This window comes from Rana temporaria, chromosome 5, assembly GCF_905171775.1.
Source record: "Rana temporaria chromosome 5, aRanTem1.1, whole genome shotgun sequence".
Classification (NCBI taxonomy): Eukaryota; Metazoa; Chordata; class Amphibia; order Anura; family Ranidae; genus Rana; species Rana temporaria.
Window position 1 is genome coordinate 353,866,593 of NC_053493.1, and position 144,179 is coordinate 354,010,771.

General features: G+C 43.7%; 2 protein-coding genes across 3 annotated transcripts in view; both read left to right on the forward strand.

Annotated features, from left to right (window-relative positions):
• Positions 1–15,041: 15,041 nt before the first annotated feature.
• On the forward strand, positions 15,042–93,345 carry RIPK2 (receptor interacting serine/threonine kinase 2). 2 transcript variants are annotated; one of them, XM_040354594.1, is made up of 12 exons: positions 15,043–15,448; positions 53,220–53,373; positions 55,514–55,669; positions 66,999–67,150; positions 70,497–70,546; positions 73,019–73,180; positions 73,307–73,386; positions 75,713–75,778; positions 80,339–80,393; positions 83,964–84,044; positions 87,749–87,814; positions 92,497–93,345. In XM_040354594.1, exons 1-12 carry the CDS (start codon positions 15,201–15,203, stop codon positions 92,814–92,816), a joined length of 1,590 nt encoding a protein of 529 aa, XP_040210528.1. In that variant the 5' UTR covers positions 15,043–15,200; the 3' UTR covers positions 92,817–93,345. The 2 variants fall into 2 exon arrangements, with proteins under 2 accessions (XP_040210529.1, XP_040210528.1); XM_040354595.1 differs by lacking the exon at positions 83,964–84,044 and having other exon boundaries at positions 15,042–15,448.
• Positions 93,346–100,750: 7,405 nt separating this feature from the next.
• Positions 100,751–144,179, forward strand: part of LOC120941275 (Y+L amino acid transporter 2-like) — a 49,554-nt gene continuing 6,125 nt past the window's right edge. Inside the window, exons 1-9 of the mRNA XM_040354596.1 lie at positions 100,751–101,158; positions 111,441–111,976; positions 124,873–124,998; positions 129,352–129,496; positions 137,188–137,311; positions 137,463–137,566; positions 139,978–140,074; positions 142,114–142,263; positions 143,521–143,704. Of these exons, the coding sequence (XP_040210530.1) occupies positions 111,463–111,976; positions 124,873–124,998; positions 129,352–129,496; positions 137,188–137,311; positions 137,463–137,566; positions 139,978–140,074; positions 142,114–142,263; positions 143,521–143,704 (1,444 nt within the window). The 5' untranslated portion in view covers positions 100,751–101,158; positions 111,441–111,462. The remainder of the gene's footprint in view (positions 101,159–111,440; positions 111,977–124,872; positions 124,999–129,351; positions 129,497–137,187; positions 137,312–137,462; positions 137,567–139,977; positions 140,075–142,113; positions 142,264–143,520; positions 143,705–144,179) is intronic.

Here is a 144,179-nt window from a genome sequence, read left to right on the forward strand (position 1 = left end):
AGTTCCGGACCCTTTTTTGTCACGCGAATGAGACGGTTTGGGAGTTTTTGAGTGTTTGTATTTCCCATAGAAAGTAATGGAAACGCTTGATTCAAGCGACTAGCGCGACAACGAGCGTTTGCTACGGGAGTTTTGTCGTTTTAATCAATAGAACATTTCACTCAGGCAGAAGATAAAAAAATCTACCAACATAGCAACAAGTGATGAAAAGATGATAATTTGTCCTATTGGCTAAAATAAAAAACGTCGAAGTACAAAAACGTCGGACGACGCTGTATGCAAACGCGCAAATATGCATGAATACGCACGACAAAATGCCGGAAAAAAACGCCGGAAAAAACGACCAAATAAGCTACGCTCAGGTGTGAATGCAGCCTAAAGGCCAAAATTAAACTGGCACCCAGAGCACCCCTTCAGTAAGGTGACCAGATTTTTAAAATGAAATCCGGGAACATATTTTTTCTTTACTAGTAATGGCAACAATCAGCGACTCTCTGCCCATCGCCGCCCGCCTCACAGCCTCTCAAATCTTACTCTCCGGGCCCTGGCTACTACTGGATGGGGAACAGAGGAAGATCACTCCGCCAGGGAAGGCAAGGAGTTAGGCAGGTGGCTGGCCAGGATTTGAGCCAAGGCAGAAGAACATGCAAGCGAAGCTGAATGGGCATGCGCCCGAAACTGAAGAAATATTCCCTCCACTCCGACCAGCAAATGATCATCAGAAAGGGGCACAGATAATGGAAAAAATACAACCCCCCTATGTTAGTAGGCATGGCGGAGCGGGGGTGTGTAATTTAACCACTTCCATACTGGGCACTTACGCCCCTTCCTGCCCAAGCCAATTTTCAGCTTTCAGCACTGTCGCATTTTGAATGACAATTGCGCGGTCGTGCTACACTGTACCCAAACAATTTTTTTATCATTTTGTTCCCACAAATAGAGCTTTCTTTTGGTGGTATTTGATCACCTCTGCGGTTTTTATTTTTTGCGCTATAAACAAAAGAAGAGTGACAATTTAAAAAAAAAACACTATTTTTTACTTTTTTATTTAATAAATATCACAATTTAAAAAAAAAAAAAACGTTTTTTTTCCTCAGTTTAGGCCGATATGTATTCTTCTACATATTTTTGGTAAAAAAAAATCGCAATGATCATATATTGATTGGTTTGCGCAAAAGTTATAGCGTTTACAAAATAGCTGATAGATTTATGGCATTTTTATTTTATTAATTTTTTTACTAGTATTGGCGGCGATTTGCGATTTTTTTACTGTCACCGTGTCATTGCGGCGAACACATCGGACACTTTTGACACGTTTTTGGCGCCATTCACATTTATACAGCGATTAATGCGATAAATATGCACTAATTACTGTATAAATGTGACTGGCATTCAAGGGGTTAACACTAGGGGGTGAGGGAGGGGTTAATATGTATCCCTAAATTGTGTTCTAACTGTGAGGAAAGGGGGGTGACTGGGGGAGGTGACCGATGCTGTGTCCCTATGTACAAGGGACACAGATCGGTCTCCTCTCTCCCCTGACAGGACGTGGAGCTCTGTGTTTACACACAGAGCTCCACGTCTTGTCCCTGTAGCCGCCGATCGCGAGTCCCTGGCGGACATCGCGACCGCCAGGCACGCGCATCGGCATCTCGGGGACGCGCCGGGCGCGCGCGCGCGGCCGCCGGCGCGCTCGCGCGCCCCCCAGTGGCCGCAAGAATACAGGACGCCAAATGACGTCCTGTTGAATTTTCAGAGTAACCGTGGAGCCGTCATTTGACGATGGCCCGGTACTCTAGTGGTTAAATGTTTTTATCTTAATTCTGCACTGAATGGCCCAGATTCACGAAGCAGATACGACGGTGTATCTCGAGATACGCGGCGTAAGTGTAGATGTGCGCCGTCGTATCGATGCGCGGTACCCACAGAAGCACATACACGTGAACTTAGGCTTCACCCGTCCAACGCAACTGTCCTCCGCCGGCGAAACTTAGGCGCATATTTAGGCTAGGCGTATTCTTCGTTCCCATTGATTAGCTATTCAATTATGCAAATGAGGGCGAAATGCCGATTCACATGCGTACGATTGTCCGTCGTAGGCTACGCGCGGTGCGTGTAAGCTGCTAGCCCGATCTAAAGTTACCCTTCATAAAAGCAGGGGTAACTTTGCAACGGACTTGCACAGGTCAGCTGGAGAGCAGCAACAGCAGCAGCGTGACAGAGGAGCTGAGCAACAACACTTGCAGGACAACACATCTGTGTGCCAACATGTCAGGGGCAGCCGTGGTCATAGTACTACGGCGTCTACGCGCACGCAGGAGGAGGAGGAGGGCACAGGAGAGGGTACCCCGAGATCGCATGGACCTCTTTGGCATGGTTGAATCGGAGGTGTTTCGCTTGTTGAGATTTGACACTGAAGCCATCATAGAAATAGTACGATCCCTGCAGGATGACCTCACCAACCCAACACATCGATCACAAGCAGTGCCGCCACTGCTCAAGGTCATGGCAACCCTGCATTTTTTTGCCAGTGGATCATTTCAAAGAACCAGTGGGAATTTGGCTGGGATGTCCCAATCCACAATGAGTAGGTGCGTGCACCAAGTTGTACCCGCTATCCTGAGACGGATGTCCCACCACATTGTGAGACCCACCCAGGAGGTCCAGCAGGCAAAGGCAAGAACCGATTTCTATAAAATAGCCAGATTTCCACGCACTGTGGGGGCCATTGATTGTTCTCATGTGGCACTCCAGCCCCCCCGTGACACTGAGCATATGTACCGTAACAGGAAGAATTGGCATTCCATTAATGTACAAGTAATAACCGATGCTCAAGGCCTCATATGGCACGTCTGTGCTAAACACCCTGGGGCCACCCATGACAGCTTTATCTACCGGCAAAGCGACATCCCAAGACAATTTGAAGAGAACGTGTATGGGGACAGCTGGCTGGTTGGCGAGTGACATGGGTGTCAGGTATGACTGTCCCCCCCCCATGATGCAGACATCACGAGGGGCACATGCATGACTAACATCCTCCTGTCTTTTCCCTTACAGGTGACTCTGGATATGCCCTGGGACCCCACCTGATGACCCCATTCCGGAACCCACAAACCCCAGGAGAAAGAAGCTACAATGAGGCTCATATACGTACCCGGGGAGTGGTGGAGCGCACGTTTGGCCTCCTGAAGTCACGGTTCCGATGCCTAGATCGGTCTGGGGGTACACTGTTGTATGCCCCAGACTTTGTGTGCCAGATTATCGGTGCATGTTGCATTTTGCACAATTTCGCAATGAGAAGGGGCCTGCAGATTGAAGTCCGTCATGACCTGACCCCCGAACCAGACATTCCCCCCCCACCCGAGGGTCCCCCGTCTGCTGAGGGAAGAGCAGTCAGGAGATGCCTCGTGGTAGGCTTATTTTCACGTGCAACACGCACATGAAACATGTCACAATGCTAATGCACGCATGCACCCCACTGTGGTCCCTAACACACCCCCCCCCCCAAACACCAATAAATTGGATTAGACCGAAGTACACCGTGCGGTACTTGGGAGCAGCAACGCCACGTCAAGGCTCCAATTATGTTGCTGTATGTTTTTCAGAAAATATTTGTCAATATATATATCCCAAATAATAATAAAATAAATACAACTCCAATCGAGTTTCATAATAACAAAATATCACTCATATCATGAGTATAAATTAATAACCAAAAATCAAATAGAATATAAAAAAAATATATTCTAAATGGCACTCATCTGGCCCGACGTGTACTACGCCTAGTGCCAAGGCTCCGTGCCCTCTGTTGCCTGGGGGCAGCCGCGGGTGGGGGGGGTGGGTCATTGGAAGGAGGAACATCCCCCGGTCTCTCCCTGGCTGCCTGGATACCCTCTAAAGCCAGGGCTATGCGGGTGAGGACCGCAGTGGTCTGATTCCCCACCGCCTCAATGGCTGCTGTATTGGCCTGTATGGCCACTCCCAGACTCCTGACCTCTGCCACAAGGCCTGAATTAGTGTCATCAAGGTCCCTAACGCAGGTCACCAACGCAGTGCTGTTGGCACTGACCTCCTGCACATTTTCACTAATGGTGGCAGTGAAAGCAGCCTGGGTCTGCTGCATGGAGGCCAGGCTGGCTGCCACCCGGCGCATATCACATGCAACAGAACCCACATGTTGGGTCTGCCTGGCCAGGTCCATAGCCAAAGTGGCTTCTAAGGCATCAGGATCACCCCTCGTCTTCCTAATTGCCTTCCTGGGTGCAGGTGAGGCTTGGGGACGAATGTATGGGGAGGACCCTGAGGGAACTTCCCTTAGGGAGGATGGGCTTCCCAAAAGGTCGGAGGCCCTTAGGGGGCTTCCCAAAAGGGTGGAGGCCCTTGGGGGGGTTACAATAAAGTTTGAGTCCCTTGGGGGGGTATCCCCTATGGAGGTATGGGAGGGTCCAGCGACGGTGGTCTCATCCCCCAGATATATGCCATCATCCAGGTGCCCGTGCTCCTCCTCCACTTCCTCTAATGGAGAGGTGTGGACACTGGTATCCTGGGATGGGCTTGGTTGGCCAGCAGCCGAGGATGGGCCCGCTTCATCCTGCATATCTGTGGATGACACAAAACAGTAATATGTTGGTGGACCCACACACTTGTCACATATTCACTCCCCCCCCCCCCCCCCACATGCTATACACCAGATTAAAGAAAAAACACACTCACCTGTCCTCAAGGGCTGATCAACTGACTCGAAGCTCTCCAGGCCCTCCACCTGCTCCTTCTCCAGGCACCTGGCAATGACCTCCTCATCAGGTGTCAGTCTTAGTTTCAGGGCTGGTCCACCTCCGGTGCCCCTACTGTGTTTTTTTATCTTGGCCACCTTCTCCTTCACAAGACGCCGCAGGTCGTTGATCTTCTTGGCGATCTTGTCTGGGGTCCGGTTGGCATAGCCAAGGGCACTCACCTCCGCTGCAATCTGTGCCAAGATTTGATCCTTACGGACCTTGCTGGTCGAGCCACTTTCCTTGCCGTGGAGGAACTTGTTATACTTCCTCATGGCATCAATAATCACCGCCTTCTCCTCAATAATAAAGTTTTTTTCCCTCCTATCTTTCGTGCCAGCCTCAGACATCTTTTTTGATCTGAACAAAGCAAAAGTAGCCACACCAAACGACCAAAACCAGCAGGTGTACTTTTGCACTTGACTGGCGCATGTCCAGGCGGATTTATGCCCTGGGCGGAAACGGTGGGCTGGGTTATCGTGGGGGGGAATACGATCGGCGAATTGGGGCGCATGCGCAGTGGGACGCGGGGATGCGATCACGTGACGGCGCATGCGCCGTTCGTTCGGACCGTAATTTGCATGGGGTCACGATTCATTTAAATGGATCACGCCCACCTCCTTCCCAATTTGAATTACGTCGGGTTACGCCATCAAAATTACATTACGATGGCGCATCGCAGCGCGCATTTGCTTGCTGAATAGGCTGCTTGCCTCTCTAAGTTTCGACGGTCTAGTGTATCTGCATTGCGATACGCCCGCCTATTGATGCGCTGAGCTTCGTGAATCTGGGCCATTGTCTTTGAAATTGCCCCTGCCCCATATTAAATCCAATCTGGGGACAAAACCAGGGACAGACTTGGTCCGGGGACAGTGTCCTCAATCAGGGGACTGTCCCCTGAAACTGAGGATGTCTGGTCACCCTACCCTTCAGCCTAGTAGCACCAAACTAAAGTTGTATTCAGGGGAACTAATGGAATCATTGGGGCTATCCTTAACAGAATGCAGCATACGTGATTGTATACACAAACTGAACTTTAAGATTGTTGACGCCGATCAGAAACCGCTATTATCAGGTTCAACATGTGAGCACCTTGGACTGATGCTGTTCAACATTCCTGCTGAGCTACATAATGTTGATAATCAGCCTGCAGAATCTCTGACTAGGCCACTGACAAAACAGCAAATTCTTCACGCCTACAGTGGTGTGTTTGAAGGCCTGATAGTCTTTGTTCCAGGAGAGGTTCGTTTTGAACTTGATCCTTCCATTCAACCTGCACAATGTGCCCCACGCAATGTGCCTATCGCCATTAAACTACAGGTTAAAGCTCAACTAGATAAATATGAAGCTGAAGGACATCTAACTTCAGCATCAGAGCCTACAGATTGGATCAGTAACATGATTGTTATCAGAAAGCCTGAGAAGATCAGAATATGCATTGACCCCAAGTTTCTGAATGTAGCGGGGTCATCCTGTCAGAGTCTTACGACAGGTTATCCCCGCTGGAACTTTATCCACATTTGTACATATGTAAGATACCTTTAAGGAAGTTATGCATTGTGGGACTGCAAGTAGCAGGAGATATGGACTCCATTGACTCTGAGAAGAAACAGACTACATTTCCCACAATGTCCGTGTTATTGGAACATGTGACATCTCCGCACAGACTTATGGGGGAGATTATTTAAGGAAAGGGAGTGGCTGATCTCGCTCTCTCGGGACCTTCACTTCTCTCCTCTGCGGAGCTGCTGACAGAGTGAAGCCGTGCTGTTAGGCCAGAAGCCTGGGCCTATCCACCGAGAGACCAGCCATCCAGACGGAAGCAAGACTCCAGCATCCGGCCAGTGTTCCTGGGGATTGAGGATGCAGCCCAGCTGACGACTGAAACAGTGGAGCACCCCCCGTCCGGAATCCTTTGTGCCGTGGAGCAGTGTTTGCCAGTGCGCCCTTTTCTGAGGAGAACTCAGGCGGATTGGCCTGTCGGGTGAGAGAGCACATGCTCAACTTCAGACCCTCTGTTTAGTACAGACACCTAGTGCCACCTCACAGGCCACAGACACGTGTTCGGCCCATAGCCGGAACTTAGAGGCCCAGTTAACTGTTCCAGTGTTACCAGAAGTGGTTGACGCTGACGAGCGGTCAATCCACCAACTTTCAGCTATCCCAGACATTTTGTTGCGCAGTTTCTTTAACTGATTGCCACCTGTGGATTACAATTTTAACGTGCACCAGGCCTGTGCCATTTGCCAATAGGCAAATAAGAAAAAAAAACATGTCCCCAGATTTCATTTAAAAAATCTGGTCACCTTAACCCAGGGGCGTCGTTAGGCCCGGGCTTAGGGGGCTGGAGCCCCGAATGGGCCCCCGTAAAGCCCCGAGTCCCGGGCATTTAGCTAGCCGTTGTTAGCCCTGAGTTGTTAGCAGTTAGTTGTTAGCACCGGGACCGTTCTGATCCCGCGTGCCGCCGCGCCGAGACGAGTCCTGCCGAGTGCCGCCAAGCCGATTGTGGCCGAGTCCTGCCGAGTGCGATAGCAGGCTGGTCGCGCCTTCTGGAGCCCAACGCCTATGATGGACGTCCCACTGATCCAATGCCGGGTCGGCAGGACCTGTGACGTCCATCATAGGCGCCGCAAGCTTAGAAGGCGGGAATTACAATGCCTCCCGGCACGCCATGCGACATCCCCACTCCCTGCTTGGTTCCACAGCTCTCCACGTCACGGCTCCTGAGCCTCCTATGGCTGACTGACTGACTGTATGATGGCACACTGGGCGCGCCAGCACCGCACATCACGGCTGCCTGCTGCATCCCCGCTCCCTGCTCGGCGGCTCTCCTCCTCGGCTCCTAAGCCTCCCTGGCTGCACTATGACAGGCACATTGGGCGTGCCAGCGCCACACACCACGGCTGAGGTAGGTCAGTAATTGTGTATGCCTACCAGGTCAGTCACAGTGTATGTATGTTGGTCAGGTCAGTGTTAGTGTATGTTGGTCAGGACAGGACAGTGTATGTTGGTCAGGACAGGTCAGTGTATGTATGTTGGACAGGTCAGTGTATGTATGTTGGACAGGTCAGTGTATGTTGGACAGGTCAGTGTATGTTGGACAGGACAGGTCAGTGTATGTTGGACAGGTCAGTGTATGTTGGACAGGTCAGTGTATGTTGGACAGGTCAGTGTATGTTGGACAGGTCAGTGTATGTTGGATAGGACAGGTCAGTGTATGTTGGACAGGTCAGTGTATGTTGGACAGGTCAGTGTATGTTGGACAGGACAGGTCAGTGTATGTTGGACAGGACAGGTCAGTGTATGTTGGACAGCTCAGTGTATGTTGGACAGCTCAGTGTATGTTGGATAGGACAGGTCAGTGTATGTTGGACAGGTCAGTGTATGTTGAACAGGTTAGTGTATGTTGGACAGGTCAGTGTATGTTGGACAGGACAGGTCAGTGTATGTTGGACAGGTCAGTGTATGTTGGACAGGACAGGTCAGTGTATGTTGGACAGGACAGGTCAGTGTATGTTGGACAGGACAGGTCAGTGTATGTTGGACAGCTCAGTGTATGTTGGACAGGTCAGTGTATGTTGGATAGAACAGGTCAGTGTATGTTGGACAGGTCAGTGTATGTAGGACAGGACAGGTCAGTGTATGTAGGACAGGTCAGTGTATGTAGGACAGGACAGGTCAGTGTATGTAGGACAGGACAGGTCAGTGTATGTAGGACAGGACAGTGTATGTAGGACAGGTCAGGTCGGTGTATGTAGGACAGGTCAGGACAGGTCAGTGTATGTAGGACAGGTCAGGTCAGGTGGGTGTATGTAGGACAGGTCAGGTCAGGTCGGTGCATGTAGGACAGGTCAGTGTTAGTGTATGTAGGTCAGGTCAGTGTATGTAGGACAGGTCAGTGTATGTAGGACAGGTCAGGTCAGTGTATGTAGGACAGGTCAGGTCGGTGTATGTAGGACAGGTCAGGTCGGTGTATGTAGGACAGGTCAGGTCAGTGTATGTAGGACAGGTCAGGTCAGTGTATGTAGAACAGGTCAGGTCAGTGTATGTAGGACAGGTCAGGTCAGTGTATGTAGGACAGGTGAGTGTCAGTGTTAGTGTATGTAGGTCAGGTCAGTGTATGTAGGACAGGTCAGGTCAATGTATGTAGGACAGGTCAGGTCAGTGTATGTAGGACAGGTCAGTGTCAGTGTTAGTGTATGTAGGTCAGGTCAGTGTATGTAGGACAGGTCAGTGTCAGTGTATGTAGGACAGGCCAGTGTCAGTGTTAGTGTATGTAGGTCAGGTCAGTGGTGTATGTAGGTCATGTGTCAGAAACAACCATGAAAGACATGCTAGTGTGCCTAAGAGCTTCCTTACATGCTGATCTCATGGAGTGTGTAACTGACATACATACACACACTGACTTACATGTGTGTGTGTGTCTGTGTGTACTGACACACCACACGTTAGTGTGTGTACTGACACACACGCACGCGCGTAGGTCAGGGTATGTGTGTCAGGTAAGTCGCACCGCCGCTGCCCTCCCCTCGGTGCCGGCTTCGGGCTGAAGCCCCTGGTCTTTTTGCCACCTAGCAACGCCCCTGCCTTAACCTAATCTTTACAATCAAATTGTATCCAGTCAGGCAGATCCTTGCACTACATAGTTGTTGCTAGATCTAAAGGAGATTGTACAGTCAGATTGTAACGTTTGATGAGCCTAACCCCACCCACTCCCCAGATTGATCATGCTGCTCTCCAAAGGTGTCTCCGTTGCTCCTCCATCCAGAGTACAGAGCTTATGACCCTTATGCCCTGTACACACGATCGGAATTTCCGATGGGATAAAATTTGATGGAATTTCCCGTCGGAATTCCATTTAAGCTGTCTTGCATACACTCTGTCAGACCAAATTCCGACCGTCCAAAACACGGTGACGTAAAACACTACGACGAGCTGAGAAAAATGAAGTTCAATGCTTCCGAGCATGCATCGGAGTTTCACACAAACGATCAGAAAAAAATAAAACATGTTCTATTTCTAAACTCCAACGGAAAAAAGTCAGATGGGGCCCACACACAGTCGGAATATCCATTGAAAAAATTCTGTCTGACTTTTTTCATCGGAAATTCCGATCGTGTGATTGAGAAACTTGTAAAGCGCAACACATGCGAACTGAATCGTCTCTGTGTACGCGGCATCAGACTTCCAGCTGAATCATGAGTACAGCCCCGGCTGTCTGCCTTTGAAGCTTAAAATGACACTAAACTCTGGTGTAAAAAGGAAAATTCCATCAATGTGCAGTGTTCTTAACTCAAAAAAGTGCCTTCTGTCTATTGCTCTCAGCCAACCCCATATCTCCAAATTCCTTTTTTTTTTTGCTGCTGTGATCTGACTTCCTGTTAGACGGTGGTTACATTTGTTCTTCCTGGTCTCACTGTATGAAGGAACATGGCCAACTTCTATTGCTCACTTCAGAGATAGACCAGTGAACTATGGGTAGTGTGACTGTGCATAAAGAAGTGCAGAACTAACGTGCACGGCACTGTTCCAAACAAACTGAAGTGGAGGGGAAAAGGAGAGGTTTGGGAGGATGTTACAAGGAGGCAGAAACACAGTAAGAAAGAATTTCATTAAAAAAATAAATGACAGGGCTATTAAAGTGGTTGTAAACCCAACCACACATCTTGCACCTACAGGTAGGCCTAGATTAAGGCTTACCTCTAGGTGCAAGAAATATCTCCTAAACCTACACGGTTTAGGAGATATTTTACAATTGAGACGAGCACCGATGTCTGCGGCGCATGCGTGCCATAGACTATGGCGCAGGCCCACTGAGCGTGCCGTTTTTTTTAATGGGGTTAATGCCGTATTTCCACGCATGCGCGGGAGTGACATCATCGCCGCTCCGGCCAATCATAGCGCCGGAGCGGCAATAACAGGAAGAAGCGACGAGGGGGACATGGCGGCGGCAGTGGACGGGATGGAGGAGGACTTCGGGGGCTTTGATCGCAGGTAAGTGGCACATAATGAGCTAGTATGCTGTGCATACTAGCTCATTATGCCTTTCTCTTGCGGGTTTTTTTTTTTACTTCCTCTTTAAAGCGGTGTTCCAGTCGCAATTTTTTTTTTTTTGAAAGTCAGCAGCTACAAACACTGTAGCTGCTGACTTTTAATAAGGACACTTTCCTGTCCTAGGCACCCGCGATGTCGGCCCCCCGAGGCCGAGCCCTCGATCGTGGCACGCCATCCTCACTAAGGGAAACGGGCAGTGGAGCCTTGCGGCTTCACTGCCCGTTTCCTTCTGCGCATGCGCGAGTCGCGCGTCGCTTTATGAATAGGCGGCTGTTCTCTGGGATACACACAGTTTAGGGTGGACCTTTGCTTTAAGTAGTGGATGTGTATGGATCAGTTTTAAAAAATAAAGATAATAAGGATAACTCCCATACACACTAGTGTGACTTCAGATGCCGCTGATGTTGCCCAACACCACACAACATTGGAAATCACATTATTTTTACATTATGGTTCACATCAATGCAGCGCAGCTGAAGTTAGTTTTCGGAAATGGTAAACGTGCTTCTCTTGTTGCACCACATCCCAAAGGTGCTCTATTGGATTGAGATCTGGTGACTGTGGAGGCCATTGGAGTACAGTGACCTCATTGTCATGTTCAAGTGGTGAGATGATTTGAGCTTTGTGACATGGTGCATTATCCTGCTGGAAGGATAATTTAGAAGATGGGTACACTGTAGTCATAAAGGGATGGACATGGTCAGCAACAATACTCAGGTAGGCCGTAGTGTTTAAATGATGCTCAATTGCTACCAAGGGGCCCAAAGTGTGCCAAGTGCATAGGCGTGCGCACAGGGTGTGCCGGATGTGCCCAGGCACACCCTAATGACCCTGTGCAGCACAGATTCCCCCTACTGCCCTGGCTCCCCCCTCCTTCCCTCTGCAGTACTACCGCCTTGCCTCCTTTCCTCTCCTGCCGCTGTTGCTGCGAGGATGTTTAAAGATGAGCGAGGAAAGGGGCCGGTAAATATGTATTTACCAGCCCCTTCCCTTTCTGAATGAACATGGTGAGTGATCGGTAGTGTGTGTTGAGCTTTGGGGTGCACACCCTGATGCAATAGGCTGCGCACACCTATGGCCAAGTGAATATTCCCCACACCACTACACCACCACCAGCCTGAACCATTGATACAAGGCAGGATGGATCCATGCTTTCATGTTGTTTACACCAAATTCTGACCCGACCATCTGAATATCGCAGCTGAAATCGAAACTAATCAGATCAGGCAAAGTTTTTCTAATCTTCTATTGTGCAATTTTCAAGTTTTGTGAGCCTGTGACAATTGAAGCCTCAGTTTCCTGTTCTTAACTGACAGGAGTGGCACCCGGTGTGGTGTTCTGCTGCTGTAGCCCATCTGCTTCAAGGTGTTATGTATTGTGTGTTCAGAGATAGTATTCTGCATCCCTTGGTTGTTTTAACGAATGGGTATTTGAGTTTCTGTTGCCTTTCTATCATCTCAAACCAGTCTGCCCATTCTCCTCTGACATCAACAAGGCATTTTCCTCCACACAACTGCCACTCACTGGATATTTTCTCTTTTTCAAATCATTCTCTGTAAACCCTAGAGATGGTTGTGTGTGAAAATCCCAATAGATCAGCAGTTTTTGAAATACTCAGACCAGCCCGACTGCCACTAACAGCCATGACACATTCAAAGTAATCTAAATCCCCTTTCTTCCCTATTCTGATGCTCAGTTTGAACTTTAGCAAGTCGTCTTCACCACATCTAGATGCCTAAATGCATCTAGTTGCTGCTATATGATTGGTTGATTAGCAATTTGTGTTACCATGCAGGTGTACCTAATAACGTGGCTAATGAGTGTATATGTGCTTGCCTTACGCTGCATATTTTATGAGGGGGGGGGGGGGTCAATGTCTCTTCTGCTCTCCAGTGCAACTAATCAAACATATGTCATGTCTTGATAGCTTGCATCTTCGTCTACAGTAGCCGAGGTACGACAGCTGTGACCCCAGAAGTGACGGCACACATGTTGCTCCCGAGGTCACTAGTCACAGGACGGATCTGTTCCCCCTGCACTCACCGGGGAAGCAGTTTTCTGCAGTCCTGACCTACCTGGCGGAGCGGGAGAGTCCGAGAACCACCCATTGTGCAGCCGGCAATGCCATCAGGGGGGTGCCCTTTTTGAGAGCCCTGTAAAAGTGATTGGGCAGCTCTTGAAGTTCACAGATGCAGCTTGATTTACCTACTTGTCATCCATGACTTTTATAAGGGCATTGGCAAAACGTGGCTCAACCCCCCCCCCCCCTCCCTAGGGTTGCCACCTCATCCCTTTAAACCCAAACACATATGAATTACACAGGTTCTGAGGCAAATTTAATGTAGATAAGGCACCAAGTGAGTTTAATTACCACCGTAATCAGCCACAGAACCTGTGGAATTTATATATGTTCGGGTTTAAAGGGTTGAGGTAACAACCCAACCTCCCCCCTCCCCCCAATCCAAAGGTGGAAACTAATGCCGCGTACACATGATCATTTTTCAGCATGTCCAAAAAACGAAGGGCCAGCTTCAGGTAGAATTCCGGCGGCGTAACGTATTGCATTTACGTTAAACACGCGGCAAGTATTAAGGGCAAGTGCTTGATTCACAAAGCCCTTGCCTGTAAACTTGCGGCGGCGTAGCGTATATCCGTCCGGTGCAAGCCCGCCTAATTCATATGGGGCGTGTATCATTTAAATTAGGCGCGTTCCCACGCCGAACGTACTGCGCATGCTCTGTTTTGAAATTCCCCGCATGCTTTGCGCGAAATGACGTCACACCGACGTAATTTTTTGAACGTCGACGTGAGTAACGTCTTTTCCTATTCACGGACGACTTACGCAAAAAAAAAAAAAAATTAAAATTTGACGCGGGAACGACGGCCATACTTTAACATGGCAAGTCTAAATATAAGCCAAGAAATAGCAGCCTTAACTATACGCCGGGAAAAGCCGACTAGCGACGACGTAAGAGGATCGCTGTAAACAGCTAATTAGCATACCCGACATGGAAAACGACGCAAACTGCACCCAGCAGGCGCCAAAGTATTACACCTACGATCCGAAGGTGTACAAAGCCGTACGCCTGGCGGATCGAAGCCAGAAGCCGTCGTATCTTGGTTTGAGGATTCAAACTAAAGATACGACGCGGCAAATTTGAAAGTACGCCGGAGTATCAGCAGATACTCCGGCGTACTTCTTCTGTGAATCTGGCCCAACGTTTTCCTAACTTCATCATTAAAACGACGTTGCCTACACAACATCGTTTTAAAAAAATTATCTAGCAAAGCGCGGTGACGTACAACACGTACGACGGCACTATAAAGGGGAAGTTCCATTCGCCTTTGGGCTGCTTTAGCTGATTCCGTGTTAGTAAAAGACGATTCGCGCTTTTCTGTCTGTTACAGCGTTTTACAGCGTGATGAATGTGCTTACTCCATTATGAATGGTAGTTTTACCAGAACGAGCGCTCCCGTCTCATATCTTGCTTCTGAGCATGCGCAGATTTTTTACGTCGTTTTAGCCCACACACGATCATTTTTTACAACCCGAAAAATGACATTGTTTAAAACTGCGTTAAAAAATGCAGCATGTTCGAATTTTTTTTTGTCGTTTTTCAGAACCTGAAAAATGATGTGTAGCCCACACACGATCATTTTAAATGACGTTTTTGAAAAACAACGTTTTTTTCATGTTGAAAAATGATCGTGTGTACGCAGCATTAGCCTGACTAGCACTAGTTCTACTATGACCAGGGGAAATAAAAAACTTAACAGACAAGGCCGACAGACTTTCTTCAATGAGTTCAGAAGTCTTGCCTAATCTGGGGATTTCTTACTGTTTTTCCCTTTCACAAATAAACACGGCCTTGCATGCATGAAACTTTCTGTCAGAGTCGTAACAGGGGATTACCTGAGGAGCTGGTGACATCAACGCTCACAGAGATCATGTTTGTTTTCTGAAGGCGGGGTGTGACATTACCTTGAACCTTGGTCATTGTACCTACATAAAGCTCAAAAAAAAAGCTTTGTCTTTGTTTTTAACGGCTACAGAAAAATGACATAGTATAAATCCATTACAGGATTTTTTTTTTTCAAATAATATGTAATTTGACGTCTTCTTCCTGATCATGTGCATGTGAGGTATGTGACAAGTGGGTGGTAAAACAGGAACTGCAGGATCTGTGACTTTTCTTCTTTCAGTTTCGCCAGTTAAGGACTGGATAGTGCTGAGGGCTGGAGAGGGAGGGGGTAGTGTGGCTTCTACGTATTCCAGGAAGACATTTCTTCTATTTCACAGTCAGGGCTACAACGTTTTCACACACACTGGAATATCACAATTCTCTATTCTTGGGATAAGAGTGGCGACTCAAGATGAGCAGCACCAGTACGAGCAGTCAGGAGACTGGGTGTTCCTCTCCTGCACAATGCCAACAGGACAACTTGTATCTGCAGACCGCCAACATCAGTAGTAACCTTCAATTCATCTCTAACACCAAACTAACAGATCTAAACTTCATCAACAAGGGGGCTTATGGAACTGTATACCAGGCCCTTCATTCTGACTGGAGAATACAGGTAGCTGTGAAGTTCTTCCCAACAGAGCGTCATCTAGTGGAAAGGTGAGTGCCACACAATATAAATTTCTATAGACACTGAAGACGTTACAAAGCCAAAAGTTTGGTTTAATCTGGTCATACACTAGTAGATCTTCGAATGCCGCTCCGGCAGGTCTCAGTTGCCAGCTACGGTAGGGGGCAGCGTGGTGATCGATTCAGTGCATCATATGGTTCCTTTTTTTGTACAAACTTTATTTGAAGTATAAAAAACGTACGGCAAATGTGTTGCTGTACATTGCAGCGTGATTTGGCACCGTACGCTGCAATGTGAATCAATTGTTTCCTGTGTGTCCCTACGGTGAGGGATGTATTACAATGCGGTAAAACTCTTAGGCCGCGTACACACGGTCGGTCAAAGCCGATGAGAATAAACCGAAGTTCAGTTTCATCGGTCCAAACCGACCATGTGTACGGCCCATTGGTCTTTGGTCCTTTGGACCAAAATTTTAAAACTTGCTTTAAAATCGATCCGATGGACCGCTGACCGATCGGTCCAAACCGATGGTTAGTACACAAAAGCATCGGTTCAAAACCCGCGCATGCTCAGAATCAAGTCGACGCATGCTTGGAAGCATTGAACTTTGTTTTTTTCAGCACCTCGTGTGTTTTACGTCACCGCGTTCTGACCCGATCGGATTTTGAACTGATGGTGTGTACACACATCAGACCATCAGGCCACTTCAGCGGTGAACCAATGAAAACGGTCCGTCGGACCATTCTCATCGGATGAACCAGTCGTGTGTACGTGGCCTTAGATAAGATTTTCTGAATAAAATTTGTTCGGAATTCGAACTATGTATGCCCGGCTTTATGCCACGGGTTGAATTCGGACCAAATTTTTCTTTAAAAAATCAGAAATTTTGTGCGTTTTGTGATCCAATGGTGCCACCATTGATTTCGAAATTCGACTAAACAAGCCTTCAATTTCACCTCATGTTGCTACAGAAAAGAATTTTCGTGTCCGGGAATCTTCTTTACTTTCCAGGAATTCTCTTTTCTAGCACTCATGCTCATTTATTTTTCGATTCTTCCATTATCGATTAGAAATTTTTTATTTTTTTCAGAACATTTTCTAAGTGCCCAAACACTCAAATTCAATGGCCGCATGAAAACTGGCCATTGCTGAGGCCCACAAATGGTGCTAAATTCGAACAAGAATTCTTAGATAAGATTTTAAAAATAAAATCACTTGGGGTCGAATTCTGACTGAATTTTCTTTCAAAAATCTGAAATTTTGTGCGGTTTGTGATCAAATGGTGCCACCAGTGATTTTGAATTTCGACCAACAAAGCCTTCAATTTCACCTCATGTTGCTACAGAAAATAATTTTCATGGCTGGGAATCCACTTTTGTTTCTAGGAATAATCTTTTCTTCTACTCATGTGCATTTCTTTTTCGATCATATTTCTGAAACGATCGTTAAATAGAAAATCATTGTTTTTTTTTACAAAATTTCCCAAAATGCCCAATCACACAAATTCAATGGTTGCACAAAAATTGTGTTGCGGCCCACTAATTGTGCAAAATTCTAATGAAAATTCTTAGAAAAGATTGTCGAAAGAATGCGATTGTAAACAGATGTGCGTCTAATTACAACCGTTTACCTCCAAGACCTTCCAGGTCCAGAAAAAAATAAAGGAAAAGGTCCTTTTCTGTTTTTTACGACCTGAATGGTCCTGATTGGATATATGTAGGTCTATGTGCAGGCGCATGTAAACGGATGTGCGTCTGTTTACATTACCTCCAAGTCTGAAATAAAATGGAAAAGGTCTGCATCCTTTCCATTTTTTAAAGCCCTCAATGTGACAAACCGAAGGTAGTCTGATGGGACGCAAGTCCATTTACATTTAGCTGCTCATAGATCTAATATGGGTCTGGATAGGCCCTGCAGAAAAAGTGGACACAGATGTCACATCCATTTTGTTCTACTTCAGTTTGGTACGGGATTTGTTCACAGATTCCCAGGTGATCGCACCGGACACATAAGTGGCCTTATAGACTATTCAGTTATGTGCACTACTTCATTATTATAATTATTATTATAAAGTATTTATATAGCACCAACAGTTTGAACAGTGCATTACAAAAGACAGACAGTAACTTTACAATACAGTTTAAGACCAGAGAGTTAAAGCGGGGGTTCACCCTATCGACAGGAAAAAAAAAAAAATTTTTTCTTTTACCTTTAAATCAGGCACTGTAGCGCGAGCTACAGTATGCCTGTCCCGAATTTTTTCCCCCCATACTCACCTTGTAGTCGTCCATCGAAGATACCGGGGAATGGGCGTGCCTCTGGAGACGGAGGATGATTGACGGCCGGCTCTGGCGCGTCACGCTTCTCCGGAAATAGCCGAAATAGGCTTGGTCTTCACGACGCGTGCGCATAGCCTGTGCGCACGCGCCGTGAAGAGCCGAGACCTACTCCGGCTGTCTTCGGGGAGAGTGACGTGCCAGGGCCGGCCGTCAATCATCCTCCCTCTCCATAGGCACGCCCATTCCCCGCGGGAGCCGGAATCTACGATGGACGACTACGAGGTGAGTACGGGGTTAAAAAAATCGGGACAGGCATACTGTAGCTCGCGCTACAATGCCTGTCTCGATGGTAACATCATGTGGGTCAGGGTGAACTACCGCTTTAATAGGGCCCTGCTCGCAGGAACTTACAATCAAAAAGGGAAGTGCAAGTAAAACAAAATGTAATAACTATGCAGGTATGAGTTGTTCAAGAATGAAAATACCATTATTATTTTTTTTTATTATTAGTAGCATTGCTTGTACAGAAGGGTGGAAGGAATTTCCTTACAGCTGAGGGAAGTTTTAGTAATTTTTGGGCAGAGAATGACAAATGTAGAACCTCTGTCAGGTTTTCATTGTGCCCCCTCAGTCCCACTAAAACTTACCTGAGCCCCATCTAGATCCAGAAGTGCTGCAGGAGTGTCTCGGTTGCCCTGGACTCGCCTCCTTATTGGCTTAGACAGCAGCGTGGCACCATTGGCCTGTGCTGCTGTCAATCAAAGTCAGTCAGCCAATGAGGAGAGAAAGGGGGCAGGGCCGGGCTGCAGTTCCGTGTCTGGATGAGCACACAGAGCAGCAGCTCGACTTGGGTGCCCCTATAGCAAGCAATTTGTTGTGGGGGCACTCAACAGGAGGGAGGGGCCAGGAGCACCAAAGAGGGACCAGAGAAGAGGACAATCTGGACTGCTCTGTGCAAAACCACTGCACACGGCAGGTAAGTATAACATGTTTGTTATTTTTAACTAAAAAATTTTTACTTTAGTATCACTTTAAGAGCCCTCAAGGTAGACCTCAAGGAATCACAATAGTCTGGATGAAAATGCCACTTCACTGTTTAGTGTATAGAAAATATTTATATTTAGGTTCAGTAAAAACAGCAAACCTATTTCTGGGGCTCCATTTGGCCCCCTTCATCAGGGCTGAAATAGAATGTATTGGAAAAAGTTTGAAGGGTTTTGAAACAAATAAAAACATCTGAACAAACTGATTTGCCTGTTGCAGCTGGACTTCATCGCCTAACCCTAAGATCAAACTGCAACAAATATTATAACAGTTGGTTAAAAAAATTGTGTTTTTTACTGAACCATAAAAATATTTTCTGAAAAAAAGACCAGTGCAGTGAAGCTTTTATCCCCCTCTCCTCTTTCTTCAGGTTTGTTTTTTATTGTCTGTATCCCTGGGCCAGATCCACAAAAACCTGACGTAACTTAAAAAATCCAATTTAAGTTACACTGCCTTAAAGTTTCTACCTAAGTGCCTGATCCACAAAGCACTTATCTAGAAATTTCAGGCTGTGTAACTAAAATTCCGCCGGCGCAAGGCGTTCCTATTCAAATGGGGCGAGTCCCATTTAAATGAGGCGCGCTCCCGCGCCGGCCGTACTGCGCATGCGCGAAGTTACGTTACGCCGAGTTTTGAGGATCGCGACGGCTTAAAGTTGCGTCGGGGGAAAAAAAATGACAGCGGCATGCATTCCTGAGGGAGAACTCCATGCCAATTTTCAAAGAAAAAACCGGCATGGGTTCCCCCCCCAGGAGCATACCAGGCCCTTAGGTCTGGCATGGGTTGTAAGGAGACCCCCCCACGCCGAAAAATTGACGTAGGGGGTCCCCCTACAATCCATACCAGACCCGTATCCAAAGCACGCTACCCGGCCGGCCAGGAAGGGAGTGGGGACGAGCGAGCGCCCCCCCCCCTCCTGAGCCGTGCCAGGCCGCGTGCCCTCAACATGGGGGGGTTGGGTGCTCTGGGGCAGGGGGGCGCACTGCGGGCCCCCCCACCCCAGAGCACCCTGTCCCCATGTTGATGAGGACAGGACCTCTTCCCGACAACCCTTGCCATTGGTTGTCGGGGTCTGCGGGCGGAGGCTTATCGGAATCTGGGAGTCCCCTCAAATAAGGGGGCCCCCAGATACCGGCCCCCCACCCTAAGTGAATGGATATGGGGTACATCGTACCCCTATCCATTCACCTGGAGGCAAAAAGTAAAAGTTAATAAACACACAACACAAGGCTTTTTAAAATATTTTATTATTCTGCTCCGGACGCCCCCCCTGTCTTCGTTATTAGCTCAATTAGCAGGGGGGGCTTCTTCTTCCACTCTCCGGGGGTCTTCTCCGCTCTCCGGGGGTCTTCTCCGCTCTCCGGGGGTCTTCTCCGCTCTCCGGGGGGGGCTTCTCCGGACTCCGGGGGGCTTCTTCCATCTTCTCCCCTCTTCCGCTCTTGACTCGGCGAACCCCGGTTCTTCTGCAGCTCTCCGGTGCCTTCTTCTTCAGCGCTGGCTGCCTGCTATGTTTGTGTGTTAGCTCGATTTCAAACAGGCAGCCAGCGCGGTCTTCTGTGGCGTCAGGGTCTTCTGGTCTTCTGTTCTTCCGATGTTGCCTCGTCGCCTGTTGTCGCTGTAATGATGGAAGCGCGCCTTGCATCACATTTATATAGGCATCACCGTCCCATCATGCTCCGGCAGGTACCCACGTGGTGGGTGCCTACCCACGTGCACCCACCACGTGGGTACCTACCGGAGCATGATGGGACGGTGATGCCTATATAAATGGGATGCAAGGCGCGCTTCCATCATTACAGCGACAACAGGCGACGAGGCAACATCGGAAGAAAGGAAGAGAAGACCCTGACGCCACAGAAGACCGCGCTGGCTGCCTGTTTGAAATCGAGCTAACACACAAACATAGCAGGCAGCCAGCGCTGAAGAAGAAGGCACCGGACATCTGCAGAAGAACCGGGGTTCGCCGAGTCAAGAGCGGAAGAGGGGAGAAGATGGAAGAAGCCCCCCGGAGTCCGGAGAAGCCCCCCCGGAGTCCGGAGAAGCCCCCCCCGGAGAGCGGAAGAAGAAACCCCCCCCGGAGAGTGGAGAAGACCCCCGGAGAGCGGAAGAAGAAGCCCCCCCTGGTAATTGAGCTAATAACGAAGACAGGGGGGGCGTCCGGAGCAGAATAATAAAATATTTTAAAAAGCCTTGTGTTGTGTGTTTATTAACTTTTACTTTTTGCCTCCAGGTGAATGGATAGGGGTACGATGTACCCCATATCCATTCACTTAGGGTGGGGGGCCGGTATCTGGGGGCCCCCTTATTTGAGGGGACTCCCAGATTCCGATAAGCCTCCGCCCGCAGACCCCGACAACCAATGGCAAGGGTTGTCGGGAAGAGGTCCTGTCCTCATCAACATGGGGACAGGGTGCTCTGGGGTGGGGGGGCCCGCAGTGCGCCCCCCTGCCCCAGAGCACCCAACCCCCCCATGTTGAGGGCACGCGGCCTGGCACGGCTCAGGAGGGGGGGGGCGCTCGCTCGTCCCCACTCCCTTCCTGGCCGGCCGGGGTAGCGTGCTTTGGATACGGGTCTGGTATGGATTGTAGGGGGACCCCTACGTCGATTTTTCGGCGTAGGGGGGGTCCCCTTACAACCCATACCAGACCTAAGGGCCTGGTATGCTCCTGGGGGGAACCCATGCCGGTTTTGTTTTTTACAAATTGCCGTGGAGTTCTCCCTCGGGAAAGCATACCAAATGCCGTCGCTGGAATGGGCTTTTACAAGGTGTAACTAGTTTACACTTTGTAGAACGAGCCCTAATTTTACACTTGCAAAATAACACTTACGGCGCAAAAAGGAAGCTAGAAAGCTTTGTGGATCGCCTTAAGTGCTAATTTGCATACTAGCAACGGCATTTCGACTCGAAATGCCCCCAGCGGCGGATGCGGTACTGCATCCTAAGATTCGGCAGTGTAATTCAATTACACATGCCGGATCTTCTGTGTAACTTTGGAAAAAGCCTTTTGAGGATCGTTTCCAAAGTTACACACAGACTGAACAGCACTTAAGTCGGAGTATCTCTTTTGAGGATCTGGCCCCCTATTTCTATCCTAGAGAACTACTGGAAAATCTCTCCAATGGAGACAAAGACAGCAACAAAAACACTAGGGTGACTTTGAGACTATGTACTCTAAAAAGGACAATGCAGTTTTCATGAAATTCATAAAATTCCAGAGAAAGTATGAGACCTGTTATGTCTGTCAGAGGGTTCTTAAAATATCTCTGCAGAGAACCTTCTGTGATTGGAGAAGAGCACAGTCACATTGTCTGTAATGTGATCACTTTCCTTCTCCTGTTGATAGTTTTTGCCCTAATTCATTTAAAGCAGAGTTCCCCCGAAAAAAAATATTAAAAGTCAGCAGCTACAAATACTGCAGCTGCTGACTTTTAATATATGGACACTTACCTGTCCTGGGCGCCCACAATGTCGGAACTCGAAGCCGATCTCTCCCTCGGATCTCGGGGTGCTGTCGCCGCCAACGGCTTCACTTCCTGCTTCCCTACTGCGCATGCGCGAGTCGCGCTGCGCAATCCCACTGGTCCCTGCTGTCTTCTGGGACCTGTGTGTCTCCCAGAAGACAGCAGGGGGGGTAGGCGCAGGACATGGCGTAGGTCACCACAGTGATCTATGCCCGGAAGTGGGAGCACATACCTGTATTACACCGGTATCTGCTCCCTCCTCCTCCCTGAAAGGTGCAAAATGTGACACCGGAGGGGGGATTCCAAAAAGCGGAAGTTCCATTTTTGGGTGGAACTCTGCTTTAAATTTATTTTCTTATTTACAGTGAATGCAAAGTGCACAAATACTAATCTCCTCTACAAGAATCCAACAACCATGCCATGCCAGTTCCTATGCCAGCACTAGCATCTTCTCTCCAGCTTTTTCTGAGTGCTGTATCTTTACTCATCTTGATTGGCTGGCATGGGGTGAGGTACAGTGCCTTGAAAAAGTAATCATACCCCTTGACATTTTCCACATTTTGTCATGTTACAACCAAAAACGTAAATATATTTTATTGGGATTTTATGTGATATGTGACCAACACAAAGTGGTACATAATTGTGAAGTGGAATGAAAAATTATAAATGGTTTTCAATTTTTTTTACAAATAAATATCTGAAAAGTGAGGCGTGCATTTGTATTCAGCCCCCCTGAGTCAATACTTTGTAAAACCACCTTTCACTACAATTACAGCTGCAAGTCTTTTTGGGGATGTCTCTACCAGCTTTGTACATCTATAAAATTACATTTTTGCCCATTCTTCTTTGCAAAATAGCTCAAGCTCTGTCAGATTGGATGGAGAGCATCTGTGGACAGCAATTTTCAAGTCTTGCCACAGATTCTCAATTGGATTTAGGTCTGGACTCTGACTGGACTATTCTAACACATGAATATGCTTTGATCTAAACCATTCCATTGTAGCTCTGGCTGTATGTTTAGATTTGTTGTCCTACTGGTGAACCTCCACCCCAGGCTCAAGTCTTTTGCAGACTCTAACATGCTTTCATCTAAGATTGCTTTATATATGGCTCCATTCATCTTCCCATCAACTCTGATCAGCTTCCCTGTCCCTGTTGAAGAAAAGAATCCCACAACTTGAACCTGCCACCACCATGTTTCACAGTGGTGATGGTGTGTTCAGGGTGATGTGCAATGTTAGTTTTCCCCCACACATAGCCTTTTGCTTTTTGGCCAAAAAGTTCAATTTTGGTCTCATCTGACCAGAGCGCCTTCTTCCACATGTTTGCTGTGTTCCCCACATGGCTTCTCGCAAACTGCAAACAGGACTTCTTATGGCTTTCTTTCTACAATGGCTTTCTTCTTGCCACTCTTCCATGTCTGGTGTGTTCCTTGGCCTCCATGATGCTGTTTGTTCACTAAGGTTCTCTAAGGCCTTGTACACACGACCGAACATGTCCGCTGAAACTGGTCCGCGGACCAGTTTCCGCGGACATGTCCGACCGTGTGTAGAGCCTAGCGGACAGTTTTCCGGCCTAGCGAACAGGTTTCCAGCGGACAAAAGTTTCTTAGTATGCTAAGAAACTTGTCCGCTGGAAACATGTCCGTCGGACATGTCCGATGGTTAGTACGACTCATCGGACATGTCCGCTGGTTATGACGTATAACCAGCGGCACGAAATCCCGCGCATGCGTCAAATTGATTCGACGCATGCGTGGAAGCATTTAACTTCCGTGTTAGAGAACGTCGGTGTCTTCTACGTCACCGCGTTCTCTGTCCGCTGGGATTTTGGTCTGATGGTGTGTACACACATCAGACCAAAAGCTCCCAGCAGACATGTCCGATGAAAATGTGTTTATACTGAGATTAAATTACACACAGGTGGACTCTATTTACTAATTAAATGATTTCTGAGGGGCAATTGGTTTCACTAGATTTTAGTTAGGGGTATCAGAGTGAAGGGGGCTGAATACAAATGCATTCTACACTTTTCACATATTTATTTGTAACAAAAAAAGTTGAAAACCATTTATAATTTTCCTTCCACTTCTCAATTATGTGCCACTTTATGTTGGTCTGTCGCATAAAATCCCAATAAAATACATTTTCATTTTTGGTTTTAACATGACAAAATTTGGAAAATTTAAAGGGGGTTGAATAATTTTTCAAGGCACTGTAACTTCCACGCATGTGCAAGAGTTCATGCCTCTTGGCACCAAGACAACATGCCCAGAATGTAAACTGAATTGTGCGTGTGCAGCTTTGTGTACATGCCACAGAAGACAATGAACAGGCAGGTAAAGCTGACCATAGATGAGTCGTTATTTATTTATTTTTAAACCAGTGATTCCACATTAGAGGTGGATTGAGGAATCCTCCCTGCTGAGTCAATGTATTCTGACAGCAGGGAGGCTATAGCCTGCAGTACTGATTGAGAGGAAATTTCAGTTGTACAGAAGTCATTCTATAGCCTGCAGCACTGATCGAAAGAAGGGCACTTTTACAGAAATCCACCGGTAGATCGACTTCTCTATGCCCATGCATAGATCGAAATTTGGCTGGTCCCTGCTGGTAAAGCATGACATGCACTTGTTAGCAAAACCTGAATGATCTCAAAAGCATCTCAATTGATTCCATCAACACAAGCACAAAGCCTGTTGACATAGGCCATAAAACAGAGCACATTGTAAATAGTTTTCTTTAAAAGGCAATGCTGTGCCCTAATAAGGCCACTATTTCAGTAAGGTGGAATGGGATCAGAACCTCTGTCAGGTTATTAAAGCTGTCTGTTCACTCCTTCAATGGGGTCACAAACCACAATAAAAGACAAAATTTGAAACTTTTCCCACTCTATTCAAAACAACAGAAGGAAAGCTTTGGCTGGATTTGGGATTCAATTTCCTGCCATAACTGGCTCAACATGTCAGGCATTGTGTGCTACTTTAAAAATGTGCCATAGATAGAGACCCTTTTCCATCCATTGTTGTGAATTGAAAGCCTGTAGGGTAGGTGGGTAACGCTTTCTCCATGTTCTCCTCCTCATTGGGCACCAAGTGTGGGTTACATAGGAGGCCTAACCCAGGGTGGGTTCTTCTGGGCTATACTAGGCACCTTGGATAGGGTCACTGCATTACACATGTGGTACCTTTATTCAGGGCCGGACTGGGAGTAAAAACCAGCCCTGGAAAACATTTCATACCAGCCCCATAGCATTATTATACCAGCCCAACATCATAACGTCATTATTTTTTTGTTCATAAAAGAGAAAACCATACATTTTAAAGAAACATTTAAAGAGCGTATTATATAAAGATAAGTCAGATATGAAAGCACATAGGGCTAGGGAGATTAAATATATATATATATTACACAGTGGAACCTCGGATTACGAGCATAATCCGTTCCAGGAGAATGCTCGTAATCCAAAGTGCTCACATATCAAAGTGAGTTTCCCCATTGAAGTTAATGGAAACGAAAATAATTTGTTCCGCATTGACTTCAATTGCATGCCATACCTCATGTGGCCAGAGGTGGGGGGTGCCGGAGAGCATCGGAGACACTCGGAAATGTCACTTGCCACTTGTCACCAGATTCAGCATGTCACTTGCCATCCGTCCCCTGCCACCAGATTTAGTGTGTCACTTGCCACCCATCCCGTCACCAGATTCAGCGTGTCACTTGTCACTTGGACTGGGTGACAGCAGGGGGACTGGGCGACAGCAGGGGGACTGGCTGACAGCAGAGGACTGGGCGACAGCAAGGGGACTGGGTGACAGAGGACTTGGCGACAGCAGGGGACTGGGTTACAGAGGACTGGGCGACTGGGTGACAGAGGACTGGATGGCAGAGGACTGGGTGACAGCAGGCTGGGTGACAGCAGAGGACTGGGTGACAGCAGGGGACTGGGTGACAGAGGACTGGGTGACAGGGGACTGGGTGACAGGGGACTGGGTGACAGCAGGGGACTGGGTGACAGAGGGCTGGGTGACAGCAGGGGACTGGGTAACATGGGACTGGGTGACAGAGGGCTGGGTGACAGAGGAATGGGTGACAGCAGGGGACTGGGTGACAGAGGGCTGGGTGACAGAGGGCTGGGTGACAGCAGGGGACTGGGTGACAGCAGGGTACTGGGTAACAGGGGACTGGGTGACAGCAGGGGACTGGGTGACAGCAGGGGACTGGCTGACAGAGGGCTGGGTGACAGGGGACTGGGTGACAGAGGGCTGGGTGACAGAGGGCTGGGTGACAGAGGGCTGGGTGACAGAGGACTGGGTGACAGGAGGCTGGATGACAGAGGACTGTGTAACAGGGGGCTGGGTGACAGAGGGCTGGGTGACAGAGGGCTGGGTGACAGGGGGCTGGGTGACAGGGGGCTGGGTGACAGAGGGCTGGGTGACAGAGGGCTGGGTGACAGAGGACTGGGTGACAGAGGTCTGGGTGACAGAGTGCTGGGTGACAGAGGGCTGGGTGACAGGGGGCTTGGTGAAAGGGGACTGGGTGACAGGGGACTGGGTGACAGGGGACTGGGTGACAGAGGACTGGGTGACAGAGGACTGGGTGACAGAGGACTGGGTGACAGAGGACTGGGTGACAGGGGGCTGGGTGACAGGGGGCTGGGTGACAGGGGGCTGGGTGACAGGGGGCTGGGTGACAGGGGGCTGGGTGACAGAGGGATGGGTGACAGAGGGCTGGGTGACAGGGGACTGGGTGACAGAGGGCTGGGTGACAGGGGACTGGGTGACAGAGGGCTGGGTGACAGAGGGCTGGGTGACAGAGGGCTGGGTGATTGAAAGCTGACACAATGACAGGCTGGACTGGAACAGTTGGTATGGAGATGGGCCAGACAGGAATAAGAGAGGACACAGGAGACAGGCTGGCCTGGAGAAGCTGGCACAGCAAAAGACTGGAAAGGAACAGTTGACACAGGAAAAAAGGCTGTGCTGGAACTGCTGGCAAAGGGGCAGGTTGACCTAGAGTGGTTGGCACAGAGACAGGCTGAAGATGAACTGGTGGCACAGGGACAGACTGGTCAGAGGCTGGAATTAGCGAACTAGAAGGTTGGTCTAAATTAGGGCTTGTTTACACGTGCTTCAAAACATGGCTTTGGACACGCTTTTTTAAAGCTCTCTGAATGCCAGTCAAAGCTCCTGTCACCAAATAAAATGGTTAGCTTACAGTCCTTGTGTTTGCTTTGCTTCGTTTCTAACATTATACCCCATGTCGCTTTAGTGGTGCTTCAAAGCGTCTTCAAAGCCTCCATAGAAGTCTTTGACAATGCTCGCTTGAAGCACCTTTAGCTTTTGAGAGGCTTGAATTCAGCTTTAGCTTCGCTTTATTTTGGAGAAATTGCAGGTATGAGATCTCCACACACATCTGCCAAACTTCATTAAAGCTTCAAGAAAAGCACCACCAAAAGCATTTTTGAAACACCACCAAAGCATACAAAGCATGTTGAAGGGATAAGCGCTTTAAAGCCGAAAGAAGCCGAACGTTGGTGCGTCTCTATAAGGTGCCTGCGCACCGACGTTCGGCTTCTTTCGACAATTTGTGACGCGTGTCAATCAGATAGGAACGCCCAGTCCCGCAGAAGACATACCCGGAAGCTGCAGTAAAAATACGGTATGTACGAAAACAAAAAAAAACAGCAGATTGTCATTAGGACAACTCGGCTGAATGTAATGTTAAAAAATTATTTTTTGGGTGAACCTCCGCCTTAACCACTTGACCACTGGGCACTTAAACCCCCTTCCTAACCAGACCAATTTTCAGCTTTCGGTGCTCTCACAATTTGAATGACAATTACTCAGTCATACAACATTGTACCCATATGAAATTTCTGTCCTTTTTTCACACAAATAGAGCTTTCTTTTGGTGGTATTTGATTACCTCTGGGTTTTTTATTTTTTGCGCTATAAAAGAAAAAAGACTGAAAATTCTGTAAAAATAAAAAAATAATTCTTGTTTCTGTCATATTAGCAGGTTATTTCTCACACACAGCATATGCATATCACAAATTGCACCCCAAAACACATTCTGCTATTCCTCCCGAGTATGGCGATACCAAATGTGTGAGACTTTTACACGGTGTGGCCACATACAGAGGCCCAACATGCAGGGAGCACCATCAGGCATTCTGGAGCACCCAGACCAATTCTGACATTTCTCTCCTACATGTAAAAATTATCATTTATTTGCTAGAAAATTACATGAAACCCCAAAACATTATATATGCTTCTTTAGCAAAGACCCTAGAGAATACAATGGCGGCCATTACAACTTTTTATCTCGCACGGTATTTTCGCAGCAATTTTTTGAACGCGTGTTTTTTTTTAAAAAAGTTTTGTGCTTAAAAAAAACACAAAAAAGTAAAGTTAGCCCAATGTTTTTGCATAATATGGAAGATGAAGTTACGCAGAGTAAATAGATACCCAACATGTTACCCTTCAAAATTGCACACGCTCGTGGAATGGCGCCAAACTTTGCTACTTAAAAATCCCCATAGGCGACGCTTTAAATATTTTTACTGGTTACATGTTTTTAGTTACAGAGGAGGTCTAGGGCCAAGATGATTGCTCTCGCTCTAACGTTCGCAGCGATACCTCACATGTGTAGGTTGAACATCGTTTTCATATGTGGGCGGGACTACGTGTACGTTCGCTTCTGCATGCGAGCACACAGGGACAGGGGCACTTATATATTTTATTGTTCATTTTACTTTATTTATTTTAGTTTGACACTTTTTTCCCCAAAAATATTTTTTTTTAATCACTTTTATTTCTATTATAAGGAATGTAAACATCCCTTGTAATAGGAATATAGCATGACAGATCCTCTTTACAGTGAGATATGGGGTCAATAAGACCCCACATCTCACCTCTATGCTGGGAAACCTGAAATAAAAAAAATTATCCTGGCTTCGATCGTAGCGGTGAGTGGTGAGTATTGCAGGGTATTGCGGAGTATTGGAGGATTACAGAGTATTGCAGAGTATTGAGGTATTGCAGAGTATTGAGGTATTGCAGAGTATTGAGGCATTGCAGAGTATTGAGGCATTGCAGAGTATTGAGGCATTGCAGAGTATTGAGGCATTGCAGAGTATTGAGGCATTGCAGAGTATTGAGGCATTGCAGAGTATTGAGGCATTGCAGAGTATTGAGGCATTGCAGAGTATTGAGGCATTGCAGAGTATTGAGGCATTGCAGAGTATTGAGGCATTGCAGAGTATTGAGGCATTGCAGAGTATTGAGGCATTGCAGAGTATTGCGCAGGGTATTGGAGTATTGCGCAGGGTATTGGAGTATTGCGCAGGGTATTGGAGTATTGCACAGGGTATTGGAGTATTGCGCAGGGTATTGCAGAATATTGCGCAGATTATTGCAGAGTATTTTGCAGGGTATTGTAGTATTGCGCAGGGTATTGTAGTATTGCGCAGGGTATTGGAGTATTGCAGATTATTGCGCAGGGTATTGCAGAGTATTGTGCAGGGTATTGCAGAGTATTGCGCAGGGTATTGCAGAGTATTGCGCGGGGTATTGCAGAGTATTGCGCGGGGTATTGCAGAGTATTGCGCAGGGTATTGCAGAGTATTGCGCAGGGTATTGTGCAGAGTATTGCGCAGGGTATTGCAGAGTATTGCGCGGGGTATTGCAGAGTATTGCGCGGGGTATTGCAGAGTATTGTGCGGGGTATTGCAGAGTATTGTGCGGGGTATTGCAGAGTATTGTGCGGGGGTATTGCAGAGTATTGCGCAGGGTATTGCAGAGTATTGCGCAGGGTATTGCAGAGTATTGCGCAGGGTATTGCAGAGTATTGTGCAGGGAGGGATGGCTGGATCTGTGACTGCAATTGTCACAGATCCAGCCACAGCAGCTGCTGCTGCCACCCGCTCTCCCCTTACATGACGCCGGTTTGTTTACAAGTGATTGCTCCATCATTTCACGGAGCGATCACGTGGTAAACGGCCGCTATCAGCGGCAATTTACCGCGATCCGTGATGCGCCGGGTCTTCTAGACCCGGCGCTCACGGATGTTTCCAGGGACGTCCTCCCAGAGTAACTCGACCGCGCTGTAGACAACTTTTGTCTATAGCGCGGTCGGCAAAAGGTTATTGTGTGTTGATGTCGAAGCAAGTGTAAGTGGTCTGGTCTGAAGCTGGCGATGACACAGACTTGCTAAAACTGGTGGTTATACACACTGATCTGAGGCTGTTGTGGTAGCATGCAGGTCTGGAGTGGGAGCAAGGTCCGACTGGATGGGGACATAAGCAGACACAGGATCTAGTCGTATGGTGGCTGAGGTGGGATAAATAGCATGAGTAGAAATACACTTTCACTTTTTTTTCTGTTTGGTCATGAAATTCAGTAACTGTAGAGGAACGAATAGGTTATTAAGTTGGTGGGAAAGTGGGATGCTGAAATTCATGATGGCGGTAGCTGGATAGGGTGTTGACTGGAACAGAAGGATGTGGAGTAGGGTACTGATATGTAATTGGGAGTAGGGTGTACTGATTTACATCAGTGGTTGCTATAGGTAACACCCATGAGAATCTCAGGAAGACCAAAATCTAGAAACGTAGATGGAATGATGAAAATTGTGTCTGACATGTCAGATCAAGCTCAAAATAAAACAAAACCTAAATTACAATTCCCTGTCTAACAAGAAAATGAACAACATTAGTACAGTCCAACAGGGCCCCTCAAAAATATGATGAATAGTGTTGGAAAAAATAGTATTCATCATCCACCAGTAACCCCACCAAAAGACACAACTTTAGATACACTGAAAGCGTGTTGCCAACCATTAGTATTTTTACTGGGGGCCAGTAAAAAAATGGCGCTTTTCTCCTGCCAGTAAATGCCAGTTGCGACGAGCCAGAATCGCAGGGGAACACGTGAGGTGCACGGTGGGCCGATGAGAGACAGCAATAATACAGTTCATCGGTTTACTCACGGTTAGCAGAAAGCCTCCCTGGGCCGGTCGCACAGTGAAAGGGAAGACAGCACGAAATCCTCCGGGGCACGCTCTGCGATAGGGAAACGCCAGCCAAGATGGTGGTTGAGGTGCCCGTGATGACAGGGGTGTTTAGAGTGCTTGTGGCGGCTGGGTCCCTTGATGATATTTGTCGTGACGCCAGTACCGTTAATGGTGGTACAACCAGTTGTAGTAACAATGTTAAAGAATGAGGTAGACAGTGGCAGAATACAACTCACAACTTTTACTGTGTCTGGTTTTGGTTGCAGTACAAACATCCAGTTAGAATACAGTCTCTGGGTAAATAGAGGAATTCTGCTGATCCACTGCTAATAGGCTTTAGTAGGCCTGGACTCAGGCTGTGGTTCAGTAATAATGCTTACTTGTGTCTGGTCCTTTTTGAATCCAGTGACATGGGTGAGGTTGCCGGAGGCTAATAAATCCTTCACCTTTATACTCAAAGGTCTTTGCTGCCGATTAGTGGCTTTTATCCTTTGATTTTAGCAGTTTAAATGTGTCCCTTCCCTGGACTGACCTTCTCTCACCTTCACATTCTCCTTTTTCTCTGCACACTGCTTCCTGTACTGAACAACTGACCACAGATAAGCCTGAGCTGGGATAGATTTCCCAGAGTGGTGCTATCCCCATCTTGTGGTGGGAAGTAAGAAGCACACCTGACCAGCCTATGAACAGGGATACCACAGGTATACAATGCAAAATGACATGCAATATAGCAATGACAAAGAAGTAATACTTTTGCAGTTCCCACATGTCCTGAGTGGGACGCTGCATACCCCCATGGTAAAACGTGTGTCGACCTCGGCACACTTTTGACTCGATGTTGTGTCTTCCTGTAAGATATAAGAGAAATGGAAAAGCATGCATGCATAGGAAATAACAATATAACCCCATTCTTGTACTTCTTGTATCTGCAAGTAAAATGGGTTAGGCAAACATATCTCAGGCAACAACGAAATGTGACAAAAGGTGACAAAAAGGGGTGTAGTTTTTCCTCTGAAGACTGGTGATGTATGGCAAAACCAGAATAGTCCACGATGAGATGGAAAAAGAAAAACAAAACAAAAATAACATCTCAGGAGGCTCACAGGGTATGAGTCCATTCCCTGGGCACAGGAAAATGTCAACAGATGAATATCACGGAGGCTCAGGTACGTGAAAGTCTATCTCCGGGTACAGGCTTGAACGTTGCAAAACAGTAGGTATGTAGTCCTTTTGAAAAGTCCTTTAAAGGAAATAAACATAATATCCCAAGTAAGTCTTCTTCTCACTCTGGAACTTCAGACGATGTAAGGATGCACTCAACGATGAGATGACAGAGTCGGTAGTCGACTTCTCGGCTGCTGGTGCAGGTAATCCTCCAAACGGACAGGTGGTCGTCCTCTTGTAGTTCTGTCAGATCTTCTTAGCGGCTGAGTTTCTACAGGCCTTGTTTCAAGGGAACTTGGTGTCTCTTGAGCGGTAGTAGACATTTCTTGAGGTAGCTCCTCTGGTTGAAGTGCGGTTGTATTGTTCTTGGCAGGCACTAAGATATTGAGCCATGGTGTAAGGAACCATTGTAAAGGATCAGAGTCTAATAATGCTTTTCCAAAAGACTGTAGTGGATTCTCTGAATCAGATGGTTTTGTAGGCTCGGGTCCTATGGATTGTGTTTCCTCTTGGACAGCTTCTTCTTGAAGAGTTTCTTCTTGAGTACTTTCCTTGAGACATAACTTAAGGCGATTGCGATGTACTACACGCGATTTGTTTTCTTTAGTGATCTCATAAGTATCAGTCTCTGGATTGAGAATAGCTGTAATGGTGTAAGGTTCTCTCTCCCATTTGCTATCTAACTTGCTGGTGCGATGGTTGTTTTTTAACCATACATGGTCACCAATTTTGAGAGGTTCTGCTTTGGCAGATTGGTTATAATCTTTTTGTTGCTTTTCATGAGCACGTTCCATGCGATGTTGAACAATTTCTTGTGCATCAATTAGACGTCTTTGGTGCTCACTCACCCAATCAGTCTTTGGTAGGGGGTTGATTGCATCAGGCACTTGTACGCCCAAAGTATGGTCAGCAGGTAGTTTACCTTGTCGGCCAAACATGAGATAGTAAGGTGTATACCCAGTAGAACAGTGAATGGTGTTATTGTAGGTGTACATCAATTGAGGCAATAGAGTAGGCCAATCACTTCTTGTAGCAGGTGGTACTGCTCTTAACATCTCAATTAAAGTTTGGTTCATTTTCTCGCAGAGTCCATTCCCTTGGGGGTGGTAGGCTGTGGTCCTGATTTTCTGGCAATTGTGAAGTGTACACAGTTCTTTGAAGAGTTGCGACTCAAAGGCAGATCCCTGATCTGTAAGGATTCTTTCTGGGCATCCATATGGCAATAGGAAATGTTTCCAGAAGGCATCTGCAGTTGTTTTAGCAGTCAGGTCCTTGACAGGTACGGCTACAACAAATTTGGTATAATGATCAATGATGGTCATGGCGTATGTGTAACCTGAGCGACTTGGTTCCAGCTTCACATGGTCAATCGCAACTATTTCTAGCGGTGTTTGGCTTACAATGGGATGTAAGGGTGCTTTTTGGTCATGTTTTTCATTTCTACCAACAGCACAGGTGGAACACTCTCGACACCATTTTTCAATGTCTCCTCTCATCCCAATCCAGTAGAATCTTCTACGGATGGTGGCTTCTGTCTTCTGCACGCCAAAGTGTCCTGATTGATCATGATACATCTCAAGAATGATTCTTGCATCTCGGCGTGGTATTAAGATTTGGTATAGACAATCCGAGGTAATTCGGTCTAAAGTTCTTCTTAATAGTAGGCCCTTCTGTAGGAAGAGATGTTTTCTGTGTCTCCAAAGTTTTGACAATTCTGGATCAGCATTTCTTCTGCGAATTCTTTCAGGGGTTCTTCCGCTGGTGAAGAAATCTTGCAGTTCTCCCAACACTCTGCTTTCATTTTGCAGCTTGATCCACCTTTCTTTGTCCACTTGGGATCTTGGATCCACTTGTTGTTGAAGATTAAGGACTTTTCTTCCTTTGATGGTGATAATGTCTTGTTGGGCAAAATGTTTGTAAAAAGCTGGCATTTCTACCTCTTCCCAAACATCTTCCTGTGTAGTAGGGTCTTCTTGGGTAGGCAGACGGGATAATGCATCCGCATTTTCATTTGCTTTTCCTGTTCTGTATTTTATGGTGAAAGCGTAGTTAGCTAGGCGTGAGGCCCATCTTTGTTCCAATGCTCCCAACTTGGCGGTATTCAGATGTGCTAGCGGGTTGTTATCTGTGAAGGCCACAAATGGTGTTGCGGCAAGGTAATCTTTAAATTTTTCTGTAACAGCCCACACGAGTGCGAGGAATTCCAATTTGAAGGAACTATAGTTTTGGTCGTTTCTTTCAGTACCTTTAAGAGATCTACTAGCGTAGGAAATAACTCTTTCTTTTCCTTCCTGTACCTGCGATAGGACAGCTCCCAGACCTTTCTTACTAGCATCTGTGTAAAGACGAAATGGTTGCTGGTAATCTGGATAGCCTAGGATTGGTGGTTCTGTTAACTTCTTCTTTAGGAGCTGGAAGGCAATTTCTCTTTCTGTGTTCCATTCAACTGGCATTGGAGACTTTTGGTACCTCTTAGGATGTCCTCTCAGAAGTTCTAATATTGGCCCCGCAATTTGGGCAAAGTGAGGAATAAAGCGTCTGTAGTATCCTGCGAAACTGAGAAAGCTCCTCACTTCTTTCACTGTAGTAGGAGTAGGCCAATTTCGGACTGCGGCTATCTTCTCTGGATCCGGTTTAACACCTTCAGAGCTTACAATATGCCCTAAGTATTTGACTTCTGTCTTCAGTAGATAGCACTTAGATGGTTTGACTTTGAGTCCATGTTTAATGAGGATTTGAAAAACTTCAGCCAAATGTTTCAAGTGATCTTCATAAGATTTGGAGTAGATGATGACATCATCTAAGTACAACAGAACGGTTTCAAAATTTTTGTGTCCTAAAAAATGCTCCATTAATCTTTGAAAGGTTCCGGGCGCATTGCAAAGTCCAAAAGGCATGCGGTTGAACTCAAATAGGCCCATCGGGGTGGTAAATGCAGTCTTCTCACGATCTTCAGGTGCCATGAGTACTTGCCAGTATCCACTGGTTAAATCAAGGGTAGAGAAGTAGGCTGAAGATCCTAAAGCTGTCAAAGATTCCTCTATGCGTGGTAAAGGGTAAGCATCCTTGTGGGTGATTTGGTTAATTTTTCGGTAATCCACACAGAATCTGATGTTACCATCCTTCTTACGGACAAGAACTAGAGGTGCAGCCCATGGACTATGGCTGTCTCTAATGACATTGGAGTCCTTCATCTCTTGGATCATTTGCTTTACGGATTGGTACATAGTTGGTGGTATAGGCCGATATCTTTCCTTGATCGGTGGGTGTGAACCTGTAGGAATGGAGTGCTTGATAATATCCACTTCTCCATAGTCTGTGGGATGCTTACTGAAGGCAAGGTGAAGCTCCTTCACAATTTTTAGTACTCCCTCCATTTGGTTTACTGGTGTGGAAGCATCTCCCACATGAAGTTCTTTCCACCAGGATGTGTTTACATTTTGGTCCTGGGGGTTCTGTCTCTTGGGAATTTGCTCTGTGGTAGCTGTAGCCACACTGATGACATCTTGAAAAGTGACTTGGATTAGCTGTGCAATAGGAAGGTGTTTTGATAGTGTTACACTGCTATCACTCAAGTTTAGGAGTCGTATAGGCACTTTACCTTCAGAGACGGTTACTAGGCTCCTTGCAGCTCTAACTAGAGGATAGTCTTCCAAAACAACAGGCTCTACCAGGGCTTGGTAGTCTTGACCTTGGATTCCGACTACAGCTCGGCACCACAAGAGAGTTTCGGTGTTGGGTTTGAGGATCACAGGTTGCTTATCCCGGATGCGGGCACAGCAAATTTCTCCTTTTTCGTTGGTGAATCTCTGTTGCGCATTTAGTACACGGATGGTTTGTTGGATCACCTTCTTAGAATCAGGAGGGGCAGTAGGCACTAACTGGTGCAAGGCTTCTAGCATCTCAACATAACAGTTCCTGAGGACATTCATTCCTAGGACTATTGGAGGGTTAGGGTTATTGTCTCTGACTTGTACCACAATAAGGCCTTGTCGAGGTAGTGTAGTTCCTCCTACTTGAATGGTAGGTTCCCAATAACCATGGACTGGTATGGGTTTGCCGTTACTGGCTATGAGACTCAGCCAGGATTCTGGAGGCTGGGTAAGCTGATTTTGATCCCAGTATTTTTCAAAGGCTGCTTGTTGGATGGTGGTGACTTGGGATCCGGTGTCAACTAGGGCAACAAAAGGAACTCCATTTATTTGAAGTGCCACTTCAGGACGGGATCCAACGTATCTTGGCATCCAGTGGGGATCTTCTGGACCTATTGGTTTACCTCCCGAGGGGTGGTCCTTGGCCTCGGGGGTTTCCCGTTTAACTGCCAGCAGGTTGCTTCTGTATGGCCTGGTTTGTGACAGTACGTGCAGATAGGCCGCTTAGGGGTACTAGTGTGGTCAGGGGGGTGTCCGCCAGAATTTCTGGAATAAGTCTCTCTAGAATTAGAGGGGAAGAGTCTTCTGGACACAGGTTTCTCATCCTCTAGCATTAATGGTTTCTCCCATTGTTCCAATTTTTGGTGGACTTTCTCCAGACTTTTAGTCAGAAAACGGACTTGCTCCGTCAAGGCAGCAACTGCGTCAGGAACTGGAGCTTGGGTTGCCTGACTGACTATAGGTAAAGACTTTACAGGGGTAACCAGCTGTGATACAGGCACGTCAACAGATCTAACAGGTTCTGTTGGTGGGCTTTTTCCCAGTATGCTGATAGCTAGTTCTTTAAAATCTAAGAAGGTAGCGCTTGGATGTTGGGCGGCTAACATTCTTAGTTGGCTCTTTAGATTGTCTGTATGGACGCCTTCAATAAATTGTTTTTTCAGGGTTTTGTCCTGATTTTCTGCCTCACGGGGGTCTACTTGGACAACAGCTCTAAGGGCTTCCTGCAAAGATAATGCAAAGTCTCTGAGTGACTCACCAGATTGCTGTCTCTTGCTGAAGAACCTCATCTTGACCTCTGACACGGTTCTGGGTTCAAAGGTGGTGTAGAGACGTTGAAAAATCTGCTCCATGGTCTTTCTCTCTGAGCTCGGCCAAGATTTCACTTCTCTGAGCGCAGCTCCTTCCAATTGCGCAAGAAGAATCTCCATCTGTTGCTCTGAGGATACAGGGTACAATCTGAACATAGCCAGAATTTTTTCTTTAAAGTCCCTTAAAGTATGAATTTCCCCAGAATATCGTGGGAACCAGGGGGCCCCAAAATAATAAGGCATGGTTAAAGGCATTAAACTTGGTGCTGCAGCGGTTGGTATTGCATTGGGACCGACTGCGGCTGATGCAGGGGGTCCTCTGAGGTCGGGCTGCACGTCATCTCCTTGCACAGACATGCAAGGTGAGTTCTAGTTAGGTAAGTCAAATGCGTTTTTAGACACTTTTTGTGCGTTGTTGCTATGGGCAACCGCTGTCTTGCGGGTGTATGGCCCTTTAAGAATTTAATGCCGGCTGAATACAATGCTGCAGCAATGTTGATTTTGGGTCTCTGGCAGAGTTCCAGCTATCAGTGCTCCTTATAGTTAGTAGAGGCACCTGACAGGCTGCGATTACTGCTCGGACGGCAAGCAATGCGATTATTTTCTCTCCTTTTGCTCGCATGCAAAGTCTCGCGACTTCTGGGGCGTGCGTTTGTCACACTTTCCTCCCAGGATTGACACAGCAAAGGTAAGGCGGGCTGGCCGGACAATTTTGCATAAATAGGTGGCACCAAACCTTCCCGCTCTTCAGGGGGTGTCGCTAACCTATCCACAGTGATGGCGCAGGAATTTTTGGACAAGAAGGTCTCTGGCAGCCATTTTAAGTGAATGGAAATAGTCAATTCAAATACTGCATGCAGTTTTGTTAACACACAAATTGGATGCTGCGATTTTTATGCTGATAACTGGGATAACGCTTCCATGCAATTTTTAAACAGTTTAAACAGTTCTGTGGCCCCACACAGCATGCAATAAGTAAATAGTCTCTCAATAAAGCAAAGGGGCTTATTCTGATGCGACAGTCTTTTAGATAAGGCGCAGGGGTAAAATATCCTGTTCGTGACGCCAATTTTTCTTATGCGACGAGCCAGAATCGCAGGGGAACACGTGAGGTGCACGGTGGGCCGATGAGAGACAGCAATAATACAGTTCATCGGTTTACTCACGGTTAGCAGAAAGCCTCCCTGGGCCGGTCGCACAGTGAAAGGGAAGACAGCACGAAATCCTCCGGGGCACGCTCTGCGATAGGGAAACGCCAGCCAAGATGGTGGTTGAGGTGCCCGTGATGACAGGGGTGTTTAGAGTGCTTGTGGCGGCTGGGTCCCTTGATGATATTTGTCGTGACGCCAGTACCGTTAATGGTGGTACAACCAGTTGTAGTAACAATGTTAAAGAATGAGGTAGACAGTGGCAGAATACAACTCACAACTTTTACTGTGTCTGGTTTTGGTTGCAGTACAAACATCCAGTTAGAATACAGTCTCTGGGTAAATAGAGGAATTCTGCTGATCCACTGCTAATAGGCTTTAGTAGGCCTGGACTCAGGCTGTGGTTCAGTAATAATGCTTACTTGTGTCTGGTCCTTTTTGAATCCAGTGACATGGGTGAGGTTGCCGGAGGCTAATAAATCCTTCACCTTTATACTCAAAGGTCTTTGCTGCCGATTAGTGGCTTTTATCCTTTGATTTTAGCAGTTTAAATGTGTCCCTTCCCTGGACTGACCTTCTCTCACCTTCACATTCTCCTTTTTCTCTGCACACTGCTTCCTGTACTGAACAACTGACCACAGATAAGCCTGAGCTGGGATAGATTTCCCAGAGTGGTGCTATCCCCATCTTGTGGTGGGAAGTAAGAAGCACACCTGACCAGCCTATGAACAGGGATACCACAGGTATACAATGCAAAATGACATGCAATATAGCAATGACAAAGAAGTAATACTTTTGCAGTTCCCACATGTCCTGAGTGGGACGCTGCACAGTGACAGGAAAAGATTGCCAATAAAAAATGCACAATTCCGGTCCAGAGCCAGCCGAGACCAATCGAGTGACTGCTGCAGTGTGTTTGGGCAAGGGGGCGGGTCTGACAGATGTGGTGCCTGAGCGTGTCATGTGATGTTATGGCACAAGGGAACGGAGCGGCCGGAGCCTCTTGTGAGGGTCTGCAGGACGGGAGCAAGGCACGCCGGGATGGGAGCGGGACTGTCAGTGCTGTTTGGAGTGGAGTGGAATGAAGGGACCACCTGGCATGGAGAGAGGCTGCCACTCTGACTCGGGAGGGGACGTGTTGTGTCGGTGAGGTGTCATCATCATCTGTGCTGCTGTCAGTGTCACTGTGAGAGTTTTTGTGTGTGTGCCTGCCCATTCTAATTTCTTGCCCTCCTGATTCCTCTTGTCCCTAAGCTACTTAATTACTATATTGAAAATAAAATAGGAAATATGTTTTTTGCCTTAATATCTAACTTTAATCACATTGCTAATTGCATATTGCATTTGTTTGTATCCCAAATACTGAAATTTGCACGTAAAACTGTAATTTTTCAACTTTTGGAAATGCCAGTAAAAACTTGGCTGTGCCAGTAAATTGTGGGTGCTGTGTCAGTAAATTTCTGGTAGGTTACCAACACTGCACTGAAAGGAGGTGAAAATTGTCATCATAGGGCTTTATTCACTAGGTAACTTATTACCATACAGTGTAAAGAGTAGCACGGAAATGTTCTTGAACTTAGGAAAGTATATGCCCAGGGAGGCAGTGGCGTCTCCAGCTTTCATATTTAGGGGGGGCACATGGGGGGACAGGGACAAAAGTAGGGGGGCCAACTATAAAATGCAATTATATATATATATATATATATATATATATATATATATATATATATATATATATATATATATATCCTGGGGCCCTTTACTACGATCCCACTATGGGCCCTTTCACATGTTCTGCAGTGAGCTCCCTTCCTACTATACTTGGGCCCCCCAGGGTGGCAGAAAACAAGAGATATATGTCACCAGCACACCAAAAAAATATAAGGGTCCAAAGCAGTGGGAGAACTATCAGGGTTGCAAAGGTTGTCTTGCCACCTGCCCTGTTGTTCTGCCACATTGGGGATCCAGTCTATTAGGACCTAGTGCTGGTGACATTATGGGTGCATGCAGGGGAAGGCTGGCACTATTGGTTATAGAGAGCCGAGCCCCCAGCTGGTCACCTAGCAGCAGTAATGCTGTATAACCTTCTCTGTTGACATGCTGATCGGCATGTGATCCAGGTGATGCTCCCAGTCAGATCTAATAAACACAGTGGGGTAGATTCAGGTACCTTTGCGCTTTTTTTACGGAGGCGCAGGGCAACGTTTTTGCCCTGCGCCCCCGCAAATTTTCTGCGCTACCTGCGATTCACGGAGCAGTAGCTCCGTAAATTGCGTGTGCGCTCCGGCAAAATGCCCGGCGTAAGTGCGCGCAATTTAAATGATCCCGTAGGGGGCGGGAATCATTTAAATTAGGCGCGTTCCCGCGCCGATCGTAGAGCGCATGCTTCGTCGGGAAACTTTCCCGACGTGCATTGCGGCAAATGACGTCGCAAGGACGTCATTTGCTTCAAAGTGAACGTGAATGGCGTCCAGCGCCATTCACGAATCACTTATGCAAACTACGTAAAATTCTAATTTCGCGACGCTGGAACGACGGGTATACGTAAAATTGGCTGCCCCTGCTAATAGCTACGCCGCCGTAACTAAGTCAGGCGAGTACCGTATTCAGAAACAATTTGCGTCCTTAGTTACGGCGGCGTAGCGTATATGGGGCGCCGGGCGCAACTACGTTCATGAATCGGCGTATCTTACTCATTTGCATATTTTTTTATGGGAACGCCAAATGCGTCCAGTGTAACTATGCACCCGCGATACGCCGGCGTAGGCAAGTTACGTCGGACGGCTGAAGCCATGTTTTCTACCAAACATAGGTAGAATACGTATCGGCCTAAACTAAGGGAAAAAAAAGTTTTTTTTATATATTTTTGGGGGATATTTATTATAGCAAAAAGGAAAAAAATTTTTTTCAAAATTGTCGCTCTATTTTTGTTTAAAGCGCAAAAAATAAAAACCGCAGAGGTGATCGAATACCACTAAAAGAAAGCTCTATTTGTGGGAAAAAAAAGACGCAAATTTTGTTTGGGAGCCACATCGCACGACCGCGCAATTGTCAGTTAAATTGAGGCAGTGCCGAATCGCAAAAACTGGCCGGTCCTTTACCTGCATTTTGGTCCGGGTCTTAAGTGGTAAAATCTTAAACTGCAAAGGGGGGTTTTCACTGTCAGGGCAATAGGGATGTGGAACTCTCTTCCACAATTGGTGATGGCTGCGGAGAGTATTGATAATATTAGGAGACACTTAGGCCCCATACACACCATAGAATCTATCCGCAGATAAATCCGTGCAAACGGGTTTCAGCGGATAGATTCTATGGTGTGTACACTCCGTGGGATATTTATCCGCAGATAAATCTCCCCTGGGATGGATTTCCAGCAGATGGATATTTGCTGACATGCTCAACAAATCCATCTGCTGGAATCCATTCCAACGGATGGATCCGCTCGTCTGTACAGACTTACCGGATCCATCCGTCCAAAGGGATTCCCCGCACGCGTCGTAATGATTTGACGCATGCGTGGAATTCCTTATATGACAGCGTCGCGCCCGTCGCCGCGTCATAATAGCGGCGACGGCGTGACACGTCATCGGCAGAGGATTTCAGCGCGGATTTCAATGCGATGGTGTGTACACGCCATCGCATAGAAATCCTCTGAAATCTTTGAGAGGATTTATCCGCGGATACGGTCCGCTGGACCGTATCTGCGGATAAATCCTCTCGTGTGTATGGGGCCTGAGATGTGCATCTTAAGGAACACAACATACGGGGATATAGGAAATATAGATACTGACACACTTTCACCTACACAGGCTGAACTGGATGGACAATTGTCTTTATTCAACCTTACCTACTATGATACTATGAACAGATTTGAATCCATGGCTGAACCTCAGTAAATAAAAAGTTGGCCTGATAAAAAAAATAAGCTGCACGAATATTTTCCAGCAGCTGCTCACTAGTCAAATCCTACAATACCTGGTGGCAATATTCAGTTTTTTTTTCTGATGCTAACACAATATAGTACCTCACCTGGAGGAATCTTGAAAAAACAATAAGGCCAGTTGCACACAGGCGTAATAATATACTGATATTTATACTCAGGATCTTGTTGACAGAGAGGTCCTGAGTAAAATGTTCAGTAAAGACCTCTCATAAACACACGCATAGGCACGTAAAGGTGCGCATAGACGAACATAATTCTTCTTCATTGCCTGTATTGTATACTCACATAAACATGCTTACAGATGCGTAAATTACTAAATTACTACAGCTCTGTACTCATTCTTGTGTTAGGCCCCATGTACACGGGACACTGCTAAACGTACGTTCAGAGGCAGTTGGACGCTTTCTTCAACTGCCCCTGAACTCATTCAATGTTATCCTATGTGACCATGTACACAGTCTCGTTTATTGCCGTTTTCAGGCAGTTGCGCTTAACAGCGTTTCTTTGAAAGCAAAAAACGCGGTAACCCGCGTTTAGCAGCGTTTCGTTTATAGGCGTTTTTCGTTTTTGCCCATATATATATGGTCGTTACCCTCTGACCGAGAGAGATGTGGATCACATAAACACGCGACAAGACTTACAACATACATAGACCTGAAGTGTGCCTTGGTGGTCTGGTCAGTATGCCAAGAAAAGGGGGCAAAAGACTCATATAGGGAAATAGCTTTTATTGATTTCTTGTATTTATTGAGCCAGCTTTGTAAAGGCTTGTGCCATTTCTTCCTGAGGATTTGGGATGTATGTGGCAAAACAAGGAGACTTCCATCAGCCTAGTATGTTGATTACGTGGTCTGGTACTCCTTGTTGGGAGGCAGCTGAGACTGCTCTAATTCAGAAAGAATGTCCAGAGAACTGACTGGGGTTTGAAGCCCAAGTTGCTTAGGAGGATTCTGACATGCTTGACAAACTGGCTGCCACTCAGGGAGCTGGCTTAGAAAGGGTAGCAACGAGCTACCATCAGATTGGCTGGGTAGATGGAGCAGTAGTCAGTCGAACACCGTCACTGGGCGTCAGGCGTTGTTAGTCTGAAACAGGTTGATGTCAACCCCGGGGCTGGTTTGAGGCGTTTGCAGACTGTGAGAGTGTAATGGTTCGAAAGCGAGTCAGGTGTCTGACTGCCGGAGCCGCTGACTGTAAATTCACTAGGTCGTAGGGAACCGTAGAAGGCCTGGTAGATGGCTGTTTGGGTGACTAGGCTAGGCAAAGCCATAAACGGGGAACGAGTAAGGATTTCAGACATGTCCCTAAAGAGGGCACTCTTGAAAGGTAGGTACTTGCCACTGACTACAGGTTGGTGCTTCTGTATGCCCTGTAGGAGGGACTTGACTGCGTGGGCTCAAGAATGCTGATGGTTTACTGGGGTCCTGCAGGGACAGGAAATGCTGGACGTGATCTAGATATAGCGTGATAGTATTGTGAGAAAGGGTCAGCTGCGTGTGGCAATAAGATTTGAAGGCTAGGACGTGTCTAACGTCGCCTATTGCTGCTCCGGGGCAAGGGGCCAAAAATTTGGGTTAGTGTTCCAAGCAGTGCGATAGGCCTTCAGTGTGTTGCGTGCCGAGGAGTGGTTAATAAGCTGGGTTGCGTTGGCGAGATGCGACTTCAGTCCATCATCAGCAGTGAGCAGGGTGGGACAGGGATAGTTGTTGGGTCGGCTCCAGGCTCTTGCTGGAAAAACAAATTAAGGTTGGAATCAGCTGCGATTTTGCATTTATCTGGAATATGTCTACAGAAGATATTAAAGTGGTGATGGAGTGACAGCTGCACGAGCCTGCGCAGGAAGGACGTGATGGGGAGTGACTTAGACCTACCTTAATTGATGAGGTCGGCTGTGGCCTGATTGTCCGTGGTGAAGAACACTGTCTGTCCTGTTCAAGTGTGGCCCCAGACCTGGGCAGCTGCCACGATGGGGTACAGCACAAGGCGTGATGAAGACTGGGTGAAGCAGAAATTTAAGAGAATTTCTGGGGGCCAAGGTTTGGCAAACCAGTGGCGGCCGAAAAATGGCCGCAAAAGCCCGTGGTGTCTCGGCTGACACTGCCGGGATGAACATTGAAATGCTGTTCTATCATGTGGGGAAGTTGTCCCACATAGCCAAGTCTGCTACTGATGCTTGGTCTAGTTTGAGAACTTGGACTGGATCTTGCATTGGTGTGAGAAAATCAAGACAATACACAGGTGCTCAACAAGACGATATGCATGCGCTCGCAGACCAACGGACGCTCGCAGACCAACATGCACTCGCAGACCAACGTGCACTCACTGGTGCTGAATGAAAACCTGAACTAACCTCAGGGAAAAAGACAGAGAAAAGATGAGTGGCCCGCGTGCCACTGAAGATGAATGGCCAACTGGGTGTTGTGTGGCTGATTGTTTGTCATCGGGATGTGTTTGCAACTTTAGTTTGTATTCAGGTTTGCACGTAGGTGCGTGCCGCAAAGTGTTTTATACTACTGCAGACAATATTGTGTGGTTGCAAGGGTGTCAGTGAATGTCAGGTTACTGGGACGATATTGAGTGGTTGCAGGGGCCTCGATGAGTATGAAGGTTTGTTTTGAGGCGGCATTGTGTGGTTGCAAGGGTCTCAGTCTGGTTTGCTGAGATGATATTGCGTGGTTGCAAAAGGTCTCGATGATTATGAGGTTTGTTTTGAGATGGCATTGTGTGGTTGCAAGGATCTCAACAAGTTAGGGGTTGCTGAGACGATGTTGCGTTTTGCAATGGTCTCAAATGAGTGTCAGGCTGCTGAGACAACTTTGTATGGCTGCAAGGGTCTGAACGGGTGTCAGGTTGCTGAGACGATATTGCGTTTGCAATGGTCTCAAATGAGTGTCAGGTTGCTAAGACGAGATTGTGTGGTTGCAAAGGTCTAGACGAGTGTGAGGTAGCTGAGATGATATTACATTTGGCAAGGGTCTCAAATGAGTGTCAAGCTGCTGAGACAATATTCCCTGATTTTTTTTTTTTATGAGAAGGGCTGTGAATGAAATGCTGGTAAACATGAGTTACTGCATCTGGCAGCGTTTACATGCCTCTGAACATTTGTCTGAACCCATTTGTTTTTTATTTATTTTTCCGGAAAGGTTTCTAAACTCAACAGCCTAGAATAACTATAAATTATCCTGTGTACATGTACTGATAAGATAACATAGAGGAGAGATCGGGGATCCTGTGTACATGTACTGATAAGATAACATAGTTGAGAGATCAGGGGCTGCTGAAAAACACCCAACTGTTCCTAAATGTCTGTTTACCAACAGCAATGTACATGAGGCCTAAGACGATTTGTCTGGCTGCAAGGGTCTCAATGAATGCCAGGTTGCTGGGGCGATACTGTGTGGTCACAAAGGTCTTTGACGAGTGGGAGGTTGCTCAAAACTGTATTGTGTGGTTGCAAGAGTCTCGATGAGTGTGGGACTGCTGAGACGGTATTGCGTTTGCAAGGGTCTCAACAAGGGTGTCAGGCTGCTGAGACGATTTTGCGTGGTTGCAAGGGTCTCAACAGGTGTCAGGTTGCTGGGCAGAGATTGCGTGGTGGCAAAGGTTTTTTTTTCTTCTTTTTTATATATATTTTTGCCTTTTTATATCTTTTTTCTTTTTTGCGTTTATATATATATATATATATATATATATATATATATATATATATATATATATATATATATATATATATATATATATATATATATACTGTATATATATATATTTTTTTTTGCGTTTTTTTTTTTTTAAGGGTCATGTGTTGCGTTTTGCAAGGGTCTTAACAAGGGTGTCAGGCTGCTGAGATTATTTGCATGGTTGCAAGGTCTCAATTAATAAGAATTGGGTTACTGAGAAAGGATAGAAAAACCTGGTTTGTTTGTACCTTTAAGCAAGCAGTACAAGGTAGAAGGACAACGTCCGTTTGATTCGTAGGTTCCGTAGGGGCCACTAACGAATGATATGGGAGACAACGAATGGTAGCAAATTGATAAGACATAAAGAATGTAATAACAAATCTTACTTTGCGACAGTGGGCCATGCGAGTGAGTTCGCGACGGACTGTGGCTGGAGTGAAACATATCGGGAAGGTGTAGCGTGATGCCGTGCATGAGGCAAAACAACAGGGTTTGGTGTAGAAAATAGAAGTGCGTAGGAATAATTTGTAAGCTCCACTGTGGGGACCGAACATATGGTACGGGTGACACCACGAGTGGCCACGAATTTGACATGACAAACAAGGTAACAAATCCTGCCTGGAACAGTGAACGTGCGACTGGGTTTGCTTTGGACTGGAGCGGGTGTGCAACACATCCAAGAGTGTGGTGTGGCGCCATGCATGACGCACAGGCAATAACTTTGGTAAATAAATGAGAGAGAAGAAACGTGTACAATTCGTGAGTTCCGCTGCGGGAACTAAAACACATGGCATTGGGAGAAACAACGAATGGCAACGGTAGAAAGTATGCAATGTATCTGATACAAAACGGTTGTAAAGAGAAATGACTGATACAATCGGTTATAAAATGCATAAAATTAATCCGATAAGAATCGTTAGTAAGGAGTATTGAACAAATCTGATAGGAATTGGTTGTAGAGTGTATGCTACCCCTTGCATTGAAACCAAACACCTACCAACCACCCATCCCCCCAGGCTAATCAAGTGCAGACAAGGCACCAGGTGGTTCTAATTACCACCTCAATCTGCCAAAGAACCCATACAAACAATACATGCTACCGTGTTTCCCTGAAAATAAGCCCGGGGCTTATATACATTTTGGCAACAAAAGACACAGTAGGGCTTATTTTCGGAGTAGGTCTTACCATGTAATGTGCTGTCTTCTCCCCCCCCCCCCCCTGCCTGACAGGAATCCCCAGTGTAAACTGAGATAAAATGCCTGTAAAATCCTATAATCCACTCTATTACAGTAGTATATAATGTACAATGTGTGTGTTTCTGTAATATAATTGTGCCAAATACTTTCGTTATAGCGCCACTCTGCGCTTCTGTGACCCGCCGGAGCTCTCTTCCCCGCAATTATATTACAGAAACACACACATTGTACACAACTGTAATAGAGTGAATTATAGGATTTTAAAAGAATTTTAAACTAGGGCTTATTTTCGGGGTAGGGCTTATATTGCAGCCCTCCTGGAAAATAATGCTAGGTCTTATTTTTGGGGAAACAGGGTAATCTCCAAATGGATGAGACGCCAACCCCATGGACACTGAATTTTATAACCAGTGAAGCCTATGGCGAGTGATATTAGACAACGACTGACAGTGGCTCGGAGGCTTGGATTTACAAAAGAATCGTATGTTTGGCAGGAAGAAGTTACAAATGTACCAAGCCTGTGCCGAATGATGTAGCAACAATAACTCAGAGGCAGGTTTTTTACAAAAGGGATACAGGATAGGAAGCATAACGAATTGCAAGATTGCACAAGATACAAAAAGGTTTGAATACTACCTGCGACAGTAAGCGGGAACCGCCGACGAAGACCATGAAGGGAGAAGCCGCAATGCACTTGCAATTGAATGCGCAGGGTCACGGACATGAGGTGAGCTGGAAAGAGTCGGCCCAGTGACGTGTAGTACCGCACACTGAACCGACAAAGAGCATGTGTGAGTGGGCTGCTTAAATACCCTCCGGGCTCCTCCCATAAACTCAGGCCACCATACTGGCCTTCTTATATATATATATATATATATTAACGCTTCTAAATGCAAACGCGACAAAACACGGCATGTAAACACGGCAAACAGACGTTTTAAACGTGAGTTACTATCTGTCAAGTTAAATCGTTCAGGAGCAGTTGTAAAAACGTCCCGTGTACATGGCACCTTACTGATCTTTACTCAGCTGTGTTCATTTTTTCCATAAACAACAATGCATCTAATTACAAATCAGTAAAAAAAACTGCCAATCTAGTCATTTCTGGCCTCTGTGTTATGTTAGAATACCTTGTGCTGGTATCCTGCAGAGCAGGTGTAACCAGATATATGAGTCTATACAAAGAAGACCAGACTCAGAACTAGGTGAAGTTGCAAGATTTATTAAGAACACACAGAAGTGCCAACAAGACAACATAAACACAGCTAAATAATATAAATTTAGAACACCAACGATACTCACGTGAACTGTAAACTACGAAACTGATTATGAACTAACTAAGTTATATACAAGAGAACTAGGAATGACCTTGGGTGTGTTTGGATCTGTGTCCAACCCTATATAAGCAAGCCCATCATGAATCTGTCACCTGTAGTATGCTAATCATTTGTGACCCCACTCTGCAGCCATACATAAACAAGGAGTGGAGAAGGAAACAATACCTAGCAGGTAGACATTGATGATCAGACTTTCAGGCCAAGGAAGTATGTTTTAAATAAATTATTTAATAGCATATAAATTTACAAACAATAATACAATATAATTTACAGCAATTGATCACTGTACGTTCCTCAGAAGTCGCCTTCTGAGGAACGTACAGTGGTCAATTGCTGTAAATTATATTGTATTATTGTTTGTAAATTTATATGCTATTAAATAATTTTTTAAAAACATACTTCCTTGGCCTGAAAGTCTGATCATCAATGTCTACCTGCTCGGTATTGTTTCCTTCTCTATATATTTACAGATGCGGCCCATGTGAGTGCTATCCTCGTGTTTCTAACCTTCTTTCCCTCATCCTTTCTTTCTTTCTCCTCTCTCCCCATTTCCCTCTTTCCTGATTTCCCTTTCCTCCCCCCTCCTTTTTGAATCAATAAACAAGGAGTGTGCATACATACAGATGCTTCCATAGAAATGCATTGGCCCCAGATGACTGGCCCAGTATAGAGATAGCTTCCTGGCAGACTTTCCCTTTTGGGTTGGGACTAGGATCCAAACACATCAAACTAATGACTAAGAGAGCCATATACAAGTAGCAGGAGGAATCAGGTGAGGCAGGATCAGTTGGGAGGAACAGTGGTTATAAAAAGGATAAGGCCTAAAATGAGGATCAGGCGCATGGGTAGCAGCATCAGGAGGACGGTGATGAGGTCCACAGGAATCTGGTACATTGAGCAAGATCATGACTGTTAAACAGAGCAAGGAATGAAGGAAGCAGGTACAAGGTGCAGGATCAGAAAGACAAGGTACACAGGAAGCAGGGTCAGAATGATTGGTACAAGGACCAGCAAAAAAGAGTGTATAGCCACTGTGACACTTGGGGTAGCGCTAAATACCCTCCCAGTAGGCAGCATCCTGTGGAATGTATTTGCTGGAACCTGCTGGCTTCTAGGATACACTCAATGTTAGTTATTGGAAATACACCCTTCAGGTTTAGGAACTACAGTGCCACCCTCAGGTGCGGGTGCACCTGTATTTAAAGCTGGTTAAATCTGTTCTTCAGCCAGCCACACAAGGTAGATGGAGGAATCCCCCACATCAGTGGCTCCTGACATTTCAGGTGGGATATTGGGTGATAGCGGAGAAGTGGCTGACATCACAGGGGCATTGGGGGAAAGCAGGAAGGTTGCAGGGAGCACTGACATTGTAGGATGTAGCACTGCAAGATGGGTTGTATTAACCAGCAGCACAGAAATGCTGCCAGCCAGCCTGAATGATAATAGGAACACTCCCCTTTCCCTGATTACACAGTAGAGATTCTGACAGACTTCCTAACAGCTTCTCTGTTGCTTTTTCAGCCTTGTGCTCCTCAGCCTGCCTATTCTCTGAGCCCTGACTATACTGTGTAACCTGCCAGAACTCAGTCCACAGGCTGGGAAGGTAACACAGCTGTAGCAGCAGAGAAGCTGTTTACAGGCTGCCATCCCCATGTGTTGTATCTCCAGCGATACCAGTGTGGGGATTCGGGGCAGGCTTTTGGGAGCTCAGAAGCAGGCTGTTAGAGGGCTCAGGGGCAGGCTTTTGTTGGGTTCAGGAGCAGGCTGTTGGGGGTTCAGAAGCAGGCTGTTAGAAGGCTCAGAAGCAGACTGTTAGAGGGCTCAGGAGCAGGCTGTTATAGAGCTAAGGAGCAGGCAGGCTGTTAGAGGGCTCAGGAGCAGGCTCCTGTGGGGTTCAGAAGAAGGCTTTTGTGGGGCTCGGGAGCAGGTTGTTGATGGTTCAGGAGCAGGCTGTTAGAAGGATCAGGAGGAGGCTGTTAGAAGGCTCAGGAGCAAGCTTTTGTGGGGTAAAGGGGCAGGCTGTTAGAGGGTTCAGGAGCAGGCTTTTGTGGGGCTCAGGAGCAGGTTGTTAGAGGGCTCAGGAGCAGGCGGTTAGAGGGCTCAGGAGCAGGCGGTTAGAGGGCTCAAAGTAATGTTCCAAGGCAGGAGGGCTGCATGGGTCTGGTAGAAACAGAAAAACAAGAACATCTATTAGATTCTAAGCTCTTCTGAACAGGCCCTCTAAATCCTCTTGTATTTTATTGTATTATAACTATATTGTCTCCCCTTTTTATATTTTAAAGCGCTGCGTAAACTGTTGGCGCTATATAAATCCTGTATAATAATAATAACCTGATTGGGGCTGGTGACTGGTCAGGGTGTTGCGCTGGAACTTTCTTACAATATGATAGGTCAATAGAGAATAAGAGGTGGGGAGCGGAAGAGGAAGGAGCAGAAGAACTTGCTACTGGAGGTATTATCCCTCAGTGGCAACACAATAGTTTGGCTAAGGCATTATTCTTTTTTTGCATTTTCCACGGTCCCATTTTATGTAGGGATGTAGGTCTCTTCCTCACCATGAGATGGACTAGGCATTGCAGAGTATAAGAACTATAGTGCATGAAGCACACTATAGTTTTGGCTCCACACAAACAAAAGCAAGCAGAAAAAGGAGAGGCATGGGAGCTCACCGAGTCAGAAAAGCAGAGTTACATGACCAAAAAAAATAAAAATTGCAATATATCTATATTTTTTGTAATGGTGGTCCTGCATCTGTCCCCCGCCGGCACTAACACTGAGAATCGAGTGATCAAACAGAGCCAATTGCTTGGTTTTCACAGTTCACTGAGCAGAGAGCTGGTGACTGTCAATCAGCGGCTCTCTGCTCCGCCCCCTGCGCTCACGGACAGGAGCATCCGGCTCAGGCACTCAGGGACTCACTGAGAGGCTGAGCCAGGTGCTGTTTCAGTCATGTGGGTGGATCCTGACTTCATTGTCACCATCTTACCCGGGCTCTGTGACGTCAGCCGACAGCGGGCTTCAGCCCTCTGTCTGCTGAAAACGGGTCACAGGAGTGCAGAAAGAACTGCAATTCTGTGATCCACAGGAGAGGTAAAGCCAAACAAGCTTTCCCCAAACTTCTCCCTAAAGTAGTGGATGTGTATGGATATACTGAAATTTAGTGTCACTTTAAGGACAACAATAATATGATCTAATGATAGGCAAATTTTACTAACTACTAAAAAACAACTGACTATATCTGTTACATTATTTTTGTCTTTCATAAAGACTCAGTAAATTGTCACATGCATATAACGCGGATTTCTTAAACATTACATCTATTCTTTTTTACTTCCTCAACTCTTTGGAAGGGGAATGCCCATATCTTCTTATTATTACGTTTTTATTTTGTTTAATAAATTATTGAATTTCTTGAAGCTGAGCTCTAGGCAGATATAAAAAACAAATAATTGCAGCTCTGTAATCAATACAATAATATATATGTATATATATATATATATATATATATATATATATATATATATATAGCATTTTCCCCCGAATGAGCTGCTGGTTTGTTTTGGGTGGCATGTTACCTCATGTATCTCCAACCGTCTAGGGTATGCAATAGGGAAACAGTCCTGCTTCCAACGACAACTTCTATTTCACCGCCCCAGCTAGGATGGGTATAGCGCACCTGGACAGGCCTCTCTCACAAGCCTGGCAGCCAGAATGTCACTCGGAATTTGGGGATAAGTCTCTGCCACAGACCCTCCCAATGGTTGCAAACTTCCTGCTTAGCTGGAAGACAGTCTCAGTGTCATCCCCTGACAGAACGGAAATCTGCCTTGTTTACTTGTTTACTCTGCAGGGAATGAATGCGGGCAGCCGGCGGACATCGAGTCCACCGGACCCACTGATTGGCTCCCCTGCTGGCCAATCGGAGAGCATGCCCTCAAAAAATATATCGAACTCCATATTATTGCAATAAAGTCAATATATGCACACCATCCCCCGCGACCGCCCGTCTGCAAGTGCGCTAAGGCCTCATTCACATTGCGCAGTTAGGAATCATGGTCAGGATGGTTGTGATTCTGCATGCAATTCCAAATTGTGACAAAACGCTCAAGTGTTTGGGTGCCATTATTCCCAGTGCGATTCTGCCACGATTGAGGCTCAACAGAATCATGTGGTAAAACGCACGTTTAAAAACCATGTTAAGCTTGTCACTAAAAAAGGGTCAGGAGCTTCTTTTGGTTGGAAAACACACACAGGACATCCCATTAAAAGGAAATTGCTGCCCTATGCGTGACATGTGGCATTGCGGGAAAACCACGCAACAAAAATCATGAGAGGGATGTTGGTTCCTTCTATGCGATATGTGAATGGGACCAAAGAGCCATTTCAGCTCTGTGTTTTCATCATAGGAAGGGGAGTTGTTTTTTCTGGAAATGCTTCAGTGGGGTCAGTTTAGCTGCAGATATTGCATTACCAAGTTCTGTTAATTTAGCCAGAAAAATTGCTTCAAATATCAGCTAATAAGAGTGTTATATAAATTTGATATTTTTAAATGTTTTCCTTATTTTCTTGCAGTGACAGAAACAAGATCTTCAAAGAAGCAGAAATTTTGCACAAAGCCAGATTTAGCTATATTCTTCCAATCCTGGGACTTTGTTATGAGGAAGAAAATATTGGCATAGTGACAGAATACATGACCAATGGATCACTCAACCAGCTGCTACATGAGGTATGTACATCTTTTTCTGTTAAGATGACACTTTCTCTTTCACATCCGAAGCACCAAAGTCAAAAGCCTTGGAGTCATTTTTGACTCTGACATGACAATGGATGCACAAATAGGATCAGTAGTTAGCGGATCTCACCATCTTCTACGAAGACTCGTTCCCTTCATCACGAAAGAAGACACAGCAGTAGTGGTCGGAACAATTATCAACTCTAAGCTCAATTATGCAAACTCCCTCTACCTCGGACTCCCATAATACCAAATTGCCTGTCTACAAGTCGTCCAGAACACGGCGGCACGACTGGTAACAGGAAAAAAACCCTGGGAATCAATCACTCCCTCCCTGAGGTCCCTCCATTGGCTGGCCATAAAGGACCTAGTCACATTTAAGGCCCTATGACTGACGCACAAATGTGTACACGGAATCGCCCCCCAATATTTAGGTGAGAAAATAAAATTCCACAACCCCAATCGCATTCTTCGATCAACAAACCAAAATTTACTACAAATCCCCAAGGCCCGCTACAAGAACAAAGGATTTCGAAGATTTGCAATCCAAGGACCTCGACTGTGGAACGCATTAACAGGCCTTCAGGAAAAAGCTCAAGACCCACCTATTTAAGGTGGTTGTAATCCTAAAAAAAATAAAAGAAATATCCTGATCCTTTAAAGCATGATGCATAGCACAGTGCTTGTGCTGCGTCATTGCCCCTCTCTAAGTTCAGAAAAACCTAGTTGATCCTGCCAGTTCCTGTGTGTGCTGACCACGGTAATCGTGGCTGCTGATCCATGATTACCGTGGTCAGTTTACGTGCGTCCATCAGCCCTCTGCTCTCCCCCTCCCTCCCTGCCAGTCAGCTTGGGAGGCTGTAACATTAATATTAAGAAATCCTGTAATCCGCTCTGTTACAGGATAATATAAAATGCAATGTGTGTGTTTTTTTTAATTATTGTGCAAAATACCTTCTTTACAGCACTACTGTGCACTCACATGACCTCCTGCTGCTCTCCTCCTTCCCCCCCCCCCCGGCTGATGTCAGAGGGGAAATCCCGCCCCCTCCCGCTGTAGTGCTCGATGCGGGAAAGGAGAGCGCCAGCAGGTCACGTGAGCACCCAGCAGCACTGTAAATAAGGTATTTTGCGCGATAATTTGAAACAAACACACACACACTGCACATTATATTATCCTGTAACAGAGCAGATTACATGATTTTTATGCTGACTTTGCAACCATTTTAAGGTTTGACATGTTGGGTCGGTGCAACATCGTCTTTTATATTTTACTAAAAATGTGGGTAGTTTATTGTGTGTGTGTTTACCTTTATGGTAATATCAAGTGACAACTTTTTTTTCTTTTTGGATAGAGCAAGGGAGGGTTATAACCCCTAACAGATTTTTTTTTGTATGCAATCTGTGTCCCATTGCAGAGATATGTGCCACAGCCAAACAGGAAGTTGGAGGAAATTGCTGCAAATTGAGGGCATTCCTTGGGGACCGCAAGGTCAGCATAACTTCCTCTCTATTACTTTTCTGGGAACAATCCCAAATTTGGGGTTTCCTTTACTTTAACTTTTAATGATGATGGTAAACAGGACAAAAAGAGAGCAAGTGTCTCCTAACGGGGGCACAGACAGCAATAAAAGTTGCCAAGTATTCTAATTCATCTCCACTCTATCCTAAAATAAAAAACAAGCTTTGCCTTTAGTTATACATTAAAGTGAAATTTTATATATTCTGGGATAGTGCAGAGAAGGGTTGGAGTCGGGGCTTTAATTTCTTTCTGTGCTTCTACTGAGGAGATTTCCTCTCACATGCTGTCAAACAGGAACTGTTGTAAAATCTCTCCCACAGCAATGCAGATTACAACAAAAACACATTCTTAGTAGAGCGGGGAATGTTTAGAACTTCTGGTGAACACATCCTCTTATTTCCTGTACCAGCATCACATGGAATGGAAGGAAAGAAAAATATTTTGTCCCAGACAGAATTAAAACACGACAGGGATTTTAGCTCTCCCCTACTCTGTGCAAAACTAAACATTTTTGGGGGTGAAAGGGGGCTTTGGAATAACACTGTAATACTCAATGCATGGTTGTAACACAGTATTCTTTTTTTTTAATGATTTTTTTTTTTTTTTTTTTAGGAAAGCCCATCAATAGAAATTGTATGGCCGTTAAGGTTTCGTATTCTATATGAAATTGCACTAGGAGTAAATTTTCTACACAATTTGTCTCCCCCATTGCTGCACCATGACCTAAAGACTCCAAATATCTTGCTAGACAACGAATTCCATGTTAAGGTAATGTCACTGTGCGCAAATGTGAGTACTTGAATAAACATTTCAAAAGCCTTGTCCATCATCCATCCATTGGCCATGTCCCACCAGGTAGGGGGGAGCCCTGGCCTAACAGCTCTGAGGCTCTAAAGGGAACAGTATCAAAAGATTGAGGTTCCCTAAGGCCACAAAAAGGGCAGTCTGGGTCACCTGAAAGTACCACAAATATGAAATGGTGTCTAGAGTTTGCTGTTTGGGAGATACTTATCTTGGGTCTATGGGTATAATACATTTCAAACATATCCTCCAGACTGAGATTTCAAACGTCCTCCAGCGAATTCTCAAAAGTGTCCTCCACTGAGACAAATGTTCTCTGCTGAGGCAATACATCTCAAACATTCATTATGGTAGCCATAATGGCCTGATAAGCGATGGTCACAAATTTAAGCAAGCACAATAACAAATACATATGATCATGCTATTTTCAGCCTTCTAGGGGGTAATACCAAGTGCCTTCTACAGGCCCTCATTATGGCACTGGGAGATTTTACTGTTCATTGTAAAATTTCTCTTTTATTGAGAATAGTGAAGGAAGTTTTGTATGGGTGTCATTTATATTATATCACATCAGAATATGTTTTGGTTACTTTTTTGCTTTTTTTGTCTCATTGGGGAGATTTCTCTTCATGTTCTTTCCCATGAACACAACAGGAAGTGAAAAGAAATCTCCCTTAAGCCTCGTACACACGATCAGTTTTCCCGACGGGAAAACTGAGGAGAGCTTTTGGCCTAGAATCCTGGCCGTGTGTACGCTCCTTGCAGTTTTTCCGACAGGAAAACTGCTCAAAAACCGCCAGACAAAAAAAGGTAACTGCCTCATACACATGTACAGGCTTTCCGACGGGAAAAATTCCCGTCAGAAATCCAGAGGGGAAAGCCGAGAACCTGCTCAGTTCAGTCTTTCCCCTACACACGGCCGGGAATCCCGTCCATGTGTATGTTCCATTGCAGTTTTTCCCATAGGAAAACTGTCAAAAAACGCCGGGAAAAAGTCCGCCAATTTTCACCTGCGGAAAAAAGGTTCTCTTTTTTTGTCCGGCGGTTTTGGTCGAAGAGCATACACATGGCTGGGATTCCCGGCCAAAAGCTCTCCTCACAGTTTTCCCATCGGGAAAACTGATCGTGTGCACGAGGCTTACCAGTTCTTTTTTTTTCCCGCCGGTTTTTGGCAGTTTTCCTATTGGAAAGACTGCGATGGAGCATACACACGGCCGGGATTCCCGGCCAAAGCTCCATCGCAGTTTTCCTGTCAGGAAAACCGACCGTGTGTAGGGAGGGGCTTCTCAGCTTTCCCCTTGGGAATTCCGAAAGGAACTTTTCCCATCGGAAATCCCAAACGTGTGTACAAGGCATAAGGCTTCATGCACACTAGCAGCTCCTAAACCTTGGGTTTAGGATCTTTTGGCATTTTTTTGCCAAGCTCCTAAACTCAAATCCATAAAAGCCTGAGGGCCAGATCCACAAATGAATTACGCCGGCGTATCTATTGATACGCCGCGTCATTTTTAAATTTCCCACGTCGTATCTTTGTTTTGTATCCACAAAACAAGATGCGACTGCATCTGGGCTCGATCCGACAGGCGTACGTCGGATCTAAGGTGCATTTTTCCGCTGGCCGCTAGGTGGCGTTTCCGTAGAAATCCGTGTTGAGTATGCAAATTAGCTAGATACGGAAATCCACAAACGTACGTCTGGCCGGCGCATTTTTTTACGTCGTTTGCGTTCGGCGTTTTCCGGCGTATAGTTACCCCTGCTATATTAGGCGCAGCCAATGTTAAGTATGGCCGTCGTTCCCGCTTTGAATTTTAAACGTCGTTTTTTACGTCGTTTGCGTAAGTCGTCCGTAAATGGGGCTGGACGTAATTTACGTTCACGTCTAAACCAATACGTCCTTGCGGCGTACTTTGGAGCAATGCACACTGGCATAAGTACACGGACGGCGCATGCGCAGTTGAAAAAAAACGTCATTTACGTTGGGTCAAGACGTATTTACATAAAACACGCCCCCATCACATCCATTTGAATAGTGCGCTCTTACACCGCCTAAGATACACCACGCCGCTGTAACTTACGGCGCGCATTCTTTGAGGATTTGAAAAAAAAAGTAAGTTACGGCGGCGTAGTGTATCTTAGATACGCTACACCCGACGCAATTATGCGCCGATGTACGTGGATCTGCCCCTATGTGTCCATGTACACGTAGGCTTTTAGTATGGTTTAGGAGTTGCTGATGTTAGTGGAGGTTCAACCTCTCTCAACCTCCCTCTTGAATGCGTAAGAATGGCATTCAGGATAGGAACATTTTGACTGATGGGCGCAAAACATGCAAAGTCGCTGTAAAATCACGCAATTTTGCCGCATTTTGCATTTTTCCGCGTCCGGCGGTCAAAGTAGTTCAAGTGTACATGAAGCCTAAAAAATAAAGAGATGTCCATTTAGACAGTTGTTACTGGAAAAAAATGCCCCCAATTTGAAGATTTTCTATAATGATACTATTTTGCTTGAAGCAACTCAGAATTTTGCATTTTTATCCCTCACGTTTTATTCCCAGTGATGGTTGTACCAGGACATAAACAGGAGCGAACCTTCCTAATGGGAATCATTAACAGAGACTATGGTACATTCCCCAAAGAATAAGAAATCTCATAAATTATATTTCTTATAATGTATTTCAAAAAAAGTTTCTATTTTTTTTATTTGTTAACTTATTTTTGTTTGGTGCAACTCCTGCAAAAGTCCCATGGGCAACCTTAATATATGAACCTTCCTAATGGGGACACAGACAGCAATAAAAGCTGGATGGCGTTCGTAATCCTTACCACTCTATCCAAACCACAGAAAAAAGTTTTGGCTTTAGACACTTTTAAGGATGGCAAGATACTGTATCTCATTGCCTGTTTGTTTTGGGGAGATATTTATCTTTTTTAACAGCCTTTGCAACATTGCAATTATCCCACATGTCCCCCAAAAACCTTAATTAATACATTTTTGGGAAAAACAATGAGACACTATGGTGCTGGTGTCATTCACGTCTACTTACCCCAGGTATTCCATTGTTCAACAAGTATTTTTGTATTTTTATATACTCTTTGTACTTTTGTATTCTCCAGTGAGGCTGCTTTTCCATCAAAGATTGACGATATAATACAGACCCCTGAAACTATTGCATACTAAAAAATGTGTATTAGAAATGTGTTGACCTGAAAACACCTGTGGGGGGAGATGGCGCTCACGTGCACGTACACGTGAGGACGCGCGCTCGTAGGTGGGGGGGGCGAAGAGCTTGGAGCCTGTGGGGGGATGAGGCTGGACCGCGCTTAGCGAGGGAGAGGAGCTGACAGCCCCCGTCTGCCCGCCGCACGCTGCACGCGCCTGTGGATCAGCTGGATCGGCACCTGTTTGCCCGCCGCGCGCCGTGCATCGCGTCCGGGGATCGGCTGGATCAGCGTGGGGACAGCCGCAGTCTACCCGTCCGTATAGCGGATGCCACGTCAGGACGAATGACGGCGTCAGAAGGACGCAGCAGGTGAGCGGCGAGCGGTGGAGACGGACGGAGGGGGAAAAGGAAAAGAGGAGAATACTGTTGGAGGCTAAATATCCCCAGGAAAAGTGGTAGAAACAAGCTGACCCACCACCACCAGAATCAAGGTCGGATCTTTTACTGTTATTTGTGGTTTATATCTATCTCTGCCCTAACAAACACTGGATGAGGAGGTAAAGAAAGGGACACTTAAGGGAGTAAGGATTAAATGTCTATATGGTCAATGCGGTAAAAAACAATGTTCCATAGCTGCTATGTAATATACTAAGAGAAGTAATATTTTCATATAAAGTTTCCGGTGTACATGGTAAGCTTCAATTAAATAATCTGTCATTCAATCAAGAGAGACTGTATTAGCTAAGGGACACTACAAAAATCGGACTAAGGGGACTACACTGTTGGTTTCAGAGGGAAACCCCCCAAATGCATATGGAAGTACCCCCTATGACATAGAGAAGGAGACTCAAAAGAAGCTGGCCAAATACAGGAACACCTCAGACATCCCCCCAGTTCTGGCGGTTACATATTATGCTTGACCTGACCGGGCCCCATAGCAACTGAAGAGCCGTAAATTGAAAGGGAAGGGGGAAAGTGGACTGCGCGGCAGGAAGTTTCAAACCTGACCGGACTATATGAAGAGACGGCATATTACCGCATATTACCGCATATATCTAAAGCTATCCTATTAGGAAATAGGGTCGGACCTTGCTGCGCAGTTCCTTATTCCCACAGAAGTATTTTTTGGGAAGAGGAACTTGTGGAAGTTGGGTAGAAGAAACCCCAAGAGGGCCACGGTAAAACCGTAGCTGGAGGAATTGCCCTAGGTCTGAAAGTGGCACGACACGAAGGGGAAAGCGATACGGATGTGAAAGACTTGTTTGCTCCCCTTTTTCCTGTGGTATCTCCGTCTTTTGTGATATCTCTCCTCTTCTCGTGCACAACCAGCCCTATAACCCTGAACGAGGAGATCCCCTGTGTGATATAACGACCCCCTTCCACAGGGTACACATAGGAATCTGCAGAAATCGGTCAATTATAGGACAAGAGCCCAAATAGCCAGAGGACCCCCCTAACTTTCCAGAGCTGAGGTAGACAAACATAGATACAACAACGTCTGGGACTGCACCCCCTGGAATAGAGGGGCTCTCTTATTGGGCGTGACCCCTTTCATATCAGTACCTAGAGTACTTAGAAAATATATTTTTTCGTTATTTTTCCTCTTCTAGTCTTTTTTTTCCCCATAGCAGCTGCGGAGCGTCTGGAAAATATTGAAAATTAGGAAGTCTATTAAAAGGGAACAGGAACTCCACCTAGTATACCCCCCCTCGCCATTGGGAAGGAAGGGGGGACTTGGTGGAGAATCGAGAGAAGAGAGGAGGTAGTAGAAGGTCAAACTGGGGAAGAGAATCAGGAAGAGGGAGAATAATATGAGTAGAATGACGAGTAGGTCTACAAGGGGGGGACCCCCGACAACTCCGAGTAATATCTCAAGCTCCATTAGACCTTTTATGACCAAAGGTGTAAGCCCACAAACACAAGGAGCTCAGGGAGGAACAAAACAACAACAACCTAACAAAGACCAAAAGTCTGTCAAAAAGAAACCCCAGGGAGGCAACACCAGCGAAACATCAATAGAGTCAAGAGAAGAAATTAATGCAGAGCATGGGCCCGAAGGCAATGGGATCAAGGGACACCGATCAGACATGCAGCCCCTCTTAAACGAAGAAATCGCAGATATGCTGCGAAGGATGGAAACAGCGATTAAGGAGGAAATTAAAGGGGAAATACAGAACTTACGCACAGACCTAGGACACTTTATGTCCAGAATTGAAACAATAGAAGAACGAGCAGAGGCGGTAGAACAAGAAGTAAGAGTAACAAAGGACCAAATTGACCAGATACAACGACAACAGAGACTTATCCTCTATAAAATAGAGGACCAAGAAAATAGAAACCGCAGACAAAACCTGAGGATAAGGTCAATCCCAGAGGAAAGGGGAGAAGATCTCAGGAAAATAATACGGAAGATATTTAATCCCCTCCTGGAAAAACCCATAGAAGATCCCATCAGGATCGAAAGGGTCCATAGAGTGGGGAACCCACAAAGAGCTAGCTCAGAGCGAACAAGAGATGTCATAATTAGGTTCCGACTCTATGAGGACAAGGAAATAGTGTGGAAGAAATTGAGGGGTCAACCCCCGATAGTCCTGGATGGGATAGAGCTACAGATATTCTCGGATCTTTCGGCTGAGACCCTGGCAAGGCGACGAGCACTGAAACCACTTTTAAAGCAGATGATAGACCTAAATATTAGATATACTTGGGGACACCCGGCATGTCTAATTGGCACAAAAGACGGAAGATCGGCAACACTTAGATTTCCAGAGGAACTAGAAGAATTCTGTAAAAAATTGGATATCCAGATGCCCGACCTACCAGGATGGGAATAGAGGAACGGGAGATGGGAGAGGAGAAGGAAGAGTTAATCTATAATGACCTACTCCCCAGAAAAGTTGTCTTTGGGACTTCTCTTTTTTATCTTTTTCTCTCCCCTTTTTCTTTCTTTTTCTTTTTCTTGTCAGGTTCCATGTGGTGACCGGTGAGTTGGGGGACCCCACCTAGAGGATGCTGGACCTGACATAGAGGATGGTTCAGAGGCCAAAAATTGGCCAAAGGGGAGGGAGGGGGGAGGGGGGAGGGGACAGGGGAAGGGAGGGGGGAGGGAGGGAGGGAGGGAGAAGGAAAGGAAAGGACCTATCTCACCAAGATAATCAGAAAAAAAGGGAAGATCAAATATGCCACAAATCAAATGTATATCTTATAATGTGAAAGGTCTCAATAGCCCAACCAAGAGACATAAGGTACTCAAGGAATTGAAGGGATATAAAGCAGACATCTCCTTTCTACAGGCAACTCATATCACCCAAGGATCGAATATTAGATTATACGCCCCAGATCTCCCCATGTGGTACTATGGAGATACTGGGCCATATTCTGAGTAAAGTTACGATGGAGTAACTCAGGATACTCCATCGTAACTCCCTTTTTTGACCCGTGTATCTATGCTCCTGATTCTCAGAATCAGTTTTGCATAGATACACTTAAGATCCGCCATCTGTAAGTCACTTACACTGGCGGATCTTAAATGCAATGACGCCGTCCGCAGCTAGATGGCATTTAAGTGAAGGAGTCATTTGCGTATGCAAATGATCCTTCTACGCCGATTCACGAACGAGTTCGCGTCGCGTAACCGTCGCTAACGTCGTTTGCGTAAGCGGAAACTTACCCCTGCTATATGAGGGGTAAGTTTCCGCAAGTCTCGCGTAGGCCATGTTACGGATGGCGTCGGGTCCCCGTCGTGTTTTTTCGTCGGATACGTCGTTTACGTAAGTCGTTCTTGAATACGACTTTACCTCAATGACGCACACGTCGGCGTCATTGACGTTTTCCGCCGAGAACTGGAGCATGCGCACTGGGCTTTTTGCAGCCCGGCGCATGCCCAGTTCTTTTGTATTGGGGGCGCGCTTCATTTGAATAGAAGCCGCCCCCTTGGAGATCCGCCAGGCTACGCCGGGACACTTACACTCCGCTGTCCCAACTTATGGAGCAAGTGGTTGGGGAATACAACACCTGCTCCAGTAAGTTGGGACAGCGGAGTGTAAGTGCCCTAAGCGAAGCAGGCGGATATTTACTCAGAATATGGCCCAGTATCTCCAAAAGAGCTAGAGGAATAGCAATTGGAATCTCAAAAAGGGTACGATTTGAGCTAGCCGACAGACTGACAGACCCAGAGGGGAGATTCCTCTTTTTGAGAGGAAAATTGGAAGGATTAGAATGCACTCTGGTAAATGTCTATGCCCCAAATGTATTACCGATAAAATTTCTCCTGGGAATACTAGGGAAACTGACAGATTTCAGGAGGGGAAGAGTAATCATAGGAGGAGACCTTAACCTATGCATAAACCCAAAAATAGATAGAACATCTCAGACATCGAACGTCCGGGACGTACAGTTGAGAAAACTCAGGGACGCCTTATTTAGGAGTCAACTGATCGACGCCTGGAGAGTCTTTAACCCGGACCAACGAGACACATTTTACTCCCCGGTCCATGGGACTTACTCAAGGATCGACCATATACTGGTCGATCACAGGACCTTAGATATTGTGGTTGAGACAAAAATAGAAACTATGACGATTTCTGACCATGCACCAGTTAGTATTAAAATAGATATCTCAGGTAATATAAGGCCTAAACAAAATTGGAGGTTAGACGAACATTTATTGATAGAGGAGACCAGTCTAACAAGGGTAAAAAAAGAGCTGGAAGAGTATTTTAGGTTAAACGAGATGGAGGAAGTTTCGGTGGCAACACTGTGGGATGCCCACAAGGCTGTGATAAGAGGAACTTTGATTTCGGAAGGAGCAAGGAAAAAAAAAGAAAAAAATAGGAAAAAGGAAGAGTTAATAGAAGAAATCTTCCTCTTAGAACAGGAACATAAAAAAATAGGGAAGCAACGAGATTTATACTCGAAACTGGTCAACAAACGAAATGAATTAAAAGATATCATGGATCAAGAAACCCGAAAGGAATTTAAATTAATCGCTAGGGAAAGATACACGTGGGGGAATAAAACGAATAAACACCTAGCAAGAATGGTGCAGAAAAAGAAATCAAAAAATTATATAGATAAAATCAAAAATGAAAAAGGAGAGATGATGCAAACAACAAAGGAAATTGCGGAGACTTTTAGGCTATACTACGAGAGACTTTACTCAGTAGAACAAAAGAATGGGCAGGAGGGAGAAAAAATAAATAAAACTGTAAAATTCCTAAGGGAAGCTGGGCTGCCTAAAATAAATAGGAGCGAGGCATTAGTCATGGACAGACCAATATCAGAAAAAGAGATCAATCTTGCACTAGCCGATACAGCAGTGGGTAAAAGTCCGGGACCCGATGGTTTCACCACTCTGTATTACAAAAAGTGTAGGGAGATCCTTCTACCAAAACTATGCCAATATTTTAATGGATTGGGCAAAGACTTCGGTCTGAGTCGGGAGGCCTCAGAGGCCATTATAACAGTTATCCCCAAGGAAGGTAAAGGCAAAGGAGACTGTTCAGGGTATCGACCAATATCTCTGCTAAACACAGATGTAAAACTATTCGCAAAGGTATTGGCCGAGAGGGTAAAACGGGAAATGCCAAAGATGGTACATCCTGACCAGACAGGGTTCATCCAGGGAAGAGAGGGGAGGGACAATGGAGTTAGAGCATTATTGATAATGCAAAAAATGAAAACGAACGGAACCCCCAGTCTACTCCTGTCGATAGATGCGGAGAAGGCATTCGACAGGGTAGACTGGGGATTCATGCTACGCAGCCTGGATGAAATGGGGTTTGGACAAAGGATGAGGGAGTGGATAACAACTCTCTACCAGGAACCGAGGGCAAAAATAAAAATAAATGGCAGCCTATCCCAAGACCTGATAATGAAAAACGGAACCAGACAGGGATGCCCTCTTTCCCCACTTCTGTTTGTGCTTTCCCTAGAGCCATTGTTAGCTAGGATACGCAAGAGCCCCGACATAAGAGGAGTTAAAATAGGAGAAGACGAACACAAACTCTCAGCATTTGCAGATGACGTACTCTTCTATTTGTCAGACCCTAAAATCTCAATTCCAAAATTATTAGATTTATGCATGTCATATGGAGAAATATCAAATTTTAAAATCAACGTAGCTAAAACCGAGATCCTAAGTATCAATATTAATGGACGAGAGGAAAGGGATTTAAAACAGAAATATTGTTTCTCCTGGGTAAAAGCACTCAAGTACCTCGGTATTTTCCTAGTTAAATCAATGAAAAAAATGTACGCGAAAAATTTTATCCCCTTGTTAAACGAAATTAGGGAAGAAATCGGGAGGATAAAAAGCAGACCAATATCCTGGATAGGACGAATAAACTTCTGTAAAATGGTAATTTTACCAAAGATTACTTATAAGTTCCAGATGATACCCATAAGTTTGCCCGGAATACTCTTCTCAGCTCTTAAAAAACAGATCATGAACTTCATTTGGAGAAATAAGAAACACAGAGTATCCTTCCAAACCCTAAGACAACCTAAAAATAAGGGGGGACTAGCAGTACCAGACGTTAAAACATACTACGAGGCTGTGGTTCTGTCAAGGGTGGTGGAGTGGGTTAGGGCCAGTAAGGAAAAGAGATGGGTTAATATTGAAAATTAAATGTCAAAGGCAAGTTTAGATAAGATTATATGGAACCCACCTAAATATAGGACACTTGATAAGAATACACATGAGATAACTAAAAATGCACTAAAAATTTGGGACTCTAGGTACAAAAAAATAGAAAAGGAATTTGACTCACCATTACTGGCACTGAAAAATAATGATTATTTTGCACCGGGTAAAACACAGATTGGAGGAAATTGGATAAAAAAAGACACTACCCAATTAAGGGATGTAATAAAAGATGGGCACATTGCAACACTACAAGAATTAAAAGAAAAAAAAGATTGTTTTTTGGAAATTGATGAATGGAGATACCATCAGCTGGCCCACTTTATACAAAGACTACCACACCCGCTGAGATCAGGGGAGCAGCTATCCGAATTGGAAAAAATATGCATATCGGAAAAGGTCAAGGGAACTATCTCAAAATTATATAAGATTTTGCTAAAGGTGGACGAGCGGATGGTTCCTCCTTTCATCAAAAAATGGGAGAGGGAACTTGGATCAAAGCGAGATAGGGCCACAATCGAAAAAATACTGACACTGGCCCATTCCTCGGCAATAGATAGCCGTACAGCTGAGATGAGCTACAAATGTTTGACTGGATGGTACATGACCCCGGACAAACTATCTAAATTTAACGAAGGACAAACGGGAGAGTGCTGGAGGGGATGTGGGTCCCCAGGTACCATGGCTCATCTGTGGTGGAAATGCCCTAAGGTCGAGGAGTTCTGGAAAAAAATACTGGGATGTATAGAAGAGATTACAAAAGAAAAAATTAAGTTGGATCCTTGGGTGGTATTGTTCCATGGGGGAGAGGAAAAAATCAAAAAATATAAGAAAACATTAGTCCCACACCTATTAAATGCCGCCAAAAGGATAATACCGAGAAGATGGCAGGAGATAGACTGCCCCCATATCTGGGAATGGATAGACTCCGTGGAAGAGACTTATAGAATGGAAGAACTGAGAGAAGAAGTGGAAGGAAATAGTATAGTTCAAGATAAGAAGTGGGACAACTGGAGGGGTTTTAAGAGATCCTGGAGTTATGCAGAAAAACTTAGGGCTGAGACCTAAAGATAAATTAACAACAGAGATGAAGGCATCAGGACGCACTTCGGATTGTTTATGGTGAGATAGGGGGAGGGTGGGGTGGGAGAGGGGGGGAAAGGAGGAATTGGGATAAGGCAAAGGAACTGAAAAATTGTCTTCTTTTTGTGAGACTTTAATTAAGTAAAAAAATGAAGGAGTAAATACCTTAAAATATAACAAAAAAAAAAAAAAAAAAAAAAAGGAAACATATATATATACATTTACACATCTCGGAAAGATAAAAGCAATGTAAGAAAAATAACTACACTAATGATGGGAAACCTGAGTAGAGACGCAAAGGGCTGGCAAACGGAACATGAGCGTATAAACGCATACTCTATGAGGTTGAAGTCTGAAGTGAAAAAAAAAAAAAAGAAATGTGTTGACTATGCTTTGTTATTTTGTCCTAGATTGCTGACTTTGGTCTTTCAAAATGGCGCATGCTGTCACAATCTTTCAGTGATCACCAACCAGTTGGAGGAACTATTATTTACATGCCCCCTGAAATGTATGAGCCCAGCGTCAATACCGGCAGAGGGAGCGTTAAGCATGATATGTACAGGTATGGCTATCGACTTACAGTATATAAAATACAGACTGCGTTCTGCATTCTATGAGAGCTGCATATGGGGCAAACACTACATTTGCAACACTCCCCCCAATGCTTTTGCATTATACAGAATAAAAGAATACTAAGCAAACAAGTATTATGTATGAACCCAGCCTTACATAACTGCTACATCAGGACAGCTTATTCTGTAAAATAACAGACTTAGTGGGAGGTTCACCAGGTGGAAATAAAATAAAGAAAGCCTAATAAAGAAAACAAATAAATGAATAAACTAATAAAGAAAACAAATGCAGCCTTCGGGGCAGATCCACAGACATCTGCGCCGGGTGCAGCGTATCTAAGATACGCTACGCCGCCGTAACTTATCTTTTTTAAATGGAATCCTCAACGAATCCACGCCATAAGTTACGACGGCGTAGTGTATCTATCGCGGCGTAAGGGCGCGCAATTCAAATGGATCTAATGGGGGCGTGTTTTATGTTAATACGTCGTGACCCGACGTAAACAACGTTTTTTTGGAACTGCGCATGCGCCATCCCTGGGGTATCCCAGTGCGCATGCTCAAAATTAAACCGGAACCCGCCAATGCTTACGACGGGGACGTCATTCTACGCAAATTCCTATTCACGAACGACTTACGCAAACGACGTAAAAAATAAAAAATTGTACGCGGGAAGGACGGCAATACTTAACATTGAGTACGCCTCAGTATAGCAGCTTTAACTATACGCCGGAAAAAGCCGAACGCAAACGAGCCGACGTACGTTCGTGGATCGCCGTAAATAGCTAATTTGCATACTCGGCGCGGATTTCGACGGAAACGCCACCTGTCGGCCGCCGAAAAATTGCATCTAAGATCCGAAGACGTACGCCTGTCGGATCAAGCCAAGATGCCGTCGTATCTTGTTTTGAGGATTCAAAACAAAGATACAACGCGGGATTTTTGAAATTACTTTCTTTGTGGATCTACCCCACCATGTCTAAGAATTTGTAATCTGAAGTATATTAAATGTTTGTGTTTCGGTTTAATACCACTTTAAGGATACACTTATGTCATTCCTGTGCATCATTTAAAAGTTCTGCCTGTCTTCATATTGACTGATAATATATCCCCTAATTTGTTTCAGCTTTTCCCATGAGCACAGAAACATGCAATTATTAAAGTCTGTGTTCAGTATTTCTTTTTTTCGCTTTGCATCAATATAAATTAAATCACACCAGATTATACGCATTCTTTGAACCCCAATTTTCGAATTTAGCTGGAAATGAATTCTTTACTCCACTTTGTGAGCACCAAATGCCCTTGCAAACAAAGTAATTGCCTTGTAAAAGTAGCAATAACTTCATCACTTTGCTGTACATAGTCTGTGTATAGAACAAAATTGGGCTCAGCAGATTCTCTCACTACAGGCTGCCTTCAGGAGGGGGCGGATACAAGACCAGTCATCCTGCACAAGGAAATAGCATAGCAGTGACTGGTCTGTTTCATGTGGATTTACTGCACAGATCCAAAAGAAATACACAAAGCACACAAAGATTCAAATAAGAAGACACATGCATGCCTCATTTATTTAGACAATATTTGCTTATCCCAGAGTTTAGCTTTATGTTTCAATAATTTTTAATTAAGTTTTGCAGTAAAACTTACAAATATAACGTCTTTCAACATGAAATCAATTTTACATCAGGGTTACATGGTAGCGAGCCGTTACAGTCGAGGAAAACTCCTCCCATAGCATACATAACCCATCAGCAAACGATAAACAACAATTGACGTTTCTCAAGAAACTTCAAGAAAGTAGAAGAGAGGAAGGTAAAACAAAAAAGAGAGAAACAATCCCAGAGTTTAGCTTTAAAGCTGTAGTTAAGGGGGGGGTTGGTAATTATTTGTTTTTATTATTATTACTATCATTATATGTATAAGTAAATTGTATTATTATATGTGTGTATATATATATATATATATATATATATATATTGTCCTAACCTGAAGATGGGCACCAGATTTACAGCCCAAAACTGGAACGGGTACGATATGCAATTTATTTATATGTGAATATTCTTTGAATAAATCATTTATATATATATATATATATATATATATATATATATATATACATATATATATATATATATATATATATATATATTTATTTTTATATATATATATATATATATATATATATATATATATATATATATATATATATATATATTGTTATCATTAATATTATTAGTTATGGAGGAGGAACATAAACATAAACCAACTTTAGGGTCTCCAATCTAGCATCTATGTTCCCCATTCGGTGTGTTCCACTGAGGGTGCAGGTCAGGCTAGGAGTCCACCCTGACTCCATGTAATTCACAGCGCAATACCAGAGACGGTTGCCTGCAGGTAATGGGAAACATACAATTACACATAACAAATGTCTTTGGTGCTCTATTCAAAAAATAAAGAAGCTTCCGTTTTAACCTGTTACATATACAGTACATTTAGGCCGCGTACACACGATCGGTTAAACCGATGAGAACGGTCTGATGGACCGTTTTCATCAGTCCAAACCGATCGTGTGTGGGCGCCATCGGTTATTTATCCATCGGTTAAAAAAAAGCCAACTTGTTTTAAATTTAACCGATGGATTCCTAACCGATAGAAAAAAATGATCGTTAGTAGGCACGACCATCGGTTAAAAATCCATGCATGCTCAGAATCAAGTCGGCGCATGCTTGGAAGCATTGAACTTCGTTTTTTTCAGCACGTCGTTGTGTTTTATGTCACTGTGTTCTGACACGATTGTTTTTTTAACCAATGGTGTGTAGGTGCGACTGACCATCAGTCAGCTTCATCGGTTAACTGATGAAAACGGTCCATCAGACCGTTTTCATCGGATGGACCGATCGTGTGTACAGGGCTTTAGTGTTTGCATGGGTTTTGTACACATAAGGCAAGGAACATACACTAGTCTGCAGTACTGGAGTAATAGGTGTACTCACAGGGTGTGCCGAGTGTGCCTGGGCACACCCTAATTCCCCCCTCCCCCCCCCCCGGTGCCAATTTTCTCTGCTTCCTGGCGCCCCCTGTCTCCCCCCCTTACAGTGCTGCCAGCTTCCCCCCTCTCCTCTCCCGCCTTCTGCTGCGGGGGATGTTTCAGGATGGAGAGCGGGGGAAAGGTCGGTAAATTAAATATTCTGCAGGGGCTGGTTGAGGCCTCCGTCACTTTTTACTGTGACTCATGAGACGTTGATTTCACACTTCTGTCGTGACCCAACAGGTAATGACACGTTATATTGTTACTTACTGTATAATTGATGCATTTATGTTTTTTTCCCATTTCAGCTATGCTATTATCATGTGGGAAGTTCTCTCGAGGAAACAGCCATATGAAGGTAATATAATTATTGTCATTTTTTTGCCTTGCAGACTGCACAGACCTTTTACTATGCAGATTATTAAAGTTGATTTATGAATGTCAGAGCTAAGGCATAATTCTTCTGCATAATTGTTTCATTATGTACTCCATCAAAGTAGTATTAAACCCTCAGCATTTTAGTGTAACGCATTGAGCACACTAAGCCTGGGCTCACACATATCCAATGTCAGACATTGCATGTGATTCGCACCACATTACTGTGCAGATGACATGCGATGTCTGTGCAATGCGAATTCAGCCTAAGGCCTCGTACACACGACAGAGTTTCTCGGCAGAATTCACCGAGAAACTCGGTCAAAACCCGGATTCTGCCGAGAAACTCTGTCGTCTGTACAGTTTTGGCTCGATGGAGCCGCCGAGGAACTCGACGAGAAAATAGAGAACATGTTCTCTATTTTCTCGTTGTCCTCGTTCTTCTATGGGAGAAGCCAGCCCGCCGAGCTCCTCGGCGGCTTCATCCCAAAACTCGACGAGGAACTCGACGTGCCAAGCACGTCGAGTTCCTCTGTCGTGTGTACGAGGCCTTACAGTTGTATGGCTGAACTCGCATTGGATTTGCACAAAATCTTTTTTTCCCTGCACTGGAATCGCATGGTTGTTTACACCCATGTGATCCGATTCCTGTCCGAATCCACACTGCGACCTGCGGACCGATCTGGGGGTGTCATTAAAGGGGTTGTGAACCCTTATGTTTTTTCACCCTAATGCCGCGTACACACAGTCGTTTTTTGTGATGAAATAAAACAACGTTTTTCCTCATGAAAAAAAACAAAGTTTTTCTAACTTCATCATAAAAAAACGACGTTGCCCACACACCATCGTTTTCTGAAAATGCTCTAGCAAAGCGCGGTTACGTACAACACGTACGACGGCACTCTGTTCCATTCAAGCTCCCGTCTCATAACTTGCTTCTGAGCATGCACAGGTTTAAAACGTTGTTTAAAACGTTGTTTTAGCCCACACACGATCATTTTTTATGACACAAAAAACGACATTTTGAAAAACGACATAAAAAATTGAAGCATGTTCGAATTTTTTTGGGTCGTTTTTTAGAAGACAAAAAACGATGTGAAGCCCACACACGATCATTTTAAATTATGTTTTTAAAAAGGCAGTTTTATTTCATCACAAAAAACGACCGTGTGTACGCGGCATAATGCATCCTATGCATTAAGGTGAAAAAACTTTTGACACTGACCGACCCCTAGCCCCCCCCCCCCCCATTTTACTCTCCTGAGCCCTCCACAGTGGAGATGCGCTGTACCTCTCTACCCAGGGTTCTCGGCTCTTGATTGGATAGATTGATAGCAGCACAGCCATTGGCTCCCGCTGCTGTCAATCAAATCCAATGACATGGATTGTCAGGCGACTTTCGCACCCCATGTTTCCCAATGATAACTGTTCATATCTGTTTGACTTCAAAGTAGTTCCTGGTTCGACTTTCATGTGGCTTGAGGGCCACAGAACCCAATATAAACCCTCAAAAGTCACATCCGCATGATATAGATGTGACTCTGGTGCGATTTGTGTGTGACTTGTGAAAAGAATGCTGGCAATGAAAAAAAACTGAAAAGAAAAACAGCACGGGGGTCCCCCCCTATCCATACCAGGCCCTTCGGGTCTGGTATGGATTTTAAGGGGAACCCCATGCCAAAATAAAAAAAACTCGCATAGGATACCCCCCCCCAAAATCCATACCAGACCCTTATCCGAGCGTGCAGCCCAGCAGGTCAGGAAAGGTGGGAACGGGTGAGCTCCCCCTTCCACCTCCTGAACCATACAAGGGCCACTTCCCCACAACACTGGCCGGTGGTTGTAGGGGTCTGCAGGTGGGGGCAGGATCCCGCCCCCCACTCATTCACCAAAAAAGTGTTGTTTAGAAAATGACAGTGGGCAGTTTTTGGCCAATTCTTTTATTTACAAAATGGTTCCCCAGTGCAGATCTATTATCAACCACGACGCCCGCCGCCACCACCAACCCCAAAAAAAAACCTCTGGTTCTGAAAAAAACCTCCGGCTCCCACCGTCTGCCTGCAAAGCCGTCTAAGGAACAGGACCACCTGGTGACGTCGCCAGGTGGCACTGTCCCCTTGTGGCATCATTTACCCAGCATGTCCTCAGTAGATGACGTCATAAGGGGGCGGTATAGGCTGGGTGTCTAAAAACACAGTTGCAGGATCACTCCATGAAACGACACACAGTTAAGTCTCTGACTCCCCTCTGCCAATGCTGCCAAGTGCCAATGAATATTAGTTAGGATAGATCATAGGAAAACATTAATGTAGACTCTGACTATGGTGGCTGCTGATTGGGGGTACTCTGAGGTTAGCATAATTTTTAGGGGGGTTTTAGCATGTAACCGCCTGGCACCACCACTGGGAGGGCACATTCAGTTTTAGTAACAAAATTACTGTGATTATTTTATCAGGTGCCACAACCCCAATGCAGATCATGTTTAGTGTATCCAAAGGTTCACGGCCAGACATAAGTGAGGAGAGTATTCCTGCAGACATGCCTCACCGAGATGTATTTATATCATTAATGCAGAGTGGCTGGGCCTCTGATCCCAATGACAGACCAGCTTTCCTGAGTAAGTAGTACCAATACATGTGTGAACAAAAGCCCATTCTTAATTGGCTGCTATGGGGAAGGAGGGTGGGGGTGGTTGGTGAACAGGTATGTATTAATGTTAAATGTGTTTTGTTTTTGCCCCTAGAATGTTTGTTGGACCTTGAGCCTGTGATTAGAAATTATAATGATGTTTCAATTCTGGAAGGAATACTGCAGATAAAGAGAGTAAGTCGTTTTTTTTGTTTTTTTTTAAGGAGTGTATTTATAAAAAATAAATAAATTGCAGAGCTATTTATCCTGTGAACCTTCATGTAAACTGCATGTTCATTTATAGTGTGCAAATGCCCGCAAGAGGGAGCCTACTGAAACTAGGAGTAAGGTAAGTATTTATACATTCTCTGCTCCTAGACTTATGCCGCGTACACCCGATCGGTTTGTCTGATGAAAACGGTCTGATGGACAGTTTTCATCAGACTAACCGATCGTGTGTGGGCCCCATCGGTTTTTTATCCATCGGTTAAAAAACTAGGAACTTGTTTTAAAATTATCTGATGGTTAACTAACCGATAGGAAAAAAACAATCGCTTATGGGCACGTCCATCGGTTAAAAATCCACACATGCTCAGACTAAATTAGGGGATGGGAGCGCTTGTTCTGGTAAAACTAGCGTTCGTTATGGAGATAGCACATTCATAACAGACAGAAAAGCGTGAAACGTCTTTTACTAACACAAAATCATCTAAAGCAGCCCTAAGGGTGGCGCCATTGGATTTGAACTTCCCCTTTATACTGACGTCATACGTGGTTTACGTGACCGCGTTCTGACACGATCGTTTTTTTAACCGATGGTGTGTAGGCGCGACTGATCATCAGTCAGCTTCATCGGATAACTGATGAAAAAATCCATCAGTCCGTTTTCATCGGATGGACCGATCGTGTGTACAGGGCATTAGGTCGCCAACCTGTTGATCACAATATACCTGTTGATCACGGCCAGGTGACAGGTAGATTGCATCCTTACCTTGTCAATTGCTGGTCTAAACTGTTCCTCCCACATATGCAGAGCAACACAGGGAAGGGATATACCTAGTGTGCTATGCTGATCTTGCTGGTCTCCCTCTTATGTCCATCCTAGATGCTTGTATGTGACATCACATGGGATGGACGGGAGAAGAGGACTGGCGGGGATCGGCGCAGCACAAGAAAGAACAGTAGTGTGTAGCCGGCATGTGCATGTGGGTAAGGTAAGTGTATGCCCTGCTGTGACCCCCTGTAAACACAAATCTCTGCCCTACTGACATCTTCCATTGTCCTACTGACAGCACCCACTGCCCTACTGACACCATTCACTGCCTACTGACATCATCCACTGCCCTACTGACACCATACACTGTCTACTGACACCATCCACTGCCCTACTGACACCACCCACTGCCCTACTGACCCCACCCACTGCCCTACTGACACCATCCACTGCCCTACTGACACCATCCACTGCCCTACTGACACCATCCACTGCCCTACTGACACCTTCCACTGCCCTACTGACACCTTCCACTGCCCTACTGACACCTTCCACTGCCCTACCAACACCACTTACTACCCTCTGCTCTGCTGACCCCTATAATATGCCCTAGCTGCTGACTCCTGTACTTTGCGCTCACAAATACAGACCTCTGTACACTGCCCTACATACTACTGACCTTTGTACACTGCCCTACATACTGACTTCTGTACTCTACCCTATCTACTGCTTACCCCTATACACTGCTCTATGTACTACTGACCTCTGTACACTGCCCTTTATCCTAATGACCTCCGAATTATTGCTCCTGCATCCTAAAGCTAGGCCAGCATTGAGGTCAGACAGCCAGAACTTAGTTGAGCAAGTCAGGGTGTATATACTCCTGATCCCTGCACTGTACTTTACCTACTCTTGAACCCACATTGTATATTGCTTACTCCTTACCCCTGTACTGTGTATGTTATCCACTTCTGATCCCTGTACTCTGCACATTACATACTCCTTACTCCTCCACTTTGTAATTTATCCAATCTTGACCTCCGCATTTGGTACATAGTTATGATGATCAGGCGTGGTTTTTGGGCATGGGGAAGATGATTGGTCGTGCACCACATAAAGAAGGGGGGCACAGTTTGGCACGTTCGCTCTGGGCACTGGATGACCTTGTCCTGAAATTGCCTAGTAACATTTGATTTTGCTGGCATTCGCACACAATGAATATACATGCAGTTTCTCAGGATGAAGCAATTTTTTTATAACTGTACCCCAAAGTGTATGTTATGTGAAAGAATTGACTTATGGTTAGATACTACCTATTCCATACTGTGGTCTTGGACAGCAGCTAAAGGTACATACATTTAAAACTGGAAACAATAACCACAAACTTTTTCACAGTCCAAGATCTAGTACTCTGCAAACAAATGTTTTTTTTATCTGGATTTATCATAAAATACAAAATTGGCTTATATTATGTTAACCTTAAAATGTAAAACCCAAAACAACAACAAAAATGTATATTTTTTTTAGGCAAGATGCAATATTCCATCTGACTGGAGAACCTCTTCAAATTTTTCTGTGCTGCCTATACAATCTGTAAGTTCATCTTATGTCTCTAGATAATTAACCCTCATCAGTTGAACTTCAATTTATTTTTGTATTTGCCTATGTTATGAATATCTTTATCATGAGACAACCCTCACACTCAGGCCCCGTACACACGACCGAGTTTCTCGGCAGAATTCAGCCAGAAACTCGATCGGAGCCGTATTCTGCCGAGAAACCCGGTCGTGTGTACACTTTTGGCCGAGGAAGCCGACGAGGATCTTGTCGGGCCAAATAGAGAACATGTTCTCTATTTCCTCGTTGTTCAATGGGAAATTTCGGCTCGCCGAGATCCTCGGCGGCTTCACAAGGAACTCGACGAGCAAATTGATGTGTTTTGCCCATCGAGTTTCTCGGACGTGTGTACGGGGCCTCACAGAAACTTTCCATACTGATTGTCCAAACTACACAATTCCTCTGCTCTCCTTCCTGACATGAAAATGATATAGTTGGACTATTATCAAACAATGAGGTTGAAATTCTTTTTTGTATTTGATGATCATCTACATCTGTAAAGCCTCATACACACGGACTTCCAGCTCTTTACCGCCACCCTTTGGGAAACTTCTGCTATTGTTGCCTGACGTTTAGCATTGATTCTGAGCATGCGTCTTTGTACTTTAGATTTTATTGTATTTTGATCCGATAAAACACATTTGTTGTTGGAAAGTTTGAGTGCATGCACAGCGAAATTACAACAATTGTCCGATGGAGCATACAGACATTGTCCGATAAAACACGTCCGTCGGACCGTTGTTGTCAAAAAGTCTGATCATGTGTTTGGGCCTTTAGTAGAAATTTTGTGTGCAGAGCTAATGGATCAGACGTGCAAAAATCCAAACATATTTGACCATCTTTATGATACGGTCTACTGAAAAAAAGTCCTAAATATGTCGATTTATATTCTTCAGAAAGCATGTGGTTTGTTCAATCTTTATAATGCCTGTACCATTTTGTAACTAAAAAATCTGCGCTTGTAGCAATCTAGGGAGATTTTCATTTAGGGTTGATCAGATTAGTGCACCTTTAATAAGAGGATACCCAAGTCCATATCTCTGTTCAAGATTCGCTCCTCTTATCATACATGGGAAAATTAGTTGCTGGCTACTATAGTCAGTCATCTCACTCTGCATCAAAAATATGAAAAATTGTCCGCACTCCAAACTTGGCTCCACTTGCTGTATATAATAATTGTTATCAAAGTGACTGCATACAACAGTGTCCCCAACCAAAGAACCTTGATGTATTTTGCCACTCCTGGCTTGCTCACTAGGATAGGGGAAGTCTCAGGTGGAGACACGGTTGTATGCAGTCACTTCTCTCACAATTATAAATACAGCAAGTGGAGCCAAGTTTCGAGTGCAGCTTATTTTTCAAATTTATTAAGCTTAGATTCCCCGTAGGTGTATGTTTTAAATATTTATTAATAACAAAGGGTGTGGGGAGCTGCGGTGGCTCAACGCGATTGGCACTGCGCTGACAAGCCATTCACCTCTGCAGCTAGAGGTTCGCATCCCGGTCTCAGCTACATGTGAATTGAGTTTGGTGGTCTCAGCCCGGCTCCCGGTGGGTGTGCTATGCGAGGTAAGCCTGTGCTTAGTACGCCCACCCCCCTCCCACAAAAACCACCACACTTACACGCACTCGAAATTGGGTTAACATGCACGCACTTTGACCACGCGGTCTCTAAAAAGAGAGGCGAAGGACTAACGGGGCTGGTTGAGTGGGCTAGATCCTCTCACTCCCTTATAGGGAGTCCCTCTGCCCCGTTGGGCTTCAAAGCGGAGCAGGTAGGGCGGGCTGTGTGGGAGGACCCCCTCACACACCCGCCATTGCCACCCGGGGCATGGAGAAAGGTGGCAGATTGCCTCTGGGGAGGTCTGCCTACTCCCAACTCCTGCAGTCCGGCTCCTCTCTCGAGTACCCGCACAAAATACACTTAAAAAAATAACAAAGGGTGAATTTTGGCTATGCATGTCATGATGGTATTATTATATTTTGATAGGTTATTGACTTTACAATGGATTGATAATATAATTTTGTTTTAAGCCTTTGGTAGTCCCCCAGTCAGGTTCCTATTGCCATAGAAAAATAATGGCAACCTTGGCACCCTAGATGTTTTGGAAAAACATTTCCCATGATGCTCAACTACACGGCAGAGTGCATGAGCATCATGGGAAATGTTCCAAAACATTTGGGGTGCCAAGGTTCGTCATCACTGCTTCAGATGAATGCATTCAGCACCTGACCCCATATGCCACTGACAGGGAGTGCACGGCTACTGGTAATATTGCTCAAAAGAAAAAAGCCAGCCCCCTATAACGAGCTTACATTTTTTTTAGGGATCAACCGAACAGGTTCCAAAGGCTAAAAAAAACAGTCCTTAAAATACAGAGTAGAAATAAATAATTCATATCAATAAACTGTTTTAAATTTTCAAACAAATATATATTTGAAATCAAATCTTGATTACTTTTTGGCAATAAAATATTCCAGGGCCTCACAGAACAGACTTGTGTTGGGGCCTCACAGCGCCCTGTTCCCAATCGCACAGGTGTCTGTCATCTTGTGAAAGGGGTCACCTGAAGCCCTGAAACGGTGGAGGAACATGTTTCTGGCAATTTTTCTTTGCCACCTGTTTCCTGTTTTTTTTTTTTTTTTTAACCTTCAATAAAAAAAATATTATGGGGTGCTTGCCTCTTTTTTTGATTTTATGAGGTTTTTATTGCTGTGTGTGTGTCCTTGCAGTGGAGATTCACCCTTTCTGTTTGTTCTGGGGACTATTCGAACAATTGACAGAACGTGATGAAAAGTCCAACAGTCGTCATCAAAACAAGAATTGAGGGTGAACCTTCCAATGAGGACACCTGTTCTAGTAACAACTGTCTAAGAGGGGAATGCCCCTCACTTTGGGAGATTCCTTCTCACTTCCTATTTGCATTTCTGGGACAGAAAATTTACTTTCAGGGACTTTTTACCCTTTCTCTCTTTATCCAAAATTAAAAAAAAAGAAAATATTGGCTATATATCTGTAAGAAATTTAAAATTTTCTTGGAAAGTGTAAGCCATGGGGCTCCAATCATGACCCTGGATTCATTACCTAGTAAATCAATGGCCTAGAACAGTGGTCACCAAACAGTGGGCACTGGGCCAGATGCGGCCCTTTGCTTGCCTTTATCCTGCCTTCGATGCATTATTTCTGCCACTGATTCCATCAATGAGGCAGATTCCTGCCACTGATACCAACAATAGGGCACTATCCCTACCACTGACACCAACAATAGAGCACTATCCCTACTACTGACACCAACAATGGGACATACTTCCTGCCACTGACACCAGCAATGGGGCACTATTCCTACCACTGACACCAACAATGGGACATAATTCCTTTCACTGACACCAACAATCAGGCACTATTCCTCCCATTGACACCAATGACGGGGCACTATTCCTTCCACTGGGTACAATCCTGCCCACCTAAATTCTGAACGACAGTAAACTTGCCCTTTGTTTTGAAAGTTTGGAGATCCCTGGCCTAGAACAACTATTTACACATCTAAAATTCTCATATCCTACCTTGTGTACTCTTTCCAGATCAGTGACTCAATAGGTAGTTAGGCAAGGATCAACATGTAAGTCCCAGATTCTGCACCAACAGTCAGCAATGGAAATGCCGTGGGCTCTAATAAGCTTCCAAAAGGATAAACAGCGGGCGCACTGCTGTGCGTTCTCTGTTTACTTAGTGTTGTGTTAGGGAACACTGACACGCCTCTCAGCCAATCAGGTGCAGCGGGTCTGGTTACCCTGCCACCTGATTGGCTGAAACAACAGGCGCTGCTATTGGACGCATAGGACAAGAGGACGGGAGTCAGAGATGAGGATGGTGTGGAGAAGTGCCTGGCCTGCAGGAGACATGAAGACGAGAGGGCGGGGGTCACACTGGCAGCATTTAATGGGCACACTGGCAGCATTTGATGGGCACACCGGCAGCATTTGGCACAGTGGCAGCATATGATTGGCGCACTGACAGCATTTGGCACAGTGGCAGCATATGATGGGCACACTGGCAGCATTTGATGGGCACCTTGGCAGCATTTGATGGCACAGTGGCAGCGTGTGATGGGCACAGTGGCCGGGTTTGATTGCACAGTGGCTGGGTTTGATGGCACAGTGGCTGCGTTTGATGGGCACAGTGGCTGAAATTGAGTTTTTTTTTTAAATGTGTTCAGTTTGTTTGCGCCCCCCCAAAATTTTGAGCACCAGCCGCCACTGGTCCTTCCATAGTGGGAGTGGGACTAATTAACAAAAGAAGGAAGCAAAGAATACAGTAACAAACTAGAGTGGAAACAAGATTCCCTTCACCATTTTAAAGATGAAACCTACTAACTGGTTGTCATAGACAAGTGCTTAGTTCAAGTTTTCTTTGCTGTGATTTTTAAAAAATAGCTGCAATACCACTGTAACTATAACTTGGAAAGGCTAGTTAAACGTTGAAAGAAGTATCACTACTTTGTCACTGACCTCATTGTTTCTGTTATGTATACCCAGGGCGACATGTCTGCTTCTATTGGTTTTATTCCTAAACCACCAAGTTCTAGTGAAGGTATGTATCTTATTTTAGAATTAATATTACAATGACTAATTTTTTTTTACTACAAGTCTTAGGCCTTGTTTACTCAACCTTGTGGTTCTAGGACAACCCAAAAAGTTTGAAACAGAAAATTAAAATTAGCGCTGCTCCTATAAATTACAATATATATATACATATATATATATATATACACACTCAGGGCTGGACTGGGACAAAAATTTGGCCCTGGACTTCATCCAGACTGGCCCACTTTGACGGGTCTCCCCCATAGCGGCCGGACAACTCCCGCACCCGTCCCCCCCCCCCCGGCCACCCGCACCCCCTCTCCCCCTTCACTAGCCATTTTACTTTGTTAGAGTAAAACGGCTGGTATTGGTACTCTTATTAGCATTACCAGTGGGGAAGCTAGACATTATTTCACCCGGGGCAAAGAATCAGTTTGGTGCCCCCCCTTATGGGAAAAGATTAGGCAGAAGTGAGAAACTCCCAGGCCATAGCTGTTGAGTCAGCTGTCCCCTTCCCTATGCTCCTCTGTCATCCCCCTGCTTCTCTGGTCCTCCCCCTGCTTCTTTGTTCCCCCCTCCCCCAGTTGAGCGCTGTGGGCAGTGAGAGACAGAGGAGCGGAGGGGGGCGGCGGTCCACTGTCACTGAAGCCGGCCCACTGAGCCATCGGCCCACCGGGAAACTCCCTGTAGTCCCAATGGCCAGTCCATCCCTGAGTGTGCTCAGTGGCAATATAGTTCAAATGAGTGCAATTAATAAAGTCCATAAACTATGAAATGATGAGCTTGTGACAATTTCAAAAATTCAGGTGATTTTTCCATGCTCCCCTCCTGGGTCCCCACTCACCAGATGGAAATGGTATATGTGCCTGTATTAAGGTGGTGATGTCTGTCCACGAAATTTGTTGTAATTGGCCTTGGAGTATGGGTATCTGCTGGCCTCCTCCCGATGATCAAGGTCCCTCAGACTCACTCGATCAGCAACGATCCATGGTGGTATAGTGTAATGATTTTTTTTTTAAATCATTACACTTACATCAAAAAAGATAAAATCATGCAGAGATTGCCTCCTTGGCGCCCACACAGCCTTCACAGATAGCTTAATGCATTTTGCCCCTCCCACTGGGCATCATCAGAATGCTTCTGAACATTTGTTAATAGGTACACATAGCTTTAAATAAACATACAGTACCGTATATACTCGAGTATAAGCCAACCCGATTATAAGCCGAGGCATCTAATTTTACCACAAAAAAATGGAAAATGTATTGACTCGAGTATAGGCCTAGGGTGTCCATCTGCATGCCTCACTTTGCCTCACTGTGCCCATGCCTCACTGTGCCCATGCCTCACTGTGCCCACGCCTCACTGTGCCCATGACTAGACTGACGTTTAACATGGGAGTCTATGGAAGGGGTGCCCGGCTTTGAAAAATCGGTTCTCCCCAGCCGTAGGTCCCCCAGACAAAAAACTTTGCACACTTGTAGAGGAGAAATGGGGCTACATGTGTGCTAAGTCCCGGCCAGTATCGGGTCCCCAAAATCGCCAGAGAAATGAATGTTTAACATAGGAGTCTATGGAAGGGGTGCCCGGCTTTGAAAAATCGGTGCTCCCCGGCCGTAGGTCCCCCAGACAACAAACTTTGCACACTTGTAGAGGAAGAGTGGCGGCAAGCTTGGGGTCCAGGGGACCTACGGCCGGCCGGTCCCCAAAGTCTGGGAGATCAGGCGTAAAAAGGTATAAGCCGAGGGGGGCATTTTCAGCACAAAAAAACGAGTATAAGCTGAAAAACTTGGCTTATACTCGAGTATATACAGTATATGTTACCAGATATAAGTCCAACAAATACACACCATGTTTATTTAAAGCTATGTGTACTCATTAACAAATGTTCATGAGTTTTTGAATTTTTGCTGTTTCTACATTGATAATATTGATTATTTCTGTTATTCTGTAGCTACATATGCTTTATAGTTCCTGAAGAAGCTGAGAAGCGAAACATGTCGAGCAACAAGCATTACAAGTGATATTGTAGCTACTTTGTGTGTATTATTTGTATATACAACCATTTTATGAAACGTGGGCAACATTTGTTGTTCTTTCATTTCTTTTTAAAATTTTGGATTCTAAAAAAATATGTTTTTATAGAAATATTTGTATGTGTGGAACCATAAAAATCACTTTCCTTTTCCTTGTTTAAATGTATTTTTATTTTTCTGCTTCTTCTCCTGTATTGGCCGTTGAGGAGGAGGAGGAGGAGAGGCAGGGGGAAGTCGAATTTGCCTGCGACCTAGATGGGGGGCTGGTGGGCGGACAGGCGAGCGACAGGGGGTGATGTTTGGTTTACTGAGTGATGGGGGTGGGGGGTTTGACTGACAAACGGAATGGGGGGCGGCAATGTTTTATTGAGGGAAGGAGATAAAACTGGTCTTCCCAGTGAATGGCTGTGCATGAGGGGGAGGTGTGTGTCAGGACAAGTCTGGTCATTGGCGGAGAGCAGTCTGAGTTCCAGTACAGCTAGAGAACTGACCATGCTGTGCTCTCCTGCCTAGTGCGATCCGTTTTAATGGGAAAGCAGAGGGACTGGCATTAACACCAAGTATTTCACACAAAGGAAGCAATACAAAGAGAACAGGATAATTTCCCATACAAGTACATGGTACAGCAGGCACATATCAGGAATATGAGGAACAAGAATCGGGAATGTGAAATGTTTGGTTTACATATTCTTTCATTTATTATTGGGTTTAATTTTTGTCTTTGGCACAGTTGCACCGATAGGTCTTTGTGACACTAGCAGAGTGATTTCACACCATACCTTAAACAGCTCCTGCTCCCCTGCCCTTAGCTGGCCCTGGTGCTCACATTCCATAGGGTGGCACTGCTTCATCCACACAATTGGTTGACCCCCTGCAAGCATCCCATTAACTGGCCTAGCCTTTGTCCTGCCATTGGCTGGTCCTGCTGCTTACCTCCCACTGGAGGTGGGGAAACAAATGTCAAACATACAGTACATACAGTACAGTACATGTTAGTGCACACTACTGATCACTACTTAACATACAGCCAGGGGCGGACTGACCATTCCGGCACTTGGGCACCGCCCCTAGGGCCCCATGCCACTAGGGGGCCCCATGAGAGTTGCCAGCCTCAGTAAAACCAGGGAAATCTGTTTTTAAAAAAATCCCAAAATTATAACCGCCTCTCCAGTACCTTTTCAGTGTGTATGTATACTGTGTGTGTATATTGTGTGTGTATACTGTGCATGTATACTGTATGTGTGTGTGTATACTGCTTGGGGGCCCCATAATCTCCTATTGCCCGGGGGCCCCATGAGCTGTCAGTTCCGCCCCTGCATACAGCTGTTCTATAGCTAGTCCAAGCCACTCTATTTTATCCATGTCAAAACCATTATTATTTATGTTAAAAAAACAAAGATTTCTATTTATTTCAGATCATGCCTTTATTAATATCTAATATCTGTAACACTCCCACTTATGTGAACACTTGTTACCACCACACCACCAGTATATAACAAACTAATATAAGCTTATAATTGGTAACATCTTTAATTTCCTAGGCTTCAATGAAACATGGCTTCCTGAAAATGTACGAAGTGCTGAGAAAGGAAATCCAAAGTTCAGCCACCCCTCTATACCTGGTAATAAATGTGGTGGTGGTGGCCGGTGTTCTCCTATCTCAATATTGTTCTTTCTACATTCCAATTCCTTCTTTAAATCTCCTATTTTCTGCTGAAAACTGCAAAAATCTATTAGACTTCTGGACCAGCTTCTATTTTCTTTGATCATGGTTTCTCCAATTCCTCTATACTGACATCTCTTTTCAATCAATAGGATGAATTCCACACCCCCAATGACTCTAAGGCCTCGTACACACGACCGAGAATCTCGTCAGGAAAAACCCGTAATTTTCCCTGACGAGATTCTTGGCAAGAAACTCTTGCCACCCAAGTGCACTGACTTTCATTTCAAAAGAGGTTCTCTTGAAAGGAAAGAACGCAGTGACGTCATCGCGTATAATGAGCATGCGCTCGTCAAATTCGATGCCGTCGCCACTATCTTGCTTCACCCTACCTATGCCGTGGAAGCTACCACGCATGCGTCAAAGTTATTTCGAGCATGCGCGGGTTTCCACGGCGACAGGTAAGTATACACACTCCCAGGTTTCTCGTCTGGAAACAGGCAAACGAGAATCTCGATGAGAAAAAAGAGAGCAGGTTCTCTTTTTTTCTCGTCGAGATTCTGGCCAGATTTCCAGACGAGAAACCTGAATGCCTCGTACACACGAACGGTAATCTCGGCAAGAAGCAGTTTTCTTGCTGTTTTTTGCCGAGAAACCCGGTCGTGTGTACGAGGCCTAATGCTGTAAGCACTGTGCAAACTCTTGGCACTGCAGTATATGAATCCTGTAAAATAATAATAATAAGAGCTTTGCTGCCCTCAAACTTGGTATCAAAGTCGTATGCCTCGTACATACAACCAGTTTTCCCGACAGAAAAACTGCCATGCTTGCATTTGGTTGGGAAAATCGGCCGTGTGTATGCTCCATAGCAGTTTTCCCAACAGGAAAACTGCGAGCAAAAAAATGAGAACTTGTTCTCTTTTTTTTTCCCACCGCTATTCTCATAGTTTTTTTTTGGGAAACACTGCGAGGGAGCATACACACGGCCGGGTTTCTCGACCAAAGCTGTCATGGCAGTTTTCATGTCAGGAAAACCGGCCGTGTGTACACGGGGAAAAGCAACCGGGCAGGTTCTCGTTTTTCCCGGTGGACTTTTAGGAAATCGTGTGTACGAGGCATAAGGATCCATGCACACTGGTTTAAAAATTGCTGTTTCTACAGGAGTTTTGTGTTTCGGCTGTAGAAGCAGCTCAATGTTATCCTACACTATATTGACAAAAGTATTGGGACGTCTGCCTTTACATGCACATGAACTTTAATGGCATCCCAGTCTTAGTCCATAGGGTTCAATATTGAGTTGGCCCACCCTTTGCAGCTATAACCGCTTCAACTCTTCTAGGGAGGCTGTCCACAAGGTTTAGGAGTGTGTCTATGGGAATGTTTGACCATTCTTCCAGAAGCGCATGTCTGAGGTCAGGCAATATTCAGGTACGGGAGTACCTGAATTTTTATACACAAAGAAACAATAACATATGATGTAACCATTAAGGCTTCTTTCACACGGGGAGGATCTGTCCGAGCGAAGTCCACCTGCTCAGAAAAGAGACCCCCGCTGATCCCCGTTGAGCAGGCGGATGACATGTCCTGTCAGCTCCGCTACGAAAGACAGAGCCCGCTATCTTCTATGGGGCGGACAGAGCCCACTATCCATTATTGTCATCCAATCCAACCCACTGGACGGATGGCAAATGTATCACCATGCATCTGTTTTTAGTGGATTTTGTCGGTTTAGGTGCCAGGCGGGTGTCAGCGGACACATGTCTGCTGACATCTGCCTCCCCATAGAGTACATTGGGTGGCCCAATCGGGTCTACCTGAAAAATTGTGTGAATGGGGAGCAGGTGTGTTAAATTTGGTGTTATCGCTCTCTCTCTCTCTCTCTCTCTCTCTCTCTCATACTGGTCACTGGAAGTTCAACATGGCACCTCATGGCAAAGAACTTTCTGAGGATCTGAAAAAAAGGGAATTGTTGCTCTGTATAAAGATGGGCTAAGCTATAAGAAGATTGCCAAAACCCTGAAAATGAGCTGCAGCACAGTGGCCAAGACCATACAGCAGATTAAGGCTCCATTCACACTAATGCTTTTTTTGATGCATTTTGCATTTTGCAGAAATGCAGGGAAATTTTTTAACATGGTTTCCTATGGAACATGTTCACATCAATGCTTTTTTGTGCCTCTGCGTTTTTGGAAAGGGTCAGGGACTTTTTTTTCCTGCAAAAAGCAGCGTTTTGCATGCAATAGAATTCAATGGACCTGCATCCAAAACGCATTTTGCCGCGCTTTTGCAGCGATTTGCGTTTTTTTTTAACATGTTTATAGCTAGTTGTTAAAGGAAATGTAAAAAAAAAAAATTACTGCCTAAAAAAAACGCAAATCGTGGTAAAATCTCGGTAAAAAAAAAGCATTGCAAAAACGCTCAAAAGCAACATGCATAGGTTTGAATCGAGCCTAAAAGGACAGGTTCCACTCAGAACAAGCCTTGTCATGGTTGACCAAAAAAGTTGAGTGCACATGCTCAGTATCATATCCAGAGGTTGTCTTTGGGGAATAGACGTATGAGTGCTGCCAGCATTGCTGCAGAGGTTGAAAAGGGGGTGGGGTCAGCATGTCAATGCTCAGACCATATGCCGCACACTGCATCAAATTGGTTGATCTGATGAGACCAAGATAAACTTATTTGGTTCAGTACAAAGACAAGTGTGTCTTGCCTACAGTCAAGCATGGTGGTGGGAGTGTCATGGTCTGGGACTGCATGAGTGCTGCCAGCACTGGGGAGCTACAGTTCATTGAGGGAACCATGAATGGCAACATGTACTGTGACATGTACTGTGACATACTGAACCAGAGCATGATCCCCTACCTTCAGAGACCTCACCGACGGGCAGTATTCCAACATGATAACGACCCCAAACACACCTCCAAGACCACCACTGCCCTGCTAAAAAAAAGAAAAGCTGAGGGTAAAGGTGATGGACTGGCCAAGCATGTCTCCAGACCTAAACCCTATTGAGCATCTGTGGGGTATCCTCAAACGGAAGGTGGAGAAGCGCAAGGTCTCTAACATCCACCAGCTCCATGATTTCGTCATGGAGGAGTGGAAGAGGACCCCATTGGAAACCTGTGAAGCTCTGGTGAACTCCATGCCCAAGAGGGTTAAAGCAGTGCTGGAAAAAAAATTGTGGCCACACAAAATATTGACACTTGGGTCCCAATTTGGACATTTTCACTTAGGGGTGTACTCACTTTTGTTGCCAGCGGTTTAGACATTAATGGCTGTGTGTTGAGTTATTTTGAGGGGACAGCAAATTTACACTGTTATACAAGCTGTACACTCACTACTTTACATTGTAGCAAAGTGTAATTTCTTCAGTGTTGTCACATGAAAAGATATAATAAAATATTTACAAAAATGTGAGGGGTGTACTCACTTTTGTGAGATACTGTATACTGGACACAACTAATCGCCCAGTTTGGGTGCAGCCATAGCACCAAGTGCTGCTGCATTTGAATGCAAAGTTTAGTAACTTAAGCCTAATCATCTATCTGATTGGAGCCTCTAAAAATACAACAATTTTTTTCTTGACACATTTGACTCCAAATTAAATAAAAAGCTTAGTAGGAAATAGAAAAAAATATCAATAATGTATATTTTCTTTTGCAGGCAATGAGAGTCTACCACCACCATCATATAGTCTAATTAGCCTCCCACCCGGCAGACCAGAATCGCGTATGTGCAAATCAATGTTATTTCTATAGAGTATTAAGGATAAATGTTTTGAGAGTCATTATGGTTGTTTCACACGTTTGTTTGGTGCCGTATAATGTGGACTGACATAACTTGACTACTTGGAGCAAAGTCGGTCAGTTAGGATGGATTTTCTTGGTCGATCATTGTTGTTATCTCCAGCTGGCAACCACAGCATTGCCCCCACCCACCTTCACAGATTCCAACATTCAAATTCACTTGATTATAGAAAGGTGAATAATGAAAGATCATAATGTTTGTTTGACATAGAAGTTGTGTATGCATGGCCAGCAACCATCCACCACATAGGTGTTTTTAAGTGCGGTTTTGGCGTGTTTTTTGCAGCGTTTTTGGGCTTTGGCATTTTTTTATTAGCCAATAGAGAAAACTATTATCTGTTGCATTATTTGTTGCTAGGAATTTCAGCATTTTTAGCTTTTAATTTAGCTTTTATTTCTTATTTTATTATCATTTATTTATTATAATGTTTTTTCGTTAGGGTAAGGGGTTCGAGGTCCCTCCCGCCACCATCCAGTGCTTCTCCGGGCTCTCCCGTGCCATCGGGGGGCCCAGAGAACGAATCGGCCGGCGCCGGATGACAAGGATAGAGACCGTCAGAGGTTATGACGTCACACCTGGGTACCCGGAAGTAAACAAAGCCGCAATCGCGGCTGTCGGCATGAGATCAGTGAATTTTTTTCACAATCTCATGTTTTTCAGCCTGGAGGAGAGATGTGGGGTCTTATTGACCCCACATCTCTCCCTAAAGAGGACCTGTCACACATTATTCCTATTACAAGGGATGTTTACATTCCTTGTAATAGGAATAAAAGTGATAATTTTTTTTTTAAAAAGATGTAAAAATAAAAAAAATTAAGTAAAAAAAAAACCAACTATTTAAACGCCCCTGTCCCCGGTAGCTAGCGCTCAGAAGCAAACACACACAAAAGTCCCGCCTACATATGTAAACGCCCTTCAAACCACACATGTGAGGTATCACCGCATGCGTTAGAGTGTGTGCAACAATTCTAGCACTAGACCTCCTCTGTAACTCTAAACTGGTAACCTATAAAAAAAAAAATTAAAGCATCGCCTAGGGAGATTTTTAAGTACCAAAGTTTGGCGCCATTCCATGAGTGTGCGCAGTTTTAAAGTGTGACAAGTTAGGTATCTATTTAGGTGACAAAGAATATATAACGTATTCAGATATTGAAATCAAACATAAATTATATATAAACAGCGCTAATGTGTGTGTGATCCACACAGTGAAAATACAAATAGCAATAAATTATAATAACTAGACAAAATGAACAAAACCCGTGATTGAAAGTGTTCGTAAGCAAAAAAATAGTTCATAAAGGAGCAACCAGAAAAAAACTCTTTCTCTCTCTCAAATGTGAAACTTCAAGGTGATTTTTTTCTCACAGAATTCTTCCACCACACCCGATGTGAAAAAGTGATCCCTCCACCAATAAGATTGGCCACTCACCAGAACGATTTGCCTAGCACTCTCGTGTTTCGGCACAATAGCATGTAGTAATTGTTCAAACCATTAGGCGAGAAAAGGCCAAAGTAAAAATTTGTGAATCAAAAACACAGCAGAATTTCCTCAATATTGTATGGCTGATAAACTACGGTCATGGCGGACCCAGGAAAACAACCAGGTATCTCTCACCACTCGATCCACACTGTGCTGGTAGCCCACAAGACTGGCGTGAAGCGTTAAGCAAAAAAACGGTCGCTGGTCACTTAGCGAAAATAAGCCACTGCAATGGCCTCTCACGTTTGGTTAGATGGTCAACAAGTCAAAACTGTAGCCAACAGTTTTGACTTGTTGACCATCTAACCAAACGTGAGAGGCCATTGCAGTGGCTTATTTTCGCTAAGTGACCAGCGACCGTTTTTTTTGCTTCACGCCAGTCTTGTGGGCTACCAGAACAGTGTGGATCGAGTGGTGAGAGATACCTGGTTGTTTTCCTGGGTCCGCCGTGACCGTAGTTTATCAGCTATACAATATTGAGGAAATTCTGCTGTGTTTTTGATTCACTTTATGAACTATTTTTTTGCTTACGAACACTTTCAATCACGGGAATTGTTTTTTTCCCAAAAAAAAGGCGTTTATAAAATGATTGCGCAAATACCGTGTGAGAAAAAATGTTGCAATGACCGCCAATTTATTCCCTAGGGTGTCTTCTAAAAAAATATATATATAATGTTTGGGGGCTCTGAGTAATTTATTAGCAAAAAAAAGATGATTGTTACATGAAGTAGAGAAGTGCCAGAATAGGCCCAGTAAACCTTAACTTTAACCCTTACCGCTTAAAAAAATCAAACTAATAATAATTAACTAAACACTCTTACTCTAACACAAAAAAATTGTATTATTATTATTATTATTATAATAATATACATTTTTTTCTTCGAGTTTGGGAGTTTATTGTTTTATTATGATTATGATTATTATTATTATTATTATTATTATTATTATTTTTATTAATAATAATATTAATAATAATTATTTTTTAAGGTTAATTATTATTTATTAATTTATTATTACATATTATTCATTTATTTTACTTATTTATGATGATTTTTAGTTATTTGTGTATTTATTTTACATTTATTCATATATTATTACTATTCTATTTTAAAAATGTTTTAATTTGAGCAGAAAATCGCGCACAAATGTGGGACAAAACGCTCAAATGTGCAAAAACGTACGAATGGCGCATTTGTATTAATTTATATGAGAATATGAAAGCTTTCACACTGGAGCGGTGCGCTGGCAGGGCACTAAAAAAAGTCCTGCTAGCAGCATCTTTGGAGCGGTGTGTATTGAAATGGATGGGCACTGCGGCTATACTTATTTTTATATGGTGTATTTAGAAAAGTTTAGTTTATTAAATTTAGTATTCTTTGTGTTAAATTGGGATCCTTTTTGTGTGTATTTGATATTATTGTGTACTTTTTATTTTTTGTTCCTTCTGAAAAAAAAAAAAACATTTAAAGTGATAGTACACAATAAACTATGAAATACACAACAAAAAAAAGAAACAAAAAAAAAAGAAACACAAAGAAAATCTAAATTAAATAAACAAAACTTTTCTAAATAGCACAAGAATAGGTCCAGTATACATGATAGGAGTTTTTGTAGCCCTAAGAATCAATTTAATGCCCATCTTACTCTTAGAAACTACAAAAAATCATCTTATGCTCACCTTATGTTCGCCCCGTACACACGTGCGGGATTTCCGAAGGGGAAAAGTTCCCGTCAGAAATTCTGAGGGTAAAGCCGAGAACCTGCTGAGTCAGTCATTCCCCCTACACACGGCCGGTTTTCCCCATAGGAAAACTGCCAAAAACCGCTCGGCAAAAGTCCGCTGGTTCTTTTTTTTTGTCGGGTGGTTTTTGGGCAGTTTTCCCATCGGAAAAACTGCGAGGAGCATACACACGGCCGGGATTCCTGGCCAAAAGCTCTCCTCACAGTTTTCCCGTCATGAAAACTGATCATGTGTACGAGGCATAAGGCTGGGTTCACACCCAAGACGGATCCGTCGCACAGCAGGGTCTGGTGCTTCCTGGTTTACTATTCCAGGTCCAATTTCAGCCCCAATTTTGGGCTGAATTCGGACCTGAAACGGGCCAAAAAAGGCACACATTTTTCCTGCAAAACGCACCGGACCTGCTGGGGAGATATGTGAACCGGCTCCATAGAGAGTCAGTCACATTCTCCTACTATGCGAATTGGATGCCAGGAAATCCGCATCCAATTCGCATAGGTGTGAACCCAGCCTAAAGCTGACAATATACTAAATGAAATTTGGCCAGTTCAGCAGGAACCTGTTGAATTTCGATCAGAAGTTGATTGTTTGATTGACTTCTGTCGAAGTATTTTGGAAAATTTTCAGACTTAAAGGAACACTAAAGGTTAGTTTTTTATTAGATCAATTGATTGCTGTAAGCTAGAGCATTTAAATATCACTTACCTCGTTTTTCCCTTTGACCTCCAAAATACAGTAATCCAGGTTTGAAAATGCCATTTCCTGTTACTCCTCTTCTTGCTTTCCACCAGCATCTGAGCCGTTTTGCATGGTGGAAAGCAGAATGTGCTCACCCCCACCCTATGACTACAGTCCTGCGTGAAGATGCTCTCTTATCCCTCACAGGCATGGAGGCTAAGCCTAATGAGAACTGTAGTTCCCATTAGGCCGTGATGTAGCAAGAATAAATGCGCACCGCAAACCAGGAAGTCAGTGAGAATAATGATACAGGAGTGACGGAGGTGAATAAAACAGCTCGATTTCAGCAAGTATCAAACTAGTTATAATGCAAGCATTAATTTTTACTTTATCAGCTACTGTCAGACTTTAATTTAAGAGGAAAATATTTTTGTCTTTACAACCCCTTTAAGGCTGCAGCCACTGATCGGTGTATTCTAACAGTAGTGGGTGTGCTGCTGTCAGAATACAATGTTTTGGTGAGGGGGGATTCCTTTATCCACTTTGTTTGTGGATGAAGAAACCCTTTTTTTTTTTGCTGGCTAAAAAGAAAAAAAATGATATGGGCAGTTTTATGCATTCCCTGGTGACATTTTGCTAAAATCTCCCAATGTTTGAAAAACGTTCAGGGTAATAACACTCAGATTTGCTCCTCTCTATCCTTAGCCATCAAGAGTACCCATCCTCAGCAAGAATCTGTTTGTCCAGCCCTGAGGTGGGTTCAAACCAGACGAGATCAAATTGTGGGTCAGATGACAGAGGCTTGCCTCAACCAGTGCCTGGACGCTCTCATTTCAAAGACAATCATCCTTAAGGAGGACTATGAGCTGGTAAAATCTGAGCGCACAAGGAGTGCCAAAGTTCGAAAACTCATCGACACATGTGACATGCAAGGAGAAGTATTCGCCAGGATTATTGTGCTGAAGTTGAAAGATAACCGACAAAATGCCCTTCAGCCTTTTCCAGAGTTGTATCAGGATGCTTAGGATGCTCCACTTTGCTACAGCACATTAAATGTGGGCGAAATCGAATGCAGCATAAGGTGGTGGTCTTTAAAGGGCCTGGGGTTCCTTCAAATGCCCAAGAGATCATCCTTTCACCAAAACGGCTACCAAATTGTATGAATGCTACTTGGTGAATCAAAGGCCATTTGTATAATGTGAAACAAATCCTCTTTTTTGGTGGTAACCATATCTGAATTTTTTTTTTATTATTATATGCCCCAATTTATAATATAACAGCATGGACCTGAACACAAAACAAAGGATTTGCTACGTTTTTGGGAACCTCAAGAAATTTTAATTATGGCTAAACAGTCCCCTGAATGATTTACCTTTTGCATTAAATTCTTCCAAAAAAATAGTGCATTTCCTGGTGTGTGACTATTCTATAGGTACCTCTGTGCCTATAGCCTTATACCTATATATCTTCTGTGTGAGATCATCTAAGGAACTGCTGCCTATGACTGCTTGACTCGCAAGGTTTGAAGTATCATTTGGTGATGTCACTATCGTGCGGTTTACTGGGGAAAAAAAGCTGTACCCGAGGACCTGCAGCAAAAAGATCTCCCTGCTTCTGCCTTATTTATTCTGTGGAATTATGTTTCATCCAGCTCCCTTTTCCAATTATTGAATATTCTCCTACCATTGTGGATGGCAGTTCTCACATGTGAAGAAAAGCCCTACCAATATGGCTGCCCCCTGCAACATAGACACAGTGTGAAACAAGGAATAGCAACCCAGTATTGGGGGGAAATCAGCTGCAGGGAGGCTACAGGCCATAGCGGTGACTAATCCTTTTCCAACACACTAATGCATAATATTTTAATGCTATGTCCTGCTGAGAAGTATCTCACGATTGCTGTTACTGGAGTTTACTAAATGTAAAAAGACGGGTGCTTCTTCTTTACTTTGCCCAAAAGTCTGTTTTTCTGGGATTCTTTCTGTCAATTTACCAAAATATTGGAAATCCTTTGAATGTATTTTTAACCCTGTAAAATGAATATCATATTCTTTGACCCACATTTTGCTCACTTGACCTATGATGTACTGTATATCTACAGTATTAATATTTGGATTGGACTGGTATTTGTACATTTGTATTTCTAACTTAAACAGTTTTCAAAGATGTATATTAGTATCGTTTTTTTTTGTTTTTTTTTATATAGTAAACAATATATTTTTCTTTGTAGGGGCTTCTATAATTATATAGAATGTTATTTGATATGTCTTTTTATGTTATATATTAAAAAAAAGAGAACCAATTGTTATTTGTGTATTTTTTTCATAGTAATTTTTTATATATTTACTGGTTAAATTTTCTACATAGAACACATTTGTTATATACATTTAAAGTGTTTTTTTTTTTTTCTTCTAGTGAAAGCATAACGTTTTTCAACTTGTTTTTATGTTTTACATTTGTCTTCCTTGTCATGTTCTGCTTACTGTTTAAGGCCCCGTACACACGTCCGAGGAACTCGACGGGCAAAACTCATCGTTTTGCTCGTCGAGTTCCTTGTGAAGCCGCCGAGGATCTCGGCGAGCCAACTTTCCTCATTGAACAAAGAGGAAATAGAGAACATGTTCTCTATTTGGCTCGACGAGTTCCTCGTCGGCTTCCTCGGCCGAAAGTGTACACACGGCCGGGTTTCTCGGCAGAATACGGCTCCGATCGAGTTTCTGTCTGAATTCTGTCGAGAAACTTGGTTGCGTGTACCGGGCCTCAGCCTTCTTCTGACCAGAATTTTAAAACAGCAGTGCTATTGACTCTTCTTTTACCCATCCTTAGAATTGCCAGTAATTTGGTCTAACCATTGCACTAATGCCCTGTACACACGATCGGTCAATCCGATGAGAACGGTCTGATGGAATTTTCTATCAGTTAACCGATGAAGCTGACTGATGGTCCGTCGTGCATACACACCATCAGTTAAAAAAACTATCGTGTCAGAACGCGGTGACATAAAACACGACGTGCTGAAAAAAACTAAGTTCAATGCTTCCAAGCATGCGTCGACTTGATTCTGAGCATGCATGGATTTTTAACCGTGCCTACAAACGATCGATTTTTTTCTATCAGTTAGGTATCCATCGGTTAATTTTAAAACAGGTTTCACATTTTTTAACCGATGGATAAATAACCGATGGGGCCCACACACAATCGGTTTGGTCTGATGAAAACGGTCCATCAGACCATTCTCATCGGATTGACCGATCGTGTGTACGCGACATAAGGCCCCTTTCACACTGGGGGGGAGGCATCAGCGGCGATAAAACGCTGCTAGTTTTAGCTGCGCTTTACCGTCAATTCCCGTCGCTATTCGGCTGCTATTCCGCCATTAGCGGGGCACTTTTACCCCCGCTAGCAGCTGGCAAAGGGTTAAACCCCTTAAAGCCACGGTGCCCATTGATTTCAATGGGCAAGAGCAGTGGAGGAGCGGTATACACACCGCTCCTTCACCGCTCCAAAGATGCTGCTAGTAGGACTTTTTTTTTACCATCCTGCTAGCGCACCGCTTCTGTGTGAAAGCCCTCGAGGCTTTCACACTGGAGAGACAGCAGCGGCTGTCTCAGGTCACTTTGCAGGTGCTATTTTTAGCGTTATAGCGCCTGCAAACCAACTCAGTGTGAAAGGGGTCTAACAGTAGGTTTTTGTAGTCTCTTCTTTACCCAGTGAGTGCTAAAAACAAATGTGACTGAAAGAATAAACATAAGTATTTGTTTTCCCATCAAAAATCATCTATTACTAATTATTATAATCAATATCTAACCATTTAACTAAACTTGCCTTGCAAAATTAACCCTTGCAACTTAACCGACCCCCTAACACTTATAATTTAATCACAAACTAAGCCAAAGAAGTTAGAGCAGTATAAGGCTCCATGCACACTGAAGCTGATAAACTGTAGTTTATTGGTGTTTTGGCTTTTTTTTTTTAAAGCCCATAAACTGAACTCTGTTAGCCTATGTGTCCATTTTCTGAACGCCCGAAATTTGCGTTCAAAGGGCCATTTTTGAGCGGGAAAAAACGCTAAAAATGCAAAACGCCGAAAAATGCTAATAAACGTTCAAAAACGCTGGTGCCAGCGTTTTTAGCATTTTTTTATCCATTAAATAAAAAAAGTAAAAAAAAAGCTACACTGAAAAATGCTGATTAAAGCTATTGCAAAAACGCTAAAAAACGTTGAAAGGCTCCCTGCAAAGCTACTGGCGTTTTTTTTATAGCTTTTTTTAGCTTCAGTGTGCATGGAGCCTTAACCCCAAAAACAAACATTTATTATATTGCAACTTTCCAATTCTTATGCCGCATACACACCATCACTTTATGTGATGAAAAAAAAACGACATTTTCTGTGAAGTAAAAAACGACGTTTTTGAAACTTCAATTTTCAAAGACGAAGTTGCCTACACACCATCGTTTTTTCACAATGTTCTAGCAAAGCGAGGTTACGTTCACCACTTTTTTCCATTGAAGCTCGCTTCATAACTAGCTTCTGGGCATGGGCGGGTTTAAAAACGTTGTTTTAAATGTCGTTTTTTGCTACACACGGTCAATTTCTGTGAAACAAAAAACAACGTTTTGAAAAACGACACATAAAATTGAAGCATGCTTCAATTTTTTTTGTCGTTTTTCACAAGACATAAAACGACGTTTTCCCCCACACACGGTCATTTAAATTGACGTTTTTAAAAATGTCGGTTTTTTTTCATCACATAAAGTGATGGTGTGTACGCGGCATCAGATGTGATGGCTGCATTGGTTTTCCTTATTTTTAGGCTTTCTTTCTTTTATTTTTATCTGGTGAACCAGCCAGCAAGTCTGCTGTTTTTCAGGATAGATATTAAATTCCTTCCACAATTTATCCAAAAGTAAAAAAAAAATAAAAGTTTTTGATATATAATTTAACTAGCCTTTAAACCTTTTTAGCTGCAGGCACTGTGGAGCAATTAAGCTTCAAAGAATACTGCAAAACCAATAAAATTGGGTTCTTCTTTCAGCAGTTCATCTTACCATGTGCTCCTCGCACAGTTGTGGCTTGCAAGCCTTTAATCTTTCTCTGGGGAGTTGGGAGAGCAGGATGAGCTGGCCTGGTATTAGAACAACTTGGAAGATGTCAGGACTTCTACTATGAACGTTAAGAATACATTTCTCCAGAGTGTTTGCAGCTAGATATGTAAATGACCACTTGTTTGAAAGCTTATTTGCTGTTTGTTAGCAATATGTAAATATCTGAATGTCCATAGTCTTAACCTACACTATATTAGAAAAAGTATTAGGATGCCTGCCTTTACACGCACATGAACTTTAATGGCATCCCAGTCTTAATCCGTAGGGTTCAATATTGAGTTTACCAACCCTTTGCAGCTGTAACAGCTTCAGCTCTTCTGGGAAGGCTATCCACAAGGTTTAGGAGTGTGTCTATGGGAATGTTTAAACATTCTTCTGGAAGCACATTTGTGAGATCAGGCACCAATGTTTGATGATAAGGCCTGTCTCGCAGTCTCCGCTCTAATTCATCCCAAAGGGGTTCTATCGGGTTGAGATCGGGACTCTGTGCAAGGCCAGTCAAGTTCCTCCACCCCAAACTCGCTCATCCATGTCTTTATGGACCTTGCTTTGTGGGTGGGGAGACTGGACTTACACTGTGTGAGAGTTGATTGAAGGAAAGGAACACATGCCCACTCCACACAGGCAAAGGAACATGCAGAGCTGTAGTCTGAATATACAAGCTCTCTGCTTATCTCCATCTAACCTCCCTCCCCAACACAAAGTTTCAGCTCATGTGTCAGAGAACTTGTCAAAAGTGACTCAAACTGATAACAGAGGAAGGAAGTACCAGAAAGAAATGACAATCAGAGCTTTGGAGAGAGATAAGTAAACACTACAGATATATGTGCTTAGTTCAACTTTCATGAATGGGGTTTACAACCAGTTTAAGCCTTTTAGAACACATTTGGTCACCTGATCTCTGCTGATTACCCAATTTAAAAGTAATAATAAACCCTCAGCGGATTTTCAGGTTAACACAATGAGAACAATGAAATAAACATTCCCCAGTTAACTATTAGGTAAAATTCTTACCCCAGCACTCACAGTTTTAACTTTGCTGACTTTTGCTTTCTCAGTGCTGCTTCCCTGAGCTTCAATGAACAGGAAAGAGTTATGGACATTGAAGTCTCCAGACAGTCTGTTCATTGGAGGGGGAGAGGGAAGATGAAGGAGCAGGGGAGGTCCTTGCCATCCTAGGCTACAGGGCTATGTGTTTCTAATATTGTACACAGTGTAGGAAGACACAACTCTAGTCTCTGCATGCAAAGGTGACTCCATAGGATGCTGCAAGAGAGAGGAGCCACTCAAACAGGAAACCTGGGGCCGCAGTCATGGTACTAGCTAAAACTGGATCTTAGGCAAGGGTTAAAAGATAAATAAGCTGCATACTCGGTAAGTGATTATAGCTGGGTTCACACTGCCGTGCAGAGCGGCTCACAGCAGGGGGTCCGGTGCATCCCTTTTCACCATTTCAGGTCTGATTTCAGTCCGAATTTATGGCTGAATTCAGGCCTGAAACAGAAAAGAAGACACACAGTACTCCCGTGCAATTCACTCTGCAACCGTCCCGGAGATATGTGAACCGGCTCTAATGTTGTACAGTGCAACAGTTGTCCATTATCACTGGTCCATGCCAAGTCTTATCCAAGTCGCACCACTCCAAAGTTGCGTCAAAGTTGCAACAAAGTTGCAACCCAAAAGTCAGCGCAATTTTGGAGTCATACAAGTGTAAATGGAGCCTAAAAGTGAACGTGAAAGAAAATCCAGAATTTTGGGTTGTCCGCAGAAAAGTAATAGGGAGGAAATCTTCTAATGGGGACGCTAGTTCTGGTGTCCCCAAGGTATTTCCTCAATTTGACAGTATTTCATCTCACTTCCCGTTTTGACAATGGGGCAGGAAGTAAAAGGGAAACTCCCCAATGGGACAAAGATGGCACAAAAATAAACTGACATGGTTATGACCCTACCTTCCTCTAAAATAAAAATAAAAGTTTTGCTTAGTTCTACTTTATATTGAAGAGTATCAGTTTTTAACTACACATCATTTGAAGAAAGTGCACCATTTTGTTGTCTATTTACAAGGCAGCAAATTGGATTTTCACCTAATATTCTCGGATGGAGAATCATCTGAGTGCATATGTTTTAACTATTGTGATTCATTTCCCCACCAGAAAATGTTTGGTGAAAGTCGCATACGCTGCTTTATCAATAGACCTCTTTGATTCGCATCATCTTATGACTATTGCCCTATTTTACCTGACTTTTCCCATCACTACATTCTTGTCTATAGCATAACTTCAAACTTCTCTTACTTTTTGTATATATCTTTTAACTTTTTTATCTAGAGTTCTTATTATTACTTTATTATGAATGTTGTATATTTGTTATCACCCTTGTATATCCTCACTTTATACAGTGAATGAAAACTGTAATGCCCTGTACACACAATCGGTTCATTTGATGAAAACGGATCGATGGACCGTTTCATCGGACGAACTGATCGTGTGTGGTCCCCATCAGTGTTTTTCCCATCGGTGAAAAAAAATAGAAACGGTTTTAACATTTTCGTATGGTGAAAAAAACGATAGAAAAAAACGATCGTCTGTGGGGAAATCCATCGGTCAAAAATCCACGCATGCTCAGAATCAAGTCGACGCATGCTCAGAAGCATTGAACTTAATTTTTCTCTGCACGTCGTTGTGTTTTACGTCACCGCATTCTGACACGATCGGATTTTTAACAGATGGTGTGGAGGCAGGACTGATGAAAGTCAGCTACATCGGATATCTGATGAAAAAATCCATTGGTTCGTTTTCATCAGACGAACCGATCGTGTGTACAGGGCATTAGTGCTCTATAAACCAAGGCATATATTGTCTGAGGGCCAGATTCACAAAGGAGATACGACGGAGTATCTCAGATACTCCGTCGTATCTCAGATACTCCGTCGTATCTCAGATACTCCGTCGTATCTCAGATACTCCGTCGTATCTCAGATACTCCGTCGTATCTCTCAGAGTATCTATGCGACTGATTCATAGAACCAGTTACGCATAGATAGCCCTAAGATCCGACAGGTGTAATTGTTTTACACTGTCGGATCTTAGGATGCAGTACCGCGGCCGCCGCTGGGGGGAGTCCGCATCGTAAACCAGCGTCGGGTATGCAAATTAGGAGTTACGGCGATCCACGACGGTTTTTATCGCGTTCGCTACGTCGCTGCTAGTCTAGTTTCCCGTCGCAAAGTTAGTCGTCGTTTTGGGTGCCCTAACTTTACTCAGCACACGTATGTGCTGTTTAAAGTATGGCCGTCGTTCCCGCATCGAAATTTAAAAATTCACGTTGTTTGCGTAAGACGTCCGGGAATACGGAAGTACACTACGCACATCGCCGTTCAAAAAAATGACGTCAGTTCGCGCAAAGCACGGCGGGAATTTCAAAACGGAGCATGCGCAGTAGGTCCGGCGCGGGAGCGCGCCTAATTTAAATGGCACACGCCCCTTTAGATTACGCTGGCTTACGCCGGAGGCCGCCAGCGTAGGTTTTCATTGCAAGTGTTTTGTGAATCAGGCACTTGCGATGAAAACTTGCGGTGGTGTAACGTATCTACGATATGTTACGCCGCCGCTAGTCTACGTGAATCTGGCCCATAGTGTCCTGATGGACATACATATTTAGGATAGTGGAGTTTAATTACAAAAGGCAAATGGACCGTTTACTTTTCATGGGAATTTTTACTTTGCATGGGAATTTTCCCTTAGCTTAGCGAATGAAGCAAAGCTCTGCTGACTTCCATCATCCAATCCTGTGAAAGCAAAAATACTGTTTTTTATTTTCCTCGCACATGAATGGGTATTCTTTGCAAAGTGAACTTTCACCACATTTAACTAACCAAGTGAAAATCCCTATGCAAAGTGATAGATATTTGACTTTACTAAATCAGCCCCAGTGAGTCTGACAGTAGGTATAAACTTTCTCTAGCTAGGAACAATCTGAGCGGATGTACTAAGAATAGGAAGCCAGTGTTTCTCTTGTGTTGTTGTGCTTAGTTTACAGTACATGCAGTGAGACTAAAATAAACCAGAGGACTGGTGGCTTCTCGACAAGAAGGTGATGGTATATCATTTATCAGGCAGAGGTCCCTCAGCTGTTTGTTGCTGCTCAAATAATCTGTTACTTGAAAGCTGTGCTAAACAAACTTTCTCTCCTCTACCTCTCCTATGGAAGCTTCCACTGTTTTCTAAAAGAAGAAAATATTTGTGAATAAGTAACGATAAAGGTAGGTTCTTCTCACCTACATGTATTCATTTTGAATTTATATTAATGCAATAGACTTCACTGTAATGGATTTTTGATAAAATAAAAATTAAATTCAAAGCTGATGAAATAAAATATTATATAACTTATTTCATATATACTTCATTATCTATCTAAATCTCATCTATTTACATGTTTGTCAAAATATACACTATGTCTGTCTACCTATGTAATCCATGTCATCTTAAATCTTTCTATGCACTTCATTGTAATGGAGTGGTAAATATATATGTGGTCCCATAAATAGTATTGAAATGCAGATTGTAATATTTTTTACTATAATTTGTAACGTTAGAAATAATATATTAAACACTATCTATCTATCTATCTATCTATCTATCTATTGTACGCTAGAGTGGTAATGTAATATTTTGGTTCTATAAAATGTATTAAAATGCAGATAGTAATATTAAATATAATTTGGAACATTAGAAATATTATATTAAACACTATCTGTCTATCTATCTATCTATCTATCTATCTATCTATCTATCTATCTATCTATCTATCTATCTATACTAGAGTTGTAATGTAATATTTTGATTCTATAAAATATATTAAAATGCAAATAGTAATATTTAAACATACATTGTAATATTAAAATCTATATTAAATTCCTATGGAATATATATAATCTAATCAAATCAATCTATCAGGTTTTCTATCTATCGATTCTACACTAGAGTTGTAATGTAATATTTTAGTTCTATCAAATATATTGAAATGCAGATTGTCATATTTTAACACATATTGTAAAATTAAAAAAATATATATCATAAACACTCAAGACACAAGATGGTGTATGTCTTTAAATATTATATGTATTTAATTAGTTCTCTTTTTTTAAAATTGAAATGCAGATTGTAATACTTTAATATAATTTTTAACATTAGAAATATTATATTACTCTATCTATCTATCTATCTATTGTTTTTCATCTGTCTTGTGTATTTGTTTGTCCAAGTACACCTGTAGTGCAATCTTTAGTTAAATAAAATATCAAATTGACTCTACCACTACAGAAAATTAGCACAAGTGTCAGTACTGTAACTGTACTGTACAGAAATGTGGGCCATAGTGATTTACAGGCTGGATTACTAATTGTGGTGCTATGATTTGTAAGATCCTAGAGCATGATTGGAAGTTTTCATTTTTCAGGAGTCAATTGCTGGTAGGTAATTTGCTGGTAGGTAAATTGGATCTTGTCCAAAAATTGGCCCAGTATATATATGTATATCTGTGTGTATGACTGTGTGTCCCTAGCGTGTCGAGATCCTACGGGGTAATATGACCACACCAGCCAAGCCGACATTGGCTGGAAAAGCGCCCAGAGGCGATTCAGTTCGCATGTGTAGCGCTATACAAGTCATTCATTCATTCATTCAATTATATATAGGCATTAGCTTAGTTCTTGGATGAATGGTTTTAGGCTGGCTATACACGGATCGAAATGTGGCCAGTTCAGCAGGGACCGGCTGATTTTTGATTAGTGTGTGGTCGTCTCAGCTCGATAAAAGTTGATCGTTGGACATGCTGGAAAACTTTTCTTAATCAGTGGCTGCAGCCAATGAGCTACAGCTGCTGATCAATGCATTCTGACAGCAGTGGGACATGCTGTCATAATACAAAATTCCAGTTGGAGGGATTCCTCCATCCACCTTGTTTGACTGAACGAAAAAATAAATTAACTGTCTATGGCCAGGTTAAGAGTCAAGAATTAGGGGGCTAATGTTTAGGGTGAAATTGAAACAGAAATGACTATGTAAAAGGTACAATAAAACAATGTGAAATAAAAAGCAGCACACAAAAGATACAGGGCATACCATACACTTACAAAAATATAAAGCATATGCCACGCTAATGTAAAGTGTGAAATATTCATCAACTAAATAAAGTCCAACATTGAATAAACACCCATGCAAGGTGTGAAGTCCTCTATAAAGGATAGTGCTCTTCGACCTGGTGAAGTCTTTTGTGACAAAACATGCCTAGGATGGGAATGGAGATCGTGACATCACCACACATGTCCTGTCGCTATCGGGATTCTGGGAATTGTAGTAGTGATATGGTGTTTTTTCATTCCTGGAGAATGTGAGTTTTTTTAACTGTTTTAAAAAAAAATCATGCAGATTTACACTATAAGAGCTTGTTGCTCCCTTTCTTTATATTCTTTTTTTTTTTTTTTTCTCATTTACAATTCAGACTCCAACCTCATAGAGTATGCGTTTGTACGCTCATGTTCTGTTTGCCAGCCCTTAGCGTCTCTAATTTGGTTTCGCATCATTAGTGTGATTCCTTTTCTTTAATTGCTTATATTTAATTTTTTTTTTTTTTTTTGCTATGTTGCTCATTCGTTATTGGATTTATGAGAAGTATAAAAAAATGTTTTAGTTTTTTCTCCTTATCTCTCCCTCCCTCTCTCCCCCCCCCTCCTCACCCCCCACCCTCCCCCTATCTCACCTCAAATAATCTCGGATGCCACCTGATGACTTCTTCTCTATTTTTAGGTTATGTTTAGGTCTCCTCCCTAAGTTTTTCAGCGTAACTCCAAGATCTCTTGAAAGCCCTCCAATTATCCCACTTCTTATCTTGAGCTATATTATTGCCCTCCACTCCTTCTCTCAATTCTTCCATTCTATAGGTTTCTTCCACTGAGTCTATCCATTCCCAGATTGAGGGGCAATCTATCTCCTGCCATTTTCTCGGTATTATCCTTTTGGCTGCATTGAGTAAGTGTGGGACTAGGGTTTTCCGATATTTTTTTATTCCTTCCTCTCCACCATGAAACAATACCACCCAGGGGTCCAGCTTAACTTTCCCTTTTGTGATCTCTTCAATGCATCCCAGGATTTTTTTCCAGAATTCCTCGACTTTGGGGCACCTCCACCATAGGTGGGCCATGGTTCCCGGGAGCCCACATCCCCTCCAACAGTCTCCCGTTTGTCCGTCTTTAAATTTGGATAGTTTGTCCGGGGTCATGTACCACCCAGTCATACATTTATAGCTCATCTCAGCTGTGCGGCTGTCTACCGCCGAGGAGTGTACCAGTGTCAGCATTTTCTCTATTGTGGCCCTATCCCGTTTTGACCCAAGTTCCCTCTCCCATTTTTTAACGAATTGAGGAACAGTCCGCTCGTCCACCTTTAGCAAAATCTTGTATAGTTTTCAGATAGTTCCCTTGACCTTCTCCGATATACATAGTTTTTCCAGTTCGAATAACTGCTCCCCTGACCTCAGTGGGTGCGGTAATTTTTGGATAAAGTGGGCTAGCTGACAATATCTCCATTCGTTAATTTCAATGTGATTTTTTTTCCCCTTTAATTCTTGTAGTGTTTCTATGTGCCCATCTTTAATTACTTCTCTTAATTGCATCGTGTCCTTTTTAATCCAGTATCCTCCAATCTGTGTTTTACCCGGTGCGAAATAATCATTATTTTTTAGTGCTATTAATGGTGAGTTAAATTCCTTTTCTATTTTTTTATACATAGTGTCCCAGATTTTCAGTGCATTTTTTGTTATCTCATGTGTGTTCTTGTCAAGTGCCCTATATTGGGGTGGGTTCCATATAATCTTGTCCAAGCTTGCCTTCGCCAGTTCATTTTTCATATTAACCCACCCTTTTTCTTTACTAGCCCTAGCCCACCCCACCACCCTCGACAGTACCACAGCATCATAGTAATAGTAGTAGTAAAAGTAGTTTTAATATCCGGTACTGCTAGTCCCCCCTTATTTTTAGATTGCCTTAGAGTCTGGAAAGATATTCTATGTTTCTTATTTCTCCAGATAAAGTTCATAATCTGTTTTTTGAGGGCTGAGAGGAGTATTCTTGGCAAACTTATAGGTATCATCTGAAACTTGTAGGTAATTTTTGGTAAAATTACCATTTTACAAAAGTTTATTCGTCCTATCCAGGATATTGGTCTATTTTTTATCTTCCCTATTTCTTTCCTAACTTCATTTAGCAAGGGGATGAAATTTATCGCATACATTTTTTTAATTGATTTTGCTAGGAGGATACCGAGATACTTAAGTTCTTTTACCCAGGAAAAGCGGTATTCCATTTTAAGGTCCCTTTCATCGCATCCGTTAACGTTAATACTCAGGATCTCGGTTTTGGCAACATTGATTTAAAAATTTGATATTTCTCCGTATAGCGTGCATAGGTCTAATAGCTTTGGAATTGAGGTTTTGGGATTTGTCTGCAAACGCAGAGAGTTTGTGTTCGTCCTCCCCTATTTTAACTCCTCTTATGTCAGGGCACTTGCGTATCCTGGCCAACAGTGGCTCCAAAGAGAGCACGAACAGGAGTGGGGACAGGGGGCACCCTTGCCTTGTTCCATTTTTCATTGTCAGTACTTGGGAGAGGCTGCCATTTATTTTTATTTTTGCCCTAGGCTCCTGATAGAGAGTCGCTATCCACTCCATCATCCTTTGTCTGAACCCCATTTCCTCCAGGGTACGTAACATGAGTCCCCAGTCTACCCTGTCAAATGCCTTTTCTGCATCTATCGACAGGAGTAGACTCGGGGACTCAGTCACTTTCATTTTTTGAATTATCAATAGTGCTCTAACTCCATTGTCCCTCCCCTCCCTTCCCTGGATGAACCCTGTCTGATCTGGATGTACCATCCTTGTCATTTCTTGTTTCACTCTCTCGGCCAAGACCTTTGCGAACAGTTTTATATCTGTGTTCAGCAGAGATATTGGTCGATACCCTGAGCAGTCCCCCCTATCCTTACCCTCCTTGGGGATGACCGTTATAATGGCCTCTGAGGCCTCTCTACTTAAATCAAAGTCTTTTCCCAATCCATTAAAATATTGGGATCATTTTGGTAGGAGGATCTCCCTGCATTTTTTGTAATACAATATGGTAAAACCGTCAGGGCCTGGGCTTTTACCTGAGGCCGTGCCAGCTAGTGCTAAATTAATCTCTTTTTCCGATATTGGTCTATCCATCACTGATGCCTCGTTTCTACTTATTTTTGGCAGCCCTGCTTCCTTCAGGAAATTCACGATTTTATTTATTTTTTCCCCTTCCTGCCCGTTCTTTTGTTCCACCGAATAAAGTTTCTCGTAGTATACCCTAAAGGTTTCCGCGATATCCTTTGTTGTATGCATCATCTCTCCTTTTTCGTTTTTAATTTTATCTATATAATTTTTTGATTTCTTTTTCTGCACCATTCTTGCTAGGTGTTTATTTGTTTTATTCCCCCACATATATCTTTCCCTAGCTATTAAGTTAAATTCCCTTCTAGTTTCTTGATCCATAAGTTCTTTTAGGTCATTTCGTTTATTGACCAATTTCAGATAAAGATCACGTTGTTTCCCTATTTTTTTATGTTCTTGTTCTAGCAGGAAGATCTCTTCTATCAATTTTTATTTTTTGCTATTTTTTTCTTTTTTTTTCCTTGCACCCTCCGAGATCAGGGTCCCTCTTATCACTACCTTATGTGCGTCCCATAGTGTTGCTGCCGAAACTTCATCCGACTCGTTTAACCTGAAATACTCTTCCAGCTCCTTTTTTACCCTTATTAGACTGGTCTCGTCTACCATCAAATGTTCGTCTAGCCTCCAGTTTTGATCAGGCCTCTGGTTTCCTGGGATGTCTATTGTAATACTGACCGGGGCATGGTCGGAAATCGTCATGGTTTCTATTTTTGTCTCTACCACGATATCTAAAGTCCTATGGTCTACCAGTATGTGATCGATCCTTGAATAAGTCCCATGCACCGGGGAATAAAATGTATAGTCACGTTGGTCTGGGTTAAAGACTCTCCAGGCATCAATCAATTGACTCCTGTAAAAAATACTCCTGTATTCTTTGGAGCACTACTTGGTCAACTGTAAAGCTACCTGAGGAGCACCATTCATGTGAGGCTTTGGATCATATTACCTGTTGACAGATCGTGTTTTGTCTACTCATGGTTTTGAGAGTCACTTACATTGGGGTAAAAGCATAAATGTGCTTTGGTGGAAGGAGCACTTGGTTGTTGCACGTGTGTCGAAGAGCACTATCCTTTAAAGAGGACTTCACACTTTGCATTGACCTTTATTCAATGTTGGACTTTATTTAGTTAATTCATATTTTGTACTTGTTTATATTAGTGCAGTGAATGCTTTATATTTTTGTAAATGTTTAGGGCAGTACAATATGTCTGGGAACTAACAGTCTACATGCAAGAGTTATGTTTTAGTCTCAATGTGGGAACTTTATATATGACGTTTTTAGACTGGTTTTAAAAGACAGTTATTCATTTTTTTATATGACTATTTTATGCATTGTATATTGTAGTATATACAAAAGAGCCACTAGAATATAGTAATGGTATTAGCTCCAGAAACCAAGATCTACTGTGTAATTTAAAGTAAACCAGTTGATAGTCTTCTAGATAGCTAAACCTTGCTAAAGAGAATTGAATTGTATTTATTCAGATATTGACACAGTGTTGTACTGTGATACAAATAATGGCAAGCACAGGCTTGAGTGAAAAGTCTGCGCCCCTTCATGTTTGTTAAATATTTTTGCAATTGTGTAGTGATCACACAGAAGCTGGCTGGGGAAGAGATTGCAGAATGACTTGTTTCGGTGAATGACAAGGCAAAATCGCCCATGTAGCTTAGGATATATTTCTATCCATATAGGCATAAACATTATTAGGTTCTTCTTAAATGTTAAAAGTAATGAAACTAAACTATAACAGAGCAGACCATTGAAAATTAATTATATGATACCAGCAATTGGAAATCAGTCATGTCATCAATTATACATATTCTAATTGGACAAGTAAATTCTAAAAAAACATATTCTGGAAATAAGGCATACTGTAAATTCTTCCCATGGGAATAAAACCTGAAAGTCCTGAAGACTTGTTTACAGTTGGAGATGAAGGCCAGTTAAGCAAGCACGTGAAGCAACATCAGAGTTACATGCCAAGTACCAGTCATACCTGCAGGATCACATTGCAGCTATCCCAGCCATGCTTATTACCAAGAAGAGCAGAAAATAGAATCAATAGATAGATAGATAGATAGATAGATAGATAGATAGATAGATAGATAGATAGATAGATAGATAGATAGATAGATAGATAGATAGATTTCTTAATGTGGGAGCATTTATTAAAGTGGCATTGAACCCAGATCAGTAAAAACTATCAATAAATGCTATATTGCATACTCTACTATACTATACTCCACTATAGGATTTGTATTCTGTATTATTGAGGAAACCCAGCTAAAAAGTATTATGCATACAGCTCAAAGAACATTAGTGTAGAGCCTGGCTACTTTCAGAGCCGGTGCTATGTTAAATTTGGGGGAGAATTCAGAAATAGTTAGCTCAGAATTAGTTTGATTGTTTAAATTTGGGTCTCTGCTCTAGCTTGGCTGTGCTGTGGGCTAACCTTTCATTCGGGGACTCCTGTCACCCCCCAGACGGCAGGTGGCAGCAGTGGGGTGAAGTGAGTCTGAGTATCACTCCTTAGCAGCCATTCAGGGGTTGGCCGCCTCGCTGTGCATGCTGGGGAGGGGTATAAAGGGGGCAGACGCTATTGCCTCGAGGTTCTTCCTCGTGTGATGCCCACCATTGGGGTAGCCATTCCACGACACCCCCGCATATGGCCCTCCTGGCCGGGGTGTGCGTGGCTGAGAGAGGATTCAGGACCATAATTGTCTCCATTATTTTAGGAGGGTCTGTGGCAGAGACTTGATCCTAAGTTCAAGTGACACTCTGGCTGCCAGGCTGGTGAGAGAGGCCTGTCCAGGTGCGCTATACCCACTCCGGCTGGAGTGGCAAAGTAAAGTGTTGTTGGAAGCAGGACTGTTTCCCGTACGCAGTTACATCTGGGTCTGCTGTCTTCTATTTTCTATCCCTTCACCTTTCCACTGTTTAATCGTTTTTACCCGGCTGGGTAATAAAAGCACAGAAAAGACATTCCCTTTACTACAACTCTCATCAAGTACCCTAGACAGCGGAGATACAGAGGTAACATGCCACCCAAAATAAACCAGCAGCTCCTTCGGGGGTAGTGCTACACGAACATAATCAATCAAACTTTTGTTGGTGGAAATTCCGACAGGAAAAGTCCAAAGGAGCCTAAACATCAGAATTTTCTTGTCGGAAAATCTGATCGTGTGTACGCAGCATAATAGGAATGTAGGCATTGAACTGCATCAACAATTAAAAGAAAATGATTATCCTATTGCTGCTGTGTGTTGCAAATGGAACACCAGGGGGAAGGCACCAGAATACCTGCTTCCCCAGCCACTAAGGGATGAGTAGGAGTCCCTGCTAGAGGTACTTAGTACTGCCAGACCCAGTCTAGTCTAGTAAAATATATATTAAATATATGTGTAACTAAAACCACTAATATAAGAAAATAATGGGCTCAAGCATATCAATAAAAAACAACGTACTTGGATTTCTAGAGATGTATATAGACACAATAGTCTCCTATCAAGGGACGACCAGCCCACAGAATTGAGGCACGAAAGTTAACCAAGGTGCAAACGTATCATCTAAAAGTAAAAAAGCTAAATTGATATTACAATTGGAATACAAACTATATGAATATGGATGTAATACATTAGAAAAAAGTTTGTTTTCATTGCACTTACTTAACAGCCTGTAAGGAGTTAAATGACTCAACCACCAAGAGTGAACGCACATGGAGGGATCAGTCCTGGTATTTTCACAAAATATCTGGGGTAAGGTAAAAGTATACCTACAGGACCCCAAGTACCATACCTAGGGGAGCAGAGTATAACATAAAGTTAGGGTACACCTAAAAAGGTTTACAGAAATTGGTGAAATGAGGAATACAAGATGAAATTTTTCCTGTAGATTCTGAGACCTGCCTGGCATCCAAGCAGCAATGCTGACACTGATCCACAGGCATCTCAATTACATACTATCAAGCTGATTGCATGGATCTTGCGATTTCCCTGCCAGTTTGAATGGATCTTTTTTTCTGCCAGAGCTCTTTCTCAAGTACCCACTTTCTTGAACTGGGAGTATCTAGAAGCCACCCAGCATCACTATTAGTGCGTCACCAAAAGGGCCCCAACGAAGCTGAAATAACAAATGTTTGCTTTTTATTGGAAACCATTTCTTCCTGTTTCATAGTATTTGCATAGACTCTAGCAATGTTCACCTTCATGGTACACTGAAGTCCTGCAGGCAGACTTGGACCTAGCAAAGTCACTCCAGAGTCTAAGACAGTGTAGTCTCGGCGGGTTATGCTATCTATTTATAGCTGCCCTTACGACACTCTAGGTGACTCTGTTACAGTTTCAACTGATTGGTAAAATCTGGGCCCAGTTACTCATTGTGTTGTTTCCTACACATAAACCTGGTATAGAAGTGTTTGGGCAGGAGCTAGTGATACTTTATCCTGGTTACAATCTGTATTACTTTACCTCATTTAACCAATTTACTCTCAATACAGACAGTGTTTACTTAAAGTGTAAGTAAACCCCCCTATCGTTTTCAGCCAAGAAAGCTGCCATCTTTGCCTCTGTTTAATCTACAACTGCCATGATGCTGCACATGTGATCAGTTATGACACCAGCCATTGGATGGCTTGACAGAGCACAACCAATGGGAATGTTACATTTATGGCACGTGCCGGAAATGAAACAGTTTTATGTTCATTCTACTGTGGGGGTGTCAGAGTGGTATGGATGGTATACCACTATCTTGAGAAAAGAACTACGTTTCTGAGGGCTCATCAAACTAGTGGCTCCTAAGAGGGTGAGCTATATGTGTAAAACTGATCGATAAAGAGGATGTATCTCTAGTGTATAATTTCCAATTAGAGGAAGCTGAGCAACTTCCACAAATGTAATACTGCTTAGGCACCCTCCATTCTGGTCTTTCAAGAGACTATCAGGGCTTTGATAAGCAGAAACTGCCCACTACTTTGGTGTAGCCCTTGGGGCAAGCTCTAGGAACAGAAAGCACTGTTCCAAAGATACACTGTGTGATAGATATAAAAATAGGCTTAAGCTAAAATGCACCTACAGGATGCCTACTGTAAATCTTATCACATTCATAATTGACTTGTCTATCAATATATGAAGGATACGGTTAGTGAATCTAGGTCCCTTTAACAAATATTTTAGTTGAAGTCAGCTAGAGTATATGCTGCTACATATTAGGGTACAAATACTCATATTTTCTACGTCATTCGTACCTTAAGACACTCCTAATTATCACTATTGTCTTTTTCTTTTCTCATTTCAAGCTGACCCTGGATAAAAATCAATATGTCACTGCCGTGGACTTTATTTTGCTGTAAGCAGCAGGTTGAAAAAAATGAAATCAAGAAAACGAATAAAAGCATAGAAAGTCCAAATCATGAGAAGGACAAAATGAAAATGAAACAAGAGATCACACTGTTCAATGGAGTTTCCTTAATAGTTGGGAACATGATTGGATCTGGGATTTTTGTATCTCCAAAGGGAGTTCTGATGTACAGTGAATCTTTTGGACTGTCCCTGATTGTCTGGACACTAGGGGGCATCTTTTCTATGTTTGGAGCACTGTGTTATGCAGAGCTTGGGACATCTGTTATGAAGTCGGGGGCAAGCTATGCTTATATACTGGAGGCATTTGGAGGATTTACTGCCTTTATCAGACTGTGGTCATCTTTATTAATCATAGAGCCTACGACGCAAGCAATTATTGCCATTACATTTGCCAATTATATTGTTCAGCCAATCTTTCCATTCTGTGAACCTCCATATGCAGCTGTTAGATTAATAGCTGCAGCTTGTGTATGTAAGTATTCTTTTTTTTCCATTTACCTTTATTGCACATTTTATGTTCTATAATGTATACACTGTAATCAGTGAATTCAGAAAACCTACCCCATGTATTTTTATTTATTTTTAACAGAAGGAATGTTTATTGAATTTACAGCACATTACATGTGTAAATGGGAACATAAATATAGTGCACACTGTCATAAGACATAACATACATTCACATAAGTGAAAAAGAGCAAAAACAGTAAATCCCATACCTTCATGTATAGGTTAGTTTGGTGAAAGTTCTTTATCAATACTCTTATTAAAACAGCAACATGTACTGTCTGTATATAAGGGGGGCACCCTTTGTTCTTCTATCCCAGTCACATAATAGTACCATCTCAGGAGGGTGAGAAAGAAGAGAGTGGGGGGCAATAGGGCAAAAAGCAGCATAATGGCTACTAGGGCCAGATCCAGGAAGAGTAAAAACAAGGGGGGGAGGGAATGGGGGGAGGCCAGGTATGGACACAGCCAGATAAACACATTAAGCATAACCAAATATGAGAGTGAGTGGAAGTAATGGAATATAGAATGCCTAAAATACAAAGTATTACAAAAGAGTTGCTTACTAGCTATCTTATATTGTGAGATGTCCAGCCTGTACCCAGGCGGACCATATTCTGTTAAACTTCTTCGGACAGTTACACTCCATATAAGTCAACTTGTACAAAGGCAGGGTTGCATTTATTAAAGATTTCCATGCCGAGATCGAGGAAGGATCTGGCACCTTCTGTTTGGACAGGATAATCTAGCATAGTAAGCAGCATAGAATGCAAATAGTTTAGTATTCTTTTTCGTAGGTAGGTTATCGGTAATGCACAGAAGGATTAAGGGATCCCGTGTAACTCCACCAACCAAATTGATGTCAGCAACCACTGCCTGCCAATAGGTCTGTATGAGTGGACATGCCCATATCATGTGAATAAAATTCCCCACTGACTGCCTGCACTTGGGGCAAATATTGTCTACATTAGGATAGATGACTGATAGTCCTTGGGGCGTATAATACACCCTGTGCAGAAATTGTTATTGCACAAAGCGGTCTTTGACCAAGATCATGAGTGGAATGTATTGTTGAAGACCCTCACTCCAGTCTTCTCCTGTCAGGGTTGGTATATCACGCTGCCAAGCTTGAAGCACTGTTGTCATTTTAGCGGTGTCTTTACATGTAAGTCAGAGGTAAAAAGATGATAGAGTCCTGTCTATATTCTTAGCTATGAGAAGAGTTTCAACTGAGGGGGTAACAAGAACCACAGCGTCAGGAAATTGCACCTGGACAGCATGCCTAAGCTGTAGATACCTAAAGAACATCCAGGGAGGAAGCTGAAATTGACCATTCATCTCTATAAATGAAAGAAGACGTCCCTCAGACATAATGGGGGTTATTTACAAAAGGCAAATCCACTTGGAAAGTGCACTTGGAAGTGCAGTCACTGTAGATCCAAGGGGAAAATCTGAAATGAGGGGAAGCTCTGCTTATTTTATCATACAATTTTGTGCAAGGTAAAATTATGTTTTTTATTTTCCTTGCATGTCCCCCTCAGATCTGCAGCGACTGCATTCCAAGTGCACTTTCAGTGCACTTGTAGTGCAAAGTTGATTTGTCTTTCGTAAATAACCCCCAATGTGTCGCAATGTCCTGATACCGTAACTAGCCCAGATCTGTGGATCTGGCATGAAACCTAAATGTGATAAAGAAGGATTAACCCATAGCAGAGTATGTGGGGACACAGTGCCAGGATCATTAAGGTATACAGTGACCTGTCTCAAAACTGCTATCCTGGTCTTCATGGGTGTCGTATCCTGGGTACTATATCTGAAGCCTCTAAACACCAAATTACTGAGTTCTGCCTCCAAGTTCAGTGACCATTACCGCCATCCAAAAGTATTTCTTAAAATTTGGCAAAGCTAGGCCCCTTTCCGATAATGGAAGCTGTAGTGTAGTCCTGGCTATCCGGGGAGTCAAGCCCACCCAGAAAAAAGAGGTAATAGCTTGAAATTCCCTGAGATATCTTTAATGTTAGCGACACAAGTCATCATCGATTGCTCTCTAGACAGTCACACAAACAGATGTCCAATCTACTAACCCTGCTCAAAAATCCATTGCGATTGGTGTAGCAACTGTTTCTTTAGCAACCCGGAGAAGCATCACTTCCCACAGATCCCTATGCCTGGCCTCATCCTTATCGATTGTGAGTATTGAGTCTCCAGTACAGTGGCCCACTTTCCAGCTTGGGTCAGAGCGGCCTTAGAGTCAAACCTATAGCCGATTGATAGTGACCCCACGCTTAGACCTTAAAGGTCTCCCAACTAGAAGTTGGGTCTGACATGGTCAGGTTAACCTCCCAATATGCTCAGAGAGCAATGGTGCGGCACTGAGACAGAAGGATGTCAGCCTTGCTTTGCAAGCACTGGGGGATTTTCACCTACCACAAGTGGATGGGACTTCAGTCTCCACTTGTATACCCCAGGGATGCTGGTCAGTTGTCCCAGATCCCCAACAGCATGATGGACTGAGCCCAGTCACCCTGTCTTCTCTCCAGGGAGAAGGGCCAGTCCAGGCCTCTCCCCAGCGGCGGGTATGTTCTCTGAGAGAGGCAGAGGTTGGCTGGGTGAGTAATGCTCTGTTTGGGACATTTTATTTGGGGTACTGTGTGGATACCAGCATTGGGGGACTGGAACTATTGACTAACTTCAGAGTCAACCCGTCTGGGGTCTCCTCCTGTGTTAGTCTCCTACCGAAAGGGGAGATAGGTGACAGACCTAGCTGCAACAGAGGCTTTTGGAGAGGACTGAATGCGAGCCTCTTGCCTTCCGATTATGGGCCAGGGCCTCAAAACAGGAAGGCGGATGGGTTATCCCGGCAGACAGACCTGGAACACTAAGACCCGTTCGGGGTTGGACTGTTTCTCAGGGGGGAGTATTGTCATGGACTTTGGAATGATGAAGTGTTTGAATCTGTTACACATTGGGGGGTCTTCTGCCCTGTCTTAAGGCCAACCCCCCCCCTCCAGATGGCTCCATGGTCTGGAGGAAAAGCATTGTTCTGTGTTTGACTGTTTGTGTACTTTGATTGCCCCCTGGGGCTTCTGTCTCATTACACATAGCAGTCCTCCTATTCAAGCTATCAGACCAATCCCTGATGACCCTGTTTCAAGTCCTCATTTGCATGGCTAAGAGGACCTAATTGAGAACTACAATGTACTTTACAATTGACCAATAGGAAAGCGGTTGTTGGGGGCGGGGTGTTCAAACTGCTGTATAAAAGTGTGTTGTGTGCATCCAATAAAATAGTTTTCCTGTTTGAACTTACATACAGCTTGCCTGGTGTTTGTTCTGATGGATTTCGAACAGCACATAGCTGTAGTTCGAATCCAGGAGCCTTGGATGACCGAACCATCAGACGTTGCGATCTGCAATCTGATTCAATAGCAGCAGAGGAGTGTTGGGAGAGTGGAACCAAGTGAACAAGGGTCTCGTTACAAGCTGATTCTGCAATTGGTGCAATGCGGTCATCTGAGACCCAGTAGCGTGAGAGGCGCCACGGGCAGTCAGTAGGGGCAGCACAATAAGGCACAGCAAAAAAGGCACATTAGATTAGATATACCTCTTGTTAGTATAGAGAACTCTAGTACTATGGCTAGAACAGGGCTGCTGACATAAATAAGATTGATTTGTGACAGGTATAACTCCTCTGGAGGGGATATTTTCATCTCCAAACATCTGTGAATCCAAATGTAGAGGCCCGTCTAGAGAGTCGGTAGTCTACAGCTGTATCCAGAGTCAGCTTATCCAAATGAGGACAATGTGTCATGTTAAAATCTCCAGTCAAAACTATAATTTCAGTGTAAAAGGTCGCTATAATCTGGGTTACCATGGCTAACAATGAAAGGGAGGCTGGCGAGGGGATATAAAGCCCCACCACTATCATAGGCACATTTGCAATAACAGCGTGAATAACCACAAATTTCCCTTTAGGGTCAAGATGTAAGTCCAGGAGTGTGAAAGAGAGGTTCTTGCGTATAAGCACACTTACTCCCAGAGCATTGGAAGAATAGGTGGCATGATAATAATGGCCCACCCAGGGCATTTTAAGGCTCAGGACCCAGCTACGAGTGAGGTGCATTTCTTGAAAAATTAAAATATATGGCTTTTTCAAAATCAAATTAAATACTAAGAAATGTTTAATTCTAGAATTTAAGCCCCTGACATTCCAGGAAATTAGAGTCAACAAAGCCATAGAAAAAGATGGTAAAATATTAAGCTCTGTAAGGAAGAGACATCTGGACCCTGGGGAATCACATCAGGCAAATACAACCAAAGACATAAAATAAATTGTACAAACTTAGAGCAATAAGCAGCAACATAGATAAGGTATAAATCACAGTCCTTCAAGTAATAACCCAAGAAAGCTTGTACATACTAGTCCCCCCTACCTAACCTCCCCAAACCAGGGCATGATTGGATCTCAAAACTGAATGTGGTCATGATTGTCACATTCATGACAATTAATCAAGGCACAGATATACTAATGAAAAAGAGGTGCCGCCAACGAGCGGGGGGGAAGGAGAAAATCATCCAGCCGAAGGCGGGGGCACAAACTTGGGAAGAGTGTTGCATAGGAACTTATAAAATAGTCAAAAAGAGTCTAACAGAACTAAAGCAGAGTAAGAGTGACATCAAAAGCACAGGCATATAGCATAAGCGTGATCAGCGGCAGCTGGAGGAGGAGATACCCCCTCTGCTTCAAAGTAGAGCATAAGACAATGGGGTACATGTCCAGTACAGTTATAGGAGAAGCCAGTACATTCACAGCATGAGAAGAAAATCACAGTCCATGTATATCCTGTACAGCAGCCGTAGCGCCTGTGCAAACATTTAGGGAGACCATACATTACCCACGGGTATTGTCACCAACACCCCAATAAGACCTGGTAATAAAGAAATTCTGAAGTGGGGGTGGCGAGCATCTCAGGCACTTTTTGGCATCAATATTTGGCATTTAACATAGGCAAAGTACCTTCACAAGGCGAGATAAAGCAACAGGAGATTGTACTCATTGAGGTTAGTGAAAAGGGTAAAGCTTGTCGGTTGAGTGGCGACTTAAGGTGTTAATCCACTGCGAGGCCTCATCAAACGATGTGAAAAAGAAAACCTTTTCGCCATCTTGTACCTGAAGGCATAGGGAGAACAGCAAACAGTATATCATACCTCTAATCAGGGTCGCCATCAGGAATTATGGGGCCCCTTACACAGCTTCAGGCATGGGCCCCCTGGAGCAGAGAACTGGGGGGGGGGGGGAATGCTGCAGCCTGAAATTGAGAAGCGTGGGGGTGGCTGCTGCGAATTGAGAACCGGGGGGGGCCTTTACAAAAAAAAGAAGAAATTAAGAAACATATATATATAAAAAAAGGGGGTAGCCATCCGGGGCCCTGGGGACCTCTGGGCCCTTTAATAAAAAGAAAAAATATATATAAAAAAGATATGTTTATTTAATTTTTTTTAAAAAGGGGGTTGCCATCTGGGGCCCTGGGGACCTCTGGGCCCTTTAATAAAAAAAAAAAAAAAATATATATATATATATATATATATATATATACAGTGAGGAAAATAAGTATTTGAACACCCTGCTATTTTGCAAGTTCTCCCACTTGGAAATCATGGAGGGGTCTGAAATTGTCATCGTAGGTGCATGTCCACTGTGAGAGACATAATCAAAAAAAAATTCCAGAAATCACAATTTATGATTTTTTAACTATTTATTTGTATAATACAGCTGCAAATAAGTATTTGAACACCTGTCTATCAGCTAGAATTCTGACCCTCAAAGACCTGTTAGTCTGCCTTTAAAATGTCCACCTCCACTCCATTTATTATCCTAAATTAGATGCACCTGTTTGAGGTCATTAGCTGCATAAAGACACCTGTCCACCCCATACAATCAGTAAGAATCCAACTACTAACATGGCCAAGACCAAAGAGCTGTCCAAAGACACTAGAGACAAAATTGTACACCTCCACAAGGCTGGAAAGGGCTACGGGGAAATTGCCAAGCAGCTTGGTGAAAAAAGGTCCACTGTTGGAGCAATCATTAGAAAATGGAAGAAGCTAAACATGACTGTCAATCTCCCTCGGACTGGGGCTCCATGCAAAATCTCACCTCGTGGGGTCTCAATGATCTTAAGAAAGGTGAGAAATCAGCCCAGGACTACACGGGAGGAGCTGGTCAATGACCTGAAAAGAGCTGGGACCACCGTTTCCAAGGTTACTGTTGGTAATACACTAAGACGTCATGGTTTGAAATCATGCATGGCACGGAAGGTTCCCCTGCTTAAACCAGCACATGTCAAGGCCCGTCTTAAGTTTGCCAATGACCATTTGGATGATCCAGAGGAGTCATGGGAGAAAGTCATGTGGTCAGATGAGACCAAAATAGAACTTTTTGGTCATAATTCCACTAACCGTGTTTGGAGGAAGAAGAATGATGAGTACCATCCCAAGAACACCATCCCTACTGTGAAGCATGGGGGTGGTTTTTCTGCACATAGGACAGGGCGACTGCACTGTATTAAGGAGAGGATGACCGGGGCCATGTATTGCGAGATTTTGGGCAACAACCTCCTTCCCTCAGTTAGAGCTTTGAAGATGGGTCGAGGCTGGGTCTTCCAACATGACAATGACCCGAAGCACATAGCCAGGATAACCAAGGAGTGGCTCTGTAAGAAGCATATCAAGGTTCTGGCGTGGCCTAGCCAGTCTCCAGACCTAAACCCAATAGAGAATCTTTGGAGGGAGCTTAAACTCCATGTTTCTCAGCGACAGCCCAGAAACCTGACTGATCTAGAGAAGATCTGTGTGGAGGAGTGGGCCAAAATCCCTCCTCCTGTGTGTGCAAACCTGGTGAAAAACTACAAGAAAAGTTTGACCTCTGTAATTGCAAACAAAGGCTACTGTACCAAATATTAACATTGATTTTCTCAGGTGTTCAAATACTTATTTGCAGCTGTATCATACAAATAAATAGTTAAAAAAATCATACATTGTGATTTCTGGATTATTTTTTTTTTGATTATGTCTCTCACAGTGGACATGCACCTACGATAACAATTTCAGACCCCTCCATGATTTCCAAGTGGGAGAACTTGCAAAATAGCAGGGTGTTCAAATACTTATTTTCCTCACTGTATATATATATATATATATATATATATATATATATATATATATATATATATATATATATATATATATATATATATATATATATATATATAAATAAATGTAGGTATATACAGTATATATATATATATAAATTAATTACAAAAAAGGGGGGTTGCCATCCGGGACCTCTGGGCCCTTTAATAAAAATAAGAAACCTCTGGGCCCTTTAATAAAAAAAAAAAAATATATATATATATATATATATATATATAAAAATATAAAATAAACATTTATAAAAAAAAAGGGGGGGGTTGCCATCCAGGGCCCTGGGGACCTCTGGGCCATTTAATAGAAAGAAATATATATAAACAAAAAAAAAAAAACATTTAAAAAAAAAAAAAAAAAAAGGGGGGGTTGCCACATGGGGCCCTGGGGACCTCTGAGCCCTTTAATAAATTATGTGGCAGATTCTGAAAGAAATTACGCCGGCATATCACTTGATACGCAGCGTAATTTCAAATTTTGCGCGTTGTATCTTTGTTTTGGTATCCACCAAACAAGATACGACGGCATCTGTGTTAGATCCGACAGGCGTACGCCTTAGTACGCCGCCGGATCTTAGATGCAATTGTCCGGCGGCCGCTAGGTGGCGTTTCTGTTGTATTCCGCGTTGAGTATGCAAATGAGCTATTTCCGACGATCCACGAATGTACGAGCGGCCGTCGCATTTTTTTACGCCCCCTACCCGCCGCATTTGAATTCCGCGCCCTTACGCCGCGAGAGATACACTACGCCGCCGTAACTTACGGCGCGAATTCGTTGAGGATTCAATCGAAGCCAAAGTAAGTTACAGCGGCGCAGCGTATCTGACATCTGCGTCGGGCGCAGCGTAGGTACGTGGATCTACCCCTATATATATATATATAAAAAAGAAATAAGATAATATAAATTAAAAAAAAAAAAATTATAAAAAAGGGGGGTTGTCATCCAGGGCCCTGGGGACCTCCGGAACCCTAAAAAAAAAGGTATTTTTAATGGGGGTTGCCATCCGGGCCCCTCAGGGACCCCGGGGCCCCTTGCAGGTGTATTGCCCATACCCCCCTGATGGCGGCCCTGCCTCTGATACCTAGGGACTGCTTCACCTTATTTTCGGAGCTTCTGAGTATCCACCAGGAAGTTCGGAGAGAACATAAGCCTTGCAGTCTCGTGGTGGATGACATCAAGCTTGTCGGCCTCTGTTAGGACCAGGTCCCGGTCACTAAAGTTTAATACCAAAAAAAATAAAAGTGCGAGGCAGTGCCACAGGTGGGCCTCGGGCAGGCGGCATCCTGTGGGCCTTTTCCACAGCAAAAAAGGATGAGAAGGCTGCCTGGGGGAAGAGCGTGTGGAGCAGCTGCTCAGTGTATCTGATCCCTCGTGCACTTCTCTGCGTCCTCTGTCCTGGATTCTAGGTGCTTCACTTTCACCTGGAGGGTATGCAAGTGTGCTGAGTGGTCTCTGACCATATCTTCTGTATCCCCCAGCCTGTGCTCAGCCTCCGTGATGCAATGACGGACCTTGTCAAACTCTTTCCTAATGAGACCGATCTCCATCTGCAGGGTATCGATCTTATTAGTAAGGGTGGATTGGCAGCCTGTGATAGCCTGCATAAGGGCTGCAAAATTGGTCTGCTCTGTGAGAGCTGGTTTTGGAGCCCTTTCAGCTTAGTCACCATATTGTTTGCCTCTGCCACGTGGGCGGACGCGCTGCCAGATGAAACTGAGGTATCCCTGTGACGCCGAGACTCTAATTGTTGCCAGTCCCATGTTATCGTCAATAAAGAGAGGTCAGGAGGGTCTATGGCAAGACCAGGATGATGTCAGAATGGTGAAAACGATAAAATCCCCCTTAATGGCGGCAGGGCTCCTTAACTAGGCGTCCAGCACCGTTGCCATCTTGGTCATGCCCCTTAATCTATGTATTGTATATACAAATGAATTATTACCATAAAATACTCAAACTTTACCATTCTTCTAATCTCTAACAGAGAAATGTATTATTCTTTGATCCAATATCTGAACTAGGAGGTCTAATTAGACTCCTTGAGCTAACACTGGAAGTGTGCACAGGACAACTACGTTTTTTTTACATGATCAACAGGTATTTTATTGCACTCATTGAATGGGTATAACAAATGGCTTTCAATGTTATATTTAATGGGGAAGTTCCCCTTTTCATGAAGACTACACAGGTGAACTAACATCAAGTATCCTGGCCACCCACCTATACATAGTGGCCGTGATGTCCCATGCTGCCGGTGTAGCAGTCCGTACAATGTACATCTCAATACAGAGCCCCGGAAGTGATAAATCATCATATTGTTTACAATGGCAAGCACTCATTGGCCACGCTGGGACACCTTACTGGAAAAAAAAAGGTTTAGATGCACTCATTGTTCAGCAAAGTCATGTTGCTGCACTGACCAATGGGTGCTTGCTATTGTAAACATTATGATGGATACTCACTCTAGAGAACTGCTACACCAGCAACACAGTGCATCAGGGCCACTATGTGTAGGGGGGTCGAGATTAGTGGCCCGGGTATTACTAAGTAGTTAGTTTTTTTTTTTAAATATGAAAAGGTGAACTTATCCTTTAACAGACCAAAAGAGAGAAAAACATGATTTGTTAAGGTTTAAATACATTTTAAAAAAAACATTAATGAAATTCATAAGCAACATAAGAAATTTTAAGAAAAAATTAAGCTGGACACCGGAGGAAAGCAGAAAAGAAAAGGTTTCATTTTTGTAAATCTTCACATCTGTTTATCTGTAGCTGTCTTATGTTATTATAGGGAATTATGTGCAGCATACCAAAAGAGAGGGGGCTTCACATTCAGCTACAACTAAGCTGTTTTAGAGCAACAGGCAATCAATTAATTATCATAGCTCCGACATATTCAGTCTAATTTCCTCCTGGTGCCAAATTCACTTTATTTTTGATGGTGAATTTACAGTAAGAGGTTCTTTTCAACCCCTGAGCCTATAATTTTACAATCCTTTTTTTCCGTCATACTCTGGATCCCTCCCATGTTCCCGGTCCCCATAATAGCCTCATGTCCTGCTTGTTTTACAGGTGGGTCGCTGCCCTCTATACATCAATAATATGATTGTCCACATGTTGCCTTTTTCCACGGTGAAGCCGTTTTCCAAGGTGTCCGTTTATGAAGCAGTGAAATCTATTCACTGCTTCTTTCTCCGGCATTCACAGTGAACATTTTTCTCCTCTGTGTGCCAGTTTATGAAGCGGAGAAGATCGCTTCACCCTTGGAGGAGTGAAGTGATCTACCAACGCTTCGAACAGTGGAGAACGGACCAGAAATTCACAGAAATACGGAGATGTCAGTTTATTGAGCAGTGATAAATTATCACCGCTCAGTACACTGAAAGACGGCGTGGTTAATGTAATTAAAATTAGGAGTCCCCCTGCATAATTAACGCGCGATTAACGAGGCGGCGTTCGCAGGCATCATCCCGGTACCGTTGTTTAGAGCGGGCGATCGGCTATCCAAACATAACTACCAATGCGGCTAAAAGCCGCTCGGTTGTTATGCCGGAGGAGCGGGAGGGGACATCCCCCCCCTCCCGCCGCCTTTCGCCGCTCTGACCGGGCCTCCCGTCCCACCGGGAGACCCGATCCTAGATCCGCCGCCTTCTGTGTCCAGGTTGGAGACTGACACTAAGCCGTAAGCGGCTTTGATTCAGTCTCCGCATTGAAACCACGGAAGTGGCGTCATGACGTCACTTCCGGGTTTCTCGGCTGCCAATGGCGCCGGATTTAAAAAAGTACACAGTATTCAGAATCGCCGTTTTCGGCGATCTGAATACTTTGAAGTGCAAAGGAGGGCTCGGAGGTCTTTTAGACCCCCGATCCCTCCATAAAGAGTACCTGTCACCACCTATTGCTGTCACAAGGGATGTTTACATTCCTTGTGACAGCAATAAAAGTGATCAAAATGTAAAAAAATAAAAAAACACAATTTAATATTATAAAAAAATAAAAAATAAATAAGAAAACAAAAACCTCCTTAATCGCGCGATTAATCGTGAGTTAACTATGACATTAATGCGATTAATCGCGATTAAAAATTTTAATCGCTTGACAGCACTAATATTTATGTATATGTATGTATACACATAAATATTACAGGGGGACATAGTTACAGTGTTGGGGGGTCTGAACGAGGTAGAAGGAAGTTAAAAATCTTCCTCCTTCCTGCTCAGAACCCCCGGGATTCCCTCTTCACTCCCCGCTTCACCAGCTCTGAGATGGTGAATCGGGGAGTGTGAATTCTGACACAGATCACCAGTGAAGCGCTCAGATCACAGCTTCATAAACTGTCCGTTACTTCTCTGTGTGTAGAGATAATCGGTGGGAGAACAAGTTCAAACACTTTTCCCCCCGATTATCTCTGTTTCATAAACTGTTTATGGGCTGTGATCAGTGGTGATCCTTGGGATCACCGCTCTTCATTGCTTCATAAACGGACATTTACTGTCTTAAACCTCTTGGAATTTGGTGTTTTTAGTTACGCGCAGTGAGTTGAAGTTAACTAACATTTGATCAAAGCTTATTGCTAATTTTTAAACATCATTACACATGATAGGATATTTGAAAACCAAAGGGCCAGATTCACAAAAGGGATACGACGGCGTATCTGCTGATACACCGTCGTATCCCTGTTTCTATCTATGCGACTGATTCATAGAATCAGTTACGCATAGATATCCCTAAAATCCGACAGGTGTAATAGTTTTACACTGTCGGATCTTAGGATGCAGTACCGCGGCCGCCGCTGGGGGGATTTTGCGTCGTAAACCAGCGTTGGGTATGCAAATTAGCAGTTAGGGCGATCCACACATTTTTTTCCCGTCGTTACGTCGCCGCAAGTGTTAGTTTGCCGTCGCAAAGATAGTGTACCTTTAACAAAGTGTAAACTTAGTACACCATGTAAAAGTATACCCGTCTTTCCCGCGTCGCTTTCGATTACTTTTTAAATTTTTTATTTTTCCCGGCGCAAGTCTTTTTTACCCGTCGCGATTCACAAAACGTCGGCGCGTCGTAACTTCGCGCAAAGCACGTCGGGAAATTTGCGACGGGAGCATGCGCAGTACGTCCGGCGCGGGGGAGCGCTTAATTTAAATGGTACTCGCCCCATTCGATTGGGCCCGCCTTGCGCCGGACGGATTTAGGATACACCGCCGCAAATTTCCAAGTAAGTGCTTTGTGGATCGGGCACTTAGCCAGAAAATTTGCGGCAGTGTAACCTAAATCGGTTACGTTACGCTGCGCCGCCTGGCTGTGAATCTGGCCCAAAGGGCTTTCCACTAAGACTAAGCACTACACATTGTCAGTTCACTAGTGAAAGCAATAAACGCTTGCATTGCATTATGGAATCTTTGGAAACACAAAGGGCAGTCATAATAAATAATAATAACAACAACAACAAAAAACGTGTGTATTGCAACTGTATATTTGGCTATTTTTAGTGTGTAAAATATCATTTGAATGTAGTATGATTTTCATAATTACTGCATCACTTTGGCTTTGCAATCCAAACATAGAAGTGCGCCATTAAAATTCAAGAAGACCACTTATGGATGTCAGGATGTAAACACTGTTTTTTTTTGTTTTTCTTTAATTATACAAATTCTTCTTTTCTCTTTAGGCACCTTAACATTCATTAATTGTGTCAATGTGAAATGGGGAACAAGAGTTCAAGACATCTTTACATATGCAAAGATTATGGCCCTCCTGATGATAATTTCTGTGGGTCTTGTGAAGATCAGTTACGGTAAGATCATCATTTCCGTGTAAACCTTCCAAGGACATTACATACATGACTACACCTTATTCTACAATGTCTATCTCTCCATTGTTTGTACAAAGCAACCATTCGCTTCTAGAAATAAAAAAATACAAAGGCTCCTTTCTTGCTGGTCTTATCTCTTGTGTTTACATTCAAAATAATTAGTAGGGAGATCTCTGAATGAGTCACACGCTAAGAATATCCCAAGAACGATCGTCTTATACCGAAAACCAATAGGTTACTAAAGTTACGAAAATTCTCATAGAATGACGTCACCGTCGTAAGCATTGGCTTGTTCCGGTTTAATTTCGAGCATGCGCACTGGGATACCCCCACGGACAGCGCATGCGCCATTAAAAAAATACGTAATTTACGTCGGGTCACCACATATTAACATAAAACACGCCCCCATCACATCGATTTGAATTGCGCGCCCTTGCGCCGCCTAAGTTACACTACACCGCCGTAACTTACGGCGGAAATTTTTTCAGAATACCAAAAAAAACTGTAAGTTATGGCGGCGTAGCGTATCATAGATACGCTACGCCGGACGGAAGAATGCGCCGATCTACGAGGATCTGCCCCAAAGGTCTTTTTAGTAAGGAAGAAGGAAGAAGTAAGGAAGAAGTAAGGACTTTGTAATGTACATTATAACATATAGGCCCGGATTCAGAAACGAGATACGACAACGTATCTCCAGATACGTCGTATCTCTGAGTGCGGGCGGTCGTATCTGTGCGCCTGATTCAGAGAATCAGTTACGCATAGATTTCCCTAAGATACGACCGGCGTAAGTGTCTTACACCGTCGTATCTTAGGCTGCATATTTACGCTGGCCGCTAGGTGGCGCTTCCGTATAGTTACGCAAGGAATATGCTAATTAGGTATTTACGCCAGTTCAGAAACGTACGTCCCGCCGGTGCATTTTTTTACGTCGTTTACTTTAGGCTTTTTTCGGCGTGTAGTTACCCCTGCTATATGAGGCGTAGCTAATGTTAAGTATGGATGTCGTTCCTGCGCCGAGTTTTGAAAATTTTACGTCGTTTGCGTAAGTCGTTCGCGAATAGGGCTTTGCATAAGTTACGTTCACGTCGATACCAATGAGGCTTTGCGGCGTAATTTCCAGCATGCGCCGTTCACAAAAAATGTCACATACGCGGGGTCAAGTGAAATTTAAATAAAACACGCCCACAACATGCCCATTTGAATTGGGCGGGCTTACGCCGTCACACATACGTTACGCTGCTGTAACTAAGGGCGCAAGTTCTTTCTGCATACGGAACTTGCTCCCAAATTTACGGCGGTGTAATGACCGCAGAAAGATGCGCTCATCTTTCTGAATCCGGGCCATAGAGTGCAGTATTAGGCCTCGTACACACGGCCGAGGAACTCGACGTGCCAAACACATCGAGTTCCTCGGCCAGTTCAGCACTGAAGCCACCGAGGAGCTCGGCGGGACGAGAGCTCCCATAGAACAACGAGGAAATAGAGAACATGTTCTCTATTTCCTCGTCGAGCTCCTCGTCGGCTTCCTTGGCCGAAAGTGTACACACGACCAGTTTCCTCGGCAGAATTCAGCCAGAAACTTGGTCGGAAGCTGAATTCTGCCGAGGAAACTGATCGTGTGTACGGGGCCTTAGAGACTTTATAGTGAATAAAAACAGTCACTGTAAAATATAGCATATACAGAGCAGCACTCAAAGTGCTGGGACAGGACTATGAAATGCACAGCACATCTTACAGAGTGCAGTGCTCAACAGTAAGATAAAATAAGCAATATTGCCCCCCAATCAACCTCTTATTAAACACAGGATGTGAAAATAATATAAAAAATATAAAAAACGTGCAAAGTAACTAGTGGTAAAACGTATCACTGAGGAAACTACATGCTATATGTAACTGATCGTTCCTTATACACGCGCTGAACAAGCCGGTATATGTGAGTGGATTCAAATGCACCACAGACCTATGGTATTTCTCTAATACTGCGCAATGATATATTCCTTTTTTTTCCATCTTGTATGATAAACAATCTGCATGAGAACATTAAGAGGAATTAAAGGGAAATATTAGGATCATTGGCAGACAAACTAACTGCGAGCATGAGTAATTACCAGGAAGACTTTCATCTGAGAATTTACATCCTGCATGTGAATAGACTTAATTGATTGATGGACTTTCATATATATTACACATAATTACTTGTCCTTCTTATATGTTCACTGGTTTTATTATCAGATAGTTTGCACGTTTTATCACCAGTTACTTTGCACGTTTTTTTATATTTTTATATTATTATCACATCCTGTGTTTAATAAGAGGTTGATTGGGGCGCACTATTGCTTATTTTATCTTACCTATTTTTGTGGCAGAACACTACTTAATGGTAGCAGCCTTGATCATTTAGTTATCTTTTATTAATTGGCATAATTGTAATATTTATATAAGCGCTTTAGTAATTTCTATCACAGTGCTCAACAGTAATGCCACATACACATGACCGTTTTTCGGGTTGTAAAAAATTAAGTTTTTTTTTAATGTCATTAAAAACGATCGTGTGTGGGCTCCAGAGCATTTTTCACGATCTTAAAAATGGGCATTAAAAATCTACAACTGTTTTAACGTTGTTGTTTTTAACGTTGCAAAAAATGGTCGTGTGTGGGCTTTAATGACGTGAAAAAAAAACACATATGCTCAGAAGCAAGTTATGAGATGGGAGCGCTCGTTCTGGTAAAACTAGCATTCGTAATGGAGTAAGCACATTCATCACGCTGTAACAGACTGAAAAGCGCGAATCGTCTTTTACTAACCATCTGAATGGAACTTCCCCTTTATAGTGCCGTCGTATGTGTTGTATGTCACCGCGCTTTTTTTTCACGATCGTGTGTAGGCAAGGCCGTTTTAACGATCGGGTTGAAAAAAACGTTGGCCCAGATTCAGGTACATTTGCGCTTTATTTGCGGAGGCACAGGGCTACGATTTTGCCCTGCACCCCCGCAAATATTTTGCGCTGCCCTCGATTCACGGAGCAGTAGCTCCGTAAATTGCAAGGGCGTGCCGGCAAAATTGCCCGGCGTAAGCGCGCGCAATGTAAATGATCCCGCCGGGGGCGGGAATCATTTAAATTAGGCACGCTCCCGCGCCGAGCGTATAGCGCATGCTCCGTCGGGAAACTTTCCCGACGCGCATTGCGGCAAATGACGTCGTAAGGACGTCATTTGCTTCAAAGTGAACGTGAATGGCGTCCAGCGCCATTCACGATTCACTTACGCAAACAACGTAGATTTTAAATATCGCGACGCGGGAATCCTATAGCATTGGGTGCGCCTGCTATTAGGATGTGTAACCTTGCGCGAAACCCGACGTACGCAAACTACGTCATTTGCGTACGCAGGGCTCGCGCAACGTTGTGAATCGGTGTTAGTATGCAATTTGCATACTATACACAGATCACAATGGGAGCGGCCAACGCAAGAATGCAGCCTAAAATCTGCGTGGCATAAGAGCCTTATGCCACGCAGATTTTAGGCTGCAGTCGGCGTAGCGATGTTCCTGAATCAGGAGCATTCGCTACGCTGGAGCAAGTAAGCAATTGCGCTGTGTAACCTATGGTTACACAGGCGCAATTGCTTCTTGAATCTGGCCCGTTGTTTTTTCTAGACCATTAAAAACGTCATTTTTTACAACCCGAAAAACGGTCGTGTGTACGCGGCATAAGTGTTCCTTCAAATATTGATGTTGAGTGGTATGTGTATCCCCATAGGATTGGTCTTCACTAGTATGTGTGCCGCCATAAAATTGATTTCCATTGGTCTGTGCGCCCACTGGCAGTCAGTAGTCTCTGTCTGCTCACCTTAATGGTCTGTGGTGATTATCCTTTTAATTCTGGTGGTGTGTTTGCATTACATTTGTCTTCAGTGATAAGTTTGCATTGTTATATTGGCATTCAGTAGCCTGTGCCAATATTGGTAGCCAGTAGTCTCTGTCTTCCTTTTGTCAGGGATCAGTGGGAGCTTTATGTACCTGAGAAACACTGCAGAAGACCTACATCTCTCCCATCCAGTTCCTGGGTCTGTGACATTGAGCCTTTAGTATGTAGGCATGCTTGGGCTGGATATTACTCCGCCAGATATTGATGTACTTTGATATTCAGATTGAGCCACTCTGTTTAAAGTCTGTCTAATCCCAGGGTAGAATACCTGAGAAACATGCCCCAAGTTCTAAGATCTAGCATCACTTATGGTGACATCTGTTCCACAGTATTTTAGTGCCGGAATATTGTTCCTTTTTAGCCCATTTCAACATAACCTGACTGGTTTTACTCTCTTTTTTTCTTAGGCGAGACAGAAAATCTCCAAAATCCTTTTGAAGGGTCAACAATTAATGTGGGATCGATGGCTCTAGCTCTCTACTCTGCACTTTATTCCTACTCTGGATGGGACACACTGAACTTTGTCACAGAGGAAATGAAGAATCCCAAGAGGTTAGAATCCCTTAAAATGAAACTGTCCTCACTGTGTGTGCACGCCTATGGTACATCCTATTATATACAGTGTGGATATAAAAAGTCTAGACACCCCTGTTGAAATGTCAGGTTTCTGTGATGTAAAAAACGAGACAAAGATAAATAATTTCAGAACTTTTTCCACTTTTAAATGTGACCTATAAACTGTACAACTTAGTTGAACAACAAACTGAAATCTTTAAGATAGAGGAAAGTAAAAATAAAAAAATAAAATAATATGGTTGCATAAGTGTGCACACCCTTAAACTAATACTTTGTTGAAGTACCTTTTGATTTTATTACAGCACTCAGTCTTTTTTGGGTATGAGTCAATCAGTATGACACATCTTGACTTGGCAATATTCGCCCACTCTTCTTTGCAAAAACACTTTAAATCTGTGCGATTGCAAGTGCATCTCCTGTGCACAGCCCTCTTCAGATCACCCCACAGATTTTCAATCTGATTCAGGTCTGGGGTCTGGCTGGGCCATTCCAAAACTTTAATCTCCTTCTGGGGAAGCCATTCCTTTGTTGATTTGGATGTATGCTTTGGTTCATTGTCATGCCGAAAAACGAAGTTCCTCTTCATGTTCAACTTTCTAGCAGAAGCCTGAAGGTTTTGTGTCAATGTTGACTGGTATTTGTTCATTATTCCCTTTACCTTGACTAAGGCCCCTCTTCCAGCTGATGAAAAACAGCACCAAAGCATGAAGCTGCCACCATCATGTTTCGCTGTGGGTATGGTGTTCTTTTGGTGATGTGCAGTGTTGTTTTTTTGCCAAACATATCTTTTGGAATTATGGCCAAAAAGTTCAACCTTGGTTTTATCAGACCATAAAACATTTTCCAACATACTTTTGGGAGATTTCAGATGTGTTTTTGCAAAATGTAGCCTTGCTTTGATGTTTTTCTTCGTAAAAAAGGCTTCCGTCTTGCCACTCTACCCCATAGCCCAGACATATGAAGAATACAGGAGATTGTTGTCACATGTACCACGCAGCCAGTACTTGCCAGATATTCCTGTAGCTCCTTTAATGTTGCTGTAGGCCTATTGGCAGCCTCCCTGACCAGTTTTCTTCTCGCCTTTTCATTAATTTTGGTCCCGTTCTTGGTACTGTCACTGTTGTGCCATATTTTCTTATCTGCATGATGACCGTCTTCACTGTGTTCCATGGTATATCTAACCATCCAGTGCACTGTGCAGCATTATAGGCCTCCTCAGACCACCATCCAGAGCACTATGTAGCATTACAGCCACTGTTCAGAGCAATGTGCAGCTTTACAGGGCTCCTCAGACCACTTTCCAGAGCACTGTGCAGCATTACAGGCCTCCTCAGCTCAGACCACCATTTGGAGCACTGTGTGTAGCATTGCAGCCACTGTCCAGAGGACTGTGCAGCATTACAGACCTCCTCAGACCACTGTCTAGAGCACTGTGTAGCATTACAGCCACCATCCAGAGCATTGTGTGCAGCATTACAGTCCTCCTCAGACCACTGTCCAGGGCACTGTGCAGCATTACAGGCCTCCTCAGCTCAGACCACCATCCAGAGCACTGTGAGTAGCAATGCAGCCAACGTCTAGAACACTGTGCAGCATTACAGACCTCCTTAGACCACCCTCCAAAGCACTGTGCAGCATTACAGGCCTCCTCAGACCACAGTGCAGTATTACCAGGCTCCTCAGACCACCATCCAGAGCCAGGGATGGACTGGCCATTGGGACTACAGGGAGTTTCCCGGTGGGCCGATGGCTCAGTGGGCCGTCTTCAGTGACAGCGGCCTGGGAGTTTCTCACTTCTGCCTAATCTTGTCCCATAAGGGGGGGCACCAAACTGATTCTTTGCCCCGGGAGAAAATAATGTCTAGCTTCCCCACTGGTACTGCCTATAAGAGGACCAGTACCAGCCGTTCTACTCTAATAAAGTAAAACGGCTAGTGGCTAGTGAAGGGGGAGAGGTGGCTTGGGTGGCCAGGGGGTTGCGGGAGTGGTCCGGCCGCTGTGGGAGAGACCTGTCAAAGTGGGCCAGTCTGAATGAAGTCCAGGGCCAAATTTTTGTCCCAGTCCAGCCCTGTCCAGAGCACTGTGCAGCATTAAAGTGAATGGCAAAAGCTCATATCATTGCATGATCTACTGCTGCCTTTTGTGGAACATACTAAAACTCCAGAGTGACACCATGTCCATGTCCCTGGCTGTCCCTGCCATATTTGATCTACTCAGCCACCTTGAGGACTTTAAACAGAACACTAGCTACCAACACCTTGCTACAATTGCACGGAAAATGAAAGAGAATGTAAACCAGCGCTTTGCTTCATTCTTTTATCCAACTGATGTGTTCTCGCCACTTGCAGCAGCTGCTTGTTTTGTCAACCCTACTGTCTGTGAAACCCTTGCTGATGTGGCAGATGAGAATTTTCAGGAACTACTTAAAAAAAAGGCAGAGGAGTATACTGTAAGAAGATCCACATTGTCCCACACACAGAGAGGGTATTCATTGTCACATTTGACCTCTCTTGAGGCCGGCGAAATAGAGCAAGGGTCATGTTAGCAAGAAATGCTTTCCTTAAAATGAATTGAAACAGATAGAAGTGTTTTTTTCTCCGGGTATTTATATTTCTAAGGGCCCTTTCACACGGGCGGACCGTATGTCTGCTTTTTCATCCATCCATGTACGGATGAAAAAGGGACATACATTGGTCCCTATTAAATCGCGGGTGTCAGCGGATGAACATCCGCTGACACCCGATCTCGCCCGGTTCCGCATTCCTCCGATTCTGCAGACGGAGGAAAACCCCTTTTTTTCCATCCGTCTGCGGATCGGGTGAACACGGACAGACGGTCTGTGTTCATCCGATCCCCCCACAGAGGAGAGCGGAGAAAAGACAGGGCGGTCCCTGCACAGTGTGCGGGGACCGCCCTGTCATCCTCCGGCTCAACGGGGATCAACGGAGCGATCCTCACTGAGCAAGCGGAGGTTCACGGGGCGGATCATCACTGATCTGCCCCGTGTAAAGGGGCCCTTACATAAGAAGCATACCTAATACTTGAGTTCTGCTAATTGCAATAGGAAGAATCAATATTTTCAACAACAGTTTTAATTGTCAATTTCAATTCATAGGAAAAATGCGCAGGCTACAACAACACAGCCATTAATATGTCGAACTATAACAACCACCACTCTTTATCAACTCCTCTCTCTCTTAGCATTGACAAATTTGACAATAGAGGTAAATATCACAAAGAAAAAGAAAAATAGATCAGTAGCTGTCAAAAAGGGCAGCTTTACATCAGGGTTATGCCCCTAGTATTCTTTTTAGTGTGATAGTTACCTCTATTGTCATTGCGAATGCTGAGAGAGACAGAGAGAGGAGTTGATAAAAAGTGGTGACTGTTATAATCCACACACTAATGGCATTATTGTAGACCAGGTGTGCCCAACCAGTGGCCCGGGGGCCACATGTGACCCGCGGAGCCCTCTGGTGTAGCCCACAACCTCCTTCTCTGGGATGGAATAAAATAGAATAGAATACTGTTATTAAAAGTATGTTTATATTACTAAAATCACAGTGTGAGTATATATGGGCAAATTTGTTCGGCAGTGGTTACTGGGCTGCTTTCAAACTGATCCACAGGTGCAGAAAAGTGCACCTGTGGGTTACCTGCACTGAGCCATAGACTTATACAGTATTACCTGCGAGTTTGGTGTGCTGAGAGTAGAATGTGCTCTATAGAGCCGAGTGTGCTGCCATCCACCCACTCAACTCATTGTGGCCTGCGACCGGTTACCAAGTCACTTAAGTGGCCCTTGCTCTTCAAAAGGTTGGGCACCCCTGTTGTAGACTGTGCACTTTTTCTTTGAATGTACCTGAGAATTAGAACTGTTGAAATAATAAACTGACAGTAAATTCGTATTTTAGAAATAAGCATTACCCTTTGTTTATTATGCTGTGCCAGACGTGTTCTAAAAAAAATTAAAAATTATTTGTGTGATGATGCCACCATGCAGTGCACATTTACATGAACTTTAACAGTTCAAGAACCTGAACAAATGTAAATGTGCACTGCATGATACGTGGCATCATCACGCAAAGAGTTTTTTCAGGTTATTTTTTTTTTATAATTTTAAGGTTAAACTTCTGTCAAAAAAGCAATATTCTTGTAACGAAACTTGGCATTGCTTAAATAAAGATGTTATATAATGACTAAATCTGTGTCTATAGTGCATGTTCAAACCTTAATACCATAGATAATAACATATTAAATTTTTCACTCCAGGAGTATATAACGAGTTTGGTAATTTGTAGAGAAATGCTTAAATAATGCATTACAATTTAACTAAACCCATTCGATTTTAGATGCCAAATTAGAGTTTTAGTCGACTAAAATGTAGAATATTTTAGTCGAATAAAAGGTACTGGGGATCTTATTAGACTAAATACGATTAAAACTCAAACAATTGTAAATTACTAAAATGTGACTAAAACTAAAATGGCATTTTACTCAAATAACTAAAACTAAATTGAAATTTGCTGAAATAAATTACCAGTGCCTGCAACCATCAATAATCAAAATATTCCCTTTTTGATAGATTTAAATGATCATTGAATCATGGAAAGAAGACCTCTGGGGTCTCTGGCCATTTCTTGCCCGTAACCAAATGACTGAACTTAAAAATAGCCGACCGGAATGGTTTTATTACCAGGCAGGACCACCACATGTGTAGATATGTGCCTCTCGGCTCACCACATCTCCAACATTAATCTAATATAGCCGGGTTGATCTTATTTAATAGAGCAAGGCAGTGGTACCACCTGATTACAAATTCATAATTTTGTTCCTGCAATTGGGAAGCTAATATTGACTTAAATTTGAGAGAGAAGGCTTTATCCCAGTCCTTAGGAGCCAAGTTGTTGCCTAATTCTTGTCCCCAGTCTCAAATGTAAAAAGGGTGATCAGGGAATGTGTAAGAATGTAAGGGTGCCATATATTTTAGAGAGAGCTGTGGACATTTTAAATCAGAAAGGCACAACTCCTCAAACTGAATCAGGACCCCACACAGCCACTCCTTACCCAACCCATCATAAAAGTGACATAGTTAAAAATGTTAAAAGCCACTCTACAGGAGCAAGAAAGGGAGCTGAGCTCTCCCAAGGATTTCAGACCCTTATCGGTGAGCGTGTGCCAAATAGGCAATGGGCATGATGGTTGGCAGCAGACAAAGCCCTTATCTGACAAGATGGCTCCAGGCACGAAGAGACATTATAGAGTATGTTGTAATGACCTTGTCCCTAACATTTAAAAATTAAGAAAACACAAATAGCTGTGTTAGAGGCCAGCTATCAGTGGGGAGCAACCATGGAAGGGATGTCAATGGTATAGGCGATAAGTCCATTTAAAGGTAACCCACTGCTTGAGAAAACCATGGTGGAAAAAATCCAGTGCCCTACTAATTAAAACTGCAGCATGATATAATTGAAAATATTGCTATATCAGAATCCCTTTTTCATTTAATTCCAAATTGGGCAGGCCTGAACCACCGGCGTCTCGCCTCTTCACCAAAATATCATACCTTAGTCTACCCCAGGATCTAGGCCAGATACATTTAAGTAATATAGACGGCTCCAATCAAAAAAATGAGCATGGGACCCGGATCGGAATTGTTTGAAAGATATAAAGAAATCAATGGAGGATATCCATCTTAAATAGGGACATCTATCCCAACCAGGAATGTTGCATTGGTGACTAAGGCATTACTGCATGATTCTGCATGACCATCTCCATGTTACTACATAGGGAGACATCATGTAAAATTGGATTTACAAGTTTCTTGAAAATCCTCATTTAACACGCGGACCGATGATCGCGGGTTCCCCTCCTCCCCCCATCCCCCCCTCCCTTCCCCTCCTTCTACTCGCGCCCAGACCGGGAGTATCTCCCACTGGGTGAATATCCCTCTTGGCTCCCCTGACTATGTCTCGGGGGCTGTGACTTTCTACTTATTCTCCCTCTCTTTTTTCTTGCTACCTCTTGGATAATAGGAAAAGGTGAGCGGGTCCGCGGATCATTGATTGCATGTCACGTCCCATGGGTAATTACTACTCTACGGACGACACCGTTGGGGATGTGGCACGGTAGGCGTAGAGGTACCAGTACGAAGTCGGTCGCATATCGCCCATTAGGGCAAGAGGACCGACGCTACATGATAGCCTATCGAATATCTCGTTTGAACGTGATGACTGTGTGTATCTGACTAATTTTTGTTTATGTACCTTTGGATATCACTGTGTTTACAATGTTACTGTGATCCGTGTGGACACGCTCTTTGTTGTGTATAAATAAAGAATTTTGAAAAAAAAAGAAAATCCTCATTAATAAGAACTGGACACTCATACTCAACAATATACACTCACTAGCACCAGGTTTGGATTTTAAAAATGGTATTTACTGGTGTTTATTTACACAGTTAGGCTGGCCATTATATATTTTACGGATGTAGTGCAATTTAGGGGTGCATCTGGAAATGTCTTGCATACATAGTAACATAATTTTGGGTCTCCCATCCTTTTTAACTGGTTATAGTGTATGCAAACCCAAACCCCCAAATGTTATATATTTCAGTAAAAGTACAGTTCAGCTAAATACAGAACATGCCTGATGATCTTGCCAGAAGTACAGTGTCTGTCAGTTTTTTTGTGAACTGAAAAGACAGTAAAAACAATGTTGTTTAATTTTTGTAAACTAACTACTTCAAAGTAGAGAAAAACCTTACTATGTACTCTACTAAATAATCACCAGTTGGTAAACAGTGGGTAGGAGCAAGTATTGCTGGTTGGACTTTCTGAGCCATAGAGTTATTGCCCACTGCTTTCACATTGATCAGCTTTTCTTCTCTTTTTGCGTTACAAAAAGCAGAAGAAAAATACGTGACCATTAAATCCTTTGGAACTCTTCCCAAAAATCAGATGAGTTTTAAAAAATCGGGCATGTTGCATTTTTGATGAGTGTTTTTTCACAGGTGCAGGTTGATGTCAAGCAACCAGAAAATGCACTGGAACCTGGCAAAAATGCAGCATAAGTGTTTTTACAGTATGTTTGCAAAGGAGCAGTGTGAAAGCAGGCTTATGCCGCGTACACGCGATCGGACATTCCGACATCAAAATCGTGGATTTTTTTCCAACTGATTGTTTGCTCAAACTTATCTTGCATACACACGGTCACACAAATGTTGTCAGAAATTATGAACGTCAAGAACACAGTGACGTACAACACTACGACGAGCCGAAAAAAAATAAGTTCAATGATTCCGAGCATGCGTAGTATTTATTCCGAGCATACATAGGATTTTTGTGTGTCGGACTTTCCCACAAGAACTTTTGTTGTCGGAAAAATCGAGAACCAGCTCTCAAACATTTGTTGTCGGAAATTCCGACAGCAAATGTCCGATGGAGCATACACACGGTCGGATTTTCCGACAACAAGCTCACATTGAACATCTGTTGTCGGAAATTCCGACCAAGTGTGCGCGGCATTACACCCCACCACATACAGTAGGTAGGTCCTATCTGTCCTAGTGCACAAAAATATTACATTTTAGAGATTTTCCTTTAGTCCCAGAACACTAATGCTGTTACTACTTTACTGCTACTGATGTTAGTTTCATGTATTCACAGGAACCTTCCTCTTGCTATTGCTATTTCAATGCCTATTGTGACTATTATATACCTTCTGACCAACGTGGCATACTATGTGGTTCTAGACATGGCATCTGTTTTGACCAGTGATGCAGTTGCTGTGGTAAGTTTTCTGTAGTTGTGTTTTAAGTCATTTTATTTTAGTTCTGATAATACTTGTATTCTGCAAAAACTGTAGATATTTTAGGAAAGGTCAATGAAAAAATAATTTTGATCATAAGCAATAAATGCTAATACTATTTTGTGTTTTTTAGACCTTTGGAAATGAAGTTCTTGGCCATGCTAAATGGCTGATTCCAATAGCTGTTGCTATGTCTTGTTATGGCGGTTTGAACTCCTCTATAATTGCAGCGTCAAGGTGAGTAACTGACAGGTCAGGCCTGACAGACAGGAAAACGTTATACGTGACTGTAAGATTCTGTACATTCATATCTTGATGTAAGTGGCCCTTCTTGCACTGGTCACCAATATGGGGTGTCACTTCTTAAATGACAAAGATTTGGGGGGTACACCCTAAAAGATGTATTAAAGATGGTGCAGCCATAAGACCATAAAACAGATCAAAATATTACAGCGCACACATGCAAAAAATGACATTTAACTTCTCCAAGGCTATTTAAAACACCTGAACATTTAAAAAAAATAATGGGGTACTTTGTCATAGTAAGTGGGCTTACGCACCATATAGCCATATGGTGTGACCAAATCCCCATATTTTTTAGGTGAAATTTTCAGGTGTTTTAAATAGCCTTGCAGGAGTTAAATGTCATTTTTTTGCATGTGTGCGCTGTAATATTTTGTTCACTTCTTAAATGGCCACCAATGTAAGGGGGCATTTTACTGACCACCAATGTAAGGTAGTGCTTCTCCACTGACCATCAATTAAAGGTGTTATTTTGCATATGGACCGTCAGGGTAGTGTCTGTGTTTCTTTTATGGTCATTATTATAATTTTTTTACATTTCCTGATTACTATTAAAAATAATTAAGTTGTATAGTGAAGCAGAGTGATATAAAAAGTATGCCACCGTGAGCCATTACTGTTCACACTCATTCTGACCAGGTGCAGATCCAGAGTCTAGTCTCGGGAGGAGCACTGCCAGAAAATAAGATTTTTTGCGGGCAATTTATCTGGGAACAAGCTGGTGTTAGTGCTTCAATCATCACGGCACCATGGTTGTTATGGTGTCAGGCTTATTGAAGCGCAGTATTTCTATTAATAATGAAGTGGTTCAACTCACCATAATGCAGAATTAGTGGGAATACTGAGCGTGTCACTTGCCACAATCGCCTGCCACACATTGCGAATTGTCACTTGCCTGCCACCAGATGCAGATGGTCACCTGCCACATGTTGCGGATTGTCACTTGCCACGTCATCTGCCACACGTTGCGGATTGTCACTTGCCACCAGATGCGGATTGTCATTTGCCTGCCACCAGATGCAGATTGGCACCTGCCACATGTTGCAGATTGTCATTTGCCACGTCACCTGCCACACCTTGCAGATTGTCACTTGTCACGTCACCTGCCACACCTTGCAGATTGTCACTTGTCACGTCACCTGCCACCAGATGCGGATTTTCACTTGCAACGTCACCTGCCACACCTTGCGGAATGTCACTTGCCACGTCACCTGCCACCAGATGCGGATTGTCACTTGCCACGTCACCTTCCACACATTGTGGATTGCCACTTGTCAGGTAAGGTGGTGTTTTGCTTGTCTCTTGCTTCTTTGTCCCAGAGTCAGGCAGCAGATAATGTAATCTCTCTGCTGCCCACGCTGCCTGCACAGTGAGGGTGGAAGTTACTGCAGGGATGCGGATCGGTGGGAGATGACGTCATCTCTCTGCTCTCCTGCCCATTGGCCAGCCGCCCACACACACCTAGCCTGCTCTCTCACGTCTCACCCGCCCACCCACACAAGGAGCAATCCCGGCAGCCCAGCCAATCCACTCTCTCTCACCCGCCCGCCCACAAACCGAGCCGCCCGGCCCTCCCGCTGAGCCGCCCGCTCTCTCATCCGCCCGCGGAGCCACCCGATCTCGGAGCTGCAACAGATTTCTTGGGGTTGGCAATTTCCCCATTGCCCCCCCCCCCCCTGGATCCATCCCTTATCATGACAGTATGTATCAACTGCCAGTGCTGTGTAAGTACGGGAAGCAGATATAATTACTTTTTAAGTACTTATTTCAGTTGCAACTTGAAAGTATATTAAATACTGTGTTAATATATTCATAGGTTATGGTGTTTTCTTATTTTTTTTTATATATATGCCTTGAACATTTTCTTAATAAAATATCACAAAGTGTAGCCTTAAGTCACCTACAAAGCTTTGCGAGTGCTGGTACACATAACAAAGCACAGATTATCCTGCCATTTGTACTTGCTTAGCAATTTTGCTGTTTAGCAAACTGATTAATATGTTGGTTCTTAAAGTATGCCAGCTCATACTTTATGCATTAGGACTTCCCAGGATTGTAGATGTATTGCTTAATCCCAAATCAGTTGTAAACTTGCTAATGTATTCATTTCAAACTCATTTTACAATATCCTGCTATTTAAATAAAGATCAGAGTGATCCTGTTGCACCTGTATATGTCCCCCAAAAGTTACAGAGGGTACAGTTATTTATACCTGCTATGATCAATACTCACGTTATGTTAACACTGACCTGGTCCTGGTTGGCCAATAAAGTGTCACAAGTACTGAAGTCACCGTTTATAATGGCCTTGTCTATATCATAAAGAAAATATTTCTGTTCCTCTAGGCTGTTTTATGTCGGAGCAAGGGAGGGTCACTTACCTACAAGTCTAAGTCTGATTCATCTGCAGAACTTCACCCCTGTCCCTGCTCTTCTCTTTAATGTAAGTGTACAAATACTAATGATCATACTAACTTGCACTGGGCATTTGTGCACACATTAAAATATTAAGATACAAACTAGTTTGAGTAATTCATTGCCCATTTAGCTGAGTGATACCAAGATGATTTACAGTGCCTTGAAAAAGTATTCATACCGCTTGACGTTTTCTATATTTTGTCATGTTACAACCAAAAACGTAAATGTATTTTATTGGGATTTTATGTGATAGACCAACACAAAGTGGCACATAGTTGTGAAGTGGAAGGAAAATGATAAATGGTTTTCCAAAATGTTTGCAAATAAATATCCTAAAAGTGTGGCATGCATTTGTATTCAGCCCCCTTTACTCTGACACCTCCTGAACTAAAATCTAGTGGAACCAATTGCCTTCAGAAGTCAACTAATTAGTAAATAGAGTCCACCTGTGTGTAATTTAATCTCAGTATAAATACAGTTGTTCTGTAAAGCCCTCAGAGTTTTTTTTTAGAGAACTTTAGTGAGCAAACCATATAATGAAGGCCAAGGAACACACCAGACAGGTCAGGGATAAAGTTGTGGAGAAGTTTAAAGCAGGGTTAGGTTTTAAAAAAATATCCCAAGCTTTGAACATCTCACGGAGCACTGTTCAACCCATCATCCGAAAATGGAAAGAGTATGGCACAACTGCAAACCTACCAAGACATGACCGTCCACCTAAACTGACAGGCTGGGCAAGGAGAGCATTAATCAGAGAAGCAGCCAAGAGGCCCATGGTAACTCAGGAGGAACTAAAGACATCCACAGTTTAGGTGGGAGAATCTGTCCACAGGAGTATTAGTCGTGCACTCCACAAATCTGGCCTTTATGGAAGAGTGGCAAGAAGAAAGCCATTGTTGAAAGAAAACCGTAAGAAGTCACATTTGCAGTTTGTGAGAAGCCATGTGGGGGACACAGCAAACATGTGGAAGAAGGTGCTCTAGACAGATGAGACCAAAATTGAACATTTTGGCCTACAAGCAAAACGATATGTTTGGCGGAAAACTAACACTGCACATCACCCTGAACACACCATCCCCACTGTGAAACATGGTGGAGGCAGCATCATGTTGTGGGGATGCTTCTCTTCAGCAGGGACAGGGAAGCTGGTCAGAGTTGATGGGAAGATGGATGGAGCCAAATGCAGGGCAATCTTAGAAGAAATCCTGTTAGAGTCTGCAAAAGACTTGAGACTGGGGTGGAGGTTCACCTTTTTAGCAGGACAATGACTCTAAACATACAGCCAGAGCTACAATGGAATGTTTAAACCAAAGCATATTCATGTGTTAGAATGGTCCAGTCAAAATCCAGACCTAAATCCAATTGAGAATCTGTGGCAAGATTCGAAAATTGCTGTTCACAGGCACTCTCCATCCAATCTGACAGAGCTTGAGCTATTTTGCAATGAAGATTGGACAAAAATGTCACTCTCTAGATGTGCAAAGCTGGTAGAGACATCCCAAAAAAGACTTGCTTCTGTAATTGCAGCGAAAGATGATTCTACAAAGTATTGACTCAGGGGGGCCGAATACAAATGCACACCACACTTTTCACATATTTATTTGTACAAAATGTGGAAAACCAATTATCATGTTCTTTCCACTTCACAATTATGTGCCACTTTGTGTTGGTCTATCACATAAAATCCCCAAAAAATACATTTACGTGTTCAGTTGTAGCATGACAAAATGTAAGAAATTTCAAGGGGTATGAAAACTTTTTCAAGGCACTGTATATTGTTATTGCTGCACACAGACATTTTTTTACCTTAATGCATAAAAAAAAAAAAAAAAAAAAAATCACCAGGGTATGTAAACTTTTGATCAGGATCATTTGGGTAGTTTCTGTTGCCATTATGATTTAAAAAGAGTAAACACTTGATAATAAATGGCTTCAGCAACCCACACAAGAACGAGGAGAACACGCAAACTCTGTGCAGATAGTGTCCTGATCAGGATACAAGCTGAGGGCCACTGTACTGCCTATGGTAGACTACAAATGTTTTTTTTTTTTCTTATTTCCAAGGGGTTAATGGCAATTGTCTACCTGCTTGTGGAAGACATCTTTCAACTCATAAACTACTACAGCTTCAGTTATTGGTTATTTGTTGGTCTTTCTGTTGCTGGATTAATAGTACTGCGAGTTACTCAACCAGAAAGGTCACGTCCTGTAAAGGTAAGTTCTGTCATTATGATTAAAAAATGTTTTTTATATTAGAGATAGTAATTTATGCATATTTGTTTATTTTTGCTGCATAGCTTTTTGAATTAGCCCACTTTATCATTGTTTAACAACATTATCACACATTATGGCATATTACTGCATTTTTGTTCCTTTTTTTTTCTTGAATTGGCACACCATTTTTGAATTATCATTATTTGTTTTAGTGTTGAGGTCACTTGCTAATGGTTGCAGCTTTTTCATGTGTATTTTTAGGGTGATATATTATTCTTCAGTATTTATTGTGTATATTACCGTAGTTTTGGTTGGTTGTGAGGTCAATAGCAGCGCACAAGTACTTTATATTTAAGTTCTGCCATTAGCTATCATAAAAAAACATATATATTTAATAGTATTTAGGCAGATACTTTTAAACCGATTTCACACTGGGACGTGGGCGGCGTCGGCGGTAAAACAACGCTATTTTTAGCGGTGGTAAAGCACCGCTATTTTTAGCAAAGCTTTTCCGTAATTGTTACGCTTTTAACCCCCGTTAGCAGCCGAATAAAGGTTAAAACCACACGTAAAGCGCTGCTGCAGCAGGGTTTTGCAGTAAGTTTGGCCGCGGTGCCCATTCATTTCAATGGGCAAGAGCAGTGGAGGTGTGGTATACACACCGCTCCTTTACCACTCCAAAGATGCTGCTTGCAGGACATTTTTTAACATCCTGCCAGCGCACCGCTCCAGTATAAACGCCCTTGGGCTTTCACACTGGAGTGAATGGAGACGCTCCTTCAGGGTGCTTTGCAGGTGCTATTTTTAGCATTCTAGTGCCTGCAAAGCACCTCAGTGTGAAAGGGGTCTTAAAAATTGACCTGTTTACGAATTTCGAAGGCTTAAGGGAGCCTGTAAGGATATAGGACTATTGCAGTTTCCATTACTGGGTGTTTGTTTAAAGAAAAGTCACCAGGAGGTTTTAGAAGTTGCTCTTTACAACACATGAGCTACAAATTTAGGTGGTGCAAAATATTGTTCTGAAAACGTCAAGATAGCCTGTAATATGGATCTACTTTAGTTGTGTCTTTTGTAATGGGTTCACATTTTCCTGCTCTGGGTACAACATGATTCCAAATCTACCAAGTATGGGTCTGAAATTAATTAAAAAAAATTAGGAATCATTTTCAGTTGCTTCATGCGAGTCCAGAAAAATATAATAGGACAAAGTCTTCAATAAATGATTGTATTTGATGTCACATTTGTCCTTCATTGCAGGTCAGTCTGTTCTTTCCTGTGGTATATTGCCTCTGCAGCCTTTTCCTGGTTATCGTGCCACTCTACTGTGATACCATTAACTCATTCATTGGTGTTGGAATAGCACTCTCTGGAATTCCTGCCTACTTTTTAGGGGTTTATTTACAAGTTGAAAAGAGACCAAGATTCCTTTCCCTTCTTTGTGGTGAGTATCAATTTCTTTTTTTCATTTTCCTGTATTAAATATTCTCAGGAGGAGGCTTATTGATCACCTTGTCTCATGGGCAGGACTGTGTTTTTTGTTCCAAGCAGTGAAACCATTTTGCCCCTCAATATTCACTGCTACATTTTGATATAGTATAAGCCAGGCTCCTGAGCTTTAATGCCATATCCAGTACTAGTAATAGTAATACTTAGACAATTGGGTTAAAGTGGTTGTAAAGGTTTCCGTTTAAAAAAAAAGAAAATAACAAACATATCCTACTTACCTCCACTGTGCAGTTCGTTTTGCACAGAGTGGCCCCGATCCGTCTGTTCTGGGGTCCCACAGCAGCTCTCTCGGCTCCTCCCGCAATAGATAACCCCCTCTGGGAGGCTCTCTGGTGCACACCCGTGTCATACACTTGGCGTCCATAGACGCTGATTGTATGACTCGGCCCCACCCCCCGTGCCCGCGTCAT

Excerpts from the sequence above, each read along its gene's own strand:
- RIPK2 (XM_040354594.1), top strand. The coding sequence starts at position 15,201 with ATGAGCAGCACCAGTACGAGCAGTCAGGAGACTGGGTGTTCCTCTCCT. Across the intron at positions 73,181-73,306 it reads TGACAGACCAGCTTTCCTGA|AATGTTTGTTGGACCTTGAG; the intron begins GTAAGTAGTACC and ends TTTTGCCCCTAG. Across the intron at positions 75,779-80,338 it reads CTGTGCTGCCTATACAATCT|GGCGACATGTCTGCTTCTAT; the intron begins GTAAGTTCATCT and ends ATGTATACCCAG.